The sequence below is a fragment of the Camellia sinensis genome, chromosome 8, assembly GCF_055761805.1.
Source record: "Camellia sinensis isolate YWXY chromosome 8, ASM5576180v1, whole genome shotgun sequence".
Classification (NCBI taxonomy): Eukaryota; Viridiplantae; Streptophyta; class Magnoliopsida; order Ericales; family Theaceae; genus Camellia; species Camellia sinensis.
The window spans coordinates 161251436-161395614 of NC_138968.1; the positions used below are offsets into that span (position 1 = coordinate 161251436).

Here is a 144179-nt window from a genome sequence, read left to right on the forward strand (position 1 = left end):
TTCCAGGACTTTATAAACTAGGATCCGAAACACTGTGGTGACTGCCTGTGCAACCCTCAGTCTTGTTTCTTGTCTATTAAAATTTGTATTACCTCAGCCTCGCTTCGACGAGCTGTTCCTCTTCTCTTGCTTTGACGCCTTCGTTCCTGGCGTATTCTTTTCTGCTCTAGCATATTTCTCGATCCTTGCCATGAGCTCCTCCATGCTTTTTGGCAGAGTCAATGTCAGTGACTTTTGAAGCATACAGTCATCCTCCAAGCCGTTCTTAAAAGATACGACTGCCAATTCCTGGTAGCATCCTGGTATTCAATTGAACACCTCGTAATACCTTTTAGCATAAGCTCGAAGGCTTTCACCCTCGCCAATTTTTAGAGCCATTAGGGAGTCTACCCTCAACTGTTGCAATTTGTTTGTAACAAACCTGGCCACAAACATCTCGGCTAGGCGTTCCCAACTCTTCACGGTTCATTTCGGCTATTTGTGAAACCAATCTGATGCAATTTTCCCAAATGATAAGGGGAACACCTTGCAGAGCAATGGTTTGTTCCTGGTATACAGTGCCATTGAATTCAAATATAAGCCGACGTAAAAGTTTGGATTGGACTTACCGTCATATATTTGGAACCTCAGCATATGGAACCTTTTTGGGGCCTCAAACTTATCCAACTCTACTGAGAATGGTGTTCTCGGCTTGACCGAAGATGTGACCTCGACATTCTATCGCTTCCTCTAGAGGTAGTCCCTCAAATCCTCCTTAGTCCGACCAGGAGCTCGACTGTCATTGAATTTTAGCCTTTTTGGTACGCTGCTCTTGGTGTTGTTATGAGTCCTCTTGGACTTCTCTTCATTTATCGTGTCAAAACAAAGTTCCTTCCCCTAAACATGCCGATGTTCTTTGACATAAGTCCCCTTGGTATGAGGTGTCCTCTAAGACTCTCCTCTTCTTAACTCTGTTCACTCGACATCCCGTGAAGGCCGATGTGAGTGTTCTTTCACCTTGTCATGTTGAGGGACTGCTGGGATTGTTTTCTGCTCCCCTTCTGGGCGTCGTTTTTGGCCGTTGGAATCGACGTGTCCCTCAGTGGAAACGGTGGCTGCATGACGTTGTTCTGCATCATGAAGTTGACAACTGATTGTAGGTCTGCCAACTTGTTTTCCATTTCCTTTATCTCGCCGTCCCTCATCAGGCATTTGTCTTTCCATACCTGTAAGTCATTTTCGTTGTAATACTCATCTCGGCCTACTTTCTTAGGTGGGTCTCCCTCTTGGCAAACGTCCTTCTCCCCTGGATTTTGATCCCGAGGTTCTTCATTACAGTTTTTCTCCTCCACATTAGGATCGGCGTGTTTGCCACTCTCATTAGGGATGTCGTCCCCTATTTTTTCTTTCCCCCCGTCGTTGGCCATCTATTCTCCTTACGTTTCTCATAGATGGCGCCAAATTGTGGGTGTTGATTTTCGACCACACAACCAAACAGGGAAACTCAACAAGAGAGCATCGGTAGAATAGATTAAACCCGAACATCCTGACACAGAAAGATAAGAATCTGGCGGTGGTTTGTCCACCCGGGGGCATTCCGACGATCAAGTCCGTAATCAATGTCTCTCAAAGATAACCAATAGTACTTAACTCACTAGACAGAGCATAAAAAGCATACCTTAGACCTACGAGGGTGCCTTACTTTTATAGCCAGTACTAACCTGATCCCTGTAGAAGCCTAGCTTCAGTAGACTTTGGCTCAATACTCATCTTGTACTCCCAGTTAGATAGAGATAAACTCCATAAGAGTTTTATCCTGACTGAGGTCCTCTCCTATTCTAGGATTCTTGTCCTTTATTCGGTCACCTTGGATTCCTTTATCTCCAAAGATAACCTTGGCCTAGTCGAGATCATCTCACACATGACTAAGCCACGTGGCACTTCGGCTGACAAGTCGGCGCCACCTCGGCCATGTGCTATCATTTACGAAATATGCCCCCATAGTGTGTGTTTGGAATACTCCACTGAAATACATGTCGAAATATGAAAAATTAATGATTGCAATTAGAATGTGAGAAACAAAAGTAAAATTGAAATGAAAATATAATTTACCCCTATTTTTTTTTATAGATTATTATACTATAAATCCTTGAACATTTTATTTTTCAATTAAATGCTTAAATTTTATAAGCCATTCCTAAATTGGTCCAGTTTAGCCATTTTAAAAGTTAACCGTATATTAAGCTCTGTGAAGTTTTGGTTAAAAGGTCAAAAAAATTAAAAGTCACAGGATTCAAAATGTTACATTATTTACATAAATTAATTACTTTTTTTTTTTTACAATTATCTATTCAGTTAAAAAAATATTCCAAACATACTAATTTTTTTCACATCATAATTTTTTTTTAAAAAAGAAGCTATATAAGTAAAAAAATTAAAAGTTACCAAACAGAACCGGAATAAGACCAACTTAAATGATAAATTGATAAAATTAAATATTATATTTTTTTTAGAATAAAAAATTAATTAATTATCACCCTTAGAAAACCTAAGAGCGGTGTTGTGTTGTTGGTTCTATTACGGGTAAATGCCCGTTTCACAAATCCGGGTTGGGTGAATTGATTATAAAAGGGAAAATTATTATGTAGTCCTATGTAGGTGATCTATTTCCTTTATAATCCTAGTATATTTTTAATAGACTAATAGGTCCACAGTTTTTTAAGTTTTGTACCCGAAGATCTTGTTTTTTATTTTCTTATTTTTTAAATGACTGTATTACCCTTTGTTTTAAGATACATACATACGTGAAAAATCAAATATTTGCCTCTGCGATCTCGATTTCTCTCCGTTATAGCGATTTCTTTATGCTATGAGGTCGATCTCGTTGTGCTGTGAGGTGGATCTGGTTGTGCGATCTAAATCTCTGTGTATAGGCGATCTCTGCGTACGCTCTATGTATGTGTGTGTGTGTGTGTGTGTGTGTGTGTGTGTCCGTGTCTCACTCTGTTTGTATCTGTCGATACATATATGTATGTATATATAGATAAGCAAATTTGCGTGATATCTGGTTTGTGTTTGGCAATGTTGTTTATAGTTCTTCATTTTGTGATAAATTTTGTTTGTTTGATACTTATTTTGTGATTTTTGTATGTGATATAGTGTAATGATTTTGATTTTGTTGATTTTGTTTGTTGTATAGTGTAATGTGTTTTGAAGTTGTAGTTTGGAATTGTGAATTCTAATGTTTTGATACTGAAATGTTGTAACTGTATAATTTTATAGTTTGAAATTGTGAATTGTGAAGTGTTGATACTAATATGTTGTATCTGTATAATTTTGCAGTTTGGAATCTGTGAACAATCGTTTGCTGGTTTGTGATTTTGTTGTATGGAGGGGTGTTTCATGTTAATGTGCAAATACAGTAATTCTTGTGTTGTTATTAAGATTAGTGATGGATGTAGTTATCATGAAGTTATTGAGAAAATATCTGCGAAGTTCAAGGAGTTGAGTGTTGGTAACTTTTGTTTGTTTTTCTCTATTCCTTGATATTTTAATTGTATTGTTGAATGTGATGATGATTTGGGGAATATGATGTCAATGGTAGATTGTAGTGGTTCTCATATTGTTGATGTTGTTGTGGGTGATAAGAGAATTATGGAGGTTGATGATAATTTTTCTAGGATTGATTCTGTAATTTGTGAGAGTTTTTTGGTTAATGATTGTGATGATTTTGGTGGTTTGTTGCCTAGTTTTTATCCAGAACCAGAGAGAGTTTTGTTGTCTGCTAGTTGGAAGCGGATTATACACAGTGTTGGTCAAGAATTTGAAGGTGGAGTGCCGGCGTTCTATATTGTATTGGCTAAGTATGCAGTTGAGTGTGGCTTTGCAGTGAATTATTTGAAGAACGATGCAACAAGAGTAATTACTGAATGTATGATGAAGTTGTCTATGAGTTGTAAATGGTTTATGCATGGAAGGGTGTTGATGAATTCCGGTATTTTTTTTATTATGAAGTTGGATAACGTACATACTTGTGGGGTTGTTGCTCGTAGATCTTGTAGCAAAATGGTTGGTTCTAGACTTGTGGCTGATATTGTGTATAATGATATTAGTGATAATCCGTTGACTCGGCCTATTGAAGTTAAAAAAAAGCTGAAGAAGCAATATGGTATAGATGTTTCTTATTGAGTTGCATGGTTAGGAGTTGATAAGGCAAGAGGTGAGTTGTTTGGTGATTTTGCAACTTCTTTTGACCTACTTCGATGGTACCTTGAGACGGGTATGAGAACAAATCTTGGAAGTATGTTTGAATTATATATGGATGAAAGTAGTGGGTGTTTTCGGAGGTTGTTTGTGGCATTTCATGGATGTGTGTATGGCTTTCAATTTTGTCGTCTGTTGTTGTTTGTTGATGGTACATTCTTGAAGGGGCGTTACAAGGGGCATTTGCTTGCAGCAACATCAAAGGATAGTAATCGAGGTATGTATTTATTTGCAATTAGTATAGTTTTGGTTTGTCAGTGTGTTATTGTATTGTGAGTCTTCTAATTTTTGCAGTTTCATGTTATTTTGTTTCCAGGCCTGTTTCCTTTGGCTTTTGCGATTATTGACGCTGAAAATCAAGATAATTGGATGTGGTTCTTAAGTCAGTTGTTAAAGGCTATTGGTTCAGGCCGGAGATTGACCTTTGTGTCTGACCATCAACATGGATTGCTAGATACTCTTTCAGTGATTTTTCTCAATGCACATCATGCATATTGCTTGAACCATTTGAAGAGAAATTTGATTGACAGATTGGTGGGATTTCGTACTAACTATAAGCTGACTTTGATGAAAATATTAGTTAAATGTGCTTATGCGCCAACTGTTGCTTCTTTCCAACATTAGATGGAGAAATTGAGGCGTATTGCTGGGAATGGCAAAGTTGATAGTATGTTGGATGATTTATAAAATGATAAGTGGGCCAATGCATTTTTTAGAGGGAAACGATATGGTGAGATGTCATCTAATACTGCCGAGCCTTACAATAATTGGATTGGTGGGGCCCGTGAGTTGCCTATTACTTGTATGGTTGATATGATTAGGGTTTAAATCATGACTCAATTGTCTAATACAAGAGCTGAATCTAAAAGATGGACTACGAAATTGTGTCCAGTTATGGAAAAGAAGTTGGTGGACTCTTTGAAGCTAGCTAAGTCTTGGGATGTGATTGTTGCTAGTGATACTGTGCTTGAGGTTCATTCTTCTATTTCTTTTTATGTTGATATTGGTAAATGAACTTGTTCTTGCCATAAATGGCGATCGAATGGTTTTCCTTGTTGTCATGTTGTGCATGCTTTGCGTAGTAGTGGTAGAGATGTATATGATTTCATTGATCCTTTTTTTTCATGTGGATTGTTTTAGAGAGTCATACAAAGAATCTGTTTATCTAGTGCCTTCAAGTGAGAGATTTGACTTTGATGGTGCCGATAGTTCGATTATCAAACCTCCTATAACGAAGAAGTAGCCCGGGCGGAATAAGAAGAAGAGGATACCTTCTAGGGGTGAGAATGTGAAGCAAATCAAGTGTGAGAGGTGCTTGAAATATGGGAATCACAATAAGAAGACATGCAAGGCTGCTATTTGTGGCCATAGTCTATTCTTTTGGATTTGTATTTGAATTTGAGGAATTACGATAATAAAAAATGTGATACTTGGTATTATGGAAGTAATGAATAAAGTTGGTTGCATTCTTTTTTTTTTTTTTTTTTTTTTGATGTGTTCTTTAGTTATTGAAGTTGTTTTGTTTTGTTTTTGTTTTGTGTTGTTGTTGTTGTTGTTGTTTTTTTTTTTTTTTTTTTTTGTGGATTTGGTTGGTTTTATTTTTGTGGAATGCTGAAAAGGTTATTGAAAATTTCTTATTGAAACGGTATAATATTGAAATGCAATTTTACTACATGATATATTTATTTCATATTTCGTAGTGACAAAACTGTAAAACTTTGCAGTTTTATTTCCAATTTTGAAATGCAGTTCATCTATTTGTTGAGTCATGAAATTGGATGCATAATTGTGTAGTATAATTTTTGTTTGAGTAATGAAACTGCATAATTTTGCAGTTTTAAGAATTATTAGAAACAACCTGATGAAACTGCATATTTTTGCATTTTTAAGAATTATTAGAAACAATATTTACTGTATGAAAATATATGCAACCACAAATGTGACGACAATACTAAGCAGAAGAACACAAACAAATATAATAAGCACAAGAAGAAGAATAATAATAATAATAACAAGAAGAAGAAGAACAACAACATCAATGACAACAATTATTTTCACCATAATAACCACAAGAAGATCAATTCCCAAAAGCATAAAAAGTACTTGTCACATGTTAAAAAAAAAAAAAAAGTACAAAAATATGTTCATTTGAGTATTTGTATTGTCAAGAAGTTTGTTCATTATTTCTATGGTTTGGTATGTTTTGTTAACATTTGGTAGTGCTCGAGTTTCCAAGTTCAATTCTTATTATTGAGGAATTGACTGATGATTTCTACTAGAAATTTGACCCACTCAGTTGGTCGAAGTGATTTCTGCACAGGTTACCAGTTGATATATTGGTTGATAACATTACAAACGGCGATTGCACAATCATTCCAGCAAAGTTTTAGATGAAGTTAATTAGTTAGGTAAAACTGCAAAATTTAGCATATTGGAACATTAGTTTATTGAGTTTGTATCTTACAAGTGTGGGGTTTGTTATGGGCATTGCTCAATTGATGCAATTACTGTCTCGCACTCTTAAGATGATAACATGTTTCCTTGATTGCTGAATAACGCTTTATTCCATCTCAATTGATGTTGTTGCTACAAAATAGTTAGTGGGTGCTTTTGTTAGTTATAGTGATATGCTGAGATGTTTTGAAAGGAATGGAACTAAGTAGGAAGTTTTATTTAACTTATAATTTCCTTTGCAATTTCAAAGTGTTTGTTGTGGCAATCTTTTGCTGGCCTCAAAGAGTCATAGTGCCTCCACATCCCATCAGCATTGTCAAAGACCACAATCGTCCAATGGTTGTCGCGGTTGATTGGGCAATGGATATATATGTTTTTCATTGCTTTTGGAAAATGGATGTCCATTATTTTTTGTCTCAGTGCTTGATCTTGGTTTTGTAGTGGAGTTTGTAATTTATATATGTTTGAAATATGTTATAAAACTATGTAGTAAGACATGTTAAGAAAGTAGAAAATTTTGCAGTTTGAATAATATTAAAAGGTATGTTAAGTTTTGCTTACATTGATGAGTGTTGAGAAAACGTAATTCTTCTTGTGTATGGATTTCTTGCAAAGGCTAGATCATGTTTCTCAAATTCGTCAATTGATGGTTGGAGTGCCAATTTCATTTATGAGAAGGCATCAATGACCTGAAACATGTTATATATGAGAATGTGTTAGGTTTGTGGAATAGGTTATTGAATATGAACAGAAACTGTAAAATTGTGCAGTTGGAGACCTACATTCCCATATAAGGCTTCCCTGTTGGTCAATCTGCATATGTGTGAAAAGTATATGCAATTTTCATCTTCGCTGCCAAATCAGACACAAGCATTTGATTGTGTGTTGTTGATGAGTTGAATTTGGTCTTGGTCTTTTTTGGATAGGCTATGCCAAACCTTGTTTGTTTTGCAGCATGAAATGGTGAGCGGCTTGTTGTGGATTGATTCTTCCTTGAAATCATCATCACTTTCCAATACTCGAATTTGTGTCTTCTTTTGATTGGCATCCTCTTTTGGCTTGGTTTTAGCTGCACCTTCTTTCTCTTGGCCAATATCTTCTTTCATCTTTTCTTTCTGCTGCTGTTTTGCTTCATGAGCACCCTCTTTTTGCTCGGGTTCAGTAGCAGGTTCTTTCTCTGTTTCGATTTCTTCATTTTTCTTTTCATTCTTCTTCTCTTTTTCTTCATCGATACCCTCTGTTGGTTTGGGTACATCAGCAGCAGTTTTTGTCTTGTTCCTTGTATCTTCTTTGGCTTTTGTCATTGGTTGGTATTCAAAATCTAGCTTATGTGCTTGTTTTCTTGACTTTTATTTGATTCTTTTGACCATTGATCTTTGTTGAGGAGTTCCAGTTTTTTTGGCGGACATTATCTTCAATTGGTCTTCTTTTCTACGCAATTTAGTCATGAATATTACTTCTATTTCTTGCATTTGTGTTTTCATGGCTGCTATGAGTTTGTCCTTGTCGTCCTCTTTGGTTGATGTTTATGCTTGGTCATCACCTATAAAAATGTTTGTGTTTTGGTCAGTTTAATTAAATTTTGCAGTTTGCTTCAGTATTAGACAAGAGTTTACCTTGTGCATGAAATGTGTCAAATTTCTCTTGGAGTTCTTCTTGTTGTTATGTCCTTTTTTCTTCTTGTTGTTTTGCTTGTTCTTTTTTTTTTTTTCATGTTATTGTTGTTGGTTTGTCAATTCTTGTTCATTGACTTCTTGTTGTTGGTTTGTTTGTTTTTCTTCTTGTTCTTGTTGTTGGCCTTCTTCTTCATCAGTATCTTCTTGTTGTTCACCTTCTTCTTCTTCTTCGCCATTGTCTTGTTGTTCATTAGTTTCTTCTTCTTCTTCTTCAGTCACTTGTTTTTTTTTCGTCATCACTCTCTTCTTTTTGTTCATCACTTTCTGATTCTTCTTGTGGTTCTTGTTTTCTTTTCTTTCTTTTTTGTTGTTCTTCTTGTTCTGATTCTGATTCTGATTGGTGTTCTTCTTCGAGAAAGTCATCCTCATCACTGTCTACAAGTCTTTTTTTTTTTTTTTTGCTTTTTTTTTGTTTTTTTCGCTTATTGTCCTTTTTGTGGTCATGTTTTTTTTGCTGAAGAGTCTGTTGATGTGCTTTAATTAATATGCAATAACTGTATTTCTTGTTCAATTGGAGTTAAACCACATTGGAACAATGTGGCATATATCAGTAATACTGTAAAATTGGTCAGTTTCATATCATGAGTTGTACTGTGAGTAATGTGAGTTTAGTGTTGAAAATATGTTGTTTGAAACTGAAAACTTTTACAGTCACATAACATGATTTTTACTATAATGACCGTGAAAGGATTGTTGAATAGATTTGTGCGTTGAAACTGTAAACTTTTGCAGTTTCATAACATGAGTGATATTAAATAGGTGCGTGCTTTGAAACTGCAAACTTTTACAGTTTCATAATATGATTTGTATTGTGAGTAATGTGAGTTAAGTGTTGAAAATATGTTGTTTGAAACTGAAGAATTTTACAGTTTCATAACATGATTTTTACTATAATGACTGTGAAAGGAGTATTGAATAGATTTGTGCTATGAGAGTATAAAAGAGTTTGAATATCTTTTCAAAGTCAGCATGGCTGATGTGTTTCCACTTGGAGTACATTTTGCCAAGGTTCCACTTCATAAACCTTGGAAAGCCTTCTTTGTTGGATGGTCGGAGGAGTTTACTGTGCTCACAGTACCAGTACTATAAAAAAAAATTGAAATATGTTAGATAGTTCGAAATAGGTGGATGTTTGATATTTTTGTGTGAAGTAGTTGAGTAGTGTGTTTACCAAGAGTAACATGACGAATCCAGTGACATGTCTTGGGTTGTTGTTTGCATTTGCCATTGAATTCATTAGTGTATCTTTTATTGCCTCAACCCAATTGTACTTCTTGATGTTGTTGAGATTGTCAACATAGTTGAGGAAACTCCAACTGAGTATATGGCCTGTTGTAGGCATGAGAAGTTTCAAGCACAAGTAAAGGGTGATGACCCTTGCAAGATCTTGACGATCATTGATTGATTTTCCTTTTTTTGTTTGTTGAAACATTTTGGTTTATGACTTGCCATCCAATCTCTTTACTGATTTGCATCTTCGTTTGTAAAATGCAAGTTCAAAATTCTTTGGTCTTGCATAGGATTTGGTGGTGATGTTGTCTTCTCCACAGTCGATACCAAAAATGAGCCTGACATCACTCTTTCTGAGTTTCATTTCCTTTTTGCCAAGTATAAATGCTTTTTTTCTTTTGTTGTAGAGTGTTGTCATTTTTATTACAATGAAATTGTAGCATCTGCACCAAGAGGCCTTCAGTTGTGTTGAGGAGAGAGCATTTAATGGGCCAAAAATGGGTTTTTTGCAGCTCTGTCTGTTGGGATTTTGTGAATTTGAACCTCTTCAACAGTTTGATTACTGTTTCGATATTGGAACGGTAATTAAACTGTTGAACTCTCTTTACAGGGACTGCTCCTGTTTTCTCTTTTGATGGCTTGGTTTTTGTTTTGGGAGTTGATTAGCTTTCTTGAAGCTTTCTTTCTTTGGTTTGAGGAGCTTCTTGTTTTTTTGTTAGCTTTCTTTTGTTTGTTTTTTTTGTGGTTAGATGTGTGGTTGGTGTTTGTTGTGTGGGTGTAGTCTGTGGTATAGTTCTTAGGCTTTTTCTTGTAGGTAGTGTGGTTGTTTTGTGGGTTTTTTTGGTTGTTTTTGGTTGTGGTGGTTGGGTTTTTTGTGGAGGGCGATATTTTGGTGGCATTTTAGTGGATACAGGCGAAGGACCGTCAAAAGGGGAGATACTTAAATCCTTGATTGGATTTTTGGGCATATGGTTTTTTCTTCCAATATCTTCCAACAGCTATTTCTGAAAAAATGAAAGCGACAGCAGGGCATGAGTAATATAGTGACAAAACTGTATGCAATTTTACATGCAGTTTAATATGAAGTTATATCTATTTGTTGTTAATAGTTATAAAATTTTATAATTTGACAGTTTGATTTGCACTTTATAATAAGTTACCTATTTGTTTTGAATAGTGATTAAACTGTGTAATTTTGCAGTTTCATTTGCAGTTTGAATAAATTTAGATATGTTACTTGTAGAGTGATGAAACTGTCCGATGTTTCAGTTTTATAAATAGTATCAACAATAAGAAAACCCATTGTATTTTGTAAACAACAACAATAACAACGAGAAGATTAAGTATTCAACGAAATGTAGTAACAATACGAAGAAGAAAAGTCAATATTTAACAACAAGAATAGGAACAAGGAGTTAAATGTGTAAAAATAGGGATTATGTGTAAAAACAGAGGATTAGAATTTTTAAAAACAGGGGACTTGAATGTTTTAAAACAAGGGATTATATATAAAAGAGGGTTTATACATTTTGAAGTATGTAAAATGTGTTTTACAAGGTTTTTTTTTTATGAAAGTGTTATTGAAACGGTATATACGAAATATGAAAGAATAATGTACAAATTTGAATGAAAAATAATAGGTGAAGAGAGATGTTACTTTTTTTCTCCATTTCTGTGAATCGAAAGTCAGAAACTATGAAATTTCTTCAGAGTGGTGATGGTTCTTCGTGTTGTTGAGAGTCGTCGATTGGAGAAGATGAACGGGTTTGTTTTGTGGTTAGGGTAGGGTTTCAGAGGGAGTGGAGTCGAATGGTGGAGAGATGGAGCACTGAGAATGTAGAGTCGAACGGCGGAGATGTGACAGTGTACTGATTAGACTGAGAATGATATATTGTGGGTATTTTCATCTGATTGATAATTTGACGACTTAATGGAGTATTAAATTTGTTTTGGGGCTAAATGGGGCATAATCTGTTGGGCTTGGACCTTTGGGTCAGTTTCCCATTATAAAAGGACATATTAGCCATTCGCTAATCTCTCTCTCTCTCTCTCTCTATCTATATATGTTATATTTGAAAAATTATAAACTATTCTCGGAGTATTACGTGTCCGTACTCCTAACCAATCATAATTTATTTTACCCCTCATGTTCCTCAATCATCTAACACAATAACTCGTTTATCTACCTTCTCCACCAATCACAATATTATAAAATATTACATGTTCATATTACGAAATTACTAAATAATTACCCGTTATATTCTGATTTGTGTATGTATCATGTATGTATATGTGTATTTATATGAAAGTGATGACGATAGTTGATTTCTTCGACGACAATGCTTTGACAAGTATCACTATTGAGGTGTTTGGCTATTGAGAAAATTTAAAATAAGAGAAGAAATTGAAACTCAATTTAATGAGCATGAATGACATTATACTTGGAGGACCTGGGCTCACTACAGGTTTTGTTTTGATAATTTGAACCGTTCAATATGTAAAATTCGTCAAGTATTATAATCAAATCAGTTTTGTATAAAAAAAATGGACGGTAAAAAAATAAACGGTTGATAGAAATCGAATCCGATAAGATAGCTATTGATATCCGATCAATCTGATTTTTTGCAAACATATAGTACTCAACGAGTTCTACACATTGAATAGTTTGGATTATCGAAATGGAATCCATGATGAACCTTAACGGATCCAACAGTACCCTCCAATTTGTATTGAACTGGAGGGAAACCCAGGCTTGGCTGGGATTGTAAAATACTGTGAAGAAACAGTTGTCGTTTCAAATTTCAAACGAAATTATCCTTTCACTACAACAAAACTGGGTTTTCACGGCACCACATCAACTACATATAATAAATGCACGCTGTGGTTTCTCACCTTTACGACTTGCTTTGTTTGCACGTCGTAAATAATTTTCCAACCACGGTGTGTCTATTGTGTAGATCGTGAATGGTAGTAACGATGATATTTTTACGACTTGCAATGTTTGCCGTAAATAATAAAACTTTCCATAACATACATATGGCATGCCATTAATATATCAACTATACACGACACACATACGTCAGTCGTGAAATGTATTGCACTTTTCACAGCGTACACAACGCCCATCGTTAAAATTATTACACTTTTACGACGCCCAATGCATGTCATGAATGCCATGACTAAAAAAAAAAGCAGTAATGCCAAAACACCAAAAAAAAAAAAAAATATATTTAAAAAAATAAATATATCAACCCTTCGACTTCTAATAATCAAAAGGAACATAGAATCGGTTAGGCACAGAGAAAAGAAGAGAATGCAAAATCGCAGGGGAAAAGAAGGGTCTAAGCATCGAATACTATTCAAAACATTCACTTCTTGGCTTCTAATAGCTGAACATAGAGTACTGTTCAAGGAGGAAAACCAAGAAGAGAGGGAGAAGAGAGAGGCTTCGAACGGTAAGGGTTTCAAATGGTGCTCTCTCTCTCTCTTCACCCCACTCTCATACTCTCTCTCATATGCCCTACCACACCACCAATTTCTAGGGTTTATATATCTCGTTGTGGCAAATTGACCCAATTGAGAGTTCTGAGAAGCCATGGACGAAGCGACACCACTCGTTGCTGAACACTCGAATTCTGAAATCCTAACCAAGAGCCTTCTTGTTGGTTTTCTTGGTTCATGGTGTTGCTCAGAACTTGGAGAATATTATCAAAACTGTGAGTTATAACTTTGCTTGTTGTCATTTTTGAAGTAATTTTTTGTTTTTTGAAGCAAAAATTGATTTGATTAATGTTTTTTTTTTTAGAGTTTAGTTGATTATTTTTATCCTTTAAACTATCAATTTCATCTATTTAGTGTTTTATTTTCTTGAGTGTTCTATTTTATCTATTTGATTTGATTATTGTTTTTTGCATTCGAGAATTTTGCATATAACACACTCATATATGTTTGATTAAGTTGGTTAGAATTGATATTGGTCATGCCCCAAAACCGTAATTGATGTGTGCAATTTCATGTGCATATATGGTGCTTGGTTGCTGAAGACAACGTGTTTGACAAAAGTCCCAAGTGAGGTGAGCTTCCTCTTGCTTTGATTATCTTTTCTAATGAACCAAACAGAGCATTTTTCTCATTTGATTACTTTGGTTGATTGTATGTCACAATTTTTAGCCTAATTTGTACTCTTTTTTTTTGTTTGTTAAAAAATTATTATTGTACTGTGATTTACTGTAGAGGTCTAAATGTGTGATCTTTGAGTGAACTGAACTCTTAATTCTGGAACCTTTTGTGACCACTACTATTGTCATGTTGCTGTTTTCAGTTATATGTTTATAATCACCTCAAAAATAATGCAGCGTTCATTGCTTATGTCTTTTATGCATCCATTCTTAGATTTCATTTGGTTTTTCATTTCACTCTTCAGTTTACTGAAATTGTTTAATCTCACTACAACAAATGAGAATAAGAATGCTTGGTTTTAATTTTGCAAACAAAGAGTGAACCAAATACATATTCCATAGCACTCAAATTTTGCATTTTGCATGGCAGAGTGCTATGGAATATGTATTTGGTTCAATCTTTGTTTGCAAAACTATTGATGCAGTAAGGGAGGTTAGTCTTCTTTAGAAGTGCTTTTTCTTGAGGTGCTTTTCTAGATGATAAATTCTAATAATGTAAATTGCTTTTTGAAGTTGAATTATTATGTTTTTTTCTCCTTAAATTTTGTTCCTGCTATGTTCTGGTCAAGTTAAAGTTGAGTGCAAGTATTACTTTTGATTTACATGAACTAACTAAACAATACTACAAAGAGGAATAGAGCATGAGATACTGGATTTGGTTATCAAAATTTGTAATTGATGATTGAAAATTTTGTCCTTCAATGCAATCTTGTTACTTTGGTTCCATTCAATTGATTCATTAATGCTGTGTTTGGTTGAGGGATTTGAGGAGGGATTTGGAAAGGGAAATGGAAAAGGTAGGTGAAATGTGAAAAAAATATATCTACATTTCACATAGTTTCACACATTTTTTTCCTTTCCATTTTCAAATCCCTCCCCAAATCCCCCAACCAAACACAGCATGAAGTGTTAAATTTTGTTACTTCTATTTCTACTACTTTTCTGTCTAGTTCTTAGTGGATTAATTATAAAATTATTTCAATTCCATAATTTAAAACATATTCTACTCCTCATGAAAATATACTTCTATGTTTAAAATGATAACTTAGTTGATTTCTTTGTGTAGCAAAGATAGATTTATTAGTATTTTTATTGTGTTTCACTCACACTTCTGCAGTGTTTGGCCATGTTTCGGACTTCAACATCTCATCTTAAACAATGTTTGTCAGTGATCTATTCAACATTCATTTTGTTTTGAAATCAGTGACATTGACAGACTCTCTGCACCAATGACTTTATTACACAAAAAAATGTCCTTATTCTACATAAAGTAGTATATTATTTATAGGGAAATGATTTGTAGCCCTAAAATCCTCACCCCTAATCCCCCTAATTTTCATTTCTGGCAACTGTTTCCTTTTTTTTTTTCTTTTCTTTACTTAATATGGAAATTAGGGGGATTAGGGGGATGTTTTTTAGGGGATGTAGCATGACCCTTATTTATATTAACTTAATAAGCTAACCCTTAGATTTGGTGTTAGTCTAAACTTAATTTTCAACTCATGCATGTCAACATCTTCGCTTATTGCCTTTTACCTTCAATTTCAAACCTTTGTACCTTGAATGAGTTTTTATTTATTTATTTATTTTTATGTGATTGTTCTTAATCTGAATTCGTGGGCGGGTTTTGGGCAGTCACGGGGCGCGGGTCAATTTTATACTCTTATTAATGTGAATATTCACATGTCAATGTGAATATTCACATTGTCAATGGGCCGGGCCCGCCTCGGTTCGCAGACGGGTTTCGGGCCGCCCACGGGCCAATTTTACATTCCTACCAATGTGAATTTTAAAATATGAATGCTCACATCATAAAATTGCTAACCGTTCAAAAAATATTTATAAGGGTATCAAAATTAAATATAAGGACATAAATGTCCAAGAAAATAGTGTAAATCAAGAAAAATGACTTTATGGAATAAAACTATATAGGGACTAAATGGGTTAAAAAATTCCTTCATAGACCTCTTGGATTAAAACACTTCTAAATGAGATTGATCAATAATTTTCCCTTAAAAGTAGGAATGGATAATTTCTCAAAATCAGTTTTTTTAAATTAAAATAAATTTTTTAAATCAAAAATTATTTGAAATAATTTTAATCAAACGGTTTAAAATAATTTTTTTGAGTAAATTACAAATACGCCTCTTGAGGTTTGGTTAAAGTATAGATTGTCCCCTATAGTTTGAAAAATTACAAATACTTTCATGTTAAAAATTTTTATTTAACAGAATTAACTAAAAAAAAATTCATAATTGCTCTTCTATACAATAATAAAATTATCTAAATTATTAATTGAGACATATTTATAGCATCATTAAAAACTGTTAATTGACTTGATAATTTATTAATAAAAAGAGCGATTTGTTATGAAATTAAAAATCTCAAGGGGTAGAATGTAATTTCTAGAATCACAGAGGATGATTAATATTTTAATCAAACTTCAAAAGATATATTTATAATTTACCTTTTTTAAAAAAAATTAAAATAAATCACACCAAACATATACCAATGAAACTTACATAACTATCATTAATATCAAACACGTCATCATGAATCGAATGGGATATGCAAGGAAAGATTTTACGGTGGTATTATATATATTAGTTAATGTATTAATTAATATATCAATATTAATTATAATATTATTATCGACAATGCTACGTAGCTCAAATTTTGTGGCTCAAAAGTGGCTCAAATGGCCAAAACGACGTCGTTTTGAGTACAGAACAACATAAAAATGGCCAAAACGACGTCGTTTTGGCCATTTGAGCCACTTTTGAGCCACAAAATTTGAGCTACGAGACATTTTCCTATTATTATTGAACTTACCTTTTAATTACATTATAAATATTAAAAATTCTTAAACTATATCACATTAAGAAAATGATTTAGAGCTCGAATATTTTGGCTCGAAATGGCTCGAAACTTTGAAGTCAGGCGTTACTTCTCTATCTCGATCCTTCAGACCCAAAGTCTCAAACTTTCTCCTTCTTTGCCTAAAGCCCTATCGCTCTCATCCCCCCACTCCTCTCCTCTCCACCTAAAACCTTGTCATCGCTTCCTCATCCAACTACCTCTCCGACGCAGACATCCGACTCCATTCGACTACCTCTCCGACGCAGACATCCGACTCCATTCGACTACCTCATCCGACTCCACACCGGAAAGTTCTCATACTCTCATCATTCTCCTCCGACTTGGTGGTCACCGAGATACTCCTCTCATCTCATGCTCCTCTCAATTACCGACCAATTGAAAACGAATCTCAAGTAAACTCGACATCACAAAACTAGGGTTTGAAGATTCAAGAAATTGAAGTTTCATGTTTTTCCCTTTTGCCTGATTCAAGAAATTGGGGTTTTGTGTTTTTTCCTTTTGCCTGACTCACCGATGTATTGTATGTATATATGTTCTACTGTTTGAATGAAAAATTTGATGATTTTCGCTGCTACATATTAATTTGCTGGTGAAATTTTTGTTGAACACGAATAAAATTTTCAACACTGTCTATTTGATACAATGTTTGTGCAGTGTTGAACAGGTAAACTTTTTTATAGGCAATCCATTTAATACAATGTCTGGGCAGTGTTTGATACAAGTTTTTTACCTGTTGTTGTCTAAGTTCTGGGCAGTCCATTTGATATAATGTCTGAAAGTATAATCAAACATGACAACAGCAAGCTATAAAGACACTGAATATTATTCCAAGAATATAGAATAATTTTTCCATGCCCTAAAAAATTGTAATAGCAAGTTGTAAAGATGAGATATATATGGTTTTTGTTGTCCACTGAAAGTACTTTAGCACTGATTCATTATTCACACTGATTCATGCTTCACACCATGTCGTCAAGCAAGTATATATGAAACTCATGCAAGCAATCCCCTTTTGTGCATATGACTTCTTTGGAGAGTTCTATTGACTAACAGCAAGCAAGCACATCTGAGATTATGGAAGATATAGAAAGTTAACATAGGGATTTAAGAAAAAAGAATTTCAAACACTATTTTGGGCTTAACACTACACCAATTAAGGAGTAGGGTCTATTACACTACACCAGATATAATTTTGAATATTATATTTAAAACTTTGTTGTTGGGTTAACTTTATCAGTGTTGTTAATTAATTTGCATTTACTTAAATGAGAATTATTAATGTTTGATTTTGCTTTGAAGGTGCTTTTGATTAGTTAAAAGTAAAAGATAAGTTTTTTTTTTTTTTTTGGGTTCAATGATGATGATCAACGTTGTTGGTCATGTGACATATCTATTCATTGAAAACATTACTTCCTACTTTGTATTCTTTGTTTAATTTATATTATTTATTTGGAATTTTTCTTGATAAATATTTGGAAGATCTTTGCATAGACACTAAGGTAGCAGCATGCAAGCAATTCCTCATAAACACAAGCTTCGTATTTTTATGGAAAAATGTCCAAATGGTTGTGATTTATTTTTATTTTTATTTTATTTTCGAAGTCCGTAAATTCATCAGCCTTTAGATTATAAATTATGTTAGATTTTCCAGTAATGTTACAACACACATAATATATCACATGCAAATTAACAGTAAAGTCTCATAACTAAATCACTACCTTTTGATAATCAAAATTACCACTACATTTGGCTACTGAGTCACAACCAATACCATCATAACAAAGCCATAAAAGTTATAACTGTGGCATATTTGAAGGTGTGTATCATAAATTTTCTTAGTTCTTCAACCCATAATCTTTATCATGTTTTAAATCGAACACAATGATTAAATGCTACTTAAGTAATCCATTGCTTATGACGAATATTTTCAGTGTTGAGAACCTAGGAATTTTTTTTTGTGATACAATTTATCTACATTTTATTTTCTTTTATTTTTAGGATTTTTTATTTTATTTTAAATTTTTATATTGAACATTGTTTAATGTTATGGATATGTTTTGATCCATGATTCCAATTCATTTATTGATTTTCCATTCTGTATTTCTATAATTTTCATTGTAATCAATCAATTCGAGTCTAGATTCTTACAATCTTGTAATGGGCTACGAATCTATTTATTCTGTACTTTTTTTTTTCTTTTTTTTTTGCAGGACATTTTATATATATATATATATATATATATATTACTTCAAGTTCGCAGACGATGATGATGAGGACGTTACCTCTACAATCCGTTCCAATACTGGACTTCATAAAGCTGTAAGGACGGAGGAATTCAATGATGTAAGGACAAGGCTTTAAGAGATGGACACTGAAATTCATGACCATGGTAGAAGGCTTCGAATGATGGAAAAGAATTTGAAGGCGATGATTTATGGGATTGTATACTGCGTCATTTTGTACTTTATAATGTAAATTAGTTAAACATTTAGGTTTTGGAGAATTTTATGGATGTAATTATGATGTACTTATAGATGTACTGGACATGATGGATCAAGTATATATGTTATCTTTTCAATGTTGTCATGAATTGAATGTCGTGTTCTCATGGATTGTGGATATATGTTGTACAGGTATACGTTGTCATTGTGAATTCAATTTTTTTATGTTGCTGCTGAACTTGTTTTGGAGCTGTTTTTCAACAGTTTTAGGCTTGTTTTGGTCTTCCAATATATCTGTTCAACATCATTTGAGCCTCCAAAGAGACTATATTTGTTGAACATGAATAAAATTTATCAAGAGTAGAAAAAATGCAGCAGCAGCAGCCATTGTGACAACACAAATGCAGCAGCTACACAAAATTCATTGAAGTTGTGTACTTGAACAAACGTATGCACTCTCACCACCTTTTTTGCAATTTTCTTTTTTAAAACCTTTTATATGATCACTATACTTGATAAGATATTTTTTACTTTCATTTCATTCTATAGTGTAATAAAAAAAATCATCCAATCATGAACATCCAGAAAGAAATAATACATTCTAGAACCTAATTTCCATACAATTTATTTTCCAGAAAAGGCATTACAAAGAAATATAAGAACAAATAAAATTCAAAATTGATAAACACAACCAATAAAAACAGAACTTACATTTTATTGCAAGGGAAAAAAAATGGTTACAAAAACAGAACTTATATTTTATTACAATTGAAGCCTCAAACAGAACTTCTCCATTCCCCTTCCTATCAATCCTCTGCTTTTCATCATCAATGGCAGCATCATTCTCTATCTTGGGCTTCTTGTAGAGCATGAAATTCCTAACTCCAACCGACTCAAAGCTACAAAAAACAAAAACAAATTCAAAATCAAAATAAAGCCTGAAAATATTGAAAATAGAAGATTAAAATTTGTGGGATTGAAAATAGTTGAGTTCAACCAGCTGCTGTTACTGCACAAAATTCATCTACAAAATGCAGCAGCAGCAACATTGAGTTCAACTAGCAACAGATGAACTTTGTTCAACATTGACACACCAACAGCAACAACACAAATGCAGCAGCAGCAAACAAAAGTCAAACCAAAGTCATCAAAGTAGTTCTAATAAAATGCAGCAGCAGCAGCATTGACTTCACCAAAAAAAATGCAGCATTGACACAAACAAAATTCAATTACATGGAATTCAAAGTCATCAAATAAACTAAAAAAAGTCATCAAACCATCCATTCTCAAACCATCCTTTCATTCTCACAAACCATCCATTGTTTACAAACCAAAGTCATCAAAGTAGTTGTAATAAACTAAAAAAAAATGTTCCATTTGGATTTGCATCTACATTGAAGTCAACAAATTTTGATGCAATTGTCGAAGTTTGACTACGTATATTGTTCACCATTTCTGGTTCAGTAAGAAATGTGCTTCCAATATTGTCCATTGGGCTAACCTGTGCATATTCAATGTAAAAGTAAAATTCATAAACATTGTCCACAAGCATATATATAAATTAAAAAAATGCAAAATATTTCATATCATATATTGAACACATACCGGTACATACATACTCTGTTGCGTGTCATCCGTGCAAAGAAAATAGTAAGGTTCAGTTAGGGCCACCTTATGATTATAGTAACACAATTTCATTAATTATTTAAAAAATAAAAAATAAAAACATAGATCACAATTTAAAGTCCTTTGTCAAACACATACCGTGTCATACATACTATATTGCATAGTATCTGTAGATGGAAAATGTAACTTGCGAGGTTGACCTTGAGGCACTTTACGGCCCTATATAGTAAGACACATTGGTCAATACTTTAACTTAAATTTTTTTTTCAACAATTCCTATACGAACAAATCATACATATACAAATTTACTTGTTCTTTTGTAGGCTTTTTCTTATTTTCCTTCAACCGATTGACTATTTCATCCACTTTGCTAACCTTCCGTTTGGTACATGGACGGCCTTTTCGTCGAGCAACCAAAGGACTAAGCACCTTGCGAGCCATGATTGCTTTGTTGTACTACGACCAGACGGACTTTTGGGGGAAGTATTGGAAGGTCGTCCATCACTAGTACAAGGTGGTACATTGCTACTTAAAGGTGGCACATTACTCGCACAACCCGATTGATCGTTTCTCACTCTCTCCTTGATTTCTATCAACCCAAGATCAATCAGTGTGTGTTTACCATCATCATTGGAAGCAATTTCTAGGATTTCATCCAACATCTTGTGGTATTTATCATGTAATTTTGCATTAAGAACAGCCCCGATTTTAGTGTACGTGGTTGGAATGCATGTGTAGCCTCTTTCCAAGTCTTTTCTCCATCTCGAAACAATGTATTTATTTGGCACCTCATATATGGATCTGTCAATGAGCACACAAAGTGAATGGGCACACATAATACCTCTAAACTCAAACAACCGACACATACATTGGAGCTCACATTCAATTGAATTAAAATACACAACAAATTCCAATTTCTTCATCCCGTCACCCACAACAACAGCCTCCCTCACATGATAGGTACAAATTGCGCCCTTCTCTCTGATAAGATTTGCACGACAATACACTAGACGCTTCATTTCTAGTTAAACTTCTTTAAATTTTGAATTAGTGTAAGCTGCACGAAATTACTTCTCCAAACGATACACCGTTAAGCAATCATACAATTTGTTACAAGACTTAAAATTTGCGTTTGTCTCATTCTCTACCTTACTTCTCAACGCATTGTCATACTGCTCAACAAATTGCGTTAAGGTTGTCTTGGAGTTCACATATCCATCAAAGAATGCATTCATACTCTCACTTCGTTGTGTAGTTGACATGCCAGCCCAAAATATGTCTTTAACATAGGCAGGAATGCACCTATGTCGCTCATGGTATAATATCCCAAACCACTCGTTATCATTCAAATTGAAATTTTCAATCATTGCTTCCCAGTATTCCTCAAATTCATCTTTTGTGAATGAATCATAAACTGCATTACTCAAAGCAACCTTTATGGACTCATATTGCGAATATCCTCGCAATTTCTCCGGAATTTTCTTCATAATATGCCATAAACACCAACGATGCCGAGCCTGTGGAAAGACAATTTCTATGACATTTTGCATAGCTCTGCACTGGTCAGTTATTATCGCTTTTGGGGGAGCATCTGACATGCAACTTAACCATTCTCTGAAAAGCCAAACAAATGTCTTCGTGTTCTCATTACTTAACAACCCACAACCAAACAAAATTAAGTGACCGTGGTGATTAACTACTACAAACGGAACAAACGACATATCATATTTGTTTGTCAAATAGGTTGTGTCAAAAGAGACAACATCCCCAAATGCTTTATAAGCCGCCCTACTCCTTGCATCCACCCAAAACAAGTTTCGCATGCGACCATCTTCATCAAGGTCAATTGCCGAATAGAAGTTCGAATTTTGTTGTTGCATTTTATGAAAATAAAATGTAACTGATTTGGCGTCGCCTACCCCAAGTCTCAATCTTTTAGCATTTTGAATATAATTCCTTGCATCTTGTTCATCAAACGTTAATGCCTCATATTCCCCCACTTCAACAACTATGGAATGAAAATTCTTAGCCACCCTAATCCCTGCTGCATCGTTAACTTCTAGTCTCCTCTTCACCGGAGTAAGAATCCTCTTATTCATTGGAAAATGTCGTGAGTCACTTGGAATGAAATCACGAGTGTGCTCAAGCACAACCGTGGTTAGCTAATATCTTCCATCTTTTTGTAGAGTGGCTCTAACCCTTGCTTTACAATCTATTTTTTATGACAAAGATGGTTCGAGGGGATATACTTCTGATCTTTTTGTTCTATTCCGCGCCCGAGTACATTCAATTCCAAAGTACTTTACTTCCCCATCCCTTGTTACATTTTGTGTTCTATAAGCTATAGCAAATCCAAGTTGTTTCGCATATTTTGCATAAAATGTGTGTACTTCTTGCTTAGAGATAAAACACTTCCCCTTCTTCGGTTCTTCAACTTCACCACTCTCATTAAATTCAACATCGTTATCTTGTTCTTCGACTTCCTCACTCACATTAAATGAATTATTCATTGAATCAATATCCATTGTAGCTTCAAAGTGGGTACAGATTCTTCTCAGCAAAGTAAATGACTTGATGTGGAGTGCCCTTCAATGGAATCTGATTATAGAAAACATAACTTTCAAGTAAGTGGATCACTGCCAAAATGGCAATCTATAGAAAAATACCTTGTTATGAGCATTGAACAGAACAGAACATTGAATTATTCCTTGTTATGAACAGAACATTGAATTGGAATTCATGAAGTTTCTTGTTATGAACATATTTCATTCATTGTATAAATTATAATAGCAGTATAACAAGATGAAGCCATTGAATTTTGTTCATAACAAGGAACTTATGAATCTGTTCATTGAATTAATTTATACAATGAGTTATGGTGTTTATAATTTTGTGCATTAAATAATGGTGTTTATAACATATCATTGAATTTTGTAACAGCAGTATATTTCATAACAACAACAATGTGAATTTTGTTAATCTTGTTAAATTTTCATGAAGTTCCTTTTTAATTTTCATCAACAACAATGTTCCTTAATAGCACCAGATTTCATCAACAGAACATATTTTTCATCAACAACAATGTTCCTTAACAGCAGCAGATTTCATCAATACAACATTTTTTTTCATCAACAAAAAACAACCCATTTCGTAACAAGATTAACAATCTCATCTCATAACAACAATCTCATTAACAAGAATAAAATCTCATTAACAAGAATAAATGTGTTAATAATGTTGATAAAATGTTAATCTTGATAAAACATTTTATCAAGATTAACAACAAACAATCTCATTAAATTGGATAGTTCTGGATTTAAATTGGATAGTTTGAGAAGAGCTTGTCTTCCTTTTAATTCTGGATTTAAGTTGGATAGTTCAGTCGGAGACCAGATCATACCACATTAATTTTTATTTCACTCACCTTTCGGCACACAAATGCAGCGGCGGCGGCACCTTTCGCACACATAGCGGCAGCGGCAACGGCAGTGGCAGCAGCCTCGTCAGCGGTACTAGTAGAAGTGGCAGCAGCCTCGTCGGCGGCACCCTTTCGCACACACAACCTTGATCGGCGTCCTCTCTCTCACTCTCTATACTGTGTTTTTGTTTTTCTTCTTTTTTTTTTGGAAACAAAATGTCTGAGTTTGGTAAGAATTACCTATGTACAAAGAAGAAAAGGTGGGTGTGAAAAGAAAGGTCAAAATTCGGGCCTTTCGACCCTTGACCTTTCGAGCTACGAAATGGAATTGATCGCATTAATACTAATTAGAACATATATCATTATTTAAGATTTTAATATGAACTGTCATCATGGATTGAATAGACATCATAGTGTAGTGGTATAAAATTTGCATTTAATATGAACAGTCATCATGAATGGAGTGGGATAACACGGTGGTCGCCTTGTGGATAAGATACTGCGTTTTTATCAGAGTGGAGTCAGATTTAAATTTTGGGAGACGGGTATTTTTTTTTTTTTGTTGGAGATTTTGTATTGTACGCTGATTAAAATTTGATTTCTTTTGTGATAGGTGATAAGTTTTATTAGATGGATTGATAGGGGATTCCTTCTTATGAATTAAATTAAATTTGATCAATAATTAATTATTCAGAAAATAAGGTCCACAAATGTTATAATATCTTTGCCAAACATTTTTTTTAGCCTTAAAAAAACATAAAAAAAAATATATATCTATATAATAAGGGAGAAGGGGTTTTGAAAATGTGTAATTTATCTTAGAGATACATTTTGATCCAATGGTTTAAATTGTCTCATCTAAACTTCAATGGTTGAGATGTTTCCATTTCCCGCCCAAATGCTCTTTGAGCATCAATGGTTGAGATCAATTACCATCAAGATCTAATGGTCCAAAATGTAAATTGAAGAAAATCTCTCTCTCTCTCTTTCTCTCTCCGTCACAGGTACTCATCTCCTCTCTCACTCTGATTTCAATTTTTGAACTCTCTCTCTCTCTACCTGCATTGAAGCCCATCCCATGTGACGACCACCGACCATCGCGATGCTGATGACCACCGACCACCTCTCCTCTGTGTGTCATCCTTTCTCGACGACACCACTGACCACCTCCTCTCGTTTCACCTTCCTCTTTCGTCTCTCTCCCCTTGCAAGGTAAACTAGAACTTTCAACTTTTGCAATTCATGATGTTTTAGTGGGTTTGGTTGTAAAGTTGCAATTCATGATATTTTTTTGCTTGAATCTGAATATTTTTGTGGGTTTGTAAAGTTGAATCTGGATATTTTTGTTGAATTTGGATGTTTGGTTGGTTGAATCTGAATATTTTTTGGCTTGAATCTGAATATTTTTCTGGGTGTTTGGTTGGGTTGATGTTTTTGTGATATTGCATGTTTGCATTACATGTGTGTGTTCTGTGGCAGTTGAAAGGATGGTACAGCAAAGATGATGTCATTGCTAAGTGGAAGGAAATGAAATGGGATATGTATTTAGACGTCCATTGCTATGTGAGCGGGCCTAATCTCTTACTAGACCTCGCTGGAAAGTTTAGATACCACATATTCTCAAAGGAGTTGCCATTGGTAAGTTCAACCAGGCAACACCGATACCTCATCTATGTAAAAAGCACTTGACACATCCAAAGAAACAAATGATAGAAATTTGACAGGTTTTCCATAACTAGCTCTTATCGATGGTGTGATTATTTTGCAAAATTTCCTTTTATCAGCAATTCAATAAGTTGGAATGCTGAGTTTTAGACCTTATTGAGGATTTTAATTTTTAACTGAATAGATTATTGAGTTGGGATGGATGATTTATAGCTGAACTCTTCTCTATCATGGCATGGCAGGTTCTTAAGGCTGTGATGCATGGAGATTCTCTGCTTTTCACTGAGCATCAAGAATTATTGGATGCATTTGTTCGAGTTTATTTCCATTCCAGTTTGAAGAAATACAACCGCGTGGAATGTTGGGGCCCACTTAAGGATGCTACACAGGTACTTTAACCCGCGCACGCATAACTAATACACTGAGACATATCTTAGATTGAAGAATGTTAGATAAAATGCCCTTTTCTTAGCAACCATGCCTTACCAAGCTAGCACATGTTTGTTTGTAATGTCACCCTTTAATAATCGATCAAATTACAACCAAATGCAAATTCTATAATTTCCATAAATGATCCTGAGCTAAACTTTCATTTGAATTTGATCATATAAAGTTAAGTTGATTTATCAAAACTTTTCAGGGAAGACAAGGAGATCAAATCAGCGGTTTGTTAAATTCGAAAATGTGTAATTTATCTTAGAGATACATTTTGAAAATGTATAATTTATCTTAGAGATACATTTAGAGATACATAAGGGAGAAGTGGTTTTGAAAATTTGTAATTTATCTTAGAGATACATTTTGATCCAATGGTTTAAATTGTCTCATCTAAACTTCAATGGTTGAGATGTTTCCATTTCCCGCCAAAATGCTCTTTGAGCATCAACAGTTGAGATCAATTACCATCAAGATCTAATGGTCCAAAATGTAAATTGAAGAAAATCTCTCTCTCTCTCTCTCTCTCCTCTCCGTCACAGGTACTCATCTCCTCTCTCACTCTGATTTCAATTTTTGAACTCTCTTTCTCTCTCTACCTGCATCGAAGCCCATCCTGTGTGACGACCACCGACCACCGACCACCGACCACCTCTCCTTTGTGTGTCATTATTTCTTGACGACACCACCTACCACCTCCTCTCCTCTCACCTTCCTCTTTCATCTCTCTCTCCTTGCAAGGTAAACTAGAACTTCCAACTTTTGCAATTCATGATGTTTTTGTGGGTTTGGTTGTAAAGTTGCAATTCATGATATTTTTTTGCTTGAATCTGAATATTTTTGTGGGTTTGTAAAGTTGAATATGGATATTTTTGTTGAATCTGGATGTTTGGTTAGTTGAATCTGAATATTTTTTTAGGTGTTTGGTTGGGTTGATTTTGAAATGAGTAATGAGTTTTCATTTTTTAAATAGATTTTGAATCTGGATATTTTCATTTTTAAAAAGTTTTGGGTCTGAAATGGGTTTCACTTGATATATATACATGTATAGTCCAGTGCATAAATTGATGAAGAGTTGGAGATGTTCTAAGTAAAATGTTTAAGACCCTAAAATATTTTCTCTAAATTTACTACATAGCAGGGGTTGGGTCTTGGTTGATTCCCAAACTAATCAACAACAACATATAATAGTACACGCCATTGGGAGTATACTTAGAAGTATCCAACGTTACTCAATAAATACTTACCAGATCTAAGTATGTAGAGATGTTCAAAGTAATTGGAGAAATGATTTGTTTAGGTTGTATGATGCATTTGAATAAAAAGAATGTCAAATTAAAGGGAAAATTTCCAATAAGTCTTACTTTCCCATGAAATATCCATTAGGTCTTATTAACACTTGAATCAACTCTCTCAACATAGTGCTAATATGATTGAAGAGGAAATTCTATGGGCAAAATAGGATTTAACTTGTCAAAATTAAATTGTTTTGATGTATGTTTTCCCATTCTTGATTATCAGGTTATCCTTTATGTTTACTTAACTTTCATTAGCTGTTAATGGATGCAGTTATATTGAATTTATTGATAGTATATTCTGTGTCATTTAGCAGGTTCATGTATAGTCCAGTGTATAAATTGTTTTCTTCTCAGTTTCATGAAACCCCATATTTCACCTCCTCTCATTTCATATATATCTATCGGGTTATAATTTCTACTGGGTTTTGTTTGTTTTGATGTTTTTGTGAAGTTTAAGGTGCCATTCATGGGTACTCTGTTTCATGAAATTAACTGTTCTGTTTTCATATCCCTATTATATAAAAAATGGGTATAGGCTGATATGTTGCATTTACTTTCCTAAGATTTGAATCGGAGAAAGAAAGAGAACCTTTTGTAGTGGAAAATAAACAGAAGATATTTGTAGTTTCAATTATATTCTTAGCAATAAAATTTGATGTTATCTGCCACTTTAACAACAAATTTAGTACATCACTAAATTTGTCTTTCTTGGGTTAATAAAAATCCCGGTAGTATAATTCCAAAGGGAATGGTTACCTTATGCATATGATTATTTGCTTCTTCTTTTTTCTATAATTTTTTTTTTTAAAAAAAAAATTCTATTAGTAACCATTCCTATATAAAGACATAAGTAAGGAACTAGTCCCTCACATGCAAAAATCATGATGTTTATATTTCTTTTTCTGAAAGCATAAATGATAGAATCTTCTATAGATCGAAGACTACCCAACCAAAACTTAAAAAAGTTTCGTCTGGCATTTTTGTTTATGTTATGCAATATTAGATATTATGGTGTGAAAAAATTGATGCAATTTAAGAATACCTGGTGGACTTGAGCATGGTTAATGATTATCTCAAAACTGGATAGTTGAAGTCACTTTTGGCATGAAATTTGGTTTGCAGAAGTGGCTTACAGACTCTACTAAGTATTTATACACTCCTATATGATGATGTCATTGCATAATTGAATCTCAATCTCTCTTTCTCTCCGAAGAAATATGGAACAAGAAACTACAATGGAGGAGGCATTGCTCTCAGGTAAAATTCCAGTTTCATAGGCTTTCAATTTTGATTTTCCCCAATGTTTTGATTTGTAAATTTGGGTTCTAATTGACAGAGAAGAGCGATGTAGTAGAAGAAAAACAGAACTTCGAGAGATGAAGTTCGTATCAGTACGTGGAAAGGGCTAGTTCTATAATTCCAACAGCTTCCTTGGTTGGAACTGAAGTCAGCGTCGACGAAATGCGATCTGCTACTGCTTCTTCTAATCGATATTACCCTCCTTCTCTTCACGCCCCTTTGATCAGCTCACCTGAACCAGATCCTAATGGTAATCCAATTCAATAATATCCCCAATTGATTCACTCACTCACAGACACACACACAAACAGTTGTAGTTCAAAATTTGTGAATTTTGTTGCTGCATACTAGGAAAGTTATGTTTCGTTGGATTCACGCATATATATGTATATGAACAATCACAGAAACAGTACAGTTTAATGTTACATTGAAATCTCAGCAACCCAGCAGAGGGTTTTGTTTTAACAATTGGTTACTACAATACCCAGAAGAAAGTTTTGATATTTTTTGCTTTTAAATATTTTGGGTGTTGTTTTGTGGTTCAGAATTTGTGAATTTTATTGCTGCATTTTAGGAAAGGAAAGGTGTGTTTGGTAGGATTCACTAAACAGTGAAACATGTTCAGTTTAAGTGTTGAATTTGGTGTTTCTACTAAATCACTGGTTGAGGAAGTTTATGGTTCAAATTGGATTTTGATCTCATCCATATGTTTAACATTGCCAGAGATGTGATATTTACTGTTAGCTTTGGCCTCCCTGAATTTGCATTTTCTTAGCCTAGCAAAAGAAAAGAAAAGAAAAAACAGGGGGATTAGAAAGGAATTTTGCAACTCACATGTGAGTTAAATCTCTCAGTAATGTAGCATCACTCTGCTAAATTTTAATCCAAATAAAAAAAAAACTAAAGAAAACAAATTGGCAGCAATCTACAAATCTGACCTATTGGAGGTGTTTTAAATTATTTGTTTTCTTGAGCTACATTCACCAAGGATTAGTAAAACAATGGTGTCACGAATGAAGTGTTTAGGCATATAGACAATTACTTGAAGTGATTATGGGCACTGTATAGTCGATTAGGCTACTGGGTTTTATTTACATGGACTATTCGATTTGAATTGATTAGATTCACTGCTTAATTTAAAAAGGCCAGCTTTTTATAGTTTCAATACATGTTTCTGTTTAGAACACATTATGATGTACTGAAGGCTAATATGGCAACATAGCTTCATCGATTGCTTCCCTGCAAGTACTAGACTATAGCATATTATTTTGGATGCTAAACTATGAGCCAATTTTTGCAGAGCAAGCTCTCATTTATCAAGGTAAATATGGAGGAGATTATGGTGGAATGTCTAATGAATTTCAGAGGTGAGGTTCAATAATGACTTACAGAATATTGATTTTCTAAGGACCTATTCAATAATTAATTGGGGTGATAACTTCATATTTTTTTAATAATTGTGGGTTCAATTGCCCTTGCATTGGGGCTCTATGTTTTAGCTAAGAATGAAAGAAAAAAGGTTGATTGGGATGCCATGGGAAGAGGATATGTTACTATGATTCTTTTTTTTCAACACTATTTATTGAGTATTAACATAACATACATTATTGGGCTCATCTATTGACAATTTAAGCTTTTGGGATAACTAGTGTTCTATCCGTTAATGAATGAGAGCATGGTCACATGTGAGTGGGAGTGTCAAGGATACAAATAATGAAGTTACCCATACATCTTGATGAAGTTACTCATTTCTCTAATGGCATAAGCTTTCAATGTGATGGTAGTGAAACTAGCTTGGTTGTAGCAAACAAGGAGACTGGTTGAGGATTTTTTCTGTGTCTTTACTTACGGTAGACGGTTTAATAGGATTAGGTAGTTCTTTTGATTTGCTACATCGTGTTTTAGTTGAGAGTGAAGTGGCCTTTGATATGACAATAAATAAATGCTTTCCTAAGCTTTTATGCTTGAAATTCCTTTACTGAATACTGATTGTGAGCATATTTTCTTGCTGTTGGTGTGAACCATTTGATTCCCATGGAAATTGCACTTAAAATTGCTGAGAAAATCAGAGCACGTGAGAGGTTTGTAGCTTATATTGTTATTCTGATGTGGCCATAAGGCAATCCAACAGGTGCTGCTACACAAAGGATTTTATTTTGGCAGGTAGGAACCAATTATGACTTCAACGCATAGCATTGTACTTTTGCATTTTAAAGGCAACTTCAGAGATGGATAACTTTGTTGCTTTTTTTTTCATTGGATTAATTTGTTTCCAATGGGAAATCAAAAAATTCTATTAATCTGCCCATCAATGTATATACTTCAGAAGGATCAATTTTTGATTTTGAAATTATCTCTCATTTATTGTACAGAACAAAACAATGCAAATGATGTATGAGACCATTTACAAGGCTTTAGTGGAGGTTGGGCTTTAGAATGAATACACCTCACAAGACTATTTGAACTTACGTTCACATTTGGAAAGCATTGGTGTGCATTGTTTTTTGTTTTTTGTTTGGTCTTAAAGTACAGATGATTGGTTGGTTTGCATTGTTTGTTGTTTTGTTTTAATTAAATTATTTTAGAATTGCAGAGCACTGGCGTGCATTGTTTGGTATCCAATTTTAATTTTTTAGAATTGTAGAATATTAGCTGGTGTGCATTGTTTGGTTAATTTTATTTTATTATAATTGCAGAACTTTAGTTTACCATTTTAATTTTAATGAACATTATAAATTTTATATGTTTATTCCTTAATTTGCATTAAGACTAGGGAAAGTTGTTATTTTTAATTGAATTCTGTAGAGGGTATGGTACAAGCAAAATTATTAAAAGTTCTTTAAGAAGAAAAAATGTTACAGACTCCACATGTTTTAATATGATACGTATATAAATTACAAATATATTTCGATCTTAATATTATTTATACCGTGCCTTTAGGCACGGGCATACACTAGTATCTATACTATATATTAAGCAAAATGGAGTTTTTAACTCACAGGCCTTGTGAGAGCTCCAATCTCCTAATCCTAATTTTCTAATTTTTTGATTTACCAAAAAAAAAAAAAAACCTCAGCATTTATTGTTTCTCCCAACCCAACCTCAACATTTATTAACTTCTCCCAACCTATAATCCCTTTTGACTTATCTCATAATTACTGCAGTACCCTTTTCAATTTCTCTCATACACTATAGTTACACACAAAAATAAATAAGATAAGAATTTAGTTATAGATCTCAAAAAAATATAACATCTAAATTTGAATTATAATTTAGTAATACAAATTAATCAATTTTCTAAAATTATTAATTTTTTAATTTACAAAATAGATTAAAAAAATATTAATTGATTTATTTATTTAATAACAAAAATATTTCACAATCTCTCCCTCCTAATCTCTCTCACCAATTTCAAAAAAAAAAAATTAAAACTTGCATTCGTTTTCTCTTCCCCAAAAAATCAGATAATATTTTTTATTAAAGTTGTAGATATCTATATATATTTTATATATTATATTATAACATAAAAAAAAATTTAAATCTTTAAAGCTTATCTAATAATTATAATATTTTTTTTTAATTTACAAAGTTCCGTGCATAGCATGGGTTACCACCATCTATATATCTATCTATATATATATACTATATATTAAGTAAAATGAGATTTTTAACCCCCAAGGCCTCTGGGAGTTTCAATATCTCAATCTGAATTTTTAAAATTTTTTATTTAAAAAAAAAAAAACTCAGCATTTATTGATTTGTTCAAAATCCCATTATCAGCATTTATTAACTTTTTTTAATCCACATGCCTGCATTTATTGATTTAGTTAAAATCTCTTTATCAGCATTTAAAATCCCCTCAAACAAATAATTATAAATACAATCTGTGTATAGTTACTGCAATACCCTTTTTAACTTCTCTCATACACTATGGTTAGTGATAAGATTGTTAAATTATTTTTATAAAAAAATTTTAAAAAATAAAATTTATATATTAAAAAAATTAAAATAAATATAAATATTTATAATTATTCCGTGCATAGCACGAGTGATATGCTAATGTATATATATATATATTGGAGTGGGATAAAAGTAGCTAGCTGGTCATGCAGAGATAGTTTTCCCCAAGTGCTTTTCTTTTTCACTTTCTTTCTCACGTGAGATAAAATTATAAATTTGTTGAATTTTATAAATTTTCTACAATTATTATTATTTTTGTATATTTCAAATTATATATATTATTTGAAGGTATCTCTCTGTTTTAGAGAAAGGTGCATCAATATTCGGATGTAGAGAGGAATCTGTATAAGCACAAATGCATGATTCTAACTTCAGCTATTAATTTTTGAAATATACAAAAATTGAGCTATTAACTTCAGCTATTAATTTTTTTTAGTCTAATATAATGTAAAAATATTTATAACCTTAATATTACGAAAATTTTTGGAGCGGTTGGCTCAGCTGCTCCTAGGTCCATTCCTACTTGAGCATATTCATGTTTTTTTTTTAATTTTATTTTGTTTTTTTTGTGAACAGCAGCATATGCATATATTTATAAAAAGGAAAATGCATGAGACCCCAGTGGGGTACTGGGGGTCTCTCCTGATTGGTCCAAAAATATATATATATATATATTTTTTTTTGGTTTTCATCCATTGCCAGCCCCCCACGTGGAGGTGGGGGTGCTGGGGTCTCCAGCAGGGTCGTTATAAAAATTATAAGGGACAGCTATTACAAATTGCAGAGTCAGCTTTGTAAAGAAAAGAGAAAAAAGTCAGCTTTAGAAAAAGAAAGAAGAAAAAAAATGCTTACATATCTTAAGAATTAATGCCCCTATTTCAATCAGAATTCAGTTATTTGTTCATTATATTATTCAAAGAATCAATGTGCCTTGCCCAACTCAACCTACAATACACTCAATTTTATGATTAGCAACTTCTTCATCAATTTTATTGAAGTTCTTCATAGTGAAGTAGAGTAATGAACTTCTATGATATATGTCTATGTTTACAAGCTATCGAATCCAAAACATGTTTTTGCCTATAATATTGGACATAACTTTTTCTATCTTTTTATGATTATTTTTCAATTTCATTTATTTTATTTTATTTTATTTTTATGAATTTTCTGTTTTCTTTAAAAAAAAAAAATAAAAAATAAAAAGTGGAAAGTAACAGCATCCACATTTTTGGACTATTGGCCTTGGGCACCTTGTTTGTGAATAATGGTATTGCAGATACAGACTTATGTATATTATTGACATGGGGGTGCTGCTGTGCCCCTCGTGGAGACTCGTTCTAAATCTCTTTCGTTAATCTGAATTATTTATGTTGTATAGTTTGTTAAAAATATTATTCATATAAAAAATTAAGTTAATCGGATGTTCGTAATCTCATGATTAAATTCTAATTATTTTTAAAAAATTATCAAAATTATGTTAACCATTAATTTTTAAAAAACAAATGTGCTTTTGTTATAAGGTTATAGATATCCAATCAACTTAATTTTTTACATAGATGATCTATTCAACAAACTCTACAATATAAACAGTTCGAATTATCAAAAGAAACTTGGGATGAGCCTCCAGAAGAGGGCACAACAGCCTATGTATTATAGACTAATTAGTATTATAGATCTAAGTAATTGCTATTAATTAAGAAAAAACTTGAAAAAGTGAAAAGACTTTAATTTCCCTCTACATTGGAAAGTTCCAGTTGGAACTTGGACTGTCGTAGATATATTAAAATCAACAATGCTACATTTATCAAATTTAGTATCATCTGAATTGTCTGAATTTGTTCATATTAATCGTTCGACGGATTAATCGTCCAATCATTCGGATGATAGGGGGTGACGAGCATAATAGACGAGCGTGACAATCATAATGGACGAGGATAAAACCAATCTTCCGATAAGTCATTTAACTAACCCAAAATTCGAACAATAACAAATTCAATGAATAATCATTTCACTACTAAAATATAAGAACCCCCTTATTCTTTGCTTATCCCAAAGAAATTCCAAGATCTAAAAACATGGGCTTGACAACATTTGGCGTTTTCTTCCGCCACTTTATCACAAGTTGGACCCACAACAAGCTGACAATTATAACTTATTTTAATATAAGAGTTTATGCTAAATTATTTGGTATAATTTTTATTTATAATTTATTAGGAAAAAATAGCTTAAATAAGTTTTTTTTTTTTTTTTTAAAAAAAGCTAATTTTTCAAAAATTAGGTGAGAGATACTTTTAATATATGCTTTCTGATTTTCAATTTTTAACTTAAAATAATCTCCAACAAACAACCCCAATAAACTCCATTAGAAGTGTTCATAGACCAACTTAATTCTATTTTGAAGCTAACCTCAAACTAAATTGTAATTTTAAAATTTAATAATTAAACTAAACCAAATTAAATTGCATTGCTTTAAGGACTCAAAACGGTATGAAAACTATGGGTAAAATAGTTGATCATAATCTGTCTCAAAAAATATAAATAAAATAAAATAAAACTTGCCGGTTAGCAAATGACTATTTAGCTTACAAAAAAATAAATAAATCTTACCCAACTTTTTCACCAACAAATAAATAATTTTTTTAACATTTATCATACGTATCAGTTTTTTTAATAATTGTTTTTTTAAATAATAAATATATATATCATCCTATGAAATATAGGTATGGGTACGAATATTAATACTGTTACGATATGGGTACGTTGATACGGTAAAATCTAAAAAAACGTAAGGTATGGGAATGGCTTGTTAGGCTTATAAAAAAATATTTATTTTTAATTTAAAGTAATGCAAAAACCAATTAAATGGTTTAATTTGTTAAGATCTAACCTATAATTAACATTTAATGCCAAAAGTAAAAGTATAAATCAAAATTAAATGTTATTATATTAAATAACTTACAAACCATATTTTAATTTTAAAATCATGCTAAGTATAAAACTTTAAAAAAAAAAAAATCTAGTGAAAGGAGTTTTATCTTTATAGTAAAAGAAAATATTATTTCAACTGAGGTACGATACGGCTTGAGTATATACTAGGTACGTCTAGTATGCCAAAAATTAAGAAGAAAAAATTTAGGTACGTATTTCGTGTACTCGGTATATATCCAGATGTATCAGACGAGGTATCATACACCGATAAGTACCCGATACAAATACGATATATTTTTTAAAATACCCATGCTTCATAGATATCAACACTGCTAGAAGCACAAAACCATTCACAAAAAATGTAATAAAAGGCTAAGATTAAATGCAATTATAAAAGGATCTACATTTAAAATAAATTTCATTCTATCATTGCATTTGTTTATAACCCATATTTTAATTACGTGTTATTAGCATTAGTGAAAGGTTTTTACTAACAAATAGCCAGAAAAATAATTGTAAAACTCAAAAAACTTTTTACTAGTTTCAAAAAACATTTTTTATTCATTTGAAAATATTTTTTTAACTTTCTCATCATTTTAAAAATATTCTTTTTATACTAATCCCAAAATTAACACTTGTTAGCATTTAGGTTAACGAATAACTATTACATCAGTTTGATTCATAAATTTTGATAGAAATTTAAAAGAAAAAACAAATGAACAAAATGCAAATAAAATATAATTATACGTTACTTCTCTTTCTCTTTCTAAATTTCTTTCTAAATTTATGAACCAACGACCATTAGCGAATCCTTACCTTAATAATGAGGTATGCCAATACAAAACACCGACAGAGGTGACTTTAAACAAAGAGCACTATCAAGCACATGCCCATGCATTCCCATTGTCTCCCACTCACAAATGGTACTACGTGGTACTGTTCCGTACCTTAAGGGACATGAATGAACAAGTTACACTACAAACAAACGCGTCTTATGAAACAGATGAGATTTCTCTATCTCTCTCAATCTCTATTATAATCACCGACTACCGCGTTCTCTGCAGATTAATTAGTCTATAAATGAGTGCACTCTTTTAGATATTTCATGCAGACATTGAAACTTGGTTTTGAGTCTTGATTGATAGATAATATATTATCAATTAACAATGGCGACCTTATTACTTTCTAATATTCCTTCTTCACTTTTGTTTTGGATGTTTTTATCTTTTGTGGGTATTGTTTTGAAGGGTGTCAATGGACAAGGTAACCGTTGGCTCAACGGTCATGCTACTTTCTATGGAGCCAATCAAAGTCCCACCACCCTTGGTAAGTGTTTGTTTTTAGTTTCTTATCTAAGTTAGGTCCCAATTGCCTCCTAAAATTAGGGTTAGGTTTTTCTCGAAATGAATTGGGGTTCACTTCAAAATTTTGTGAGTGTTAATGTATAATGTAATGTATATAGTATAATATATTACTCTGTTAATATATAATGCATATAGTATAATATATTACTCTGCTTATAGGACAGAGCATAAGATTCTTTCAGCTGCTTTCGGCCCCTTTTCTCTTTTATATGATTTTTCTCTCATGATGATGTTGTATAGCAGCTCCTATATAATGGAGCCTCTTCTTACAGTTTATATACGTTGAATCAAAGAGCTTACTCACTCTTTCAATATCACACTCTCAACATATTTCACAGTGAGAAATGTATAAGTTCTACAACAGCGGGGCTCACTTTGAGACTTACCAACTTTCATAAAATTTTGAATTTAGTATTGGAATTGGAGAGAAACTATTCTCATTTTGTAAGATGGGTAAGAGATGTTTTTCTTAAAAAATAGCTCAAAGTTCTATTACTATCAAAATTAAGCAAGAAACTCAAGATTGGAATTAACTGAATTTTGGCAAAACTTCTCACTTTCTCATGATAAAACAAACACACAACTAGCATTTGAATTTGACTATTTGCAATAAAATAATAATAATATTTATACCATTGGAGTAACATTATTGAAATATAACATTTTAATATTATTTATTGTTAAAGTTTAGCTTTAATTGATCATTTTAGCAATGCATGCTCTATTAATGTACCAATTCAGATGTTGGTTGAATATTTTGTTCGTACTCTAAAATGCCTTTCAATTTTTAGTATTAGAGAGTAGAATTACGAATGTATCTCTTTAGACTCCAATTCAAAATACATCTCCACAATGAAAATGTCTTACGTCGTCTTATATATTCATTCTAAATATCATCTAAAACCAATATGGAATGCTAACATAAACAAACTATGATATTTTCTTGTGAATATGAAAGATCATAATATGATCAAAGTCGTTCAATCTTGTGGTCAGGTGGAGCATGTGGTTATGATAACACATTCCATGCTGGATTTGGAATAAACACAGCAGCAGTAAGTGGTGTGCTCTTCGGAGGGGGTGAGGCATGTGGTGCTTGCTACCAACTCATGTGCGATTACAACCTCGACCCAAAGTGGTGTCTCCGCCGTGCAGTCACCACCATAACTGCCACCAACTTCTGCCCTCCGAACAACAATGGAGGGTGGTGCAATCTGCCACGTAAGCACTTCGACATGTCTATGCCTGCTTTCTTTCGCATTGCACGACAGGGCAATGAAGGCATTGTCCCTGTACCCTATAGAAGGTAATCCACTACAATATGTAATATATTAAAAAAAATGATTTAGAAACAGAATTGTTATATATAAACTCAACGTGAAATGATGTGAGAGTAGCATTTTAAAATTTAACTCACGATAATGGATTTTTTTATTTTTTTAAAAGCAAAGGAACACAAAATGACACATTATTTGCATGTAAAAAATTTGTACAAAAAATTTATTTGTATATCGACGTTAGCCAAAAACTAATGATATACAAATAAAATAACACATTTTAGCAAAAGAGGGTAACCATAACAAAATGAAAAACGTAATACTACAACCACATAAATTTTTTTAAGAAAACATACAGAATACAATGTTGCTAGCACCAATTTGAAGAGGCAAAAACACATGTAATTTCTTATATTTTGAAATTATTTTACTAATTATTAGTATAATGTACATAATTTTTACAATTTTTGCACACCCCTAGATCCATCCTTGACTAGCACTGTATTTTATTCACCTTTTCTTAAAAAAATAAAAATTATACATATGATTTGGATTGAAGGGTGGCATGTAGAAGGAAAGGAGGAGTTCGTTTTACCTTGAAAGGACAATCAAATTTCAACATGATTATGATCTCGAATGTGGGTGGTAGTGGAGATGTTAGGGCTGCATGGCTTCGGAGCTCCAGGACCCGAACTTGGGTGGGCATGCACCGAAACTGGGGCGCAAATTGGCAAAGCAATGTGGATCTTCGAACTCAAACTCTGTCTTTCAAACTCATGTTGGCTGATGGAAAAACTTCAGAGTTCTTCAATGTCGTCCCTTCATCATGGAAATTCGGACAGACCTTTGCTTCCCAAAATCAATTCACATAGTTTCTAGTATTATTAATTTCGAGACATTAACATGTCCAAGAACATGCATTTTTTGAATGGTTCAAGGACATATCATATCATATAATTATTTATTTATTATTTACTATTATTATTTATTTAAAATACATATATATAAGTTTAAATATGTGACAGGTCTGTCATTTACAAGTGTATTATGAATTTGTAATTTTATTACTCCTCACCCATTCATAAATAAAACAACTAATAAAAGAGATGCTTGATTATTTTGGATCACTCTGTTGTGAATTTTAACTAACATATATCTTAGAAAGAATAAAGTGACTTCAAGTTCATCAATCAAAATGTTTCTAGAATTACTGTTTTACAGAAGCAAAGGTATGATGATAGGGACAAAAGTTAACATGAACATGGGCCTAATGATGGGCCAAGAAATAGAAGACCTTGTATTTCACTACTGCAATTGCTGCCACGCATGAACCTTACGCAGCATGCCAAAAATACCCAATTCGAATGTATTCGTCCAACCCGATTTTGCCAACTTCAAAATTTTGGGGACTTAAAGTAAACTCTTAATATGAGGCATTTCATAATTTAAATTCTCACATTTTAATTATAAAATTATTAATCAAGCTTACATTATTAAACTTATCAAAAAAATTATTTTTAATGAATAAAATTATTAATTCATTCAATATTTTTTATAACATAGTTAACTCAAAATAATATTTAATCAACATTAAATTTGAAAAAATTATTTTTTCGTAAATAACTGAATAAGTATAATTAATTGTATTATATGCACAATCCATGTATTTGAGAAATAACTTCCCATTAATTTCAAATAACTCATAATATCAAGCCTTTTTTTAAATTTTTTTCAATGAAAATAATTATTCATTAGTTTAAATAATTCAACACATCAATCTAGTGTTTTCATAATTAAGCCGCTGTTTGGGAAGTTGAGGATGGGGCTTTTTTAGCTAAAATAGTTACAAAAAAATAAAATAGATTTTTTAGTCTAATAAGACAAAACATCACATGCAACTCATAATCATTACATTATTTCTCTCACAAAAAATCAAAAAAACTTAAAAAATCTTCCCAAACGAGACTTTTTAGCCCCAAACTAAAATAACTAAAAAGTTAAAAAATCAAAAAGTTAACTCACTTCCCAAATGAATCCTAAGATGTCTTTTTATTTTATTTTATAAACTAGTATAATAACTAAAAGAATTTCAAAACTATTCTTTTGCTTATTTTTAAAAGGCACAAAGCAACGACTTTCCTACTTCGAGCCAAAGGCAGCCTTGATTCCAATAGAAAAGGTTTGGTACAAGATAAGATTGTGAGCATAGTAGTAGGAAGATTAAAACTCACATTAATGGTTCAGCAAGGTATTTATTATTGTGGGGACATAATTTTTGAATGACGACATGTGGCCGAGGTGTCACCGGAATGCCAGTCGAGGTGCCACGTGTCATGGTCATGATGTCGAGATGATCTCGGGTAGGTCGAGGTTATCTGCGAAGATGTCGGAATCCGAGATAAGCGGATAAAGGACAAGAGTCCTAGAATGGGAGAAGACTTTAGTTTGGGTAAAGATGAGACTCTTAGAGAGTTTATCCTAATCTTACTGGGAGTCCAAGATTAGCAGTAATCCTAAGTCCATTAGAGCTAGGCTCCTATTGGGACTAGGATTGTGTTGGCTATAAAAGGGAGGCACCCCCATGGATCTAAGGTATGCTTTTTGTATTCTGAATAGTGAGTTAAGCACTATTGGGTATCTTTGAGAGATATTGAGTACTGACTTGATCGTCGGAGTGGCCCCGGGTGGACGAGCCACCGCCGGAAACTCTTTTTTCTGTTGCAGGTCATTCGCGCTTAATCTATTCTGCCAATGCTCTCCAGCTAAGTACTAATTTGGCAGTGTGGTCAGAAAATCACCCACACAATTTGGCGCCGTCTGTAGGAACAAAAGGAGAATAGATGGCCAACGACAGATCGAAAAAGAAGGTTGGGGATGACACTCCTACTGAGAGTGAGAAACATATCGACCATGGCGTCAAATAAGACAACTACAATGAAGAAACTCGTGATAAGAATCATGGAGAAGAGGACATCGGCCAGGAGGGCGACATGCCGAAGAAATCAGACCGAAGCATGTATTATAACGAGGACGACCTCCAGATATGGAAAGAAAGATGCTTACGAAGGGACGACGAGATGAAAGGAATGGTGAACAAATTGGTGGACCTGTAAACGGTTATCAATTTCATGATACAGAACAACGTCATACGGCCACCATTCCCGTCACAAGATACGCCGATTCCAGCAGCCAAGAAAGATGCCCAGGCAGGAGGGTAGAAGACAACTCCTACGACTTCTCAGCACGATAGGACCAAGGAACATTCTCACCGGCCTTCAAGGGAGGTCGGACGAGGAGAATCAAGAAGGGGAGATTCACAGAGGACACATCGCATTAAGGAAGCTGACTCCAAAGAACATCAGCATGTTCAGGGGAAGGACTTCTGTTTCGATGCGACCAATGAAGGGAGGTCCAAAAGGACTCGCAATGACACAAGAAGTAGTGCACCAAAGAGGCTGAAATCCGGAGATAGCCGAGCTCCTAGACGAACCAAGGAGGATCTGATGGATTACCTCCAGAGAAAGCGATAAGATGCCGAGGTGACCTCACCTGTCAAGCCGAGGACACGGTTCTCGATAAAATTGGACAAATTTGAGGCCCCGAAAAGGTTCAGTATGCCAAGGTTTCAGATATACGACGGTAAGTCAGACCCGAACTTTCACGTCGGCTTGTACTTGAACTCGATGGCATTGTACACTGAGAACGAGCCGTTGCTCTATAAAGTGTTCCCCTTATCCTTCGGAGAAATTGCATCAGATTGGTTTCACAAGTTGCCGAAAAGAACTGTGAAAACCTGGAAAGGCCTGGCTGAGATGTTTGTGACCAGGTTCGTGACAAACAAGCTACAGCCATTAAGGGTGGACGCCCTAATGGCCCTGAAGATCGGCGAGGATGAAAGCCTTAGGACCTACGCCAAAAGGTATTATGAGGTATTCAACCGAATACCAGGATGCAACCAAGAGGTGGCGGTCGTGCTGTTTAAAAGCGGCTTGAAGGATGACTGCTTGTTTCAAAAATCACTGGCAAAGACATTGCCAAAAAGCATGGAGGAGCTGATGGCCAGGATAGAAAAATATGCCAGAGCCGAGGAGGACACGCCGGGGACAAAGGCGTCCAAACTAGAGAAGAAAACTGGTTCGCCGTAGCGAAGCCGAGATAACACTGGATATGAGAAGACAAGAGCTCAGCCCAAGTAAGCCGATCCCGGATTCCAGATCTCAGATCCCAGATCCGAGAAGACAAGATCTCGGCCTAAGATGATTAAGTCCGAGAAGAGAAGAGTTTACCGAGATGATGTTTAACACTTGTTGAAACTTGAGAAAAGTTTACAAGTTGAAGTTAAACCGAGATGATGTTTAACACTTGTTAAAACTTGAGAAAAGTTTACAAGTTGAAGTTAAACCGAGATGATGTTTAACACTTGTTGAAACTTGAGAAAAGTTTACAAGTTGAAGTTAAACAGAGATTATGTTTAACGCTTGTTGAAACTTGATAAAAGTTTACAAGTAGAAGTTAAATCGAGATGATGTTTAACACTTGTTGAAACTTGAGAAAAGTTTACAAGTTGAAGTTAAACCGGGATGATGTTTAACACTTTTTGAAACTTGAGAAAAGTTTACAAGTTGAAGTTAAACCGAGATTATGTTTAACACTTGCTGAAACTTGAGAAAAGTTTACAAGTTGACGTTAAACCGGGATCATGATTAAAGGAAGGAACGATATAGGTTTCATCACCTCAGGATGCCGAGGTAATAGAACCTAGGGGGCAGTTGTGGGGACATAATTTTTGAATGACGACACGTGGCCGAGGTGTCACTAGAGTGCCAGCCGAGGTGCCACGTGTCATGGTCATGATGTCGAGATGATCTCGGCTAGGCCGAGGTTATCTGTGAAGATGTCGGAATCCAAGATAAGCGGATAAGGGACAAGAGTCCTAGAATGGGAGAAGACTTCAGTTTGGGTAAAGATGAGACTCTTAAAGAGTTTATCCTAATCCTACTGGGAGTCCAAGATTAGCAGTAATCCTAAGTCCATTAGAGCTAGGCTCCTATTGGGACTAGGATTGTGTTGGCGATAAAAGGGAGGCAGCCCCATGGGTCTAAGGTATGCTTTTTGTATTCTGAATAGTGAGTTAAGCACTATTGGTTATCTTTGAGAGATATTGAGTACTAACTTGATCGTCGGAGTGCCCCCGGGTGGACGAGCCACCGCCGGAAACTCTTCTTTCTGTTGCAGGTCGTTCGGGCTTAATCTTTCTGCTGGTGCTCTCCAGCTAAGTACTAATTTGGCAGTGTGATCAGAAAATTACCCACACAATTATTATTATTTTTTTTTATCAATTTAAGAAAAAAAAATGAGAATTATTTATAAGTCTTATTTCAGACACTTATGTTACATATAGTCTTAAGTAAAAACTTATATTCTCATAAGTCCTATGGGAAGTTACTTGACACATTTACCCTTAATAGTAGTTCTTAATATCATAAATAATATGAAAATCATATATAGGAAAATGAATGTTACTATAGATCATATCCATATACATTAACTTTGAAATTCAAAAAACACGTTATTTGTGGAAATCAAAGGATCAGTTTGGCAAAATTGTAAGGTAAAAAAGAAATAGATATGTTTTGTGCCTCTACGCTAATGTAAACGGCTGATTCAGTTGATAACATTTCGAAACTCACCACAAACAGAAGAAGGGACGCGATTCGACGGAGACGTTCGAGGGGAAGGTGATAACGGTTACCGTTTCCGGTGAAGGAGAAGGAATGATGACTCCGAAATGTAAGTGTGGATTTGCCCCTGTTTTGCAATGTTCATTTATTTGATTTTTATTAACAACCCAAAACTAGGGTTTATGTGACCTTCAGTGGTAATCTATTTTGTTAGTTGTATGTTTTATGAGAATTGTGATGAATAATTGATTTTACAATTTCCGAATTGGAAATAGTATGTATGTTGGGGTTGTACGATGGGGGTTCTGCGGGTTGACCAGTGTGAGTGATTTGTGCTTGATTCGTTATTGTATTAGGTTTGCTAGACTATTTTGGGGGCCACAGTCACATTCATTAATGATTTTATTTGTTTTTTTTCAATCCGAGCATAGTATTGGGTTTGGTAGACTATTTTGGGAGTTTCTCATTGCAGTACGATGTTGTTTGGTTATGGGGCTTAACTTTAAAAAATCAGTTGTTGAATGTGAATGGTGCCACGTCTTGGTGTTGTGTGTTGTACAGTTAATGAATGTGATTGTGGCCCAATATGAAATTAGTGTCGGATGTGAGTAGAAGCACATGTAAGTTAGATTGTGTGTATAGTGCCACATGTTGTACGATGTCGTTTGGTTGTTTTCACTCAAATATATAAGTAAGTTGTCGGACGTGGCTGGTGCCACGTCCTATGTTGATCTGCTTACATGTTTGTGAATTTGTCAAGATATTCGAGGGATAGTGTTTGTAGATTGTGACATGAAGAGAAACAAAAAATGTAACATGATTTGGGTTGTGTGGTTGTGATTTCATATAAGCATATGAAGAGGTTACGTTTGTGTTAATAATAGTTTTCGTTGGCAATCTTCACGTAACACATTTTCTTTTATTTTTGGGTTCAGATTATTAAAGGAATTGGCATGTCTGACAGTATTCATGGTCACATGGAGTATTTCACATTCACTTTTTGAATCATGGTCATGTATGTGGGTGCGAAATTACTTCTAAATTTCTGAGTTGTGTGATAATAAATTTCATTATAATGTCTATTGGAATTCACGAGGAGAATATTACATGTTTGAACTGTGAATGTGCAATGAATATGTAGGACACAACAGGACATGCAGAAAGTGTCACATCACATTTGTGTTTGTAGTAGTTTTCAATGACAAGCTTCACGTAGCACATTTTCTTTTATTTTTGGGTTCAACTTATTGCATTAATTGGCATGTCTGTATGTATTTCATGGTTACGTCGAGTACTTCACAGTCACATTTTGAATCATGGTCGTGCATGTGGATGCAAAATTACTTCTAAATTTTTGAGTTGTGCGACGGTAAATTTCAATATAATGTCTATTGGAATTTGCGAGGAGAATATTACAACCTTGTTTGGTTTGTTTTTCAGAAAAAATTTTGGGAAAAATTCTCTACAAACAAATTTTCAAGAGTAATCAAACCAAACAAATTTTTTCAAAAAAAATCTCAAAATTTTGTTTGGTTACCTACTTTCCAAAATCACTTTTTCTCTCATACACATTAAATCAAGCACTGAACTCGAGCGGACCTTGGTGGCCTGCAAAAATACTGGTTATCTCATTTCTACGGTTGAGCGTGAATGTCACACTACATGGCTCCCAACTTGAACGTGAATATACCCGCTCGAGCGGACATCCATGTCTGCAAAAGTGCCGGGAACCAGCATTTCACGCTCGAGTGGCGAATCCCCCGCTCGAGCGGACATATCGGATTTTGGGTTTCCCAGCAAGCTGACTGAGCTTCAAACTTGCATTCAAACTTATGTTTCTTGCATATGACAACTCATAACTCTCATATACATTTACTAACATGATACAAACACCAAATTACCACATTATGAAGTTCAACTCCCATGAATCAATTACATGCATGCCTCAAATTATTCCAAGCTCATCACCAACATAACAAATTCATACATTCAAGACTCACACCTCCATGATTTGCACTAGCATGTGGGATATACCCTTTATCCTCAACTTAATTGGTGAAGAGATGATCAAAAACATGGACTTCAATCAAAATTCAACATGGATTACACACTTTACGCTCAAACATGGAAATTCATAGCAATTTCTTACATGCATGCATCTATTGACTTCAAATTCATCAATTACAACTCAATTCTTGTTCTTGGTCACATAATTACTTGAATTTACATGATTACATACTCAAATTCATGAATCAAGAGTTGATTACTCACCTAGGAGCTTCAATTTTTCTAATTATAGCTAAATCTTGAGCTAATCCCCTTAGTTCTTGAATCCTCTTGCAATTCTTCAATGTTGGCCCCTCTCTCCCACTAAATTCGACCCTCTCTCTCTCTAGAGAGCTAATCTTAGGCAAATGAGTGAAATGAGCTCAAAACCAAATGAATGCGAGTGTAATGCCCCTTTTTTAGTCTCCCACTAAATCAAATCGATTAAGGTTAATAATAGTGCTCTAGTTAATCATTCTGAATCTAATTATTTTGATCCGAATAAATTTCTAATTAAATTTCACCATAGGCTCTAAAAATTATGCTAATCACAATGGCGTAGTCAATTTTGGCTTCTGTGGCCGTTAAGGCCTTAATTTAAATTCTAGAGCAGCGAATCGAACAGATTTTCTTACAGTGAACAGATAGAAATTTAAAACCACATATATTCATATAAATAGAACTCAAAATCATATCAAACACATAATCACATTCATAATAAAGATCAATTAGCGTATTACGGAACTGGGTTATCACAGTCTTCCATTCTTTAGGAAGTTTGGTCCTCCAAACTTATTTTACCTTCGTCGGGAAACAAATGTGGATAGCATGGTCGCATTTCATCCTCTTTTTCCCATGTGGCGTCCATCCCGTAGTGTTCTTTCCATGTTACTTTCACCATCGGAATGGACTTGCTTCTTAACTGTTTCACTTGCCGGTCGATGATTCGTTTCGGCCATTCTGCGTATTCCATATTTTCATCAAGAGCTATCTAGTGATAATCAATCACGTGAAGGGGATCTCGAAGATAACCCCTTAACATTGACACATGAAACACATTATGGATTTGCTTAAATCCCGGTGGCAAAGCAACTCTATAAGCAACTGGACCAAGTCTTTCCAAAATTTGAAACGACCCAATGTAACGGGGCGACAACTTACCCTTTTTTCCAAACCTGACTTGGCCTTTCATCGGAGTCACGCGAATAAACACATGGTCACCAACCTCACACTTAAGAGGTCTTCTTCGAACATCTGCATAATTCTTTTGCTGACCCTGGGCCGTCTTGAGCCTTTGCTGAATAATCTTGATCTTTTCAGAAGTGTCTTGCACAATTTCAAGCCCAAGCAAGGCCCTGTCTTTAACTTCTGTCCAACAAATCGGTGATCTACACCTTCTACCATATAAAGCCTCGTACGGTGCCATACCAATGCTGGAGTGGAAGCTGCTATTATATACAAACTCTGCTAGTGGCAGGTAATTTTCCCAACTCCCTTGGAAATCTAAAGCATACATCCGAAGCATGTCTTCTAAGGTCTGAATTGTTCGTTCTGATATCGTCAGTCTGCGGGTGGAATGAGGTACTAAACCTTAATTCTGTTCCCATAGCTTTTTGCAAACTTTTCCACAATCTAGACATAAATTTCGGATCTCTATCCGAGACAATGGATACCGGGACTCCTTGTAAACGGACAATCTCATCAACATATATAGTAGCCAATTTATAAGCATCAAATGTAGTTCTGACAGGTAGAAAATGTGCAAATTTAGTCTGTCTATCCACTACAACTCAGATAGAATCCATACGTCGAGGTGTTCGGGGTAGACCAACAACAAAGTCCATAGTCACATGCTCCCACTTCCATTAAGGAATAGGGAGGCTCAAGCAGACCTCCTGATTTCTGATGTTCAGCTTTAACTTGCTGACATTGAAGGCGCTTGGACACATATTCTGCAATTTCTTTCTTTATTTTGGGCCACCAATAGCTTTGTTTAAAATCCCGATACATTTTGTTATTACCCGCATGCATAGGAAACGCAGATTTATGGGCTTCATCTAGAATTCTCTTCTTTAGTTCTGGAACATTTGGGACACACATTTAGTTTTGAAATTTCAACACTTCATTTTCAAGGCTGAACTCTGCCTTCGGACTTGTCTCAAATTCATCAATCACTTTCTTGAGGAATTCATCCTCTTTTTGCCTCAGTTTAATTTCAGAGATTATTGTTGGTTCAACTGAAATGACGGCTATCAATCCGTCCTGTTCAAACGATACCATTTCTATCTCGAACTTCTCAAAATCTTGCAAGATCTCTTTCTGTTCAGTAAGTAAACAAGCCAAACTCCCCATCGATTTCTTGCTCAAGGCATCAGCAACTGTATTGGCTTTCCTAGGGTGATACTGGATCTCAAGGTCATAGTCCTTTATCAGTTCAAGCCATCTTCTCTGTCGCATATTCAGCTCCTTCTGTGTAAAGAAGTATTTCAGGCTCTTGTGATCTGTGTAGATTTCACATTTTGCCCCATACAAACAGTGCCGCCAGATTTTCAAAGCAAAAACAACTGCGGCCAATTCTAAATCATGTGTTGGGTAGTTCTTCTCATGTGGCCTCAACTGCCGAGAGGCGTAGGCAATTACCCTTCCGTTCTGCAGTAGTACACAACCCAACCTTTATAAGATGCATCATTGAAAATTATAAAATTTTCTGTGCCCGTGGGCAATGTCAATACTGGTGCAGTGGTCAGTCTCGTTTTCAGTTCATGAAAGACAGATTCTCTTTCGTCATTCCATTCAAACGGTTGCTTTTTCCGTGTCTGTTAGGTAAGAGGCACAACTATTTTTGAAAAGTCTTTTACAAATCTTCTGTAGTACCCAGCTAAGCCCATGAAACTGCGGATTTCTGTTACATTTGTCGGTGTAGGCCAATTCACAATCGCCTCTATTTTCTGCGGGTCCACTGATATTCCCTCCTTGTTGATCACATGCCCTAAAAAGATTGCTTCATCCAACCAAAATTCGCATTTCTTTAGTTTAGCAAATAACCTTTTTTCGCTAAGTATCTGTAACACAGTCCTCAGATGTTGTTCATGTCTAAGTCTATTCTTGGAGTATATCAAAATGTCATCAATAAAAACCATAACAAATTCATCAAGGTATGTTTTAAAAATTCGGTTCATTAAGTCCATAAACGCTGCCGGAGCATTAGTTGCCCCAAATGGCATAACAAGAAATTCATAATGGCCATACTTTGTTCGAAACGTGGTTTTCTCAACATCTTCTACTTTCACTTTCAACTGATGATACCCGGATCTCAAATTAATTTTGGAAAACACTTGTGATCCCTGCAACTGGTCAAACAGGTCATCAATACGAGGTAGGGGATATTTATTCTTTATTTTTACCTTGTTCAATTCTCGATAGTCGATACACAAATGCAAGGTTCCATCTTTCTTTTTCACAAACAACATTGGTGCACCCTATGGTGAGGTGCTAGGTCGGATAAACCCTTTGTCAAGCAGGTCTTGCAACTGTTCTTTCAGTTCTTTCATTTCAGCAGTAGCCATTCTGTAGGGAGTTTTGGAAATAGGTTGAGTGCCTGGCATAATTTCAATAGTAAGCTCTATCTTCCTGTCCACCAATTCCCCTGGTAATTCATTTGGAAACACATCTGGAAATTCTCTAACAATAGGGATATTGTTCAATTCAACATTCACAGATTGTTTAGATAGCACACAACACAAATAACCCTGGCACCCTTTCCTGATTAATTTACGTGCTTTCATTGCAGATATCAAATAAGGTGGAGGCACTACCTCGTTACCCACAAACACAATTTCTTCCTGTTCCGGTGGTTTAAACACAACCCGTTTTGTTACACAATCAATGGTGGCACAATATTTAGTTAACCAATCCATGCCTAGAATTATATCAAAGTGCCTAAAGTTCAAGGGCAACAAATCCACATACAGAATAGCATTCCCAATTCGCATGTCACAAAAACAATATACGGATTCACATTATACAGATTCCCCGGATGGAGCAGATACACATAGCAGATATAACAATAATTCTAGAGGTCTACTCAGTCTAGATGCAAATGCACATATTACGAAAGAGTGTGTTGATTCGGAGTCAATTAACACAAAAACATCCTGATTACATATAGAAATAGTACCTGAGACAACTGCGTTAGCATTCCGTATATCGCTCGGAACAAGCGCGAAAACTCTCCCTTGCCTCACGGTATCTCCGGTAGTAGTAGATCTCGTAGTATTTCCTGGTTTTGGGATGGATGCTGTTGAGCTAACAGCTAATTTTCCACGGTTCTGGTTACAGTCTCTGGCCATGTGCCCTTGTTTACCACATTTAAAACAGGCTCCCGACACACGGTAACAAACCCCACGTTGCCTTTTACTACAAATATTGCACATAGGAGATGTATCTCGGGAAGAATTTGAAGTACTTGAGGAGCCCGTGTTTTGCTTCTTTGAAAATTTCTTCTTCGAAAAGAAGCCCTGTCTTTTGCCACCATTCCAGTCGGTTGTTGATCTGGTCTGTCTAGCTATGTTAGCCTCTGATATTATGGCCCAGTCTAGCACCCCAATATAGGTTTCCAGCTTCAGGACATTTACCCTTTCTAAAATATCACTTCGAAGCCCACCTTCAAAATGTCTCGCTTTCTTGTAGTCGGTATCGATCACATGTGGTGCAAACCTGGCCAACTTAGTGAATTTGGCCTCATACTCAGCTATGGTCATACTGTCTTGTTTAAGTTCCATGAACTCTGATACCTTCCTGTCATAGACACATTGTCGAAAGTATTTGTCGTAGAAAATTTCTAGAAATTTCGCCCAGCCAATTTCTTTATGATTCTCACGAATTAACATCCACCATCTTCTTGCCTCATCTTCGAGCATAAAGATGGCTAGAAGTACTTTCTGTGTCTCTGTACGAGGAAACACTTCAAATAGCTTTTCAATGCCGAGAACCCATGCTTCGGCCTTCAACGGATCTAATCCCCCATGAAACTGTGGCGGTTTCATTTTCTTAAACTCCTTGGTGAGAGCTATTATTCGGTCATCATTCTGTAAGTCTGGCACAGGTGGTGTCGAAGGAGGAGGAGGTGGAGGATGTGGTTGCTGCCACTGTTGTTGTCACTGTTGTTGTTGCCTCAATTTTCTGCCATTTCCTGGATTAATCTTTCCATCCTATCCATTCTGGCAGTAGAGGACTTTTCTATCTCATCACTACTTGTTCTCACCATCTGATTAGATTTCCATTATACTTTATACAAAAGATTCACAGGTATGCGTGTACTAAAGAGCATACATATTCAAATAATTTGCAATGTAAGCAAATCACAAACTTATAACACATAATTGTTCACATTAAAACATTTAAGCGTATTTTAGATGCTTTCAGATTCATACTTATCACATGAATGCATCCTAGATCTTTTCTAGACGCTTATTGCTTATTATTTGGACAAGTGTGTGAGTTATTAACTCATGCTCTGATACCACTCTGTCATGACCCGAACCCGCCCCCATGGATTAAGGACATAACCGGCCAGTAATTATGAGATTACCTACGGCCTTAAACCGAATCAGATATATTTTAACAGAGTTAAGGGGGTCAAACGGAAGCAATTTCAAACTTTTGTCCATAGAGTTGTGCTTACTTGGCACGTTATAACATTTCACAAACATACATTAATAACTCGCATCAAGAAAAGTTAACATATAAGCTTTACACAACAGGATCATTTAAGTTATGGTTAGCCAATCAAAGCTATATACAACCGTAATCCAAAGTTTTCGCCAACATGACAAAATATAACAAAATAGAAGAAGGGCGATAACAAGTCTCGTGCGTGAGACGTATGGGTTTACTCTTCAAAACCTTGACTGTTTCACACAAACTTCACTGAGGTTGGGTTTGGACCTCCCTTGGCTCACCTATAGACACATGAATGAGCGTAAGCGAAAGTCCAGTGAATAATATCAAATAAAAAAGATACACGAACGGTATTTAGAACAACATACATCAGACGGCCTTGGGCCCAATTCATATTTCTATCTAGTATATATATATAGGTCAAGTGACTGCGGTTCCAAACACATCAAACGGCCTCGGACCCAATTCATTCATATCCGACGGCCTTTGGCCCAATCGTTCCTGTTCGACGGCTTTTGGCCTAATCATTCGTGTGAAACGGCCTTTGGCCCATTCATTCGTGTGAAATGGCCTTTGGCCCATTCATTCATGTCAAACGGCCTCTGGCCCACTCATTCGTGTCAAACAGCCTTTGGCCCATTCATTCATGTCAAACGGCCTTTGGCCCATTCATTCATATCAAACAGCCTTCGGCTCATTTATTCATTCATGTCAAACGACTTTTGGCCCAACATTCATGCATGTCAAACGGCCTTCGGCCCAATCAATTGTATCCAACGGCCTTTGGCCCAACCATATGGCATAACAAACATTTGTCCACAATTCAAATTAACAACTTATAAGACTTATATGGGAATGAGCAACTGGACAAATAACATACTTCAAAATATCTTTACTAAGATATTACTCACAGTGTTCTGCCGGTAAATTTGCCCTGGAGCTCGACCCTATACATTACATAACACATATGGGTCACAATCAATTCAATTCGTTCTTAATTCATACATCCCTCTTAGGCTTCTTTCTTATTCCTTTAATTCATTCATAATGCTCAATGCATGCCTAAGAGTACTTAGCAGCGAAAGAGAACGGAAAATGAAACACAGAACACCTTTACAAATTTTCTGAAACAGGGGTCCCCGCTCGAGCGTGGGTTCTGCCGCTCGAGCGGACCCTGGTGATCTGCAAAAATACTAGTTATCTCATTTCTATGGTCGAGCGTGAATGTCACACTACATGGCTCCCAACTTGAGCGTGAATATACCTGCTCGAGCGGACATCCATGTCTGCAAAAGTGCTGGGAACCAGCATTTCACGCTCGAGCGGCGAATCCCCCGCTTGAGCGGACATACCGAATTCTGGGTTTCCCAGCAAGCTAACTGAGCTTCAAACTTGAATTCAAACTTATGTTTCTTGCATATGACGACTCATAACTCTCATATACATTTACTAACATGATACAAACACCAAATTATCACATTATGAAGTTCAACTCCCATGAATCAATTACATGCATGCCTCAAATTATTTCAAGCTCATCATCAACATACCAAATTCATACATTCAAGACTCACACCTCCATGATTTGCACTTGCATGTGGGATATACCCTTTATCCTCAACTTAATTGGTGAAGAGATGATCAAAAACATGGACTTCAATAAAAATTCAACATGGATTACACACTTTACGCTCAAACATAGAAATTCATAGCAATTTCTTACATGCATGCATCTATTGACTTCAAATTCATCAATCACTACTCAATTCTTGTTCTTTTTTTTTTTTTTTTGATCGGCAAAGAAAAATTTCATTAACAGCATGAAATTAAAGGTACAGGAAGATGACATGCATCGAGAGAGATTCGAAAAGTACAAATTACCCCTACTACTGCTACTCGCATTCATACAACCAACCCATTGGCCTCACGAAATTTTTTTTTTTTAAAAAATAAAAATAAAAAGTTAAGAAGGACTTAACGAGAAGATAAAAAACATGAATCCCTGCAAAATCAAACCACACTGCCCAAAACCAAGCTGCTCCCCACGTCCACCTGCTTACAAAATTTTTAAAATAAAACTAATCATTCCCAAAGCCCACACCACCCAAACACACTCTTTCCAACAACCCACGCCTGCAGACCTGCTCCTGACCAGCCTTCTCCCACGCCTAAAGAACTCTTAGCTGACCTGCTCCTGACCAGCCTTCACCCACGCCTGAAGAACTCCTTTCCCCAGCCTTCTCCCACGTCTGACATCTCCATTGCCGGAAGTGCCCCGATCTGCTGTGCTGCTACTCGAGCTCTACAGCCGGAGCTCCTACTCCGAAGCACTGCTCCCTTTGCAGTACATCACCCACGCTTGACATTTCTCCCGATCTGCTATGCTGCTACTCGAGCTCTACGGCCGGAAACTCCCACCCCATAGCACTGCTTCCTTTGCAGTACATCACCCATGATCTGCTGTTCTACTACTCGCACTCTTATGGCCGGAACTCCCACGCCGGACTTCACCCACTCCGAACTCCCCCAAGAACAAACACCCTCTCTAGAGATTGCCGAACACCAGAGCTACATTAGAATGACAGAGCCGAACGAATGAAGCTCCAAAACAGATTTGGATCAACCCTTTATTCGGCCCAACACCGACCTCCACAGATCTGACTGGAATCCACCCCTCAAACTCCCACTTGCGTAGAAGCGCACGAATGAAGTTCCAAAACAAAACCAACCCACCCATAATCAAGGCGCCTACCATGGCGGAAACCCTCCAAGGCTGAAACCCACCCCAAACACCCAAGAGAACTGAAAAAGAAAAGGAAAAACAATGGGGATTCAAGTTTATTAAGACGGAAAACAACGATCATGCACGAAAGAGGTGAGGCCAGCCGACCGCCATCGCCAAAGGCGACGGCCGGCTGGCCAACAGCGAGACCCGGGGTGGAGGTTTAGAAAGAGAGAGGTTTTTTAGAGAGAGAGAGAGATGAGTAACTTCGTTACTCAATTCTTGTTCTTGGTCACATAATTACTTGAATTTACATGATTACAAACTCAAATTTATGAATCAAGGGTTGATTATTCACCTAGGAGCTTCAATTCTTCCAATTATAGCTAAATCTTGAGCTAATCCCCTTAGTTCTTGAACCCTCTTGCAATTCTTCAATGTTGGCCCCTCTCTCTCTCACTAAATTCGGCCCTCGCTCTCTAGAGAGCTAATCTTAGCCAAATGAGTGAAATGAGCTCAAAACCAAATGAATGAGAGTATAATGCCCCCTTTTTATATAGTCTCCCACTAAATCAAATTGATTAAGGTTAATAAGGCCAAGTTTGGGAAGACTAAATAAGTGCACTTTTTGACTTTTTATGAAATATGGGTTGGATTTGGGTTGGGTTTGAAATGATGTGTTAGAGAGGTGATGTGACTTAAATGAGATGATGTGACTTAAATAGGATAGTGACTTTTTGACTTTTTGGATTTTTTGGAAGATGCCAAACTTGACCTAATAATGCTCTAGTTAATCATTCTAAATCTAATTATTTTGATCCGAATAAATTTCTAATTAAATTTCACCATAAGCTCTAAAAATTATGCCAATCACAATGGTGTAGTCAATTTTGACTTCTGTGGCCGATAAGGCCTTCAACTTAAATTCTAGAGCAGCGAATCGAATAGATTTTCCTACAGTAAACAGATAGAAATTCAAAACTACATATATTCATATAAATGACACTCAAAATCATATCAAACACATAATCACATTCATAATAAAGATCAATTAGCGTAATACGGAACTAGGTTATCACATATTTTTATTTTAATACATATTAATTATTTTATTTATTTATTATATTTTTTAAATAATGTGTTATTGTTAATTTATTTTATTTTATTTTACATATGTGTGTGTTTTTGTTATTAATATGTATAATATATACTCATATATATATATATATATTATATTTATATGTGTTACTGTTTTTTTTATGTAAATATATTATAAAGATTATATATATTAATATTTTTATTTTTTTATTATATATTTATATGTATATATATGATATATATTAAATAATAATGTGTTAATGTTTTTTATTTTTTTATTTTTTAAATATATATATTTATTTAAAGATTTTATATGTTTTATCTAATATATATATTTTATATTTATTTAAAGATTTTATATGTTTTATCTTATATATTTATTTTACTTATATATTAGATATATATCGTGACAAAAGGTCAGAGAGAGAGAGAGAGAGCGCGAGTGAGAGAAGGTAAAGATGAAGGCAGAGGAGACGATGACGATTAGCAAGGGGACGATCTGCGAGAGAGAGAGAGAGAGAGAGAGAGATGAACTGTGATAGAGACAAAAAACACAGAGAGAGAGAGAGAGAGAGAGAGAGAGAGAGATGAACTGCGATAGAGACGAAAAACACAGAGAGAGAGAGGACCTTTGAAGTGATGAAAGAAGAAGAAAAACGAAGCAAAGGACATACCCAGACATAACCTTGAGGTTCTTTTTCACCTTCTTTCTCCTCTCTCTCTTTGTTGACTAACAAGCTAGGGTTTTTGTTCATAGCCACCAATGATCCCATCTTGGACAAGATCGCGTTTCTCTCTCTAAGAAACGTGGAATCATATTTCTTACGAAGATTCGTCACCTGGTAGCACGATTCCTGCAACTAAGGATTGTTTACTGAACTAGCTTACTCTGATAACAAAGAAATCCACTGATCCAAAATAGAAGTGACCCTTATAGTGATGTTTGTTGGACCTAATTTTGTCAGTTTATTATTGCTTATCATCTGTAACTTCCTTGTTCTTTTATTTATCATTGTATCTCAAATTAGCTCAAAATTCTAACAATAATGCCATAGGTGTCAACTTAGGCTTTCCCTTTTTAAAGGGCAATAAGCTTTGCCTCGCCCTCTGTCTAAAGTGGACGTGCTTACGTATATACCTTTGTATTGGCATTTCAGGTTGAGGCAGAAATAGAAATTCAAGAACTAAAACAACAATGTATGATGTTGGAATGCACATCACATCCTTCCGTAGTATGCGTTGATGAAATGGCGATGGAGTCGGTTAAAATGATCCTGAACCGGATCTTGATGAGTTGATATATCTTGTCAGAGGATACAATGGTGTATCATGGTTATCGGCGTTGGATTCCTACTCTCTTATGACGGATGTGATAAAATCTGTAAAGCCAATGAACCATGGTCGTGCTTATGTCTCTATTGCATGGTTGAATGGTGAGCTTTACGTATTTGGTGGTGGAAACGGTAGTTTGTGGGTTGACACAGGGATTAGCTTGCACTTTTTTCTCTCCGATTAACTTAAATATTTATGTCACTAACTTTGGAAATTTATTTCCAAGAAGTTTAATCATATGATCCGGCCAATATCTAGTGGAATCTGCGACCTTCTTTGAATGGTGAAAAGGGAAGCTTAGCAGGTGCTACTCTAAATAACATAATTTTTGCAATGGGTGGTGCAAATGGGGTAGATTGCTATGCAGATGTTGAAATGTTTGATTTAGATGTTGGTCGCTGGATTTCTTCACGGTCAATGCTACGAAAGGTAATTCCTAAAAATATGTTGGGCTGCATAATACCAGGTTACCTGAATTTGCTTGTAAGGCTTCTCGCTTGCTGCATATCTTGGAAGTTAAATCCATGCTTGAGCTTGTAATATTTTAAACTAAATTAATGAAGGGTATAATGTTTTATGTAGTCTTTATGTTGCTTATGATATATTCAGGTAATATAATAGTAGTTATTGATACATTTGATGGTAAGGGAACATACGGAATTTGTTTGCAGAACCAAAACATTAGAATACGGTGTTTAAGGAATATAACCTTCAATATGGCTTTCTTCATGCTAATTGTTCAGATTGTACTGTGGTCCCTTATGAGCATTAATTATTTCTAGATGTGTGCACCTTGTATTATTTTAGCCATGCATCAGTTTTGCACTAAGGTGTAATGCTTGGAATGGTAATTTAACATGTAGGCTGCTGATATGCTTATTTTGTTTTTGTTTTTTTGTCTTTTTAGAGATTTGCTTGTGCTGCTGCAGAGCATGATGGTGCAATCTGGGAACGGATCGTCGGTCGCCCTCCCCTGTAGCCATCCCCTGTCGCCCCCAAAACGACGTCGTTTTGGGGGCGAATTTTCAAAAAAAAAAAACGCAGAAGAGGGAGGAAGGAGAGGAAGACAGAGGGAGGAGGGAGGAGGGAGGAGGGAGGAGGGAGGAGGAGGAGGAGGAGGAGAGGAAGGGCCGGACTGGAGGGGGCCTTACATACAGGGGAGGAGGCGGAGGAGGTGGAGACGGTCGGAGGCGGAGGCGACGGTGGTCGCAGGTGCTGCGACGAGGTGGGACAGCGGCTGCGACGGCTGCGATGGACGAGGACGGCGAGCTCACAGCCTCCGGATCCTCCTCCTCCCTCCTTCCTCCCTCTCCCTCTTCCTCGCCTTCCTCCCTCTCCCTCTTCCTCTCCTTCCTCCCTCGTCTCTGCGTTTTTTTTTTTTGAAAATTTGCCCCCAAAACGACGTCGTTTTGGGGGCGACAGGGGATGGCGACAGGAAAGGGCGACGGGTGATCCGGATTCAGTGCGATCTATGCCGTTGGTGGATACGATGGAAAGGAATATTTAAAGTAAGATATCAAATCCCCTTTATTTTTATTTCATGTTAAACTATATGTGAGCTGTGGCTCACTCATGAATGCACTTAAAAACATGTCCATGCATTATTATTTTTAGAGGGCTTGAGTTTTGAAAATATATGGGTATGTGCATCTGTCACTTATTACAAAATTCTTATTGTTAATAACCATGCTTGCGCCTTGCTTGTAATCTAATTTTTTAATATCTTGCCCCATCAGACTTGGATCCATTGTGCCTGGCTTTTAGTAGGGCTGCAAACGAACCGAGCCGAGCCGAGCTTTGCTGAGCTCGGCTCGTTTACTTATCGAGCTCGTTTATTGAGTTCGAGCTCGGCTCGATAAGGAACTGGGCTCGAACTCGGCTCGGCTCGTTAATTATAATGAAGCTCGAGCTCGGCTCGTTTCGGCTCGACTCGATAAATTTTTTTTAATATTATTTAAATATAAATATTTAAATAAAAAATATTATTTATATTATTTAATATATAAAAATTTTATTTATATTATTATATATATATATATATTCATATATATTTTAATATATAAAATTATTTATATATTATTTAATATATAAATAATATATTTATTATATAATTTAAATAAAGATAAACGAGCCGAGCTTAACGAGCCGAGCTTATGTGAGCTTGAGCTCGGCTCGTTTACTAAACGAGCCTAATATTCGAGCTCGAGCTCGGCTCGTTTACTAAACGAGCCAAGCCGAGCCGAGCCCTTAACGAGCCGAGCCGAGCTTATTCATGAACAGCTCGGTTCGTTTGCAGCCCTAGCTTTTAGATGAAAATCATGAACTGTTACAATTTCCCCTTGGTGAAGTAGAAAGAGTTTTTCTTGCTTATGGTTTCATCTACCTTATTAAATATATATTTGGATAGGTGGAAGTTTTTTGTGATCCCTATAGAAGGAAGACTAGAATAGTCTCTATAAAAGTTAGTTTATTTATATGCTTATGCGGTTTCTGAATTAATTTGTGTTTTTATTTTTCAGATTAGAAATTTCTTGGAGAGATGCAAAATATGGTCAAAGAATTAAAGAATAGTTTTTTTTTTTAAGTTTTTTCATTTTTTAATATATGTAAGCACAATTAAAATTTTTTTATTTAATTCTTTTGTGTATACTTTTAAACATTTAATTTTTATTTATAAAATATATAACGTTATTCCATTCAATATGTGATTATGATTCAAAGTATAGCATATAGTGTGTATTATATATTTCAAATGTGCATACAAAAATAATATTTATTATTTTTCAAATATGTCGAACCTTCTTTTTATCACAGATTTTATTAGTTATTAATCACACTTAAAAGATGTGATCTGCATATTTTTAATCATACTTAAAAGGTGTGATCTAAATGTTATTAATCACACTTAAAAGATGTGATCTAAATATTTTTAATCACACTAAAAAGGTGATTAAAAATGACTCATTTTAATCACACTCCTAAATATCATACTTTAATAAAATTTAAAAGGTGTGATAAAATAACATACATTACACAAAAAAAAATGTGATCTTTATCTATTTTTATAGTAGTGTAAGGCAAGTTTCGTTGCTGTTACCGGTTAAGAATATCAAGATGATTAAGAGAGAGTCGAAGATATACTCCTTTATTGTATACAATTAAGACGATAATACCTTCAAAGTTTCCAGCATTCAACTGGTTTCAAATTTCCTTGATATGTTACACCACTTCATGGACAAATGCAGGTTAGTTTCCTACAAGCAAAGCCTATTCCTTAATATTCTTTTAAAGGCTTTCTTCTATTCTCAAGGAAACCAACTTTCTGTTTGGTTTCGTTTTCCAAATCTATTTTCTAAAAAACACTAAAAACTAATTTGGGGAAAAATAATGAAAAATTCAAAAACACTAGAATGTCCATCACTGATGTTAGCTATGAGATAAGAATAATAACAATAGAACTTATTGCAGAATACTATGATCTCCTAAGCTACTATACCAACATATCATGACCAACATGCAGTTGCACAATGTTCAAAAATTTCTCTCTGCGAATGAACTATCAATGGAGGAACTCTAGATTGTCTTTTTAACGTCAGGTACTACTACTATATTGGTATTCCACTTTATTATTTTTCTTCAATAAATATCCCAGAAAGTAATAAGAAAATACATAATTAAGAGGTGATTTTGTAATCTCATAGAAAGTAAGTGGATGTAAACTATTACCTTTGCTATCTTTCCTCACTTAGCATGTTTCTGTCGTATTTCTCTCTTTCACCCTCTTTCTTCCCTATCTAGGAACTTTCTTTGTCTCTCTAATGGATTAAAGGCTCTTAATGACCATTACTAACATATTTGGTTCAACCTCCATTTTAATTTCTTTCTACCAAAATTTGAGTGTTTAATGAAGTCCAAATTAGCTTCTATAATATTATTTATTGGCTTCTCAAAAAGGAATTTCCTTTTCTATTTCCCATTCCATGATTTTATTTATTACTTTTGGCAAGAATGAGAATGTTTGGTTAAAAGTCAGTCTAAGAAGGTGGTGCGCATGTACAGTGAGTTTCGTCTTCTTACTAGTGTGTAGCTCTTCTTGAAGGTCACATTTTTGTAGTTTCTCAAATGGACAAGTATATGTTAGTAATGGTTCATGTTATTTAGATGCAGCTCAATGTGACCTTGGATACATGAAGTATCCTTGCCAATTCATTTGGGAAATCACAAGTTATGCTATATGTATTTTTTTTATCGTAAAATATTACAGCTTTTATAACTACTATAACTTGCAATGTGATCTGATGATGGTAATGTATAGGAACCAATTCCTGTTACTCAACTTGTAAGGGAAACTGCTACTGTTATGCAGGAGTTCACATAGTCAGGGTAAGTGTTTTCTATCAGTTTACATCTTATATTGTTTATCTTTTTGGCTAGAAATCTTGACTGTTGATTGAAGAAATGTAAGAACCTTTTGAATTATATTTTCTTATTCCAAGATACATCAGAATGTTACTTTACAATCCTATTTATAAACTTGTATGTAAGCTTTTAAGTTGTTACAACAGAACTATAAGACTGAGATGGTAGAAGCTTCGGGAATCTTCTTGGTATAGCTGATATAACAGAATCAGTTGGTGGTGTGGCTGCTATAACAGAATCCGTTGCAGCTTTGGTTATAACAGAATCAGTTGAAGCAGTTGAACTGCTATTCTGCTTCAGTTTAGAGTCTTCAATATTCCCCGGCAAGCTGATGGGGTGATCAAGAACCATGAGCTTGGATTTGAGATATTGAAACCGAGAGACACTTAAAGGTTTAGTAAACAGATCAGCAAGCTGATCAATCGTGGGAATATATTGCAACTGAAACTGTTTAGTGAGCACCTTATCACGGACGAAATGACAATCGATTTCGATATGCTTTGAACGTGTGTGGAAGACAGGATTGGAAGCTAGAGCTATTGCAGAGAGGTTATCACACCAGAGAATGGGGGTAGTAGGAGAAGAAATACCCATTTCAGTAAGTAGCATGGAAATCCAACTTAACTCAGCAGCAGTATTAGCTAAAGCGCGATATTCAGCCTCAGTGGAAGAGCGGGACACGGTGGCCTGCTTTTTGGCAGACCAAGAAACCAAATTGGAACCCAAGAAGACACAGTAACCAGACGTTGATTTTCTGTCATGAACATCGCCGGCCCAATTGGAATCAGAATACCCATGAACATCAAAAGTACTGGAGGAAAAAACCAAGCCATGAGTGAGGGTCCCTTGAACATATCTCAGAATTCTTTTTACTGCAGCAAAATGTTCCACGGTAGGGGAATGCATATGTTGACAAGCTTGATTAACGGATAGAGAAAGGTCTGGTCTGGTAATGGTGAGATATTGAAGAGCACCAACAATGCTTCGATAAAGAGCTGGATCAGAAAATGGTAAAGAAGCATTTGGCAGCACATGAGGCTTGACAGCAATAGGTGAAGGACAGGGTTTACAAGATGACAAACCAGCTTTCAGAAGAATCTCTTTGGCATATTTAGACTGAGATAGAAGATAGCCGGAGCGAGTAGGGTGAACTGAAATACCAAGAAAATAAGCAAGATCACCCAATTCTTTCATGGAGAACACATGATGCATCTTGGTAATGAGAGATTGAATGTGAGAAGAATTATCACCAGTGATCAAGATGTCATCCACGTATACCAATAAATAAGTGACTGAGGTGGCAGTCCTTTGAATGAATAAAGAAGAGTCACTTTATGCATCTTGGTAATGAGAGATTGAATGTGAGAAGAATTATCACCAGTGATCAAGATGTCATCCACGTATACCAATAAATAAGTGACTGAGGTGGCAGTCCTTTGAATGAATAAAGAAGAGTCACTTTTGCTATGAGCAAAGCCTTGAGATACCAAGTATTGAGAAAAGGTGGAAAACCACGCTCGGGGTGCCTGTTTCAAACCATATAAGGACTTGTGAAGTTTACACACGTGATGAGGAGAGGAAGAATCCTCAAAACCTGGCGGCTGAAGCATGAAGACTTCCTCTTCAAGATGTCCATGAAGAAAGGCATTGGAAATGTCTAACTGTTTAAGAGCCCACTTATGGTGAAGTGCAAGACAAAGTAAGATGCGAATAGTGGGTTGTTTAGCCACAGGACTGAAAGTCTCATGAAAATCAATACCCTCTCGCTGCAGGTACCCTTTGGCAACTAAGCGTGCCTTATACCGGGCAATAGTGCCATCAGAATTTCTTTTCACTTTGAAAATCCATTTACAGCCTATAGCAGTTTTGTTAGGGGGAAGTGACACTAAAGACCAAGTATGTTGTTGCTGAAGAGCAGAGAATTCTTCAAGCATAGCTTGATGCCAAACAGGAGATAGTAAAGCCTCGCTGTAAGAAGGAGGTTCAGAATGAGTGTAGGAATCAGAAGCACTTACAGTGGCAGGTAGAGAAAGAGTGGAGGAAGCAGGTAAAGTAGCAGTGGCAGGAGAAGCAAGTAAACAGTGATGAGGTGCAGCAGATTTTGATCTTGTAATCATAGGATGCTGATTAGAATTAGAAGGAGGTAGAGGTGGTAACTCAATAGAAATGGACTGAATAGGAACTATAGCAGGTGGTAAAGAACAAGGAGGAGGAGACACAGAACTAGAAGATATGGGACTAGCTAAGGTCTGAGAGGTCTGAGAAATAGCAGAAGAAGAGAAAGACGGCCAGAAAAAAGATTGAATAGCAGGTAAGGTTGGTAAGGGTGAAGAGACTGCAGAAGCTTTCAAATGAGCAAAGGGAAACACATGCTCATTAAAAACCACATGTCTAGACAAATAGATCCGACCTGTGAGTGGATCAAGACAACGATAACCTTTAGCAAACGGATGATAACCCAAAAAAAACACAGGAGATAGATTTAGGATGGAGCTTGAGAGGTTGATATGGCTTAAGCCAAGGGAAGCACTGGCAACCAAACACACGAAAATATGAGTAGTCTGGAGTGTAATGAAAAAGCTTTTCAAAAGGAGATTTATGTCCAAGCTTTGAAGAAGGAAGTCTATTAATAAGAAAAGTAGAAATAGCAACTGCATCAAACCAGTAGTGTAATGGTACAGATGAGTGATGAAGAAGAGCAGTAGCAGTTTCAGTGATATGCCGATGTTTCCTCTCAGCAGTACCATTCTGAGAGGGAGTGTGAGGACAAGAATGTTGATGAATAATCCCTTGGGTACGTAAGAAAGAGTTCATTTTATTAGTGAAATATTCAGATCCTCCATCAGTTCTTAGAATTTGTAATGAAGTATGAAATTGTTTTTCAATATAGGCCTTGAATGCTATGAACTTATCACACACTTCACTTTTATAAGATAATGGAAAAAGCCAAGTAAATCGACTAAAGTCATCCACAAAAAGTAAGTAGTATTTATAACCAGAAGTAGAAGAGTATGGCCCCCATACATCACTATGGATAAGAGAGAGTGGGGCATTCACAGTAGTATTAGACAACTGAAAAGGAAGTCTATGACTTTTAGCTATGCAACAATTAGTACAAGATGCCATTTTATTCTGTGAATCATTATTCTGAGAAACATTCAACAATGGTTTAAGATGATTGTATTTCACAAAGGAGGGATGGCCTAATCGATTATGCCAAATGGAGGAAGAAACAGGTGTATGTGACGTAGTAAAGTATGAATTATGAACAAATGGATCAGCAGGTAGCACAGATGTTGAAGGAGAGTAAAAATTGTAGAGGCCATTGGTATTAGACCCTTGATGAAGAATTCTCTTCGAATCTTTGTCCTGAATCACGAATTTAGAATCATCAAAGGTAATGAGACAATTATTGTCCTTAGTAAATTTGTGAACTGACAGAAGGTTAGAAGAAATGGAAGGAGCATGTAAGACATGTTTTAATCGAAAAGAACAATGAGGTGTAGGAAGCAGTCCCTTACCAGTGTTGTGAATGGGAATTGTAGTTCCATTACCTATAGTGATCTGATCTGAACCTGGATAGGACTGTGATTGACTGAGATTATGAAGATCATGTGTGATATGATCTGTAGCAGCAGAGTCCAAGTACCAAGGTGTTTGAGGAGGAGAAGTAGCTGCGGTTGGAGTAGATGATGAAGTAGCAGCAACAAATGCTCTGGAGCTAGACTCAGAAGGAGGCTGCTGTTGAGAACTATACTGAGAATCCATCCGATACCAGCAGTCTAGTGCAGAGTGACCAGAACCTCCACAAATCTGACAAGTTATAGATCTACCTCTGCTGCGAGAGAAACCTCCTTGATCATGAAAATTTCGGGAAAAACCAGAGTTAGTGGTGTAATTAGATCCAGATCTACCACCGCCTCGAGGAGTTCCTTTGTATGAATGACCTCGATTGCCTCTGTAAGAGTGACCTCTGAAGGTAGAAGAATGTCCTCTGTGATTAGAATTGAAAGAACCTCGAACCGCAGAGAAGGCCATAGTAGGTTCCGAAGAAAGTGTCTGAAGTTTGGATTCAATATGAACAGATTCAGAAAGAAGAAGAGCAGTCAATTCTTCCATGGAAATTGACTCTGCTCTGGCTCGAATTGTAGTCTTGAAGGCATCATACTCATTAGGAAGACCATTCAAAGTAAGCAAAACAAGATCTTCATCATCTATAAAGGAAGAAACAAGAGCCAATTGACTGACCAAGGCTTTGATCTTGGAAAGATAATTTTCCATCGAGTCTGATTTCTTAGAAATGTTGTTTAATTTGTTCTTTAACTGATGAATATGTGATCGAGAAAGCGAAGTGAATCGCTTATGTAAAGCAGTCCAGATCTCAGCACAACTATGAAGATGAAGAACAGATGAATAGATTTCAGGTGACAAAGTTGCAGTAATGCAACTGAGCAAGTGTGCATCAATAATCTTCCATTGCAGATATTCAGGATTGTCCTTCTCTGAACCAGAAGAATCTGTTATCGTCATTTGTGGACATGATATAGTTCCATCAACAAATCCAAGAAGACTAGTAGCAATAAGAATGTTCTGCACTTGAGTTTTCCAGATTAGAAAATTTGATCCATCAAGTTTGATGGTGATAAACGAGGAAAGGTTTGAAATTAGTAATGAGAGATTTGGAGGGAGTGAGGTTGAAGTCATGAAGGAAGATAAAGAAGTGAAAGGAGCCATGAATCAACTCGTTAGAGAGAGAAGCTCTGATACCATGAAGAAATGTAAGAACCTTTTGAATTATATTTTCTTATTCCAAGATACATCAGAATGTTACTTTACAATCCTATTTATAAACTTGTATGTAAGCTTTTAAGTTGTTACAACAGAACTATAAGACTGAGATGGTAGAAGCTTCGGGAATCTTCTTGGTATAGCTGATATAACAGAATCAGTTGGTGGTGTGGCTGCTATAACAGAATCCGTTGCAGCTTTGGTTATAACAGAATCAGTTGAAGCAGTTGAACTGCTATTCTGCTTCAGTTTAGAGTCTTCAATATTGATAACTTGAAATCCTCAGAATTGTAACATGTGAGGTGCATTTGCCTAATAGATGGTTCAGATGATGGTTCAGATGCTGAGTATGAGCCCAATAATAGTAGTGATGATGATGATGGTGATGACTAGTTTTGAGGACTTTTTGGATATGATACAGTTTGGATGGTTTTTAACTTTTTGGATAATTTAGAATTTAAGGATAGTTCTTTTGGATGGTTTTGAACATACGGTTAATTTTTAAATGTTTGGAATGTATTGACAATTTTTGAATGTTCATAATTTATGGATGTAGTTTATTTTTTATGCTTGAAATAATATTTTAGTAGCTGATTGATATTTTGTGAAACTTGTTTGTAATGTTTGTTAGATTATACAAAATAAGTCAAAATAGAACTTGCTGAATTAAGAAAAAAAAAATTCATATTCTACGGCAAACAAATTAGGCCATTATATGACATATTCCATAGCATTCTACGAACGCTGTGGTATGTTCTACTTATCTACGGTAGGCTGAGCAAGTCATTGTATTACATATTCTACGGCACGCAATCAACGTTGTTATTTTTCCCACGAATTAACGGCGCGCAAAAGTAGTCGTAGAAAAAGTAAAAACGACGTGCAAGATCTGCTGTTAAATAGTTTTTAACAACATACTATGACATGTCGTTGAAAGTAAATGACTTTTCATGATTGGTCATAATATGACGTTACGTTGCACGTCGTAGAAGGGTGTTTACAACGTGCAATGCGCGCCGTAAAAACCCTTTTTTGTTGTAGTGTTTGTCAATGTCAGAGATGACCATTTCATTAGCGATTAAGGAAAATTTAAGGTAATTCTATTTCTACACATCATTACTTTCTATGCATACATTTAATGAATTAATTTTTTTTAATTTTTTTTTATAATTTTACTACTAAACAAAATGACCAATATAGATATCGATACATACATCAATCCTTAAAACTAATATTTTTTACTACATATCTTTTATATAAAAATTCTCAATATACAATTTTTTTTCTCAAAAAATACACACATCAGGCTTACTCTTTAATTTTGTTTTTCTTACTTCCTCCATTGATTGTTGTTCACTTTACTATTCCTTCATTGTTTCTCATAGATTTGATTGATATTGCTCAAATTTTCACTCCTTATCCATTGTTTATAACATTGTTCCATTACACCCTATTGTTATTATTGATTTGTATGATGGAAGATTAACAAAACAATGAATGTTTAGATGTAGAAAAAAAAAATGATTGTTAATAAAAAATTAGACAACGAATAGGTGAGTTTTTTGGTTCGAAAGTATTTTTTCATTGTGGCAATTTTCATTCCAAAAATCAAATTTGAAAATATTGCACATATATGGAAATTAACTTTTGAAAACATTTCATATATTCGAAAACCAACTTAAAAAATAGTTATATGTCGAAAATTTATATTTGGTTCGGAAGTACAGAACTAAAAACTATTGTTTGATTTAGTTGTTGATTGTCGAATTTGTTTAATGTATTTGGATAATCAGTATCAAATTATTTCCATCTCGTTGTCAGTCAATATGGAACGAATAATGAAAATAATATAACAATAACTTATACTCAATTTGGTTTTGAGTTTTGAAAAATAATTTTTGGAAATTTCAATCCGTATTATTTTGTTTTTGTGAACATTTTTAATATTCTAATTATTATTATTATTTTTTAGATTCACTTAATTTAGATACACTTAAAAAGCATACAAAAAAAAATAAAAATCCAGTAGATATATATATTTTTTTTGTATTTATTATTTTTTAAAAAAAATTTGGCAAATAATTTACTTTTAAAATGTATCTAAATTAAGTGATTCTAAAAAGTAAAAGGTTGATTAAATATGTAAAAAGTTTACTAAAAAAAAAAATTTAAATTAACAAAAATATTTTTGAAAACTTAAAACTAAATAGAGTATTAGTTTTTAAAGAATAATAGTAAAATAATACAAAAAATTATTGATTTTATTTATTTATTTTTTGTGGATACCTTAGTAAATATGGTCGGAAAAATACTGGAGTGTGCCGAAAAAATGTCGTGTGTGTAGGGCACGGTTTAGGTTTTGACTTAGGCTTACGGGTGTGGTGGGAGTTTATGTTTTATGCAGTGTGTGTACACAATGTGTTGGAATTTTGTACACATTATATGTTATGGGCATGTTTGAAACATTTGGTGTGTAGAATGAGTAAAACAAATAAATTCATTAAGCGTGTGTACTAAGAAAGATGTTCACAGAGTGTAAATTGTGTGTGGAAATAGAATTACTTGAAAATTTATGGGCAAATTACACTGATAACCCTTGTGTGTTATTTTTATCATGTAATTTCAATTGACTTAATTTTTATCTTAAATTTATGATTTTGTCTTAATTTTGTCTAATTGATTATAATTGTTAGTATTTTTTTTATGAAAAAAGCTCACATAAGTGTCATGTAATATGTTTTTATAAACAAAATTGTAAAATCGTTTAATTCAGTGAATTAATCTCAACCAACTCATTCATCATTTTCCTTCCAAAATCTTAATTGACACAATCTAAATTTAAGGGTAAAAATTGAATTAATTGAAATTATATGAACTAAAATGACACAAAAGACAATATGCAGGGACTATCAATATAATTTATTTAAAAATTATTATTATTCTTTTTATTTTATTTTAGTTTTTTGTTGAGATCAAAATGCCACTACAACATATAAGAGTTTTAGAGATCAAATGTTTTGGTATCTAAAATGAAAATTTTGTTGCAAAAGACATTCAGGAACCAATTTCCATCGTCATGAGAATAATCGCTAAACAGTCATCATGTAAAGTAAAAAATAAGGCTTTTAGTGACAAAATTTTTGAAATTGTCAATAATAAATAGACTTTTAGGGACAAAATAATTTGTTCTCAAAATGGTTTATTTTTTAGACAAAAAATTTGGTCCTAAAAGGTAATTCATCACTAATATCCAATTTTTATTACTAAAAATATAATAATAGCATTTTTTGCAATAAAAATATTTAGTCCTTAAAAAATAATTTTATCATTAAATTTTGATCTTTAAAACATTAATTTTTTGTAATATGCTCCATGATACTTTTGAATTCTGATTATACAAATAATTTTCATTTCAAACATTTCACCAAACATTAGAGTAAGAATGATTATTTTTGTCTAATCTCATTTCAAACCCATTCCAATCTACATTGCATTCCTACGTAACAACAACACAAAATGAGTCCCTTATATAAACCAATGCCTTAGAAATACCAAATAACTTGTCTATGTGCATCACTATTAATCCTGTGATAGTTGACGGTGTTAGTAAAATCAATTATCTTGCACTTATCAATTTTTATAGAGAAAGACTATGGTACACATATACACTTTATAATTATAAAAAAAAAGAAGGCATAATATCATATTCTTTGAGTTATAATTAAAAAAAAAAAGAAGTTATAGTCAAATATAAAAAAAATTATAATTAAAAATCTCAAAATAATATCATAACTAAAAAAAAAAAAATGACATGATTAAAAGTATATAGTATTAGATATGTATATTCAGTTACTGTTCAATATGAGTACTATTGAATATTATTAGAGTTTTGTATGATTCATTGCACTGATGTTTGTAAATATATCACATCAAATAATAAATTAAATATAGTACAAAATGGTCATATATTTAACATTAGATTTGCGAAACTTTAAGCAGGTTCAGCCCTGGAATATAGATTCTTGGGTTTGAGTTTCAGGCCGAAGGTGACCAAAAAGAGCCAAGCCTAAGCCTGTCTGCCTCACGACATGACACCTGGTTGAAATTCAAGGTCACACATATAACGAAGTCTTCCTTTTTTGTTTTTGTTTTTTAATGAAAACATAAAATATACCTGAATAAATGAGATTTTTTTACATAATTTGTTAGTGAAAATCACTTTTAAAAAAATTTAACTATTTGTGTATATATTTGTGTAGAATTTTGTGATCCGTTTATGGACTATTAGACTTTTTTTATTTTTTATTTTTAGGGGCACTGGATGACTACTAACAAAAAAAAATGAGATAGAGCTGCTACATAACAAACCTAGCAGTAAAGGTTGACTGGCAAGAAAGTGGCAAGAGAGCTAGCTTCTCATGGATCTAATGTCATGTATGTGTTTGGATCTGATCTCCGAACAAAACTCAGTTGTTTGGCAATAGTTTTTTTTATGGACTTTTTAGAGTTGATATTTTTGTAGTTTGGGATTAAAAAACTTATTTAGGTTGATTTTTCTAATTTTTTGATTTTGTAAGAGAAGAAGTAAAATGATTATTATTTGAACGTGATATTTTATCTTATTAATTTTATAACTTATTTTGCCTTTTAATGATTAATTTAGCCCCAAGCATGATTGCCAAACGAAGCATCACTCACTAGCCAAGTGCCACCCGTTCAAGCCTTCCCAACCTCGCTCCAACTCCATCTACCACCTGCTTTTCTTCAATCTCTCTCTAGCATAACCGAAAATGATTAATGTAAGATAGGTTCCAAAATCTTCAACACCCAACTACACTACACTCTGTATAGGTGGGATAAGACACCGCAACTTTAATGCATTTGCTAGCAATCTTACGTACTCTCCTTATGGCACCAAGTACTATAAATAGTGGTGTAGGGAAGCCATAGCTTTCTCATCCTTCTCAAATTCTCGTTCTCTTGAAATTTACAAGAAATAAAAATGAAGTTAAAAGCATTTGTTTTGCTTGGTCTTTTGTTTGCAGCTTTCCTTCTCGTTACTTCCGCAGCAGTGGAAGCTGAGACATCTAAAGAAGAGAAGAAAGGTGAGCTTGGCAGTGGCACACCCCTATGATTTTGTTTTCACAAGTATATAAATACAAATTGAAAATTTTCTTACAAAATTGTTGATCAGAACGATGGTGGTTGTGATATTTTTGAAATTTTAAAAGCCACCTTAATGGGTCATTTTTACTTTAAAGTGATGAAATTAAAGTTTTTTTTGTCATTTTGTATTATTTTTTTCCTGTTTGTATAGCGCACTCATATATATTTAAAGAAAATGCTAAAAATCACTAGAATTTTAATTTAGAATTTCTTTTTGAAATGATATGGCAGTGGTATGTGTTTTTAAATGAACAAACCACAATATCTAAAAAAGTTGATATATATATATATATATATTTGTAACATGAAGTGACACAAAATTTGGTTTGAACTTCTCTACAAAATACAGTGGTGTGGACAAATAAAAAACTTGAGCACTGATCAGTCACCACTAGATTATGATGAGCGTATATGCTTCTGTTGCATGTGTTATATGGGTTTTCTTAGTATATCTTCATGTGCACCCAACACCACCATTATTGATGCTTTTGTTAACTTGTGAAAGCCGACGATGAAGTGAAAGAGATTAACCAGGGGGGAGGTATGTTAGTTTTTGATAAAACTCTTTTTAGAATGAACTATATTTTGTATTGAATTTTTTTCACTTATTGATTAATCTATTTTGCCCATAGGCTTACATCATTTTATATAGAGAAGGTTATACATAAGTTCAATGAATAAGATCCATGAACCTAAACAACCTCGCAATTAATTAGGTACGTGAATATAATCTAGACAATGTACTTAATAAATATAAAATACATGAATATAAAAATACATGAATACAAAGAATGTATGAACTCAATGTATCCAATGCACGCAATGTATCCAATGTATCTAATGTAAATATGGCATTAATTTTAACACTCCCCCTTAATGCCATATTGTGTGACACCCAACATTTCTCAAAAAAATTCAAATTTGTCCTTTGGTAGAGCTTTGGTGAAGATGTCCGCAACTTGATCTTCAGTCTTGCAATACTTGATTTGAATCTCATCATCTTCCACAGCTTCTCTAATGAAATGATGTTTGATAGCAATGTGTTTGGTACGAGAATGGTAGACAGGATTCTTTGCCATAGCAATAGCAGACTTATTATCACACATAATTGGAGTAGCTTCACCTTGCTTCTCACCAAAATCATCCAAAATTCTTCTTAACCAAATTGCTTGTGTAGTTGCTAATGATGATGAAATATATTTGGCTTCAGCAGATGATTGTGTCACAGTTTGTTGTTTCTTGGATGACCATGAAATTACACCCGATCCAAGAGAAAATGCATACCCAGAAGTGCTTCTCATATCATCAACACATCTGGCCCAATCACTATCACAAAATCCAATTAACTTTGCATCAAAAAATTTCTCATAAAAAATTCCATAATCAAGTGTACCTTGAATGTATCTCAACACTCTTTTTGCAACCCCAAAATGAATTTAGCTTGGACTGTGCATGAACCGAGACATTAAACTTGTAGCATACATGATGTCCGGTCTTGTAGCAGTTAAGTACAACAAACTTCTAACCAAACTTCTATAACAAGATGCTTCAGCTTCTTTGCTTCCATCTTCCTTTGACAACTTTTCATTCACAATCAAGGGAGTAGCAACTGCTTTGCAATTCTTCATTTTAAATTTCTCAAGAAGTGTTTGAGCATACTTCTTTTGGCAAATAAAAACACCACCATTGTTTTGGTAAATTTCAATGCCTAAAAAATGATGCAATAGTCCCAAATCACTCATTTCATATTTCTTCATCATCTCCCTTTTAAAATCTTCAATCAATTTTTCATCACTACCGGTAAAAACCAAATCATCAACATAAAGTGAAACAATGACAATACCGGTTGTACCTTGCCTCTTGATGTACAAAGTTGGCTCAGTTTTGCTTCTTTGAAAACCCTTTTCATTGAAGTAAGCATCAATTTCACTATACCATGCCCAGGGTGCTTGCTTTAGGCCATATAAAGCCTTCTTCAACTTGTACACTTTATCTTCTTTGCCTTTAACAACAAAGCCTTGAGGTTGATCAACATATACTTTTTCTTCTAATTTCCCATTCAAAAATGATGACTTTACATCAAGTTGGTGCAAGAGCCAACCCTTTTGAGCCGCCAAAGCAATGATAGCTCTAATTGTATATCAAGTCGAGCCACAGGAGCAAAAGTTTCTTGGAAATCAATTCCAGGTTGTTGTGAATACCCTTTTGCCACAAGTCTTGCTTTGTTCTTTTGAATAGAGCCATCCGAATTGAACTTTGTTTTGAAAATCCACTTCACACCAATTATTTCTTTTTCTTTCGGTTTCTCCACTAACTCCCAAGTCCTGTTCTTCTCAATCACATGAATTTCATCTTCTATTGCTTTCTTCCATGCTTCATCTTTAATTGCTTCTTCAAAATTTTCAGGTTCAACAATGCATAAATTGCATCTTGCATACACATCACTAAGACTCCTAATATTTCTTGGAATTGAACTTGGAGATTAAGAACTTGAATTTGAACTTGAACTTGGAGAAGATTGTGAACTAGCAATTGGTGACAATATTTGTGGAGATTCAAGAGTTGCAACATCTTCAACTTGTAGACTTTCCGATTCTTCATTGAAAGCAATGCTTTGATCTTGGACTTTCTTTTCCTTCCAATCAAAAGACGCCTTTTCATCAAAGAGAACATCTCTACAAATAATCACCTTCTTTTGATCCAAACTGAAGAGTCTATAACCTTTGGATTTTGAGCTATAACCCACAAAGATGCATTTCTTACTATTTTTCATCAAGCTTGTGCCTCACTTCTTTTGGAACATGAGCATAACAAATGGAACCAAACACCTTCAAGTGATTCACCGATGGTTTCCTTCCACTCCAAGCTTCAAATGGAGTTTTGTCCTTAAGAGCTTTTGTAGGACATCTATTCATCAAGTAAACTGATGTATACACGGCCTCACCCCAAAAAGTTTTGGGTAGCCCCTTCTCATGTAGCATAGACTTGGACATCTCCTCTATGGTTCTATTATTTCTTTCCGCCACACCATTTTGTTGTGGAGTGTACCCAACAGTCAATTGCCTTTCCATTCCAATATCTTCACAAAATTTCATAAACTCATTTGAGTTGTATTCTCCGCCTCTATCACTTCTCAATACTTTCGTCAAACAACCACTTTGTCTTTCAACAAGATTTTGAAATTTTTTGAAGATAGAGAAAACTTCACTCTTTTGTCTTATGAAATGCACCCAAGTCATTCTAGTAAAATCATCAACAAAGATAATAAAGTATTTGTTACCTCCATGAGTTGGTGTATCCATAGGTCCGCACACATCAGTATGGACAAGCTCCAATGGTGCTTTAGCTCTCCATGCTTTCTCCTTTGGAAATGACTCCCGGTGATGCTTTCCAAGTGCACAACCTTCACAAATATGTTGCACTTCATGAATGGTTGGCAACCCAAAAACCATATTGTTTTGTTGTAGATGTTTCAAGCTTTGAAAATTCAAGTGCCCAAATCTTCTATGCTAAAGCCATGAATTATCAATCACATTCATCTTCAAAGCTGCATTTTTGCTATACCAGAAAATGAGAGGAAAACTTCTATTCTTCTCCATCTTGATTTGTGCTACAACTTGGCTTTTCCCCCATTTGTCAAAAATTTTGCAAAAATCGTCTTCAAAGTGAACAAGATATCCATGCTCCATAAGTTGTCCAACACTTAGCAAATTTTGCTCCAAGTCTGGAACTAAGAGAACATCGAAAATGAATCTTGTACCCATCTTGGTTTCTATAGCAATAGTACCTTTTCCTTTTGTTTGGACTAAGGCACCATTCCCCATTTTTACTTGAGAACTGGAGGAAGCATCCATTTTTACAAAAATGCTTTCATCTCCTGTCATGTGATTGCTATATTCGCTATCGAGAAACCATACATCCTTGGTTTGATCCGATGCCTTGTGACAAGCATAGAACATGTGCCCTTCACTTTCTTGGTCCTCAGAAAAATTAGCTTGTTGAGTGCTCTTGACTAGGCAATCCTTCTTGACATGCCCAAATTTGTTGCAATTATAACATTTTGGCTTTCCTCGAAACCAACAGTCTTTATCAACATGATTGCTTCGGTTGCAAATTCCACACTTTTGTTGAGTGGACTCTTCATTTTCCTTTCTTTGAAAATTAGACCTTCCTCTTCCTCTTCCTTGGGAATTAGAGGTACTAACATTGAGCTTGGATTGAAAGGCACTTTCAATTGACTTTTCAGATTGCCTACTCAACCTTTGCTCAAATGCTTTAATTGAACCCATCAATTCTTCAATACTCAAATCAGCAAGATCTTTAGTTTCTTCAATGACAGCAACAATGGGATTGTATTTCTCCGGCAAACTTATCAAAATTTTCTCAACAACTCTTTGATTAGTAATATTATCCCCATAAATTTTCATTTGGTTTACAAGTTCCATAACCCTAGAAAATAATCCTTCAACAATTACATATCCTTCATCTTTAAATTTTCAAAATCTCTTTTCAATGACTGAAGTTTGATGGTTCTTACCTTTAAGTTGCCTCTATACTCTTTCTGAAGAATATCCCATGCCTCCTTCGCTTTTGTTGCATTGATAATTCTTGGAAAGATTGCTTCTGAAACTCCTTATTGAATAAAAGAGAGAGCCTTTGAATCCTTCTTCCTTTGCTCTTTTAATTGGTTCTTTTGGGGATTTGTTAAAGCTTCTTCATTTTCAGGTTCCTCGAACCCATTCTCAACAAGATCCCAAAGCTCCGTATAGACAAAAATAGTTCTCATTTTCACATACCAAAAGTCAAAATTTTCACCATTAAAGATAGGAGTGGATACATTTTGGTTGTTGGGATTCGCCATGGACGTCGGTTTGTTCTTCTTTGGGGCTTGTTTTCTCGTATCCGATCTCTACGCCCAGCTTGCTTTTGACCCAACCAAAGCTCTGATACCACTTATGTTAGCTTTTAATAAAACTCTCTTTAAAATGAACTATATTTTGTATTGAATTTTTCTCACTTATTGATTCATCTATTTTGCCCATAGGCTTACATCCTTTTATATAGAAAAGGTTATACATAAGTTCAATGAATAAGATCCATGAACCTAAACAACCTTGCAATTAATTAGGTACATGAATATAATCTAGACAATACACTTAATAAATATAAAATACATGAATATAAAAATACATGAATACAAAGAATGTATGAACTCAATGTATCCAATGTAAATATGGCATTAATTTTAACAAGGTAGAGGTGGTGGTGGAGGTCGTTGCAGATATGGCTGCTGTGGTTGGGGCCGCTATGGATGGGTGGAAATATCATCAATTGATAATAAATGGGTGGAAATATTAGTCTTGAAAATCCAAAATCTTAGTATGTATCAGCTGATATTCAAAACCTTGATTTGATTGAAAGAATTTTAAGACCAACTTGCATTCATTTTCAAATTACACAAGTCCATGAATGGTTACACTGAAATATCGGATTATTAGTTCATTATTATCTTTCGCAAGTGATAGCGGAAAATAATATAACAAACTTTTGTGTATTGGTTTTTTTTAGTGGAGGCAGCTGAACTGGAAACAAATCAGGTTGCTGATACAAACAGCTATGAAGGCAATTACTATGGAGGCGGTCGGAGAGGAGGCTGAGGTCTGGTGGAAGGGGAAGGGAAGGCGGTGGTGGTGGCGGTTGGGAAGGAGATAGTGTAGCTGAACTGGAAACAAATCAGGTAGCTGATACAAACAGCTATGAAGGCAATTACTATGGAGGCGGTTGGGGAGGAGGCCGTGGTGGTGGTTGGGGAGGTGGCCGTGGTGGTGGTGGATACGGAGGTGGTAGGGGAGGAGGCCGAGGCGGTGGTGGCGGCTGGGGAGTTGGCAACAGTGATGGCTATGGTGGTGGTGGCTGGGGAGGAGGAGGAGGTTGCAGATACGGCTGCTGCGGCGGCCACGTTACCGTGGCCGTTGCCAAAGATGCTGCGCCAGTGCTGAGGAAGCTAGCAGTTACATGCAGAATGAAGCCAAGCCATAAAAGAAGAGAGAGAAGAGAACATATAACTTATATAAGTTCCCATGTAGTATCTATCCATATATATGTGAATAATATACATGGGGATAGGCTCTAGGAGTAGAGCTACAAGTATGAATAAGATGAAGGGTAAGGCTTTAATGTACTTCCCACTCATGCCCTAGGGTTAGATCCCTTAGCTTTCACTGTTCTCCTGCTCCTTCTTGTATGAAGCTTTGTTGCAATGAAATAACATCTATATATGCTTTTGAGCCCTAGACTTGTGTTTTTGAGTTAGATGTAAACAACACTTGTCGCATTACACCATGTATTAGTGTGAATCTTAGGCCAATTTATGTGGTACAAGACTTACACTAATGGAAGGTCTAATTACAATGTTTGACACGTCACACGAGTTCCTCTCATGAATATTTACTTAAACTGAAGGCTTATGAGTTGGCCCACATTTTTACTCATCGCTCTCATGTTCATGGATTGTGAAGAATTTACGTCATATATTCTCTTCATAAATTAATAAAATTTAAAAAGATACCAAATGGGATATGAAAGAGAATAAATTATGCATGTTTGATCATGAAATATGTCACTGTTAAAAGAAAAAAAAAAAAATTTTTACGGTTCAAATATGTCACCACTATAAGAAAAAATATTTTTACGGATGAAATAGGTCAATAGTATTAGACTTATAATTTGATTATTAGTGCAATACCCTTTAAAAAATTAAGAAAAAATATTTTTACGGATGAAATAGGTCAATAGTATTAGACTTATAATTTGATTATTAGTGCAATACCCTTTAAAAAATTAAGAGGTGTAACAAGAAAGAGAAAAGTTAGGGATTAGTCTATTTTTAAATTATGACATGTAAATGGATAACGTAGAAATTTAATTATTTAATTATTTTAGTTCAGTGTAAAAAAGAAAGCCAATATAAAGATTTTTTTTTTAAAGCAAATTGATAATAAATCTAATCTAAGGAGGTTGTAAAATATTAGATTCAATGAATATTTTTTATTGGTGACACATTTTGTGAAATAGTTTGGTAAGAAACTCTTCTGTTTGTTTCAAATGACATTTTATTTCTAATTTTATCCTTTAATTTATCTGTTAACTTTTTTTTTTTTAATCCGGTGGCTTTCGTTGACTATCTATTTAAATTTTTTTCTTATCTGTTCAAGATTTTACCTATTGGTTCAATTTTTTTTGTCTATCTATTCAATTTTTGTCTATTTGTTCAATTTTCTTTTGTCTATTTGTTCAATTTTTCTGTGTAAAATTTATATCTGTCCAAATTTTACTTGTCCAATCTTTTACTTGTTCAATATTTTTATCTGTACAAATGCCATCTGTTTGAAATTCTTATCTTAATTTTCCCTATATGTTGAATCTATCTATTCACAGTACAACAAATCTATGCAAATCTAAGCCATTATAGATTTGTTCAATGCTATTACATATCTGTTTCATCATCAACAACATTCAACAACAACAACATTCATCATCAACAAGAAGAATAAGACCCAGAATAGATCAACAACTACCACAAAAAAAAAAAAAAAAAAATCGAAAGTGCTTGAGCAACATCTTCCGTGCACAGTCATGCCTCAAACTTTAAGAAGAACTTGTGCATATTTTAATTCCTGCTTGAAAGTTTTAAGCATGAACTGATCTAGATACCATGTAACAAGACTCAAAAAGAAGTAAATGGAGGCAGTAAGAAGATCTTTATTGTAGATGATACAGGGAATGCTCTAATCCAAAACATAACTTGCAAGACCAAACAAGGTTCCAATGATTATATGACATGTTATTAACTTTTTATTCACAACCAAATGCAATTTTATTTCCATTTTTCATTATGCTGATGCCATTAAAACATCAATTGCCTAATTAATAATATAGTTGTTGCACGTACTTTAAAACTTACCCTGCAAATCCAAATCAACACTGTACCTCCGATCAACACCACCACCAGCGACGGAGTTCTTTGTGAAGTCAACGGTTCACGATCTGATTTAGATTGATGGTTCACAATCGGAGATTAAGAGAGATGGAGGATCGGTGGTTCAGATTTGCAGACCGGTGTGGATTGGCGGCAAATTTGGAGAGAGAAAGTAGAGAGAGGTCAGAGTGGATGAAATAAGAGAGTGATCGGCGACAGATTTGTGGTAGTATGTAGCTCTCAGACAGCGCGCTGGCTCAATAATCAAAGACAGTGACGTTGATAGCGGCGATGATAGAGATAGAGTGACGGTGGCGAGTGACGCTAAAATCAGTAAAAGTCGGCAATAAAGGCCTGCAGAGGCGAACTTGAGTGTGAGTAAGGAAATCAACAGCAATGCGGAAGAGGCCGCAGCTGTGGAAGAGGTGAAGTAAGGAGATCGGGGAGAGAGAGAGAGAGAGAGTGTGTGTGTGTGTGTGTGTGTGTGTGTGGGACCATATATGTAACAACCTCGACCTATGAGACAGCAGCTGCGGAAGAGGTGAAGTGAGGAGATCGGGGGGAGAGAGAGAGAGAGAGAGAGAGTGAGTGTATGTGTGGGGGGGGGAGACCATATATGTAACAACCCCGACCTATGATTAGCCGATAAACCATGATTACTTATGGTTAATGAGTAATTTAGATGAAATTATGAATTAATTGCATGTGCATGGCATTAATTGTGTTTATATCTGTCTGCTGTAGGAATATCTATTTGTATTTCTATTTTGTTCTGTGAATTGAAGGCCTTATCGACATTCGATCACGAAATTGACTTGATATTTGTATTATTTAAAATTTTTGGAAAATTATGGTAGGTTTAATTAAAATTTGATTCGGAATGAAATAATTAGAATAAATTAATGACCATTGCTTAAACTAATTCAAGTTTAATTAGCTAACTCTAACCAAGCCTATATAAGGCCACCCCCATCACCTCTTATATACTTTACACTCTCATTCACTCATATTCTTTAGCTCAAACGTAGAGAGAGAGAGAGAGAGAGAGAGAGAGAGAGAGAAAGAGAGAATTGAGATCAAGAACTTGAAATGAGTGAATTGCTAGGAGTTGTTGAAGAATAGAAGTGAAGTTGGAGATTTAAGCTTTTACACTTGTGAACCCAAGATTCTTAGGCAAGAATTCAACTTTTTAACTTTGACATTGAGTCACTTAGCATGTGAATCCAAAAAATTGAGTTGTGTAATGCAAGAATCAAACTTAGATAGATGAATATAGAGGTGTATCATGCATGCATGCATATATCATGGCATTTTGAATTTGATTCCAAGAATTCCCACGTGCATCTGCTTATCCCACATTTGTTTGGAGAATTCATCTTGTGTTGTATCATTTTATACCAAATGATCATGTCTTGGAAGCCTTGAAGCCAAACCATCTTATGCATGTTATGTTTTCAAAGATTTGAGTTTGTTTTGAGCAATTGACGTGCTTTTGGGCCTTGATTTTATGAAATGATATTTAATTCTCAATGATTTACATGTTTACAAGTGTTTCTCAAGTTTACACAAGTTTTCTTAAGTTTTGGACTCAAAAGGATGTGAATTGTAACTTTGAATTTGAGTGTTGGACTTGGAAGTGCAATCTGGAAATTCCAGAATTCGACCTCTCCGCTCGAGCGACCACCTTTGTTTTTGCATCCCCGTTCGAGCGACCAAAAGTTGGCTCGAGCATAAAATACATGCTCCTAAAAGTTTACCATTTTTGCAAACCACTCGAGCGATAAAAGTTGCGCTCGAGCGAAGACCTTAGTCTCATGCTCATGCGACCGTCGAGCAGAAAAATTAAGCAACCAGTACTTTTGCAAAGTATACAGATTGCTCAAGCGAAGGAAGTTGCCTTCAAGCGACTACTCACATGTTTGGACGTCCGCTCAAGTGAAGGAAGTTGCGCTCGAGCGAGACCCCTGTTTTTAGCATATTTGCCTAAGTGTTGAATATCATGTTTTGGCATCTTCATTGTGTTAATCATGTTGTTTAATTTTGATAATGTCTATAATATTATTTAAAAAATTTGAATCTTTTTTTATATACATATTCTATATTATTTGATATGATATATTTGTTATAAATATTATTTAAATGAAAATATTTTGAAAATATTACTATTCACATTTTTGAAAAGTGCGGCTGGTCACTATTTACTTTTTGACAAAATTAATATTGATTAGTTGTATTATTTTGACAAATGTGATATTAGTGAGTTGTCATCTTTTGACAAATTTAACATACTCACATGGGATGGTTGGTTCATAGCAAAAATATTTGATTTATATTTTGCATGCAAAGTGAAACATACACAAGTGGTATTTGAAAGCAAATCATACTTTTTTTAAATATATGTGTGTGTGTGTAAAGGATACAAAACCCACCGTCAAATAATTTGCTCATCTTTTTCTTTTTACAATAATATATATATATATATATATATATATAATAAATAGAAAAAGTTAGTGCAAAAGTTTGACAAAATCCTTGCATATAAATAATATTATATTCAAAAAGTTTATTTCACTTGCTTGAGTTTGACAAAGAGAAAAAGTATGCTGAGCTACAAGCTGTTTGTAGGAGAGTCTGAGCATGAAAGGAGCGTCTACCTCTCTCCTAACGGGTATATTTTTATGTATAAATAAAAGTGTTTTGTATAGAGAAAAATCTGTGTGCTTCAAAATTTTGAGTGTATTGTATTCTGATCTTTCACTTTCAGATCTAAGTGTAGTCTTTGTTCTTACACTTTCATATCCACTATTTGTGAGAGAATTATTGTAAAGAGGGTTGAGTACCTTTTATCCTTATTTATTATTTTGTGAAGGAATTTTGTAAAAGTGAGGAATTTATTATAGAGTGAGACTCAATTGATAAAAATAAGACCTGTGCAAAATCCACAAGTTTGGTGGTGTATTGATTCATTTTGATAGTACAGAAATTCTCAAGGAAGTTCCTTAGGGAGTGGACGTAGGCCCGGCGTGCCGAATTACTATAAATCTCAGTGTTTGATTTTCTCTCCCTATCTCTTTTACTTTTATATTGATAATTATTGTTCTATTTTTTTATTTGTTAAAATTCTAAATATTGTGTTTATTATTTTAAATATTGTAACATTTTTTAATAACCCAATTCACCCCCTCTTGGGTTGCCTACATAGGATAACAATTAGTATCAAAGCCTAAACTCTAGTTTGTACGACTTCATCGTCTTAGAGTAGATCATAACAACCCCCAGTTATTCCTTACCTGAGGGGCAAGCATCCAATAGGCCACCTGTCACGATCCAAACCCGTCCCTTTAGGTTTAGAGATGTAACCGACCAGTAATCCTAGGACTACTAAAGGCCTCTTAACAGAATAACAAAATATAAGGGGTTGCGGGAGCAATTATACAAAATACAAGGTCCATAGAGCTGTGAAAACATACATGAGACAAATAAGTTTTAAACTTATATAATGTCAAACTTTCATAAGACTTGTATCACCATACATAGTGCCATGAGGGACTTAGCCCAGCGTACAGATAAGCAAAACAAACAACAAAACATCGTCAACAGGTTCACAAAACTTGATTTCTCACAAAAGAGCCTCCTCGGGAGGCATAGTGGTTAGCTAATACAAAAACACTTCAAGCAGCTATTTAGGCTTTGTCATGCGCCTGCTCACCTACATACATAATATAAATAGTGAGTGGAAGCCTAGTGAATAAAAATATAATAAAGGGTTTAAATGAACGATATCTATAACAAATTCATAAATCAGAGTTCATATTGGAAACAGATTTATATTCATATTCTTGTTCAACCTACATACAGAAATCAGAGTTTATGCTTCATTATACATAGTATATCCAATAACGTTATCATGTTTGTCAATTCCATAAGGAACCTTCGGTACCGGGAATTTGTAATATACTTGAGCCACGGTATTATTACCCCCGGGCAAGGGCCAGGAGACCACGGTATTGTTACCTCCGGGCAAGGGACTTGTGCTCATAGACCACGATATTATTACCCCCGAGCAAGGGCCTTGTGCTAAGGATGCCACGAATACTTGTCAAAAATTGGACATTCATTCATTGATACAGAACATAGCATTTCAGAAAGCAGATAATTTCTTGTCATATCATATAGGAAAATAATTAAATGTGAACATAACTTACAAAGTTATTACTCACAGATGGCTCTACTTGCAGAATAGATAAATCAGATAACTTGTGGCGTGTGACCTACACACATATAACAGAAACACACACTCGATTGGTATTTAACTTCTTTCATTTTATTCTTAGTGTGTTTCTAAGTCTTAACCTCTTGTTGTGTCTTAATCATGGCCTAGGAATGTCTAGGATGTAATGTGGATGCCAAAATGCACTTTGGAACTCTTAACAAAACTTGCTGAAAATAGGAGTCACGCTCGAGCGTAACTTCCCTTGCTCGAGCGGACATGCAAACATGCGAGGAGTCGCTTGAGCACAGATTCCCTCATTCGAGCGGTCTATAAATTCTGTAAAAGAACTGGTTGTGTGAAATTTTCGCTTGATGACCGCTCGACGGTCGCTAGAGCGTGTGGTTGATGTCTTCACACAAGCGTAACTCTTGTAGCTTGAGCGGTCTGCAAAACATGTAAATTTTTGGGAGTTTGCATTTCATGCTTGAGGGGATTTCTGGTCGCTCGAGCGGAAGTGTAAGATCACAGAGTGGTCGCTTAAGCGTAGGTTCTGTCGCTCGAGCGAAAGTGTAGAATCTCGAATTTCCAAAATGCACTCCCAAGCTCCAAACTCGAATCACACACTTTAAACTCATCTTTTTGGGCTAAAACTCCAGAAAACATTTAGAAACTTGTAAAATACCATGATTTGAAGATCATTTCAGTAAATCAAGGCCCCAAAGCATGCCAATTGATCAAAACTCCAACTTGAAGTTTATGAATATGCCATGAACATTATATGCATGAATTACCTTGAACTTAGGCTTTCCAAAACATGATCAATTAAGGTCAAATGGTAACCAATGTAATGAATTCTCAAAACCAAGACAAGATAGACACATACATGTGAAAATTCTTTAGAAATCTACTCAAAATGCCATGATATATGCATGCATGCATGATACACTCTTATAGTCAACCATCTAAGTTCAATTCTTGCATTATACTACTCAATTCTTATATTATCCAACTTAATTCTCTAGAGTTCATGTCCTACACATCATAATATTATAATCTAAAGGTTGAATTCTTACTTAGGCTTGTCAATGATGCTCTAGATGATCAATTGTTGGAGGTTCCAAGCCAAAATCTCTAAGTTCTCTAGCAATCTGCTTAATTTGAGCTCAAACTCCTCTTCAAATCTCTCTCTCTCTCTCTCTCTCTTCCACGTTTGGTTTGTGTGTGCTAGCTCAAAGATGTGTTGAAATGAAGGAAAAGAATGAGTGGAGGTACAATGGGTGCCTTATATAAGCTTAATTAGGAGTTGGTTAATCAGTTGACATTAATTTAATTTAATTGTTCCGAATTGAATTCTAATTAAACCTACCATAATGTTCTAAAAATCCTAAATAGCATATAAATCAAGTCAATTTCATAATCAGATGCCGATAAGGCCTTCAATTCATAGAACAAAATAGGATCATGAACAGATATTCCTACGATAGACAAATATAATTACAAATAATGTGACACATATGCAATTAATTCAAAAGTTCACCTTAATTACTGATTAGGCTTATTTAATCATGAATTAACATTAATCAAAGGTCGGGGTTGTTATAGTCTCCCCCCTTAAAGAGTTTTGTCCTCCAAACTCGAGTTACCTTCATTTTGGAAGAACGTTGGGTTCAACGGAAACAAATCTGGATATCTCCTCATCATATCTTCTTCCATTCTGTGATTCTGCCAATCAACTTTCACCAATGGAATTTTCTTGTTCCTTAATCTCTTGATTCTTCAGTTAACGATTTGAGTTGGTCGTTCTTCATACGTATAATCATCCTTCATAAGTACATGTGTCAGCTTAACATGGAATGGATCCCTTAAATAGTCCCGAAGCATTGAAACATGAAAGACATTGTGCATATTTTCCATGATTGGAGGCAAGGCTACCCGATACGTCACCGGGTTAATTTTCTCAAGGATTTCATAAGGCCCAACATATCTCGTTGCCAACTTACCCTTCACTCCAAACTGTGTCTGGCCCTTCATTAAAGTCACTTTGATAAACACATGATCTCCGACTTCATATTCTCTATCATGCCTTCGGACATTAGCATAACTCTTTTGACGGCTGTGTGCGGTTTTCCGACGTTGATGTATCAATTTCACTTTTTCAGTTGTTTTTTTGCACAAGTTCCGGTCCTAACAACGGTCTTTCACCTACCTCAGCCCAAAAAATCAGAGAACACCACTTCCTACCATGCAAAGCTTTATATAGAGCCATACCGATACTCGAATGGTAGCTATTGTTATATACAAACTCGGTCAACGGTAAGTAAATTTCCAAATTTCCTTGGAAATCTAGGGCACACATCCATAATGTATCGTCTAAAGTCTAATTGATTCATTCAGATTGACCGTTTGTTTGTGGGTGGTAGGCACTACTTAGTCGCAGTTCAGTTCCCAAAGCTTGTTATAAACTTTGCCAAAAAACGTAAACTTCGAAGCTCTGTCAGATACAATAGATACTGGTACACCATGCAATCTCACAATCTCATTTATATAAATATTAGCCAACTTGTCCGCATTATAAATAGTTTTAACAGGCAGAAAATGAGCAGACTTAGTCAATCGGTCAACAATGACCCAAATAGAATCCATACCTTGAGAAGAGCGAGGCAAACACACAATGAAGTCCATGGTGATATGTTCCCTTTTCCATTCCAGCAGGTCATTGATGTTCATCTTTAACTTGTTCGCAGTGAAAACATCTAGCGACAAAGTCAGCAATACTCTTCTTCATTCCAGGCCACCAGAAATTCTGTTTCATGTCATGGTACATCTTTGTATTCCCCGGATGCATAGCAAATTTTGAATTGTGAGCCTCGGTCATAACACGTTTCCTTAAATCAGAACAATCTGGTACACAGAGTCTATTATGAAATTTTAAAACATCATTTTCAATCACGAACTCGGGCCTCGGTTTTGAGTCAATTTCATCAAAAAATTTCTTCAAGAACTCATTTTCATGTTGTTTCTCTTTAATCCTTTCAATGATTGCAGGTTAAGTAGAAATGACGGCCAAGATCCCGCCTTGTTCATGCAACACAGTTTCAATCTCATTCCTTTCTAGATTACATATTAATTCTTTTTGACCAGTGAGGAAACATGACAAATTACCCATAGATTTCTGGCTCAAGGAATCTGTAACGGTATTGGCTTTTCTCGGATGGTACAAGATTTACAAGTTGTAATCCTTGTTCAACTCAAGCCATCATCTCTGTCTCATGTTCAGTTCCTTTTGGGTGAAGAAATATTTGAGGCTTTTATGATCAATGTACACTTCACAAGTCACACCGTATAGATAACATCACCAAATTTTCAAAGCAAATACCACGACTGCTAATTCAAGGTCATGGGTTAGATAGTTCTTTTCATGAGGGCAAAGTTGTCGAGAAGCACAAGCAATCACTTTTCCATTTACATCAACGCATACCCCAAACCTTTGTAGGAAGCATCACTGTAAATTTGAAACCCATCAGTACCATTAGGCAAAGTCAAAATTAGTACAGTTACTAACCTGGTCTTTAACTCTTGGAAGACAGTCTTGTGTGGGTGAAAATCTGACCACACTACCCGCCTAGTAATCAGTTGGTGAGCACCGGTAGAATAGATGGCTTTAGCAAACCTGTAACAAAAAGAAAAAGGCTCCGGCGGTGGCTCTTCCACCCTGGGGCACTCCGACGATCAAGTCAGTATATCTCTCAAAGATAATCAAGTGCTAAACTTATTGCTCAAAACATAATTTGCGTACCTTAGACCCACGGGGGTGCCTCTCTTTTATAGTTTACTCAATCCAAGTCCTACTAGAAGCCTGACTTCTATGGACTCCAATTCAGTGCTTACTTTGGATTCCTCAAGAGAAAAAGATAAACTCCCTAAGAGCTTTATCCTTATCTTAGCAAAGTCTTCTCTTTACTCTAGGACTCCTGCCCCTTATCTTTTATCCATTTATCTCGGATTCCGATATCTTCGGAGATAACCTCGGCCTTGCCGAGATAACCTCGGCGTCATAATCTGGACACGTGGAACCTCAGCTGACACGTCGGCGTCACCTTGCCACGTGTTGGTATTTCAGAAAATACATCCCCACAACTGCCCCCTAGGTTCTATTACCTCGACATTCTGAGGTGATGGAACCTATATCTGTATTGTTTTCTAGTACCTCGGCGTAAGAACTCTACGGCTGAGATCATTCATGTCAAGCCGACATGTTCCCTTCGGAGAACAAGAATTCCAGTGATCCTTTTCATATGTGTGAGCTGTCACGCATCTTTTACTCAACCGTTTCTCTTATGCGTTTTTTCCTTATTGGTCCGTGTTTGTGACGCGCCTGTAAGCCACGTTTTTCCTGCGTACGCCGGCTGACGTATGCGCTGCTCCAGGTGCATTGATTATCTTTTGCCGCCGTTTTTGGTTTTTGACAAAAACTCTTCCTTCTTCTTTCATTTTTTCACTATTGCATTTGCTGTTTCTCTCTTTAAACTCATTCTTTCGAATCCGCCATTGCTGAAGCTTCCAAGCTCTGTGTTTTGTCTTCCTGGTGGAACTTTCGTCGTTCTGCCACATCTGTAACTACCGACTGATTTCGACAGTCCTTACATCAGCTTCATTTTTTCTGGTAAGCAACTGTTCCTTCTGATTTCAATTCTTGACCATTTTTGGAATCTCCTATTATTTCTGCCTTGCTCAAATGTCTATTTTATAAATCATACATCTGAATGTGTTTACTCCTTGATTTGGCCCTTGCCTATATCTTGAACACACGCACCGTTGCACCATTTCACTGTATTTTTGCCACTGATCTTGGTCCTTTATTTCTCGTATTCTTTATGTTCTTGATAGCCCATCCCTGTTGTTGTTTCTGAAACTTTGCCTTTGTTTTCTATTTTTTGTGTCTTTGTCAGATCTCTACCTTCAATTTTTGCTTTCAATCTTTGCCTTCATAGATTTAAGTTTGGGATTTGTCTATAGAACCTATCAATTCTTAGGAAAAAACTGAAACAATCCTTACCAACATATACCTAGGGTTTTGCCGAGGTCCCGATAACCCCTGAAAAGCATCTTCTTTCTGAAACCAAGCCCTCTGTCTTTAGGCCGACGTTATGGGTATGTGGAGGCACAGGGTAAACACCTCGACCAAACTAGAGTACTTTAGGCAAGAGTTCTCTATTCCTGCTGATGTTCACCTTAGGCTAGCTGGGGATGACGATTCCATCATGCCTACAGACAATACGATGCCCTTTCCCATTGTAGCCTTTACTGAATGTGGACTTCGGCTTCCATTTAATCCCCCTTTTTCGCGAAGTTCTTCACTACTATAAGTTGAACCCCATGCAACTTACCATCAACTCCTATCGAGTGATTAATGGTATCATAGTCCTAGCTAGGCAGGAGAACGTTAGGATCACCCTTGCCGATATCCAATATTGTTATACCATGTGCGCCTTGAACTTAAAAGAAAAAGGTTTCGTCTATTACCTCAAGCCGAGATCCACCGAATTCAAAATTGTAGCCGACCTCCCAGACTCTAACAAGGGGGCTGGAGATGACTACTTCATTGCCTCTGGAAATTGGGAGTTTTCCCCAGACGAGGATGTCCATCTATACCCTCTTCCTCGAACAGTTAAAGAGGGCAAGGGTAAGAGCCCAGTGTCGATTACTTAGTTGTTTCTTTTTCAAGTCTTCAAAACTTTGTCTGTTTCTTATGTTTTGTTCTTCTTGCAGATGTTCGCAAGCCACCAAAGGATTTTCACCAGTCCTACGTTCCCAGCAAAGACTTAAAGAGGCTCCTAGATTTGCCAATCCAAAAGAGCAAGGCTCCACTGGTATTGAATTTTATTCTGACGTACAAGTCTACACTGCTCGACGTCCCGAAAAGAAAGAAGAAGAGCTTATCTCCTCCCTCTGTTGCCACTCCACAAACCGCATCAACATCTCGGGCTGATCAAGGGTCAACCTCTGATCCAGCCGATCAACCATCAACTTCAGCACCATACTTAATCCCAATACCAGAAAGAAAACGTCGGCGATGACTTGTCAAAACTGCTGAGATGGGTCGCCCGAAGCCTGTTGCCCAAGATCTCCTAGTCGACCTCCCAGTTGATGCTGATGCTGAACCAACCCAATCCATGCCCCCATCAAAGCCAAAAAGAACAAAAAGGGCTCAGCCAAAGGCCAAAGTGACTCAGGTTGAATCTGAGGACACTTTGCCTATTTCCAAACTGGCTGAGAGTAAGAAGACTTCTTCTGCTCCTGCAAAAAGGTCTGTTGAAACCCCACCCTCTGAGTCCACACAGTCAAAGAAGCCAAGGTCGGCCTCAGCTACTACCTCGGGGTCCAAGAAACCGGGTGTCCCTTGGGCTCCCAAAATTACTTTGGAAGACAGGCCAATTATGTCCAGCGAAAGCGCCGATGACATAAATGTCGGCGTTGCCCTCAGTACGGCGTTGCTTCTTCCGGGTGACCTCGAGCGAAATGCTGAGTATAGTGAGTACGAGAATTACGCTCTAATGCTCCAGCACTCCGTTCAAGTAAGTGTTCCTGCTTGGAACTTTCTACTTTCTTTCTGTTTCATACTTAAAAATATTTTCTAACACTTCTGTTTTCTTTCAGGCCATCCAGCATGCCCATTCGTTTTCAATGCAAGCTTTTGAAAATCGGCAAAGATTGGCCGACATGAAGAGAGAGGTTTCTGCCCTGAAAAAGGAGAACAAAACTCTCGAATCAAAGATGAAAAAACTAAAGGACCAAGCTGAGGCCGCCACCAAAGCCCAAAGTCTAGCCGAGGAAAAAGCCAAATCTGCCGAGGCCATTAAGAAGGTTGCTGAGGCCGAGAAGAGAGAGGCCGAGGTAAAAAAGGCCCAAGCCGAAAAAAGAGCTTCAGGAGGCCTTAGTTACCAAAGATGCTGAGATTAAGGAGGCTGACGAGAAGGCTTATGCTCAAGGAATGGCCGACGTCACTGAGGAGTACAAACTGCAAGTTAGGCAGGCATGCAACAGGGGCTTCTCCCTTGGTTGGATGGCCCTTGCCAAAAAGCTCAACATCCCAGATGACTCGCCATTGCGCAAGGCTGATGATATCCCTCTGCCATTCCCTCTCCCTCCTCCTCCAAGTCATCCTGAAGAAGAATCCGAATCTAAGTTTGAAGATGTGGAGGGGGCTGAGGAGGAAGGTTTAATAAGAAAATCCAAGGAGGCTGTTGGGCTAAGTCTCATTCTCAGAATGAGCAGGTCCTGGACCTGACTCAAGATAATGATGGCGATGAAGTTATCAAGGAGGCTACCCCAGAGCAGGGTTTATCCGACATTCCTCAAATCGGCAAGAGCGTTGATGAAACCCTTGTTGAGATCGACGCCGAGATTGTTGTAGATGAGGAAGCCGAGGTGTCTCTTCAGGAGACTTTTGAGGTTCAGATCCAGCCAGTTGCTGATGCTGAAAAGTCTTAACTTTTATGTCTTTTCTTTTGCACCCTTGTACTTTGTTTTGTTTTCTGGACAATGTAAGCTTCCTTTCATGGCCGTTGTGCTTTTCTTTGTTATTTCAAAACAATTTACTTCTGGTAGGCCATAGTGCCTTCTTTTGTACACAACTGCAACTGTGTTTTCTATGAATGCTTTAATCTTTTAATTTCTCTTGATTTGTTTCTGCATGGTTCTATACTTAGAATATTTTGTATGCCTTGAATATTTTGCCACCTTTGTGCAATCTTCTCGGGGTTACATATCTCGGGTATAATAACTACAAGCTTTACTTCGGCAAGATACTGACCTGCAAACTTTTCATAAATTTCAACAAGTGTAAGACATATACTATTCAATGTCAACTTTGCGAATGTTTCTCAATGTTTCAATCAAGTGTTTAGACAGTGATCTTAGTCTAACCTACTTGTAAATTGCTACCAATTTCAACAAGTGTTATCATATACTGTAAACTTTTCTCAAGTTATAACAAGTGTTTAAGCAATTATCTACTTGTAAATTGCTACAAATTTCAACAAGTGTTTAAACAACATACTTAGCTTTTACTTCAACCTGCAAATTGCTGCAAATTTCAAAAGATGATCACATGTCGGCTTAACATTATCTTGTAAATTGCTACAAATTTCAACAAGTGTTAAGCATCTTCTTTGGTTGGACCAACCTGTAGATTGCTATAAGTGTGCAAACTATGACCTCGGCTTTACTTTGACTTGTAAATTGCAACAAATTTCAACAAGTGAAGAGAAACAGTAATCTCGGCTTAACTTCAACTTGTAAATTGCTACAAATTTCAATAAGTGAAGATAAGGAACCATCTCAGCTTAACTTCAATGTGTAAATTGCTACAAATTTCAACAAGTGAAGATAAGAAATAATCTCGGCTTAACTTCGACTTGTAAATTGCTACAAATTTCAACAAGTGAAGATAAGGAACCATCTCAGCTTAACTTCAACTTGTAAATTGCTACAAATTTCAACAAGTGAAGATAAGGAATAATCTCGTCTTAACTTCGACTTGTAAATTGCTACAAATTTCAACAAGTGAAGATAAGGAATCAGCTTAGCTCCGACTTGTAAATTGCTACAAATTTCAACAAGTGAAGATAAGGAACCATCTCAGCTTAACTTCAACTTGTAAATTGCTACAAATTTCAACAAGTGAAGATAAGGAATAATCTTGGCTTAACTTCGACTTGTAAATTGTTACAAATTTCAACAAGTGAAGATAAGGAATCAGCTTAACTCCGACTTGTAAATTGCTACAAATTTCAACAAGTGAAGATAAGGAACCATCTCAGCTTAACTTCAACTTGTAAATTGCTACAAATTTCAACAAGTGAAGATAAGGAATCAGCTTAACTCCAACTTGTAAATTGCTACAAATTTCAACAAGTGAAGATAAGGAATCAGCTTAACTCCAACTTATAAATTGCTACAAATTTCAACAAGTGAATTAAGTGTCTCTGTCTTCTCTCTGCCCCCAATGTGAACCTGAGTTCTACTTGGGTTCTCATTATTCATGTCTCCAAAAACACCAATATGTAACTTTATCAATCATATGTGTTTTAAAGAAAAGGGAAAAGATTTTATTGATGACATCGGCCAAAAATACTGCACATCTAATGATAGAAGAATTTCAAATTACAAGTGTTCCAAGGTCTTGGCAGTGCTTTGCCCTCGTTATCTTCAAGCCGATAAACTCCATTGCCTAATACCGAAGTAATTCTGTAGGGTCCTTCCCAGTTTGGGCCAAGCTTGCCCTCTCTGGGATCTTTCTTGTTGCCGACGACTTTTCTCAGGACTAGGTCGCCGACTTGAAAATCTCTTGGATTGACCTTCTTGTTGTAAGCTCTAGCAAGCTGTTGCTGGTATACTGCGAGCTGAATTGCAGCTTTCTCTCTTCGTTCTTCCAAAAGATCCAGATCTCGGGCTAAGAGTATGTCATTGGTGCCATTCTCTACTCCCTGGGTTCTGATCCCTGGGATGCCGATCTCCAATGGGATGACTGCTTCTGTGCCATAAGCCATGGCAAAGGGGGATTCCCCTGCTAATCTTCTCGGCGTAGTCCGATATGCCCAAAGTACGTTGGGCAACTCGTCTACCCACTTTCCTTTTGCTGCCTGCAGCCTCTTCTTTATTCCATCCAAAATTACTTTGTTGGATGCTTCTGCTTGCCCATTGCTTTGAGGAAAACTTGGTGTTGAAAAGTAATTCTTGATCTTGAATTTCGCACAAAAGTTCTTGATGAGTTTGCTGTCAAACTGTGTTCCGTTGTCGGCAACTATTGCTCTTGGAATCCCAAATCTGGTGATGATGTTTCTCCATATAAAGTTCTTGACGTCCACATCTCGGATTTTGGCAAGAGGTTCTGCCTCTATCCATTTCGTAAAGTAATCTGTTGCTACCAGCAAGTATTTTCTCTACCCAGTTGCCTGGGGAAGTTGCCCAACAAGATCCATGCCCCATTAGGCAAACAACCAAGGGCTGGATACTGGGTTCAGGTCAGCTGCTGGCTGATGTATCAAAGGTGCAAACCTTTGGCATTGTTCACACTTTTTCACGTAGGCTTCAGCATCCTTTTGCATGTAGGGCCACCAATACCCTTGGGTAATGGCCCTGTGGGCTAAAGATCTGCCCCCAGCATGGATTCCACAAATTCCTTCATGAATTTCATATAGGAAATCTTCAACCTGCAAAGGGTGTACGCACCTTAAAAGGGGTCCAGTGAAGGACCTTCTGTAGAGGTGCCCATCTTCTGTCAGACTGAATCTTGCTGATTTCAATCGGACTTTGTGTGCCTCCTTACGATCTTCCGGCAGCTTTTCTTCTTTCAGGAATGCAACAATTGCATCCATCCAGCTTGGCCCCATGTCCACACACATTGCTTCCTGCTCTGTGCTCTCTGGTTCTATGCTCGGGCCCGACATATAGTCGATCATAATTGTTCTTGTTTTTCCAGTCTGCATTGAACTTGCCAGGTTAGCCAACGCGTCGGCGTGGGCATTGTCATCTCGGCTAACTTGGAGTAGTCGGCAGTTCTGAAATAGGACTGCCAATCTGATGACCTCTTTTGCGTATGCCGACATCCTTTCGTCTCTGGCTGCAAATTCTCCTGTTGACTGGTTAACAATAAGTTGTGAATCACAAAAAATAATTACCTCATCTGCTTCTGCTGCTGCTGCCAGTTTTAGCCTTGCAATTAATGCTTCGTATTCTGCTTCGTTATTTGAGGCCTTGAACCCTAAACGGATGGACTGTTCTATAATTTCTTCATCTGGAGATATCAGCAGTACTCCTGCCCCTGCTCCTTGTCGGTTCGAACTTCTATCGACAAACAGTCTGAGTGAGTCGTCGATGTAGATGCTGCAGGTTCTGAGTTTTTCCTTCCTTTGCTCTTTTGCCTTTGGCTGGGATTCTCCTTGCTTGTTGGGACAATGCTCATCCTGGCTCAACGGAGCCTGATGTTCGATGGTTTCGGGTGTGAATTCTGCCACAAAGTCAGCCAAAACTTGGCCTTTAATTGCTGTTCTCGGCCTGAACTCCAGGTCATACTGATCCAGGGCTACTGCCTATCTTGCTATCCTTCCTGTTAAGTCTCCTTGTTGCAACAAGGACTTCAATGGATGCTCTGTTAGGACCACAATCTTGTGCGCCTGAAAGTAATGGTTTAACTTCTTTGAAGCCGTTACTAAGGCTAGCATTAATTTCTCCAGTGGTAGATACCTTGTTTCTGCGATGGCCAAGGTTTTGCTTACATAGTAAACAGCCTTTTGCTCATCTTTTTCTTCTCGGATTAGTACTGCACTGACTGCGTGTTCTGAAACTGCCAAGTACAAAAACAGTTCTTCCCCTGGTTCTGGATTGGAAAGAACCGGAGTTGTGGTCAAGTACTTCTTCAGGTCGGTCAAAGCGGCTTCGCATTCTTCTGTCCACAGAAAGTCTGTGGCTTTTTTCACCAAGTTGAAGAAGGGTCTGCACTTATCTGAGCTTCTGCTGATGAATCTGTTTAGGGCTGCGGCCCTTCCAGTAAGCATCTGAACCTGTTTTGCCGACGTCGGGCTCTTCAGCTCTAGGATGGCCTTGAGTTGGTCTGGGCTGGCCTCAATGCCCTTTCTTGTTACCAGATACCCTAAAAACTTATCTGATCCAACTCCAAACGCGCACTTTGATGCGTTGAGTCGGAGCCGATATGTTTTAAGTATATTAAAGACCTCTTTTAGGTCGGCGAGATGACCCTTAGATTCCTTGGTCTTCACGACCATGTCATCGATGTAGACTTTTACCGTTTTGCCAATCAGGTGCTTGAACATCTTTGTTACTAACCTTTGGTAAGTTGCTCCTGCGTTTTTCAACCCAAAAGGCATTACCTTGTAACAGTACAGGCCTTTAGGGGTGATGAACGCGGTCTTCTCCTCGTCTGGAGGGTACATGGCAATCTGGTGGTACCCCCTGTATGCATCCAGAAAACTCATCCTTTCATGCCCTGAAGTAGCATCTACGAGCTGGTCAATCTTGGGCAGAGGAAAGCTGTCTTTGGGACAGGCTTTGTTGAGGCTGGTAAAGTCTACACAAACCCTCCATTTGCCCTTCTTCTTCTTCACCACTACTGTGTTGGACAGTCATGTTGGGTAGTGAACTTCTCGGATGGCCCTGGCCTCCAAAAGTCTATCTACTTCTTCCTCTACTGCTTCGACGTGCATCAACGTCGGTCTTCTGGCTCGTTGAATCACAGGTTTTGCCGACCTGTCGACATTCAGTCTGTGGCAAGTGACCTCGGGGTCAATGCCAGGCATTTCGTAAGGTATCCAGGCGAACACCTCTATGTTTGTTCTCAAAAAATCTTCTAGTTCTCTTTCCTTTTCTTCGGCTAAGCCTGAGCTGAGAAGAAAGAAGCGCTCTTCGTCGCCCTCCTGGACGAGGATTTTCTTTAGTGTCTCTTCACTCTTTTCGGCTGGCTCCTTGCCGACATCATCTAGGACCTCCATGTCCTTGTCTTCAATCTCTACCTCTTTTGGCTCTCGAATGCTGCAAGTAGACTTCATTGCTGCCATGGAGCAACTTTTTGCCTGCAGTTGATCTCCTCTAACTTCTTCAATCCCATGCTCTATTGGGAACCGTAGTAGTTGATGCAATGTTGAGGGAACTGCCCCCATTGCATGCAACCATGGCCTTCCCAAGATGATGTTATATGGCGAGGGTGTGTCGATCACCATAAATTCTGTCTTGATCTTCTTAGTGCCAGCTTGTACTTCCACGTTTGCTGCGCCCAGTAGCCACGTCGGCGTTCCATTGAAGCCAACCATCGGGTTGCTGGATTGTTCTAGGTCGTCAGGATGAAGGCCCAGCTTCTCGTAACATCTGACATACATGATGTCGCAAGAGCTGCCTTGATCTATTAGGATGCGTTTCACTTGGCACTCCCCAACCTGGAGGGATACTACCAAGGCATCATTATGCGGATGCTGGACCATCTCTAGGTCGGCTTCAGTGAAGGTTGTCATCAGTCCTTGGCATTCTTCAGGCCGAGGTCTTTTATGTCTGACCTAGTTCACATGCTGCAGGTGTTTTACTTTTTGGGTTTCTACCCGAATGTCACTTTCGTTCACTTTTGAGTGAATTACATTAACCACCCTAGGTCCCCCTCCCTGTGGTTGCTGTGCTGGGGGAGGCGGGGCCGCTGGTGCTTGAGGCAATCTTGTCTGTTCTTCTCTTGTCCTGGCTTCGTCGATGAGGCCCCTGACATGGCCTTGCCTTACTAGGTCTTCTAAGTGTGTTTTTAAGGCTCTGCAACCCTGAGTTGGGTGTCCTTCTTCATTGTGGTAAGCACAACGCCTACCAACGTTTCTTCCCATAAATTCCCCTCGTGCTCTTGCCGGTGCCCTAAAATAGGGTTGGTTTCGTATTTGATCCAGGATTTTATGGATAGCGATTCGGAACACCGTCGTCACTGCCTGTTTACCCTTCAATTCTGTCTCTGATTTGTTAAATCCGTTATCACCTCGGCTTCGCTTCGGCTCACCATTCCCTTTTTCCTGTTTTACCTCCTTATTTCTCGATGTATCCTCCTCGGCTCTAGCATATTTCTCAATTCTTGCCATGAGTTCTTCCATGCTTTTTGGCAAAGTTTTTGCCAAAGACTTCTGTAGTGGACAATTGTCTTTCAGGCCGTTCTTAAATGACACGACCGCTACTTCTTGATTGCATTCTGGTATTCGATTGAACACCTCATAGTACCTCTTCGCGTAGGCCCTAAGGCCTTGTTCCTTTGTGATTCTTAAAGCCATCAAGGCGTCGACCCTCAAGGGCTGTAGTTTGTTCATCACAAACCTGGCCACAAACATCTCGGCCAGGCCTTCCCACGTCTTTACGCTTCCCTTCGGTAGTTTATGGAACCAATCGGATGCAATTTCCCTGAAGGATGAGGGGAATACTTTGCAGAGCAATGGCTCGTTCCCACTATATAATGCCATTGAATTCAGGTATAGTCCAACATGAAAGTTGGGATCTGACTTACCATCATAAATTTGGAACCTCGGCATACTGAATCTCTTTGGCGCTTCAAATTTGTCCAGTTCCACCGAGAATGGTGTCCTCGGCTTCAATATTTTGTTGCTTCCTTTTGAGGTAATCCCTCAAGTCTTCTTTACTCCTACCTGGAGCTCGGCTATCTCTGGACTTCAATCTTTTTGGCACACTACTTTCGGCCTCGTGGTGGGTCCGTTTCGATCTTTTCCCATGGGTTGTGTCAAAGCAGAGTGCTTGCCCTTGAACATGCCGATGTTCTTTGGGCCTTGGATCCTTCATGTGATGTGTCCCTCGGGACTCTTCTTGCCTCGGCTCCTCTCGTCCGACTTCCCTGGAAGGGGGGTGAGAGTGCCTTTCGCTCCTGGTGTGCTGAGGGGCTTCAGGGATTGTTCTTCCTCCTCCCTTCTGGGCATTGGTTGCTGGCATCGGTGTATCCTGCAGCGGGTATGGTGGCTGCATGACATTATTTTGCATCATGAAGTTGACGACTGACTGAAGGTCTGCCAACTTGTTTGCCAGGTCTTTTACTTCCCCATCCCTCTGAATGCACCTATCCCTCCATACCTGAAGGTTGTCTTCGTGATAGTACTTGCCTTGGTCTGTTCTCTTCGAAGTATCGCCCTCCTGGCCATTGTCTTTTTCACCGTGGTTTTGGCCATGAGTTTCTGCATTATGGTTGTCTCCTTCAATGTCAAGGTCAATTGGTCTGCCACTCCCAACAGGAGTGTCGCCCCCAATGTTTTCCTTCTGTCCGTTACTGGCCATCTATTCTTCTAAGATTCCCACAGACGGCGCCAAATTGTGTGGGTGAAAATCTGACCACACTGCCCGCTTAGTAATCAGCTGGAGAGCACCGGCAGAATAGATGGCTTTAGCAAACCTGTAATAGAAAGAAAAAGGCTCCGGCGGTGGCTCTTCCACCCGGGGGCACTTCGACGATCAAGTCAGTATATCTCTCAAAGATAATCAAGCGCTAAACTTATTGCTCAGAGCATAATTTGCATACCTTAGACCCACGGGGGTGCCTTTCTTTTATAGTTTACTCAATCCAAGTCCTACTAGAAGCCTGACTTCTATGGACTCCAATTCAGTGCTTACTTTGGATTCCTCAAGAGATAAAGATAAACTCCCTAAGAGCTTTATCCTTATCTTAGCAAAGTCTTCTCTTTACTCTAGGACTCCTGTCCCTTTTCTTTTATCCATTTATCTCGGATTCCGATATCTTCAGAGATAACCTCGGCCTTGCCGAGATAACCTCGACGTCACAATCTGGACACGTGGAACCTCGGCTGACACGTCGACGTCACTTTGCCACGTGTTGGTATTTCAGAAAATACATCCCCACAAGTCTCTCTTTGATCAGTCCAATCAAATGGTGCAGTTTTCTGTGTCAATTGAGTGAGTGGTAAAGAAAATTTGGAAAAATCTTTCACAAATCTTTCACAATAGCCTGCAAGTCCCAGAAAACTTTGAACTTCTGATACATTTGTCGGTCTAGGGCAATCCACAATAGCTTTAATTTTCTGTGGGTCAACGGAGATACCATCCTTGTTGATTATATGCCCCAGAAATGCCACACTGTCAAGCCAAATTCACATTTGGAAAATTTTTCATGTAACTTCCTTTCCCTTAGGGTCTGTAAAGCAATTTTCAGATGATTTTCATGTTCTTCCCTGCTTTTAGAATAAATCAATATATCATCGATGAACACAATAATAAACTCACCAAGAAATTATTTGAACACTTTATTCATTAAGTCCATGAATGCTGCAGGTGCATTAGTTACCTCAAATGGCATGACTAAGAATTCATAATGCCTATATCTAGTTTGGAAAATGTTTTTCTCAATGTCTTCTGCTTTCACCTTTAGCTGGTGATATCTGAATCTAAGATCTATCTTAGGGAATACTTGTGCTCCTTGAGGTTGATCAAACAGGTCATCTATTCGTGGTAGTAGGTACTTGTTGTTGATAGTTATTTTGTTCAATTCACGGTAGTCAATATATAGCCTTAAAGACACGTCTTTCTTTTTGACAAATAACACTGGAGCACCCTAAGGTGAAGTGCTCGGGCGAATAAATTTCTTGTCTAACAGTTCCTGAAGTTGAGTTTTCAATTCTTTCAATTCAAAGGTGGACATTCTGTATGGGGTTTTAGAAATTGGTTATGTCCCAGGTATTACATCAATGGTGAACTCAATTTCCCTATCAATTAACTCCCTAGGTAGGTCAATAGGAAATACATCAGAAAATTCACAGACTACAGGAATATTTTTCATACTAACAGTATCCGAAGACACAATTAACACAAAACACAAGTAGGCCCAACAACCTTTGCTTAACAATTTCCTGGCTTTCCTAAATGAAATCAAGTATGGCGGAGGAACTACCCCATTTCTAGTAAAAACAAACTCAGGCATACTAGGTGTTCTAAACATAACAGATTTACTCGCACAGTCAATAGTGGCACAGTATTTAGTCAACCAATCCATACCCAGAATACAATCAAAATGATCAATGCTCAATGGTAACAAATCAACATACAATGTCATATCACCAATCATAATAGCACATGTCGAATAAACATAAGCACATATCATAGAACCCCCAGACGGTATGGACACAGATAGTAAACAGTTCATAGGTTCTAATGGTCTAGTTAATTTCTAAGAAAAAGCATGCGATACAAATGAATGTGTAGAACTAGAATCAATCAGCACATAGGCATTCTGAGCATATATAAATATTATACCTGACACCATTAACTCAGTGTTCTGTACATCCCTAGGTACTAATGTGAAAACCTAGCCTTGTCTCAAAGTTTCTCCCCCAATATTGGCTCTCACATTCGTTCTTAGTGCAGGAGCAGATCCGGCTGAACTTGCCGCAGGACGAATAGTCGTGTTGAGTCTAATCAGACAATCCCTAATCATGTGGCTTGTCTTACTGCATAAAAAACAAGCGCCAGATGCACGGTGACACGTGCCCTTATGCTTCTTTCCATATTCTGGACAAATTGGCATAGACCCACTGCTTTGGCGTGAACTACTTGAAGATCCAGTATTTTGCCTTTTGCCTGTAAAGGATGAGCGGCCTTTCCAAAAATTGGATCCAGATCTTTTGCCTCTCCATTCAGTTGTTGAAACATTGGTCTGTTTCTTTGCTGCTAGTATGGCCTCTACCATCAATGCCCTATCAAGCACTTCTACATAAGTAAGCAATTTCAATACGCCTACTCGATCAAACACTTCTAGATCTAGTCCTCCCTCAAACTTTCATGCTTTCTTATAATCTGTGTCCACCATGTGTGGAGCAAACCGAGCCAATTCAGTGAATTTGGCTTTGTACTCAACTACGGACATTCTGCCTTGCTTAAGTTCTTGAAATTCTGACACTTTTTGATCTCTAAAGCATTGGGGAAAATACTTGTTGTAGAAAATCTCATTAAACTGAGTCCACAGCATATTCCCATTATTAGTTCAAATCAATAACCACCATCTCCGAGCTTCATCTTTTAACGTGTAGGTGGCCAAAAGAACCTTTTGTGTTACAGAGCAAGGAAACACTTCAAATAGTTTCTCCATTTCAAACAACCAAGTTTCTGCCTTTAAGGGTTCAATACCACCCGAGAAAGTCGGTGGTTTCATCTTCATGAACTTCTGAGTTAGGTTGATAATGTCATTGTTATCCAGTTCAACTTGCATCGGTGGAGGAGGGGGAGGTAACGGTTGTTGCCTCTATTGCTGCGTCATTGCTTCAGTTAAGGCTACGAGCATTTGTTCCATTCAGCTCATTCGAGCCTCAAAGGACCCTGCTGCATCATTATTTCTTGTATTTTCCATTGCTATAAGGAAACATGAGAACAATAAACATAGGCAAATAGTTCTTTTCACAGTGTTTGGAATAGTCACTCCTAGTTCATTCGTTTCAATTTCATGTGTTCATGTTTAGATGCAGTTTTCTCATGTACAGAAATTAATACACACTCACACATGCAGATGGAATGCCCCTAACTCTTACTAGGACATCTTATAGCTCATATGGACTCGTGTGTGCGGTATAATGCGTGCTCTGATACCACTTTGTCACGACCTAAATCCACCATTTTAGGTTTAACGACGTAACAAGCCAGTAATCCTAGGACTACCAAAGACCTCTTAACAGAATAACAAAATGTAAGGGGCTGCAGAAGCAATTATACAAAATACAAGGTCCATAGAGCTGTGAAGACATACATTAGACAAATAAGTTTTAAACTTATATAATGTCAAACTTCCATAAAACTTGTGTCACTGTACATATAATGCCATGAGGGATTTAGCCCAGCGTACAAATAAGCAAAACAAACAACAAAACATCTTCAACAGATTCACAAAACTTGACTTCTCACAAAGGAACCTCCTCGGGAAGCACCGTGCTTGGCTAATACAAAAACACTTCAGGCAGCAACTTAGGCTTGGTCATGCGCTTGCTCACCTACATACATAATATAAATAGAGAGTGGAAGCCTAGTGAATAATAACAGAATAAAGGGTTTAAATGAATGATGTCTATAACAGATTCATAAATCAGAGTTCATATTGGAAATAGATTTATATTCGTATTCTTGTTCAAACTACATATAGAAATCAGAGTTCATACTTCATCATACATGGTACATCCAATTGCGTTATCATGCTTGTCGGTTTCATAAGGAACCTCCGGTACAGGGAACTTGTAATATACTTAAACCACGGTATTATTACCTCTAGGCAAGGACCATGAGACCACGGTATTGTTACCCCTAGGCAAGGGCCTTGTGCTTATAGACCACAATATTATTACCCCCGAGCAAAGACCATGTGCTAAGGATGCCATGAATACTTGTCAAAAATTGGACATACATTCATTGATACAGAACATAGCATTTCAGAAAGCACATCATTTCTTGTCATATCATATAGGAAAATACTTAAACGTGAACATAGCTTTACAAAGTTATTACTCACAGATGGCCCCTGTAACACCCGTCTTTTTCTTAGCTGTTAATTTTATGATTAATCTGAATTATCTGAATTATGCATTTATCTGTGCCTTATATGTTTATTATGTGTATTATGTTTGCTAACAGATATGTTCCTTTATGAAAAGAACTGTCAGATTTGTTAAATTGTAGAGTTATAAAATTAGTTAATAAACTAAGTGAGCAGAGTTGATTCACCTTAATTAAGTTAGATAGTAATGTAATTAATTAATTAAGTAATTTAAATAAAGAGACTCTTATTTAATTAATCCAAGTTAAGTAATTTACATATATATATATATATATAAGCTCAATATAAGAGATAAATCTGGGAGAGCCAAGAGTGTTCTAGAGTTTGAGTGAGAGAACAAGAAGAGAAAGAGAGAAAGGTGAAGGAGAGGAGGAGAATTTGGAGCAACTTCGTCAAATTAACCCATTGAGGTAAGAGTTCTTCTTAAATTCTTGCATAAAGATGAATTGTCACCTAGAGCTTATGGAATTGAGGGAGAGAGTGAAGGGTTGAGTAATAGAAGTTATATTATAACCCTAATAGGAGGAATTCTTTCATATCCTTGTATATGTAACATTACCTAAGCTTAATTACTTGGTCTTGCATGATTTTAACTTAGGTTTCCATAATTTTGTTGAAATATAGGAGTATTATATGCATAGTTATTTTTTTTCTTTAACCCTGAAATTGTTTATGAGTTTGAGGAACATGAGTTTGAATTTGAAGTCCTATGACCTTGGAAATTGTTTACGCACCATGTTGTTCACCTTTGGCCTTTAATTTGGTCGAATTTGGGTTTGATTTTTGGTGGTTTGAAGCTCTAAAAACAGAGCAGAAATTCGGGTCTAAAACACCCAGAACTACACGTGAGGCTGGAGAGCCCACACGTACGAGAAACACTGGCGCACATGCGGCGGGTAAGCCCACACGCGCGGATAACAGGGGAGGTGCTGGAAGCTTTCTGCATAAAAAGCACCTGGTGAAGCACGTGCAGCGTACGTGCAAAGATAGTCCTATACGTACGGTTGTTTGACAGCCTCGGTTTCACTTTTCTGCTTCGTTTACCTCGCTCCCGGGCCTCTGTTAGCGTGTTTTGCATCCATAATTGATGTTCATTTGTATTACATGAGCATTAAATGAAGTAAAAGGCATTAGATCAATTAATTCCTAAGTAATGGAACTAATTAATTGGTTGTACGATGAATTAAGTATGCTACGTTTGTATCTGTCTGTGTAGGTTAAACGCCACGTTCCAATCACCTGCATCACGGAACCAACTGTGAGTAACACTGTTGTAAATATATGTTTAAAACTAAGGCACTTATTTCCAGCTTTAAAGTTTTGTTTTGTTTTACTGTGTTTTCCTTCAATTATAAATGATGATTCTACTTCTACTTACATTGTTTATCGTGGCATCCTTAGCATCTGTGCACATGATACAAATACTTCAGTCAGTTCCAATTCACGGAACTCCTGTTTACTATAGTGATGGCCATCACATCTGATCTTCGGCCTTCGTGACCGCTTGTTCGGTCTTCTAGACCGCCTGTATATATTGCTTTGAATGTACCACGTATTACATTATGCCTCTTATATGTAATAAGAACCTGCTCTGTATATAATTGGTTTTACATTGTGATCATCATTTGAAACCCCTTTACGCAGTTGTTATTCACTGGGCTTTAGCTCATGTTTTATATATGTATGTAGGTAATCTAGTTCAAGAGAGGACGTAGTGACGACGATCTCACCTCCGTTTTGGTCAAGCTACCCTTTGTGCCTCACGTTGAGGTTCCCATCTGTTGGAGCACTGACTGATCCAATGGTCACCCCTTTTGGATTTCACTCACGCGCTAGTCGGATGTCATTAATGTCTTAATTGTTGTTAATGGGAATGACTTAACTCTTTTGGTTGTGTTGTATTATAAGTAACCGATGATACCTTAATGTATATGTGTATATATATAGTTATGTCTTTTGTCACATGTAAGGTCACAGCTCATTGGACGTCTTTCTTTCTTATGTTTTAACTTCTGCTAGCCCCGTTCTTTTGATTTGTTCAGTTAGGCCTTTGGTAATCGCAGATTACTGGCTGGTTACGATATTAAACCTATTGGGGCCGGTTTAGGTCGTGAAAGAGTGGTATCAGAGCATGAGTTGTACCACACACACACGTCCAAATGAGCTATAGGATGTCCTAAAAAAGAACTTAGGACATATTATTTGCATGTGTAAGTATATGTGGTTTATCTGATGTGCCCATATGGTAATCATGCATGTGTAAACTTTAGGTGTCCTATGTTTATTATCACTCTGTTTATATATGGAAGAAACAAGACCTGTAGAGACATCTGAGTCTTCTGATGCAAGAATGGACCGGCTGGAGCGAATGGTGGAATTATCGACAGAAGCGTTAAGACAATAACAACAACAAAGACAGCCGTTTCCACCCTTACCTCCGCTACCAATTCTAGTGGAGCCACCTAACAATGGTGACATTATTACCCTGACACAGAAGTTTAACAAGCTGGAACCGCCTACTTTTCCGGGTGGCCTTGAACCGCTGAAAGCCAAAGCTTAGATTTTGGAGATTGAAAAGTTATTCAAAGTATTCCCATGTACTGAAGAGAAGAAGGTTCTGTTAGCAACTTTTACCATGCAAGAGGAAGCGAGATGGTAGTGGATGCTTGTCCGAGATCAACAAACCGCCATGACTTGGGCACAGTTTAAGGAAGCTTTTTATGAAAAATATTTTCAGCAGTGTGTAAGAGATCGGAAGGTAACGAAATTTGAGCAATTAAAACAGGGCACTATGTCAGTGGCGGAGTATGAAGTGAAATTCACAGAGCTCACGTGCTATGCGCCACATATGGTAGACACCGATTACAAGAAAGCCAGAAAGTTTGAAGGCGGTTTGGATGTTGAGGCTCTTGATCAAGTTAATGTAATCAAGTTAGAAAAATATGTTGATGTTTTGGATAAATCTATTATAGTTTAGGCGAATGTTGTCGCGCTAAGACAAACAAAGGCACCAGTGATTGAATGGAAAGGTAAGAGGCCGGGATCTAATTTCAAGAAGGGTCGGAACAACTTCAACACTCTATCAAACAAAAGACAGAATACAGGATTATCTACTAGTTCAAGCCAAGGAAAGGATACGCCCATTTGCCCAGAGTGTGGGAAAAGACATAAGGGAGTTTGTCGCAGGATTTCTGGTGCATGCTTCCGGTGTGGAAAAACAAGTCATATGATTAAGGATTGTTCTTTAGTGTCTCAAAGCACAAGCCAGCCTAGGGCTAGTTCAACTGCATTAGTAACAACACTAAGGGTAAATTCAAAAGCTGCTCCGGGGAAAGAAACTCCAAAGCAAGGATGGGTTTTTGCATTGGTACTGGGTGATGTGCAGACTACAGAGACGGTTGTGTCAGGTATTTTTCCTAGCTGTTCTCCGAATGCACATGTGTTAATTGATTCGGGGTCTACGCATTCTTTCATGTCCTATGCTTTTGCTCCAAAATTACTTAGACCCTTAGAACCAATGAATTATATATTAGTTGTAACCTCTCCGGCGGGAGGAGCTATGATCTGTGCATCCATGTACCCTGTATGTGAAATCCTTATTGGAGGCATGAATTTATATGTGGATTTGTTACCTTTAGATATTGCTTATTTTGATGTAATTATGGGGATAGATTTGTTAGCAAAATATTGTGCTACAATTGATTGCTCGACTAAACAAGTTGTGTTTCATTTACTTGAAAGGCATGAATTTATATTTCATGGAGATGGTGTTATATCTCTCCCATATTTGATTTCCTCCAAGAAAGCGAATAGATTGATTAATAAGGGTTGTAAAGGATTTTTATGTTCTGTGTTAGTGGTGCAAACTACTGCTAAACTAGATGTTAGTAGTATTCTTGTAGTGAAAGAATTCCCAGATGTGTTTCCAGATGATTTGCTTGGGAATTTGATTGATAGAGAAATCGAGTTCACCATTGAGATAGTACCAGGCACCCAGCTGATTTCTAAGACCCCATACCGGATGTCGACAACCGAATTAAATGAGTTGAAAAATCAGTTACAAGAATTGTTGACTAAGAAATTTATTAGGCCTAGTACATCTTCATGGGGTGCTCCAGTGTTATTTGTCAAGAAGAATGATGGAACCTTAAGGCTCTGTATTGACTATCGGGAGTTAAATAAGGTGACAATCAAGAATAAGTACCCTTTGCCATGTATTGATGATTTGTTTGACCAACTACAAGGGGCACAGATGTTTTCTAAAATTGATTTACAATCCGGATATCATTAGTTAAAAGTGAAAGTTGAAGATGTGGAGAAAATCGTGTTTCGAACAAGATACGGTCATTGTGAATTCCTCATTATGCCTTTTGGGGTTATTAATGCACTAGTTGCTTTTGTGGATCTAATGAACAGAGTTTTCAAGCCATTCCTTGATGAGTTCATTGTGGTCTTTATCGATGACATCCTGATCTATTCTAAAAGCAAGGAAGAACATGAACACCACTTGAGACTTACTCTTCAAATGTTGAAGGAGAAGAAATTGTATGCTAAATTGTCAAAATGTGAATTTTGGCTAGATAGTGTGACATTTCTAGGACATATGATAACGAAAGAAGGTATCTCAGTTGATCCACAAAAGATAAAGGCTGTTGTAAACTGGCCAAGACCAACAAATATGATAGAAGTTTGTAGTTTCTTAGGCCTGGCTGGATACTATCACAAATTTGTGAAAGACTTCTCAAAGATTACTTTGCTACTTACTCAATTGACACAAAATGGAGTATTATTTGAATAGACAAAACCACGAGAGATAGCTTTTCAAGAGTCGAAGACAAGACTTGTGACAACACCAATCCTCACTTTACCTTCTGGGACGGATGGCTTTACCATTTATAGTGACGCCTCTTATAAAGGTTTGGGATGCGTGTTGATGCAAAATGGAAGGGTGATTGCCTATGCTTCCCATCAATTGAGACCACATGAAAAGAGTTACTTGACCTACGATTTGGAACTGGTTACAGTAATTTTCGCATTGAAAATTTGGCGTCACTACTTGTATGGAGCTGCATGTGAGGTATATACGGATCACAAAAGTTTGAAATATTTCTTTACCCAGAAAGAGTTGAACATGAGGCAGCGTAGATGGCTAGAATTGATTAAGGATTATGATTTTCAAATTATGTATCATCTTGGAAAAGCTAATACAGTGGCCGATGCCCTTAGTCGGAAATCCATGGGAAACTTAGCTTGTTTACTTACCAGATAAAAAACAGTGGTGCAAGAGCCGACAATAATCGAAGGGGTCAAGGAGAAACAGTCGCAAGACGAGTTCCTTAAGAAAATAATAGATGAATGGGAATCTAAATCTAGACCAGGATTCAGTTTTGAGAACGCTACACTCAAATTCAGGGACGGTTATGTGTGCCAGATGACAGTGATTTGAAGAAACGGATCCTCCAAGAAGCCCACATTTCCAAATTCTCTATCTATCCAGGAAACACGAAAATGTATCAAGACCTAAAAAAGAATTATTGATGGCCAGGAATGAAAAGGGAAATTGCTGAATTTGTATCTAAGTGTTTGCAATGCCAACAAGTTAAGGCAGAACATCAACGACCCGCAAGATTACTTCAACCATTACCAATACCAGAGTGGAAGTGGGAACACATCACAATGGATTTCGTGGTTGGCTTGCCTCGCTCCAATAGAGGTATGGATTCTATTTGGGTAGTTGTTGATCGATTGACAAAATCTTCTCATTTCTTACCTGTCAAAACGACATATAACGTGGATAAATTGGCTACCCTGTATATGAATGAGATTGTGAGATTGCATGGAGTGCCTGTATCAATTGTGTCTGATAGAGATCCGAAGTTCACTTCAAGATTTTGGCAAAGTTTGCAAAAGGCAATGGGAACGGAACGAAGGTTGAGCAGTGCATACCATCCGCAAACTGATGGCCAATCAAAAAGGACAATCCAGACGTTAAAGGATATGCTACGTATGTGTGTGTTGGATTTTCGGGGAAACTGGGAAACAAATTTGCCATTAGTTGAATTTGTATATAACAATAGTTATCACTCAAGTCTTGGTATGGCACCATACGAGGCTCTTTATGGCAGGAAATGTCGGTCGCCAATTTATTGGGCATAAATTAGGGATAGACCATTATTGGGACCTGAACTTGTACAAAAAACTACAGAGAAAGTAAAATTGATCCAGCAGCGATTAAAAACAGCACAAAGTTGAAAGAAAAGTTATGCTGACATGTGTAGACGGGAAAGAGAATATGAAGTAGGCAACTAGGTTTTTGTCGAAGTTACGCCAATGAAGGAACACACTCGATTTGGAGTTAAGGGTAAGTTAGCACCTTGATACGTCGGACTATATGAGATTATTGAGAAACTAAGTCCAGTGGCATACCGAGTAGCCTTACCTTCAGATATGGAACACATGCATAACATTTTCCATATTTTCATGTTAAAAGAATCTCTCTTAGACCCTCAACAAGTTATTGAACCTACTCAGATACTCATGAGTGATGACTATATGTATACAGAACGACCCCTCCGGATTGTTAGCCGTCGTATTAAGAAGTTGAGAAATAAAGACATTTCGTTAGTAAAGGTGGATTGGCAAAACCACAGTGGCATGTATGCAACTTGGGAAATAAAAGCAGATATGCAAGAGAAATACCCTGACCTTTTTCCGTTAGACCCTGCACTCTTTACTAATGAAGTACATGAGTTTGGAGGACCAAACGTCCTAAGGGAGAGAGACTATAACACCCGCCTTTTTCTTAGCTGTTAATTTTATGATTAATCTGAATTATCTAAATTATGCATTTATCTGTGCCTTTTATGTTTATTATGTGCATTATGTTTGTTAACAGATATATTCCTTTATGAAAAGACATGTTTGATTCGTTAAATCGTAGAGTTATAAAATTAGTTAATGGACTAAGTGAGTAGAGTTGATTCACCTTAATTAAGTTAGGTAGTAATGTAATTAATTAATTACGTAATTTAGATAAAGAGACTCTCATATAATTAATCCCAGTTAAGTAATTTACATATATATATATATATATATGAGCTCAATATAAAAGATAAATCTGGGAGAGTCAAGAGTGTTCTAGAGTTTGAGTAAGAGAGCAAGAAGAGAAAAAGAGAAGGGTGAAGGAGATGAGGAGAATTTGGAACAACTTCGTCAAATTAACCCATTGAGGTAAGAGTTCTTCTTAAATTCTTGCATAAAGATGAATAGTCACCTTGAGCTCATGGAATTGAGGGAGAAAGTGAAGGGTTGAGTAATAGAAGTTATATTATAACCCTCATAGGAGGAATTCTTTCATATCCTTGTATATGTAACATTACCCAAGCTTAATTACTTGGTCTTGCATGATTTTAACTTAGATTTCCATAATTTTGTTGAAATATAGGAGTATTATATGCATAGAATTTTGTTTTCTTTAACCATGAAATTGTTTATAAGTTTGAGGAACTTGAGTTCGAATTTGAAGTCCTATGACCTTGGAAATTGTTTACACGCCATGTTGTTCACCTTTGGCCTTTAATTTGGTCGAATTTGGGTTTGATTTTTGGTGGTTTGAAGCTCTGAAAATAGAGCAGAAATTCAGGTCTAGAACACCCAGAACCGTACGTGCGGCTTGGAAGCCCGCACGTGCGGTAGGTAGGCCCACACATGTGGATAACAGGGGAGGTGCTAGAAGCTTTCTGTATAAAAAAACACCTGGTGGCACACGTGCAAAGAGAGTCCCGCACCTGTGGCTGTTTGATAGCCTCGATTTCACTTTTTTGCTTCGTTTACCTCGCTCCCGAGTCTCTGTTAGCGTGTTTTGCATCCGTAATTGATGTTCATTTGTATTGCATGAGCATTAAATGAAGTAAAAGACATTAGATCAATCAATTCCTAAGTAATGGAACTAATTAATTGGTTGTACGGCGAATTAAGTATGCTACGTCTGTATCTGTCTGTATAGGTCAAACGCCACGTTCCAGTCACCTGCATCACGAAACCAATATTGAGTAACACTATTGTAAAGATATATTTAAAACTAAGGCATTTATTTCCAGCTTTAAAGTTTTGCTTTATTTTACTGTGTTTTCCTACACTTATGAATGATGATTCTACTTCTACTTACATTGTTTATCGTGGTATCCTTAGCATCTGCGCACATGATACAAAGACTTCTGTCAGTTCCAATTCATGGAACTCCTGTTTACTATAGTGATGGCCATCACATCTAATCTTCGGTCTTCGTGACTGCCTGTTCGGTCTTCTAGACCGTCTATATATATTGCTTTGAATGTACCACGTATTACATTATGCCTCTTATATGTAATAAGAACCTACTCTGTATAGAATTAGTTTTATATTGTGATCATTATTTGAAACCCCTTTACGCAGTTGTTATTCACTGGGCTTTAGCTCACGTTTTATATATGTATGTAGGTAATCTAGTTCAGAAGGGGACGTAGTGGCGACGATCTCACCTCCATTTTGGTCAAGTTGCCTTTTGTGCCTTGCGTTGAGGTTCCCATTTATTGGAGCACTAACTGATCCAGTGGTCACCCCTTTTGGATTTCACTCGCGCGCTAGTCGGATGTCATTAGCGTCTTAATTGTTGTTAATGGGAATGACTTAACTCTTTTGGTTGTGTTGTATTATAAGTAACTAATGATACCTTGATGTATATGTGTATATATATATAGCTATGTCTTTTGTCTCATTTAAGGTCATAGCTCGTTGGACATCTTTCTTTCTTATGTTTTAGTTTCCGCTAGCCCAGTTCTTTTGATTTGTTCAATTAGGCCATTGGTAATCGCAGATTACTGGCTGGTTACGATACTAAACCTATCGGAACGTGTTTATATCGTGACAACTCCACTTGCAGAACAGACAAATTGGATAACTTGTGGCACTTGACCTATACACACATAACAGAAACACATAATGGAACACGCACTCGGTTGGTACTTAACTTCTTTTGTTTCGTTCTTAGTGTATTTCTAAGTCTTAACCTCTTATTGTGTCTTAATCATGGCCTAGGAATGCCTAGGATGCAATATGGATGGTAAAATGCACTTTGGAACTCTTAACAAAACTTGCTGAAAACAGGGGTCACGCTCGAGCGCAATTTTCCTCGCTCGAGTAAACATGCAAACATGTGAGGGGTCACTCGAGCATAGATTCCCTCGCTCGAGCGATCTATAAATTCTGCAAAAGTACTGGTTGTGTGAAATTTCCGCTTGGCGACCGCTTGACGGTCGCTCGAGCGTGTGACTGATGTCTTTGCTCAAGCGCAACTCTTGTCGCTCGAGTGGTCTGCAAAACATGTAAACTTCTCGGAGCTTGCATTTCACACTCGAGCAGACTTCTGGTCGCTCGAGCAGAAGTGTAAGATCGCAGAGTGGTCGCTCTAACGGAAGTGCAGAATCTAGAATTTCCAGATTGCTCCCCCAAACTCCAAACTCGAATCACACCCTTTAAAACTCATCTTTTTGGGCCAAAACTCAAAAAAAAAAACATTTAGAAACTTATAAAATACCATGATTTGAAGATCATTTCACTAAATCAAGGCCCTAAAGCATGCTAATTGATCAAAACTCTAACTTGAAATTTATGAATATGCCATGAACATGACATGCATGAATTACTTTGAACTTAGGCTTTCCAAAACATGACCAATTAAGGTCAAATGGTAACCAATGTGATGAATTCTCAAAACCAAGTCAAGATAGACACATGCATATGAAAATTCTTTAGAAATCTACTCAAAATGCCATGATATATACATGCATGCATGATACACTCCTATAGTCAACCATCTAAGTTCAATTCTTGCATTACACTACTCAATTCTTGTATCATCCAACTTAATTCTCTAGAGTTCATGTCCTACACATCATAATTGTACAATCTAAAGGTTGAATTCTTATCTAGACTTGTCAATGATGCTCTAGATGATCAATTGTTGGAGGTTCCAAGGCAAAATCTCTAAGTTCTCTAGCAATCCTTTTAATTTGAGCTCAAACTCCTCTTCTCTCTCTCTCTCCCACGTTTGGTTTGTGTGTGCTAGCTCAAAGATGTGTTGAAATGAAGGAAAAGGATGAGTGGAGGTACAATGGGTGCCTTATACAAGCATAATTAGGAGTTGGTTAATTAGTTGACATTGATTTAATTTAATCGTTCTGAATCGAATTTTGATTAAACCTACCATAATGTTCTAAAACTCCTAAATAGCACATAAATCAAGTCAATTTCATAATCAGATGCCGATAAGGCCTTCAATTCACAGAACCAAATAGGATCATGAATAGATATTTCTACAATAAACAAATATGATTACAAATAATGCGACACACGCAATTAATTCAGAATTTTAGCTTAATTACCGATTAGGCTTATTTAATCATGAATTAACATTAATCAAAGGTCGGGGTTGTGACACTACCATTGTTTAGTGGCACAAATTTTAGTTATTGGAAAACTAGGATGACCATACATGTTCAATCTAATGATTATGAATGCTGGAAAATTATTTGCAATGGTCCAAAAATTCCTACCAAAATCGTAGATGGCCTTAAGGTACCAAAACCTAAAGATGAGTGGAATGAATCAGATACTAGAATGGCCCAAATTAATGTCAAAGCCACAAACATGTTGTACTGCGCCTTAGATGCCAACGAGTTCAACAGGATCTCCACATGTAAAACAGCAAAAGAAATTTGGGATAAACTTATAGTGACTCATGAGGAAACCGAACAAGTTAAAGAATCTAGAGTCAGTTTGCTAGTCCATAATTATGAACTCTTTAAAATGAAACCTGATAAAACTATTCCTCAAATGTTTACTTGCTTTACTGATATTATTAATGGTTTAACTTCTCTTGGCAAAATATATACTAATGCTGAAATTGTAAGAAAAGTGCTTAGGTCATTGCCAAAAAGTTGAGAGACAAAAGTCATTGCCATTACCGAAACCAATGATTTATCAAAGCTAAGTCTAGATGAGTTAATGAGATAATCTCTCTTAACTCATGAGCTCATAATGTAAGAAGGAAAGGAAGAGGAGGACAACAACAAGAAGAAATGAATAGCCTTCAAATCTACCTCGAAACATCAAGAGGATGAGGAAGATAATTCAGATGATGATGAGGAAATGGCATTCATCACTAGAAAGTTCAAAAGGTTTGTGAAAAAGAAACAAGGTGTGCAAAATTTCTTCAGAAAAGATTTCAACAATAGAGATTTTCAAAGGGGAGAAAATCATAAAAAATTTGAAGTTACCTGCTACGAATGCAACAAACTTGGACACTACAAATCAGAATGTCTGGAACTTAAGAAACAATTCAAGAAGGACAAGAAGAAAGCCATGATTGCAGCATGAGGAGAAGATAGCGATGAAAGCGACTTAGAAACCGAAGTTTCCAAAAATGAGGTTGCTAACCTATGCTTAATGGCACTTGGAAATAAAGATGAGGAATGACAAATCTTTTACATTTGATAAATTATAATAAGCTTTTGATGAATTACATGTTGAATTTAAGAAACTTAATTTAAAAAGTAACTGTCAGAAGAAAGTGATTTCAAGTTTATTAAAAGAAAATGAATCCTTAACTTCCAAGATAAATGCTTTAGAAAATGAAGCCATGAAAATAAAAAAAAAGGAAAATGAGATTTTAACTCGAAAAGAGTCTTTAATTTTTGAAAAACAAAATTAGTTGTATTGCAAAAAGAAAATGAGTTTTTAAAAAAAAGAACATATTGTTTTGAAAGAAAATATTGAAGACTTGAAAAATACTCTTTCAAAATTCACTCAAGGTAGAGAGACTTTAGATAAAATTCTTAGAAATCAAAATCGTACTTTTGGTAGAGCCGAAATTGGATATAAAGCTTTTTCAAAAGTAAAAACTGTCAAAAATGATTTTGTGTATGCATCTTCTAGTCACTCTTATCTCACATGTCATTTTTGTGGTACAAAAGATCATATTTCACCTTCATGTCCTGTTAAAAGAAATCATTTTGCTAAAATAAAAAAGATGTTGGTCCCTAAGGACATTTCAAGAGTGTTAAATTCTAACTTTTATGGACCCAAGAAAATATGGGTACCAATAGAAAAATCAAATTTTATAGGTATGTTTCAAAACAAAATCTAGTAACGATAGATGGTATCTCGACAGTGCATGTTCGATGCACATGACCGGAAATAAAGCTATGTTTGCCACATTCTAACCAAATGATGGTGGATATGTGACTTTCAGCGACAATAGCAAGGGTAAAATCATTGGTGTAGGAAGTATTGGCAAAAATCCTTCTCCTATTATTGAAAATGTTTTACTTGTTGAAGATTTAAAACATAACTTGCTTAGCATTAGTGAATTATGTGATAAAGGGTATAGAGTTATTTTTGAAAAAACTGATTGCACTATTGAGAACACCCTAGAAAGCAAAACTTTATTTGTAGGTTATAGACATGAGAATGTATATGTGTTTGATTTGCATGATTTGTCTTCTCATTTTAATATTAAATGTTTATCTGCTATAAATGATAATGGTTGGCTTTGGCATAGAATATTAGGACATGCTCATTTTGATTTAATTTCCAAACTTTCAAAAAATGAGTTAGTCATTGGTTTACCAAAAATTATTTTTGAAAAAGACTAACTTTGTGATGCATGTCAATTTGGAAAACAAACTAGAATTTTTTTTAAATCCAAAAATATCATTTCAACTACTAAACCGCTTCAACTTTTGCATATTGATTTATTCGGACCATCTAGAACATTAAGTTTACGAGGAAAATCGTATGCTCTTGTTTGTGTTGATGATTATACTATATATACATGGGTATTATTTTTAGCACACAAAAATGAATTTTTTTTATAATTTCTCAAGACTTTATAAAAGAATTCAAAATGAAAAAAAATCTTAATATTTGTAGTATTAGAAGTGATCATGGTAAAGAATTTGAAAATGATGATTTTATTATGTTTTGTGATAAGTTTGGAATTGGTCATAATTTTTCTGTCCCTAGAACTCCTAAACAAAATGGTGTGATTGAAAGAAAAAATAGAACTCTTGAAGAAATGGCCCGTACTATGCTTTGTGAAAATAATTTGCCTAAATATTTTTGGACGGAAGCCGTTAACACTGCATGCTATGTTGTAAACTGAGCTATGATTAGACCTATTCTTAAGGAAACCCCTTATGAAATTTGGAAAGGTAGAAAATCTAATATTAGTCACTTGGGTGCATTTGGTTGTAAATGCTTTGTATTGAATAACAATAAAGATAACTTAGGAAAATTTGATGGTAAATCGGATGAAACTATATTTCTTGGTTATTCAATTTCCAGTAAAGCTTATAGAGTATTCAATAAAATAACTCTACTTGTTGAAGAATCTATGCATGTTGTTTTTGATGAATCTAACAACATTATTTCCAAGAATGTTGTAAGAAATGATATTCCAGAAAATTAACCAAACATGGCGAGCATTTACATAAAAGAAAATGAAGAAAATCCATTACGCGAACATGAAGAAAAAATGACAATGGAGAAACTTTAAGAAATATATGCTCTTTCAGAAAACGACTCAAATATACCAAAAGAATGAAAGTATGCTCATGGCCACCCCAAAGACCTTGTCATAGGTGATGCGGCGGAATGTATAAAAACTCGTTCCTCTGTTAAAAATGTTTGTAGTAACTTAGCGTTTGTTTCACAAATTGAACCAAAATCTTTTTTAGAAGCTGAAAATGATGAAAATTGGGTTTTTGACCCCTCGACCTAAGGATCATCCTGTTGTTGGTACAAAATGGGTCTTTCGAAATACAATGGATGAATCCGGAGTTGTTGCTAGAAATAAAACTAGATTGGTAGCCCAAGGTTATAATCAAGAAGAAGGCATTGATTTTGATGAAACTTTTGCACTGGTTGCTAAACTTGAAGCTATTAGAATGTTACTTATTTTTGCATGTTTTAAAGATTTCAAATTGTATCAAATAGATGTTAAAAGTGCTTTCTTAAATGGGCACATTTCAGAGGAAGTTTATGTTGAACAACCTCCCGATTTTGAAAATCATAAAAACCCAAATCATATTTTTAAACTTTCAAAAGCCCTATATAGTTTAAAACAAATTCTTAAAGCGTGGTATGAAAAATTAATAATTTTCTACTTGACAAAGGATTTTCTAGAGGAAAAATTGATACAACATTTTTTGTAAAAACCAAAAAGGAGAATATGCTAATTGTTCAAATTTATGTTTATGATATTATTTTTGGTTCTACTAATGAAAATTTGTGCAAAGAGTTTGCTTAAGATATGCAGAGTGAATTTGAAATGAGTATGATAGGAGAGTTAAATTACTTCCTTGGTCTACAAATTAAACAAACTAATGATGGAATCCATTTAAATCAAACAAAATATATCAAAGATCTACTCAAAAGGTTTGAAATCGAATCATCAAAGCCTGCAACAACTCCAATGAGCACATTAATAAAAATTGACAAAGATCAGCAAGGTAAGCTTGTAGATGAAAAGAAATATCGAGGTATGATTGGTTCTTTACTCTATCTTACTGCAAGTAGACCCAATATAATGTTTAGTATTTGTATGTGTGCACATTTTTAATCAGCACCTAAAGAGTCACACATCACCGCAGTCAAACGTATTTTTAGATATCTTGTTGGTACTCCAAATTTGGGATTATGGTATCCTAAGCGAACCACTTTTGAACTTTTTGGTTACTCAAATGCCGACTTTGCAGAATGTAGACTTGATCGAAAAAACATAAGTGATACTTGTCACTTTCTTGGACACTCACTCACTTCTTGGTTTTGCAAAAACAAATCTCAATGGCTCTGTCAACTACTGAAGTAGAATACATTGTTGTCGTTGGGTGTTGTACGCAATTGCTTTGGATGAAACAACAACTTCAAGATTTTTGACTTCACTATAATCATATTCCTATAAAATGTGACAACACAAGTGCCATTAACCTTTCAAAAAATCCTATTCAGCACTCACGCACTAAACACATTGAAATAATGCATCATTTTCTAAGATATCATGCACTCAAAGGTGACATTGAACTCGAATTTGTGCCTACAAATCGTCAATTAGCTGACATATTTACCAAGCCTCTTAATGAAGAATAATTTTGTTATATTAGAACTGAACTTGGTATGATGAATACTCCAATATAATATTTATATAAATAAAAATAAAAATAAAAAATAAAATAAAATAATTATAATAATATTTATTATAATATATATATATATATATTCTCTCTCTCACCCATTCTGTCTCTATCTCTCACTCGCTCTCTCCCTCACTCTCTGTTTTCTCTTTCACTCTCGCTCTTTGTTTCACTCTCTGTTCTCCTATCTCTTTTGCTCTTGTTTCCCCTTCATCATTCAACTCCGGCTCCACCATCCACAACATCATCCATCACCTTCACCACTACTATCATCCACCCAAATTCCTCACCAACCTACCAAGATCCATCGCTGCTCTACTTCCATCACCGATCTTCAACATCATTTCCGATTCATCAAGATCAATTACCGATACGTCAAGATTAGACACTGATCCACCAAGATCCATCACCGATTTATAAAAATTCATCACCAATCTACACGATCTTCTCCATTCTTTCCGATCATCAACGTTATCGTTGATCAACATGTTAAAATTATTTTTGCACTATGTTATATTTTTTATCTTGTTGTATGTGCTCCAAACTCTCTTGGATTTAATAATGATTACTTCTACCTTGTCTGAAGAAATTACTTTTATTTGTATTTTCTCTTTTTGTGCTAGTGCACTTGGTGTAGTTGTTTATGGTTGGATCTTAATGGCCCTTAGTATTTTAGATTGATAATCTGTTTCTTCCAATTTATGTAATTTTTAGTGCATTAATTTAGATTAAAACAATTATTTAAAAAAAATGGCGTTTGTATATTCTGTGCATAATTTTAGGCGGAGTATATATAATTTTTTTTTACTCCTTATATGTATCAACAATTTTTTTTTAAGACATAGAATTTTTTTTTTTTTTTTAAAAAAAGAAAAAAAAAAGAGAGAGAAATGCTTTGTAGGGACCCTAATTTTCTTTAGTCATTATTTATTATTATTATGGTTATTATTATCTTATTTTATTTTTGACTTTATTAATTGTGTGGTTACATGAGATTTAATGTGATATTTAATGGATTTAATGATGTAATTATTAATTAGGTGGTTACATAAGGTTTAATGTGATATTTAAGGCATTTAATGTTGTAATTAATAAATTTTACTGCATATTATAGTTTATTAAGCTATTATATATTGAGATTTAGGTTTATAGTATAATATTATTAAGTTATACTAGCTCTTAGGTTATTATATATATAATAACATAGAAGTATTCAACTAGGTTTAGGAGATAAAAAGGAAAAGAGAGAGACCAAGTTGTGAGAGAGAGAGAGAGAGAGAAATCAAAGAAGACAAAGAAAGGGGCGGCATCAAGGAAAAAAGAGGAGAGAGAAGAAAATGAAAGATTAGGGTTTTGTTTTGGTGACTCTAGTAGTTTTCTAAATATTCTTTGATCTTCAATAAAGTATAGTGAGTACAAAACCCACTTCCCTTGATTTATGTTTAATTCTTGTTTTTATCTATTTGTTTGATATTAGTTTGATTTTGTGTTTACATAAAGATGATAGATTAATTTTAATTATTTTGACTAGTGGTGTATGTCAAGTTTAGGGTTCTTAAATAATTGACTGATTTTAATTATTTTGTTTAGTTGTGTATGTAAGGTTTAGGGTTTTTATTGATTGAATTTAATTATTTTGATTAGTTGGGTATGCCAAATTTAGAATTTTTATATGTATTTATTTTATTGTTGTAATCACACTCATGGTTATATAAAATTAAAATTAATTAGGAACCCTTAGATAAATTCCTTATACTCCACCATGACTCCATAGATTGTTACTTTATTTGAGTAATGATGAGAAAGAGTGTATAAAAAAAAAAGGTGAGGATTATGAGATTTATTTGAATGCCTTAGGCTCGGCATTGTTATGTTTATTCTCATGTGTGAGATGTTGTGTATATATATATATTGTTGCCTCGTTTTCATGAGTAGACGAGTGCTTTGATTTGCGCGCGTACGTATATGCTAACCATCCGGGGAGTGTGAGTCAAACTCGGGACGATATCCCCATGCAAGTTTGGCTTCGGAGCGGTGTTAGGTATATGGGAGGCACATTGGATATATATGTAAGCTGGAAGGGAAGAGCCGAAGTGGTGGAGTTAAGGTACAAAGAATTTAATTATGAATTTATTAGTATAGTGTGAATGGTACTGATATGTACATGATAAAAAAATAGTAAACAATCTTGATAAATTATGAAATTTGAGCAGAGACATGTATACGTGATTCTAGACAACTTTTGTGTTTTAGCTTTTTATTAAAAAGATCAATTAGAACTTATAATCGGTTGATTTTGATTATTGTCGGTTTGATTCATTTTAGCAAGGCAGATTTTAGAGGTTGTTTTAACCCACGAAACGAGCTCATTTTTATTGGTCTCGTGCAAACTGAAGTAAAACATTATTCTGCACACTTTTTGTGTTTTGAAATTTTTCGAAAAAAATCATCTTAGGGCAGTTTTTGTTCGTTTTCAGCTTTAGATTTTTCGATTGAATTCTGTCTAGATTTTTATATCAAGTTTTTCTCTTAACCTGTTCAGTTTCTATTAAATTCGTTCGCGATGTCTTTTAGGAAATTTGATTCTGTACAACTTTCATTCTTTGAGTTTTAATCAATTCGAATTATTTAAGTATGAAACGGTGTAATTTTATATTTTTTTTCAACAAGTTACTTATGATTAAATTATACTAACTTTATTTGTTTTGCAGAATGGTTGGTCTTATTAACTTTTTATGCAGGGCTGACCCACCATATTTTTATTTCTATTTTATCTATTTTATAATCAATTTATATTTTGTTGTGTACGGACAAGAAAGTAAATGCCACCATATCTCGGGAAACTACCCATTCGTCTTGGTACGGTTGGAACTACTTGTCTTGTCCCATGATAAGAATTTAATGTATTTTTGTCTGTGTCTGGTGGATACGTGGGTGTTAAATATTGTACTCATACCAGTATACCTGTATACTGACCCGTTTTGTCTCTTGGCAACTCAGGTGCGTTCTCTTTGACCGCAGCTAAGCTTCCTTTGCAGGATTAGTTGAGGTTATGGTGGTGACAAGAAATAACTATGATCGTAAGGCATGTCGTTTGGACTTTTTTTGTTTTTTTGAGTTTAGGGTTGTTAGTAGATTATGTATTTGCTATTTTTTTATGACTTTAGTATTGGAATAATTTGGCATGATTTGTAACCGTACTTTATTTAGGTTGTTTTGACTAGTTGTCGGTACTTTAATGTTGGAGGTATTTGATAGTTATGAGATTATGGTGGACGGTTTGGTTGGCGTTTTAGTTTTTTTTGTTTCACCCCTAGGATTTGGATGATGGAATATTGATTGGGGTTTAGTCCTAATTTAATATTTAATTGTCCAAATTTTGGGGCGTGACATGCTTGCAATTTTATTTCAAAAGAAGAAAATATTACTCGATTACATGCAAGTTTTCAGAAAGTTTCACAGATTTTTTTCGTTTCACTTCTCTTAACAACTTCTCATGAGCCTTCTTTACATGTCTCTCTCTATTTTTAACTTCTGTGAGTCTTGACATTATAACTGTTGCATAATATTGCACCGCATTCTCCAACTGCGCATTTTTTCTTTCTAGCTCTCTTTTCTCCTTACGAATATTAGCCAGTTGTTATTTTAACAAGCACACCTTATCTCTCCATTGCTGATTTTCTTGTATTTTTGCTTGTAATCGTCGAGCCATATTGGAAACTACAGTCATTGCTTGTGCACTGAGAGCCATAGTGTTATCGATATCATTCCGATTACTAACAACCCTAGGACTCTCATTTACAGGAATAACATGTGACTACACCATTGGTAACCTCTCATTTGCCTGCATTACAGGCATCTCATGCATGTCTGAACCATTGATGGCTAAAGTAAGGAATGACATAATTACACAAGAAGGTAAAACAAATTTTTCTCTACCAACACTTGACAGTTTTGTATCTCTGCCTATCATCCTTGTCACTTTTTATACACTTCACCGATCCAATACTCGATGCATATCTGCTCAAATCTTTTGTTTGTCAACATTTTGTGCGCCCGAGATGCTCCAAAATCCCCACAATGATCCCGATAAGACATAAGGACCATTATTATATTTTTGGTATCTCAGATTATTTTATCAAATGTATTTGTTTTCTCTCTTCATATTTATTTTGATAATGTCAAAGGGGGAGAAAAAATATGATGTTAAAAATTATACGTTGCAGAGTTATCAAACATTTTACTGATTTTAATTTCGTGCCAAATTCATACTTGTATTGTCATCATAAAAAATGTGGAGATTATTAATCATGTTGTTTAATTTTGATGATATCTACAATATTATTTTAAAAATTTGGATATTTTTTTTTATATACATATTTTATATTATTTGATACAAAATATTATTTGATATGATATATTTGTTATAAATATTATTTAATGGAAATATTTTGAAAATACTGCTATTCACGTTTTTGAAAAGTGCGGTTGGTCACTATTCACTTTTTGACAAAATTAATATTGATTAGTTGTATTATTTTGACAAATGTGATATTAGTAAGTTGTCATCTTTTAACAAATTTAATATACTCACATGCGATGGTTGGTTCATAGCAAAAATATTTGATTTATATTTTGCATGCAAAGTGAAACATACTCAAGTAGTGTTTGAAAGCAAATCATACTTTTTATTTAAAAAAAAATATATATATATATATATATATATCACTATAATAAATAGAAAAAGCTGATGCAAAAGTTTGACAAAATCCTTGCATATATATAATATTATATTCAAAAAGTTTTGAATGAATATTCAAAAAGTTGATTTAACTTGCTGAAGTTTAACAAAGAGAAAAAGTATGTTGAGCTGCAAGCTATTTGTAGGAGTGTCTGAGCATGAAAGGAGCATCTGCCTCTCTCCTAACGGGTATATTTTTGTGTATAAAAGAAGTGTTTTGTATAAAGAAAAATCAAGAACTTGAAAAGAAAAATCTATGTGTTCCAAAATTTTGAGTGTATTGTATTCTGCTCTTTCACTTTCAGATCTAAGTGTGGTCTTTGTTCTTACACTTTCAAATCTACTATTTGTGAGAGAATTATTGTAAAAGAGGGTTGAGTACCTCTTATCCTTGTTTATTATTTTGTGAAGAAATTTTGTAAGAGTGAAAAGTTCATTGTTGAGTGAAGCTCAATAAATAAAATTAAGACCTATGCAAAATCCACAGACTTGGTGAAGCCTTGGTGGTGTATTGATTCATTTTGATAATAAAGAAATTCTCAAGAAAGTTGTAGCTCAACTTTTTCATGCCCCCCTCTCAGAAGATGAATAAGCCCTACAGTATTGGACTCCCGCGGCGCTGAATTTGATTCCACAAGTGCAATATGAAATAGATAAACACTAAAGAGTCCCAATCCGGCAAACCTTTTGGAAAATCGATTTTGAAACAAATTGCCAAAAATGGACTGCTTTGCCAAATACAGAGTGGCCACCTAAATATTTTTGAGAAATCTAGGAAACCCATGACTCGTGCCAAAGGCCACGTGTTTGTCATCACCAAGATTGTCTCAACTCGGGAACTTAGGTATGAGAAGGGAAAGTCATGAATTGAACACCCTCGCTCGCCTGATCAAAGATCGGCCTTTACTAATCATGATATGAATCTTATGTACGTTATATGCTCTTGTTCCAGTTTATTAGGCTAGCATTACTATGTGATGCGCACACACACAAGTATAGACTAACTTGCAAGAATTGGAACACTTAATTCATGTTTGTTTTTGAAAATTGTTTTGAATATGTACGACTTGAAAAAGTAATCGCATATGAACATTACTCAAATTATTCCAATTTAAGCAACTAGCCTTCATCCACAGGCATTCAAACAGTTTATCATTTAAACACTTAGCCTCAACATGGCAACATCAACATACAATATGCTAAAGCGAGTAAAGGCTCACCTAGTACTCCAAGCCAAAAGAGAAAAGAGTTAGAAAAATGTGTGATTCCTAACTATGCAATATAACTAATGCAACACATGTGATATGCAATTACTAGGCTCGACTACTAATATGGCATATGAAGCAATTTGATAGCATGCAGTCTAAACACGAATTCAAAGAAGTATTGAAATGACGATGCAAGTTAAAATGATGAACCGAGCCACTGTGCATGCAATACAAGTGGATGCAAACATTAGTTATACTAAACAAAATATGATGCCCTAAACTAATTATCATAAGCTAGTAAATAAAAGGGAGAAAGACGTGGGGTTGGAAGACATACACATTATCACAACATTACGCCCTCACACAAGAGGGTCTGAATAAACTAACTAGCTAACTAGCTAACTAATTAAAGCTAAGCTAATTATTACAAAACAAATTAAACTGACTAAACTACTTAACTATTTGAACTAATTAATTAACTATTCTAGCTAATTAAAATAATTATAACATGAGACGAATTAGTTATTCTAACTAATGAATTACAAAGCCACTATTTTAATCACAATACTAAAATATTACAACACGGATCCCGAGGATCGATGAAGGGCTCATGCATGAATGTGGTTTCCACCCGAAAAAGCCATTGTTTCTGCTGTTGAATGCCTCTGTTACACAGTTAAACACTTGCACTAATTTCCACCTCCAGACCAACTTTGTTCTGCTTCAAAAGGACTCTGCTTAATTTTGCACTGGTGGCCGACAGAGGGCCTGTCGTCCACTAATGATGGCTTACTAGCCACTGCTGACAGGATTGTCCTGCTGCAACAGAGAGCAAATAGAGCAGAGACAATGTATTCTCAAGGGTTTGTTTGCACAATTTACCCCTCCTTCTCATTTGAACAGCTCAAAGAAGGAGTAAAACTTGATTCACAAACCATCAATCTATGCAATTTCATTGCATGATGGCTTATGAACCAAAATGTGCAAGTTCATTAAATGCAACAAAACAAGACTCTCAAAACCACCTCCCTATCATGAAAGATCAAAGGGAAGTAGTTGACAATAAATCTTGAATCGTTTTCATCACTAATGAGTATGAAACAACTCAAGACTCAATGGTTCAATTAACGTCTAATTGAACCCAAACAAGTTATTATCTTATACTTTTTTTAGCCTCAATTTTATTACTTCATTTTAGATTACAATCCATTCCTTAATCAATTGAGTCCAAAAGGTAAATTTAAGTCCTCTAATGGAAAGAAGACTCAAACCAAGAGTTGCTTTGGGCATGAAAGAGATATCATACCGTTGGTAATGAACCCCCTAAAGGATTAAATCATTAAGCATGACATTTCAATCTCATGCTTAAACAAACAAGTAGTTTGAAACCACTTTCAAAGCAAAACAAATGCCAAGAAAGGAGAGAGGTTGCAGAGGTGATTAAGAGTGATCACAAGTATGGAAAACCATAAATAAACACTATCAACTCAAATAAGATGGTGTCTAATGCCTAAAACATCAAGATTATGAGGACAATTACACTACAAGGATGCAAAACAAAGCTCAAATGCAACAAGCACTTAGAAACAGTCTTAAAATAGTCCCAAATAAGTCATAAAACATGCTGAAATTACGACAAAAATAACTAGACTAATAAGCTAAAACATGGATCATGCTAGGCTAGTAAGCAAGACACAAGGAGGAGAGGCTAACCCTCCAATTTTGGACTTCAAAACATGATTGTAGCCATTAAAATAACTCTGAAAATCAGTGTTTAAAAGCTCAAACAAAGATAGTGCAAATGTGGGAAACACAAGGGTAAAGGCCTTGAGAGCAAGGTACAAAGAAAGGTGAACCACCGCTTAACCTTTATTGGCCTTAAAACCTAAGTTTCAGCCCAAAAATATAGAGTTTTTATAGCCCAAAAATAGTTAGAAAATAGCAAGAAAAAGAGTGAATACAACAAGTAAAGAGGCAAAGCTTTATACCTCTTGAAGAGAAGAACCAATTTTAGGTAACAAAACAAGGAAAACACACCCTCAAGAGCTCAAATAAGGCTCAAAGATACCTCAACTCAAAGATGGAGAGATTTGGTTAAGAGTGTATAGGAAAAGGTGAAGAGTGTATAGGCAAAGGTGAAAGAATTTGCAAGAGAGAGAGATAATTGTAGAGAGAGAGGAAAGATTTTGCTCTAAAATTTTTCTAACCTCTAAAGCAAGAGGGGAGGTCCTCTATATATAGAAAACATGAACCTCCCTCAAAAACATCTAGCCATACGCGTGAGAGCAGATGCAAGCATCTGTGCAAACAGCTGGTACAGCTGTCACAAAATATCTGCAAAACACATTGGTGGCCGGCAACCAGGAACAATGGCTGGCAACCCATAACAGTGGCCAACAGGCCACTAGAGGTTGCAGGCTTGAAAAACCAAGGTTTAGGTCCAAAACAAAGGCAGTAGGGGTGTAAGGTTTAAAAGGCTCAAAGTTGTGGCATTCTGCTGAAGACTTTGAGCACTTGACAAGCATATACACATTCATCATTGGGTGTGCAAGAGATGATGTCCAAGTTGTAAGGGTCGTCAAAAATGGGGTGTCTACAGTTACCCCTCTTTGACAGAACTCGAAGTCATGAAATGACGTGAGTGAATGTCAAAGCCCAAAGACTACCCATTTTGGCATGGCCGTAACACTTGGACAAATAATCAAGATAGAAATAAATGGTTGTGCTCATAGGCTGCCTACGTATCCCTTTGCAAGGAATCAAACCAGCGTAGTTCTGGGGCAAGATGCAAATGATATGCACAAAAACTTTGAAAGCTGGACTCACACACTTCACGAAGCCAGCTATTTTGAAAACTCATGATCATGCAAGATGATACAATAAGAAATAACAAATACAACAAGCAAAAATGAGATAACAAAATATGAATGAGCAGCTTCAAGCTTAAAACTAACATAGTTTCCCTGTAAACAGATCTAAAACACACTCTGACCACGCCAAAACACGAGACAAGCAAAGAAGGCACCGCTCAGGGTTGCGTTTCACACATCTTGAGAAACAGAGAAACAAAACCACTCGGGGTCACGTTTCACATGTTTCGATATAAAAACTACTTAAGGTCTCGCTTCACGTGTCCTGAGAAACAAGAAAAACTACGTGGGATTGTGTGTGAGGAAGGGAGCACTCAAACCACGCTGAAATCGTGAGAAGAGGTCCTGTGACGATGCGATAGATGCAAAGAGTATGATGAGATTGTGCGATAGATGCACAGGAAATGTAGTAAACAAACAAAGTGGCACTTTAGAAAGTACCTCATGAGGTGAGTGGCGATGAACCGCTCTACTTTGACAAGGATCTCCCTCTTGTGTTCTGCGAACTATTACCTTCAACTCATAGTTCAAAGGCCCTCAAATGTTGACAAGGGGTAACGTCTGCATGTAGAAGCCACGGATGTCGTTTTTCTTCCTGATCATATTCATAACTTTCCCTATTCTCTAACGGGGCGATAGACTACGTTGGTTTAGTATCCAGAATTGAGGCGCATACACGCTACCTCAATCTATGGGGCTGCCATACAGATTTCAAGCCGAGGATACACCCCCGGGTATTTAAACCAGACTTTAGTCTCAGAAATTCCAAACCTTTGTGTTCTAGGCATCACCATTCGAACTCTAGTTTCCACCATCGCAGTTGGTCTCCTAAGAACTCATTGTAAACATAGCCAAGATGCCTCTAACAGGGAATGGTGTTCGGGGATAGCACTTTAATTGTCGTTCTGGCTTGAAGTAGGCTTGAGCTTGAGCTTGAGCTTGAGGTAGAGGTACACTCATACTTTAGAGAAAAGACAAGGCTTGAGAAGGTGCATCCGAAATGCAATCTCGAAATTTTCTAAAGTTGAAATACACTAAGATGCTCTAAATTTTCCCTTTTTTCTTTTGGTTTGCAGTCCGGAACCTATGTAGCTTCAGATAGGTCCTTGTTCTATTGTTCTCTCTTTTGATCGGGGTTGGACCCTGCAGTTTTATAGAAGAAGTAATTTTGTTTTGCACATCATGTTAGGAGTAGCACGACACTCTAAGCACAAAACAATTTATTTTCTTGAAATTGGAACCAAGAATGAATTCTAAACCAGATGTTGAGCCTACAATTGGCCACAGTCAAAATGACTCAACAAAGAAAAAAAAACAAAGTAAAACAACCTAAACACATCTACACTCAAAACGACTCAAAACAAGAATTGAGACAAACAAAAACAACAAACACAACACTCGGATATGTTCCAATGGCGAGAGACCTCTCTATTCATGGAGAACCTGTTTCTCCAGGTATTGTTTCCCACCCTTTCTTATTTATGATTCTCACATCACTTTGGCACTCAATCTCTATTTTCTCTGAAAAGCCCTTTCCTTACTTTTTCTCTCAGCGCACATCTCTCTATTCTTTAATCTCTCTTATTTTTTATCCCTTCCTAGGTGTGGTTGATGGATAAGCTGGAACTTGTGGACCTTATGAGGAGGATCGAATATCCAGCATTTGTGCTTCGCACTTAGTTCGATACCTCACTGCTTGAGAGAGTTTTTGGCCTTTGCTGCTAGCTTCAATTGTGCCCTTTTCTAGCAAGTGCATTGATAATGGGGAAAAGACAGAAAACCTGACTCGACTGTGCCCCTAGTTCATTATTTTGACCATTTTTTGTTTTTGGCTTTCTGTCAAAACAATTTTGATCAACATGAGAGTTAGATTAACATGCTTATTCAACTCTCTGCTTTGAAATCATGCAAGTCAGGCTATGAGCACTAAAAATTTTCCTTTTTTGGGTCCAATAAATGGTCTAGTTTTGAAAAAATTGAATAATAGTCAACTAGACTAAAAATCCTCAAAACTATTTTTTCAAATGGCCACTACCCAACCAATGTGGAATTAGCTCTTACAATGCATAACCTCCAATCCGAAGTTGATTTGTCTAGCAGCTAAATCTTCTAATGGAATAGAACAATCCGAATTTGAACGAAGATGAGTCAATTGGACATAGATAGAATAGCTGAGTTGAACAAGGATAAGCCAATCAACATGGATGTGACAAACAGGTTGAAAATGGTTGGGGCCGAACTTCAAGATGAAGTTGCCCACGTATCCCAAATATAGGAATCAGACCATACGTAGTTCCTGGGGTTAAGGTGCACTCGGGTATTAACACTCTCCTTTTGTGCTCTAACTTTTGCCAAGGCCCCCCTTTCAGGTTTTCAACCTTGCGAGCTCCATTGTTCCTTTTCATTTTTCTTCGTTTCCATTTTTTTTTTTTTTGTTCTTTTTCTTTTTCTCTTGCTTTAACTTTTGCCTAGGTCGCCCTTCCGGGTTTTCAGCCTAGCAAGCCTCTCAAGGATAGAAAAGCTTAACTTGTCCATGTTGATTGGCTATAGGATCTCTAAGCCATCTGGATCTACGAGAATGGCTGTTAATCCTGACTAAATAGTCTTAATGATGTAGGAGCCCATCCAATTGGGTCTGAATTTGCCCATAGTATTGTAGATAGGAACTCGATTGTCATTTCAACAAAAATGTTCTTCTCTTTATTTATGGGATTTGGCTTTCTTGTCAATCTCTATCAGCTTGAGAAATGACCCAGTTTTGAATCTTCGAGCACATCTGACGTTTTTTGCCCCCAATTCAAGGGCTACTTCTCATTTAGCTATGTCAGCTTCCTTCAATCACATCCGACTTTATTGACCCTAGTTCAAGGGTCGCTTTCTAATTCGATCATGCAAGTCTTATGTTCTGGTTGATCGTTGATCATTCTAAATCAAAGTTTGAAAGCAAAGCGGTCGAGTCTTAAGGCCGAGATTGATCCTATGTTGTACAATCTCAAGATCAATTCCAAGCATGTCTTCGTAGGACCACGCAAAACATTTTTTGAAATTCTTTTAATAAAGCGACTAGTCGCTTGTGCTCTTCTAAAGACAATGTAGAACTAATCTGGATCAAGCTAGGATCCTTCTCAGTACTCAAATTAACATACATGATTTCATTCATCAAGGGCTTAGCAGGCCTATCTTCCTCTCAGTTGATCAAATTTTTGCAAATCCCAAGGAATTCCTCCCTCTTTGTTTTCATCACAGTGTTTAGAAAAGTTTTGAAAAACTTAGATCAATGCAATGATTTAAGGGTACAGAGAAGCAAGTGGAAATTACTACTGTTCCATTCAAATCTTCTGGCTTAATTGTCTCAATGATAGAAACAGACGCAAAAGAAAGAGTAAGAAGACAAACAAAAAACAAACAAGGAAGTGATGTCCGAGTTAACACCCCCAAATCACCAACCTCCAACACAACAAGACTGACTCAACACCCAAGTTCGAAAGTAAAATAAGCAGCATTTTCAAAGTGCTAAAAAAGTGCGTGCAATCCACCACATCTGGAGTAAAATGAGCGCCATCAACAAGTGGTTCATCCCCGATCACATAGTTATATTATCCCCCCAATTCATTGATCCAGTGCCGATAAACTTTGTAGGACCCGATGGAGTGATGACCTTATTATCAATCAGATTTTGAACTTCATGGCGAAGACGAAAACAACCGTCAGTGTCATGGCCGATTTGTTGATGGAAGGCACAGTACTTGGCAGCATTATGCCTGGCTGGAAGAGGATTAGGGAGAGGTCGAGGGTCAAAGGGTTTGGGATGGCCTTATTTTATGAGGATTTGGAGAGCTTTGGACAAGGTCGTGTAAAGGGGATTAAAGGTGTGGTTTCCAGTCCTGCCAGGGTTGGCAGGTGTTGACTGGGTTTGATGACCTCTTATGGATGTAGGATTGGAGCTGAAAGGGGTGTTTCTGGTACAACAGCCCTTTTCATAGTTTTTCCCTGGATTCAAAATGCTCCCAACCTGAGCGACAAAAGTGTCATCCACAGCCTTTGCAACAATTGCAAGCACTTATTGTTTGTTCAGCCCTTTGACCTTCAACGCCTTAATAGCCCACTGAAGTTGATCATAAGGATCAATACTTGCCCTGGCCATGTTCTTGCCCCTTGCTTCCACTTTGCCAAAGGATTGAGTCGCTATATCAGAGCAGAGACCAGTTGTTGTCAACATGTCATCACCCAGACTTGAGATAGCTTCAGGTTGGCCATTTTCAATAGGAGTTTGCCCCAAGATTGTAGAGACTTTTGGCGTAAAATTTTTGTCATGTGATGTGGTCGATGATGGAGCCAAAATCCCAAAGGCTAAATCTGTCACAGTTCTCTGAAGATCTTCAATCATGCTCATTAGCTCAAAAGTAGTGGGTTTATGGGTTTGAGATGATTGCGGTTCAAGTGCATCCATCATACACAAGTCCGTGCTTTCTGGAATGAACACCTCAGGCTTGGGTAAATGGGTTAGGGTGATGTATATGCTGGGGTTATAGGTGGATGGTATATGGATTAGGTTGAGGTGTGAAGCTAATGGGTTAGTGGTGGCCTGAGGTTCTTTTAGTGCAGCTATGGTCTCTTCGTCAATGAGATCCTGAATATTATGACGGAGGCGGATGCAATGGTTTGTATCATGACCGTACGGTTGATGATAGGCACAGTATTTAGCAGGGTCATATCTTGGTGGAAGAGGATTTGGGAGGGGTCGGGGTTCTAGGAGCTCTAGGTACCCTTTTTCTAGCAACGTTTTCAAGGCTTAAGAAAGATTTATGTAAAGAGGATGGAAATTTTGGACTTGGGGCCGAGTTGAAGTGGTTGGTTTTTGGCTGTTATCAGGAAAAGATTTTTTGATAAGATTGGTGGTAGCGTTTACTTCTGCGTATTTCACAGTTGTGCTACCATTAAAACTGCGAATAACATTCTTCCTCATAGGCTCATTACCCTTCACAATGATCCATTGCCTGATGGCATCCTCAATTTGAACCCCAATTTCATGAAGGTCCTTAAAGTTGAATAGTGGGAGGACTATAATTTTCTGCAATAGCCTTTCGTGTAGATTTCTGACAATTATACGAACTTGCTCTTTCTCTGGAGGCCTGATAATAGCCACATTTGCCCTTTATCGAATAACAAACTCTAAAAAGCCCTTCTTCAGTTCCTGACGCGTTGCCTTAAGATCACGAGTTGTGACCTTGATCTGCGTGTTGCAGGAATATTGGGCAACAAAAGATTCGGTAAACTTCTGTCAACTCTATTTCACAGAGTCCTCCAATTTAACATACCAGATGGCAGCTATTCCAAACGTGGTTTAGCTGACTAGTGACAACTTCTGTACTCAAGTCAAACCCATTAGTCGTAGGATATCAGAAAACGAACGCAAATGCACCATTGGATCTCCAAAGCCATCGAAGCGATCAATATGCGGCATCTTGAACCATTCTAGTAAGGTAACTGTCGATTCGGTGTGCCCATCCTCTATGTTTGGAATAGAGTTGATCCCCTGTGCCTTTTTGGATAGCTTTTCCAGCTTGTTAACTTTGAGCGTGGTTGGATCAACCTTTGAATTTGAACGGTGCCTTGGTTTGATACACCGGGGCTCTGGAAGTTTGTGCTGGGATGGGCTCTGCTTGGACTGGGAAAACCAGAACACCCTCAGTTTGTGGATCTTGAGCAGTGGCACCATTAGTTATGGTACCGGGCACAAGGATAGTTGCGGTGGGTACATGTGATGCAGAGGTCGTTGCTGGCTGCGGTTGCTGTTGCTGTAAGCTAGTTATAACCTCGGCTGACGGGTCACGTCATGCTGGAGGGAGTCAACTATTTGCTACAAATGGAGTAATAATTCCTCTAAATTTGTCGGAGGCTAAGCCATGATAGGGGTAGATGCACGGGATGAACTGAACGAAGGTAATCTAACTGGTGAATGTCGGAACAGTGGAACTAGTGAACCTTGTATGGCCTTCCTTCATCTCACCACCAGCGAAAGTAAAGCAAACACTGGCTGCCTTTGAACTAGGTTCCTAACCTTACAAAGTCTATCGATACGAGTCCAGAGGACCCGGGGGATATTAGAGCCTTCTGAAGCTATGGTTCTAGGACTACCTAGCAAAAAAGAAACAGATAGCACCTCAGCTCAATTTCACTAGAAAATATATGATCACAGCTGAATGAATGTACTCCCCGCTGCATTCTGCCCCAAAATAGATACCAACTTTGCAACTGATATGCACATTCTTGTACAGTCTCACTGTAAAACACATACCAGTTAAAGAGAGCCAAAATACCCGTATGATGGAGTAGGGTAACCTTGTCCTAGTTATGTCAGGAACTAGAGTTCACTACTCAAACAAAGTGGTTTCATGCAATCTTGTATTCGGGTAAGCATCCTGTCCTAGTTTGGAATAGTCTCTATAGTTTTTCGATATGCAACTAAGCCGAATAGTCAAAAGGGTACCTCAGCAAGACTACCTAATGTACCTCTCGCACCTAACACTGAGAAGTGAAAGGAGGATCAAACGGTACAACGGTAATTTAGATCCGAGGGTTATGTTCCCATCATGGCAGAGCCAGCGACCGGTCAACCTTTTGGCAAGCTTTTGGGCAAGCCTCCAACAAACCGTCCAAGAATAACAGATGGCAAACACAATGGCTTAAACGCACCAATGCAAATGCAAATGCAAATGCAAATGCAAAAAACATAGAAGTGTAGATAAAATTTCACATCATGAATTTCAAGTTAAGTTCTTTAAATTCCCCAACAGAGTCACTAGAAACTGTAGCTCGACTTTTTCGTGCCCCCCTCTCGGAAGACAAATAAGCCCTACAGTATTGGACTCCTGCGATTCTGAATTTGATTCCACAAGTGCAATGTGAAATAGATAAACACCAAAGAGTCCCAATCCGGCAAATCTTTTGGAAAATCGATTTTGAATCAAATTGCCAAAAATGGACTACTTTGCCGGATACAGATTCGCCACTGAAATACTTTTGAGAAATCTAGGAAACTCATGACTCGTGCCAAAGGCCACGTGTCCGTCATTACCAAGATTGTCTTGGCTCGGGAACTTAGGTACGAGAGGGGAAGGTCATGAATTGAGCACCCCCGCTCGCCTGATCAAAGATCGGTCTCTACTAATCATGATATGAATCTTATGCACGTTATATGCTCTTGTTCCAGTTTATTAGGCTAGCATTACTATATGATGCACACACACACAAGTATAGACTAACTTGCAAGAATTGGAACACTTAATTCATGTTTGATTTTGAAAATTGTTTTGAATATATACCACCTGAAAAAGTGATCGCATATGAACATTACTCAAATTATTCCATATCAAGCAACTAGCCTTCATCCACAGACATTCAAATAGTTTATCATTTAAGCACTTAGCCTCACGACAAGCATGCTAAACATGGCAACATCAACATATAATATGCTAAAGCGAGTAAAAGCTCACCTAGTACTCCAAGCCAAAAGAGAAATGAGTTAGAAAAATGTGTGATTCCTAACTATGCAATATGACTAATGCAACACATGCGATATGCAATTACTAGGCTCGGCTACTAATATGGCATATGAAGCAACTTGATAGCATGCGATCTAAACATGTATTCAAAGAAGTATTAAAACGACGATGCAAGTTAGAATGATGAACCGAGCCTTGGTGCATGCAATACAAGTGGATGCAAACATGAGTTATGCTAAACAAAATACGATGCCCTAAACTAACCATCATAAGCTAGTAAATAAAAAGGAGAAGACGTGGGGTTGGAAGACATACACATTATTACAACATTGCGCCCTCACACAGGAGGGTCTGAATAAACTAACTAGCTAACTAGCTAACTAATTAAAACTAAGCTAATTATTACAAAACAAATTAAACTAGCTAAACTACTTAATTATTCGAACTAATTAATTAACTATTCTAGCTAATTAAAATAATTATAACATGAGATGAATTAGTTGTTCTAACTAATGAATTACAAAGCTGCTATTTTAATTACAACACTAAAATATTTACAACATGGATCCCAAAGATCGATGAAGGGCTCATGCATGAATGCGGTTTCCACCCGAAAAAGCCACTGTTTCTGTTGCTGAATGCCTCTATTACACAGTAAACATTGGCACTAATTTCCACCTCCAAACCAACTCTGTTCTGCTTCAAAAGAACTCTAATTGATTTTGCACTGGTGGCCGGCAGAGGGCCTACTGTCCACTGATGATGGCCTACCGGCCACCAATAGTGGCCTATCGGCCACTGCTGATAGGGTTGTCCTACTGCAACAGAGAGCAAATAAAGCAGAGACAGTGTATTCTCAAGGGTTTGTTTACACAACTTACCCCTCCTTATCATTTGAATAGCTTAAAGGAGTAGTAAAACTTGATTCACAAACTATCAATCTATGCAATTTCATTGCATGATGGCTTATGAACCAAAGTGTGCAAGTTCATTGAATACAACAAAACAAGACTCTCAAAACCACCTCCCTATCATGAAAGATCAGAGGAAGTAGTTGACAATGAATCTTGAACCGTTTTCATCACTAATGAGTATGAAACGAATCAAGACTCAAGGGTTCAATTAACGTCCGATTAAACCGAAACAAGTTATTATCTTGTACCTTTTTTAGCCTCAATTTTATTACTTCATTTTAGATTACCATCCATTCCTTAATTAATTGAGTCCAAAAGGTGAATTGAAGTCTTCTAATAAAAAGAAAACTCAAACCAAGAGTTGTTTTAGGCATGAAAGGGACATCATACAGTTGGTAATGAACCCCCTAAGAGATTTAACCATTAAGCATGACATATTGATAACGTCTAAGTCGATAACGTCCAAGCATGACATATTGGCATTCCCCTGAGGACTTCGTGCATTTGACAAGCATATACACATTCATTATTGGGTATGCAAGCGATGACGTCCAAGTCGTAAGGGCCGTCAAAAATGGAGTGTCTACAGAGGTTCATTGGGGAGTGGACGTAGGCCCGACGTGCTGAATTACTATAAATCTCAGTGTTTGATTTTCTCTCCCTATCTCTCTTACTTTTATATTGATAATTATTGTTCTATTTTTTTATTTGTTAAAATTCTAAATATTGTGTTTATTATTTTTAATATTGTAACATTTTTTAATAACCCAATTCACCCCCCTCTTGGGTTGCCTACCCGGGATAACACATTGCATCCTAGGCATTCCTAAGCCCTAGTTAAGACATAATAATGAGGATAAGAAGTAGAAACACACCAAAAGAAGAAAGAACTTAGTTAATAATTCTGGGTATGTAATTTAGTACGTATTTGTTATGTATCTATGCAGGTCACGCATTGCAAGTTACATGATTTGTCTACTTTATTGTTCGTTTCGGAGCCATCTGTGAGTAACAACTTAGTAAAGCTATGTTCAACTTTATTTATTTTCTGTGTGTGGAATAAGATCTATTTTATGAAATGTTATGTTATGTACAATGAATGTGTAACAACCCCGACCCATGATTAACGTTAAACCATGTTTAATTAAGCTTGATAAGTAATTAAAGTGAAATTTTGCATCATATATTGCCTTATTTGTATTTATATCTGTTTCACGTAGAAAGACCTATTCATGTTTCCGCTTTGGTTTGCGAATTGAAGGCCTTATTGGTATCCGATTTAGAAATTGACTTGATTTACGTGTTAATTAGAATTTTTAGAATTTTATAGTAAGTTTAATTAAAATTCGGTACGAAACGATTAAATTAGAATCAGTTAATGTCTACTTGATTAGTTTGATCAACAATTAATTACATTATTATCTAAGCCTATATAAGGCACTAAATGTACCACCACTCAACCTCTTTGTTCATTTCAATGCACTTTGAGCCTATATAAACAAACCAATGTGAGAGAGAAAGAAAGAGACCAAGAGTGAGAGTTTGATAGCAACACTTGTGGTTGGGAAGAATTTGCTAGAATTAAAGGAATTGGACTTAGAAATTCAAGAATCAGGCTTCTAGCTCTCATCTTGATAAGCCTAGGTAAGAATCCAACCCTTAGATTGAACAATTTTGATGTGTAAGACATAAACTCTAGAGATTTGAGTTGATTAATGTAAGAATTGAATTAGAGATGAAGAGAATTAAACCATACCATACATGCATGCACATTTTATAGCATTTTGAAGTTGTTTTCAAAGATTTCCTCTCATGCATGTTGTAATTCTAGCATGGTTTGAAGAATTCATTACATTTCTCACCATTGGACCTTATTTGATCATGTTTTGAAAGCCATGAACTCAAATGATTATATGCATGCCATGTTCATATCATGTTCTTACATTTCAAGTTGGATTTTGCACAATTAACATGTTTTTGGGTCTTAATTTCATGAAATGATCTTTAAAACATGATATTTTGCAAGTTCCTAAATGTTTTTCAGAATTATGGCCCAAGAAAATGAGTTTTGAGGTGTGGAATTCAAGTTTGGAGCTTGGAAGTGCAATCTGGAAATTCCAAATTCTGCACTTCCGCTCGAGCGATGGATTCCGCGCTTGAGCGGCCACCTTTGTTTTTGCACATCCGCTTGAGCGACCTAAAGTACGCACGAGCGTGAAATGCATGCTTCCAGAAGTTTGCATGTTTTGCAGACCGCTTGAGCGGCGAAAGTTGCACTCGAGCCAGGACATGAGTCTCACGCTCGAGCAAGAATCGAGTGACCATCAAGCGGAGATTTCATACAACCAGTACTTTTCTAAAGTTTACAGACCGCTTGAGCGGAGGGGGGGATTCACGCTCGAGTGTCCCCTCACATGTTTGCATGTCTGCTCGAGTGAAAGAAGTTGCGCTCGAACGGGACCCTTATTTTCAGCAAGTTTTGTAAAATGTGTTCGAGTGCATTTTAGTGTCCTCATTACATCCTAGGCACTCCTAGGCCATGATTAAGGCCCAATGAGAAGTTAAGACTTAGAAACACACTAAGATTGAAACGAAAGAAGTTAAGTACCAATCGAGTGTGTTTCATTATATGTTTCTGCTATGTATATATAGGTCACGCGCCTTAAGTTATTCGATTTGCCTATTCTACAAGTGGAGCCATCTGTGAGTAATAATTTTGTAAAGCTATGTTTACTTAAAATTATTTTCTGACTGATATGATATGATCTGTTCTCTGAAATGCTATTTTATGAATGATGAATGAATGAATGTCCATTTTTCTGAAATATATTTGTCGCATCCTTAGTTCACGTGGCCCTCGCCCGGGGGTAACAATACCGTAGCCAATATGCACGTGGCCCTCGCCCGGGGGTAACAATACCATGGCTTATATTCACGTGGCCCTTGCCCGGGGGTAACAATATCGAGACCTATATTTATGTGGCCCTCGCCTGGGTGTAACAATACCACGGCTACTTGCGGAAAGGATATGGACCTTTATGGTTGTCGGTACCGACTATACATGTAGGTCTCAGGACTAAGTTGATATGATAGCTAACGGATGTACCACTTATTATTGTTTTGATTTCCGGATAAGTATGTGAATTTGAATCTGTTTCTGATTTGAGATTTGAATGTGCATAAGAACCTGTTTATGATATAAACTTTGTTTTCTAACTCTGAGATGGATATCATTCATTAAACTCTTTACCTTGTTATTATTCACTGGGCTTCCGCTCACTCTATTATTTACGTATGTAGGTGACCGAGAGTGTGGCCAGGCTCAGTGATGACCGCCTGGAGAGTTTTTGGTCTGCCAGCCTTTGCACCTCCCGAGGAGGTTCCGTTTGGTCATGTTGTGAATGTAAAGGCTTTGTTTCCTTTCGAATTATGAACAAATTTTCTGTTAACTGTATATCGGGCTAAGTCCATTTTTGGTTCTATCTGTAACGAATGTGACAATATAACGTCAGGTATATGTGTATAAAAGTTAAAAAAAAAATTGTCCATATAAGTCTGCACAGCTCAATGGACTATGTATGTTTCTATATTTGTTTCCGCAGCCCCTACTTATATGATAATCTGTTCAGAGACCTTTGATAATCCAAGAATTACTGGCCGGTTACGACACTAAACCCATAGGGCGGGTTTGGGTTATGATAGAATGGTATCAAAGCACGTGTTCTACCGCACACATGAGTCCATATGAGCTTAGGATGTTCTAGTAAGAAGTAGGAGCATTCCATCTGCATGTGTGAGTGTGTGGTAATCTTTATAAATACGAAAACTGAATTTGAATCTGGACAAATAAAAATTGAAAGAAATGAACAAGATTATTCCTATGTTTATTATTACTTGGTGTCTCTATAGCAACATGGAGAATGCAAGGGGAAATGATACAAGCGAATCTTCTGAGGCCCGAATAAACGGAATGGAACAGATGCTTGCGGCCTTGACTGAAGCCATGACGCAGCAACTAAGACAACAACCTTTGCCTCCTCTACCTCCACCAGTGCTAGTTGAACCAGACAATAATGACATCATCAATTTGACTAAGAAACTTATGAAAACGAAACCGCCAACCTTCTTGGGTGACATTGAACCATTGAAGGCAGAAACCTAGTTGCTAGACATGGAAAAGTTATTTGAAGTATTCCCTTGCTCTGCAACTCAGAAAATACTTTTGGCTACCTACACCCTAAAGGATGAAGCCCGGAGATTGTGGCTGTTGGTTCAAAAAATAATAACAAGGACATGACATGGGCATAATTCAACGAGATATTCTACAATAAGTACTTTTCCTAATGCTTCAGGGACCGAAAAGTTTCTGAATTCCAAGAACTTAAGCAAGGGAAGATGTCTGTAGCTGAGTACGAGGCTAAGTTCACCGAGTTAGCCAGATTTGCTCCTCACATAGTGGACACAAACTATAAGAAAGCACGAAAGTTCAAGGGAGGACTAGACTTGGAAATATTTGATCGAGTAGGCGTTCTGAAATTGCCTACTTATGTGGAAGTGCTTGACAGGGCATTAATGGTAGAAGCCATAATAGCAACCAAGAAACAAGCTATAACTCCAACGACAAAATGGAGAAGAAAAGATCTGGATTCCATTTTAAGAAGGGCCGATCATTTTCGAAGAAACAAAACACAGGATCTTCCAGTAGCTCTAGTCAAAGTAGCGGATCTATTCCAAATTGCCCCAACTGCGGAAGGAAGCATAAAGGTGCATGTTACCGTGTATCAGGTGCGTGTTTCTGATGTGGCAAAACTGGCCACATGGTTAGGGATTGCCCGATGAGATCCAATGAGGTTAACCATCTTGTGGCAAGTTTAGCCGAGTCAATTTCTACAGCAAGATCAAATACAAGAACTAATGCTAGGAGTAACAGTGACAATGAAACGTTAAGGCAAGGAAGAGTGTTTGCATTAGTGCCCGAAGATGTACAAAACACCGAGTCTGTGGTGTCAGGTATAGTTTCCATTTTTGCCCAGAATGCATATGTCTTGATAGATTCTGGTTCTACACACTCATTTGTGTTGCATACCTTTTCTCGAAAACTAACTAGACCCTTAGAATCCATGAATTATTTATTATATGTATCTACGCCATCTGGGGGTTCTATGGTATGTGCATATCTATATCCGGCATGTGATGTTTTAATTGGTGATATAACGTTGTACGTTGATTTCCTGCCTTTGAGCATTGACCACTTTGATTGCATATTGGCTATGGACTGGTTAACGAAGTATTGTGCATCTATTGACTGTGTAAATAAATATGTTGTATTTTGTCCACCTGGTATGCCTGAGTTTGTTTTCATTGGGAACGGAGTAGTCCCTCCCCCATACTTGATTTCGACTATGAAAGTTGTTAAATTGTTTAGGAAGGTATGTAAAGGCTACTTGTGTTGTGTATTGACTGCATCATCTGATGGTACTAATGTGGAAACTATTCTTGTCGTTTGTGAATTTTCCAATGTGTTTTCGAATGACTTGCCTGGAGCCTTAGTTGATAGGAAAATTGAGTTCACTATTGAAGTGACATCGGGAACGCAACCAATTTCTAAGACATCGTACAGAATGTCAACCTCAAAACTGAAAGAATTGAAAACCCAACTTCAAGAATTGTTAGACAAGAAATTCATCCGTCCGAGCACTTCACCTTGGGGTGCTCCAGTCCTGTTTGTTAAGAAGAATGATGGGTCCTTGAGATTATGTATAGATTACCGGGAATTGAATAAAGTAACCGTGAAGAACAAATACCCACTACCCCGAATAGATGACTTATTTGACCAACTCTAAGGGGCCCAAGTATTTTCGAAGATTAATCTTAGATTTGGGTACCACTAGTTAAAGGTTAAGGCAGAAGACATAGAGAAAACTGCATTCACAACTAGGTATGGGCACTATGAATTTTTAGTAATGCCATTTGGGGTAACTAATGCACCTGAGGCGTTCAAGGATTTAATGAATAGGGTGTTCAAACAATTCCTGGATGAATTTATTATTGTCTTTATTGATGATATACTAATTTATTCTAAAAGCAAGGAAGAACATGAGAACCACCTTAGAACTGCCCTACAGATTTTGAGAGAAAAGAAGTTGTATGCAAAATTATCCAAATGTGAATTTTGGCTCGACAGTGTGGAATTTTTGGGACATGTAATTAGCAAGGACGGTATCTCTATTGACCCTCAAAAAATTGAAGGCGTTGTGAACTGGCCAAGACCAACTAATGTGTCAGAAGTGAGAAGCTTTTTGGGACTTGCTGGTTATTGTCGTACATTTGTGAAAGACTTTTCAAAACTTGTTATGCCATTAACACAACTAACACAGAAAAATGTACCATTTGATTAGAATGATCAACGTGAATCAGCTTTTCAAGAGTTGAAAACCAGATTAGTGACTGCACCGATTTTGACATTACCTAATGGTACTGATAGGTTTCAAATTTACAGTGATGCATCCTACAAAGGCTTGGGTTTGTATTAATTCAAAATGGTAAGGTGATTGCTTATACTCATCAGCCACTTCACCGCTAGCGATGATCGCCTCCCATGCCCAAACCTCAACTATACAAAGCGGGGAACAACACCAGATTGTATAACGTCTTCAATCGGCGGACTTCATTCTAAAAATGAAATTTGAACAATTAATCTTCCAAAAGTTAAATAGAATAAATATAGCCCCATATATCAAAACATGATCATATACCTATTGAAAGCTGAAAAATCTAGATATTGATTTGTGATTATGTATCAATTTTAAGTAGTAAATAACAATCTCAATTAAACAATCAAGACAAATCAGCACAACGATTTTGACGTGACAATTGGAGCACCTCCAATGGTGATTAAAAAACCACATGCAAAAATCACAAAATAATCCACTAAGAAGACATAATGGAATTACACAAGTGTACTCTCAATTACCTAGCGAATCCACGCCCAAATCGAACCGTCTCATCTTCACCTTGGAATTGTCTTGCCCAACGTTGATTCCACAGCGCTGATGTCGAATCCACGACCGGAATCCACCAAAGCTTCAGGCCCAAAATTCCACGAAATCCACCAAAGAACAACTCTCTCTTTTGTATAGAATAAATAACAAACCAACCCTTTGATATAATCCATTCATTTCATGATTAAACTCTCACAGATATCAAAGGAAACAAGCAAAGAAGCTCCAAAAGAAAACCCTAATACCCAAGAAGAAAATCTGGAAGCTATACCCTAAAATCGAACTGAAACACATATTTATAGAAAACAAATCGGCAATCTCCGCTTGAGCGCAAGAATGGCCGCTCAAGCGGATCTACACTCGAGCGCAAGAATGACCGCTCAAGCGGAAAAAAATAAATCCCAATACTTTGGCAGGCTAGTGAAACTTCTGAAATGTCGCGATCTCCGCTCGAGCGCAAGAATGGCCGCTTCAGTAGACAAACAACTTCAACAGCTCGATCCCTGACATAGCCAACGAAGTGGCAAACATGAAAGAATTAACTTCACAAACTTCTCTGCAAGGCACAATTCGGGTTGGATTCGTATCTAAAACTCATAGCCTTACTGAAATAAAAGAACGAATAAAATTACAACTAAAAAGAGTTTTGTCAAACGGGATTACCAAGAATAAAAACCTAACAAAAGCAATTTACGAAATTATGTAGTAGTCTCCAGTTGCAGATTGCTATCATTTGACCAAACACCAGCAACTAAGGAAGGAAGACTCTCTAACTGCAATCAAATCAACAAACCCCAAAACCTCAAACAAAGCATTACAATCAAAAACCCTAATCCGAACAATCGATCCAACCAAAATTACCAAGACCCAAATCAAAAAACCAGAACTTTCCGCTATCTATCTCCAAATCCCGTAAAGCCCTAAAATTTCAACCAGAACAACTGACGCTTCTTGAGTAAGCTCTCTTCGCACTTGCTCTTGCGGATCTCAACCATGTTGTCCTCCCTCCGTCTCCGCCCCTCCTCGGCCTTGACGGCGACCTTGTAACGATTTCGGCAAACCTCGGTTCTCTCATTAGGCCTAAACGACATGGTTGTTGTTTGTCTTCTTCACTCTAACTCTCAAACCCTAAGACTACAACAAAAGTAACCTATGGTGATGAAAAGTAGTAAAGAAAATAAATTTCATCGCTAAATAAGAATAATCCGTGACGAATTATAAAATTTTGTCACATATAATAAAAAAATAAAAATAATAGGTAACGAAATTTATTTTCGTCAATAAATACTTTTTTTTAGGTGAGGAAAAATTAAGTTTCGTCACCGAAAGTTTTCCCGCTAAATTTTTTGGCGCCAAAATTTTGAAACTTTTGGTAAGTTGTCACCAATTATAAAATTATTAGTGAGGAATATATTTTCGTCACTAATAATTTTACAATTTTTTTTTAAGAAACTTTGTTTTAAATATTTTAAAATCATTTGGTGAGAAATATATTTTCATCACTACTAATTTTTAATATTTTAAGATTTTTTGATGAGAAAATTATTTTGTCACTAATTTTGAAAGGAGAATTTTGACATATTAGGCAGTAATGAAAAATAGGCTTCTAATTTTTCCCTCTCTTTTAATTTGTTTTTTTTTGTTTTTTTTTTTGTTTTTTTGTTTTTTTGTTTTGTGTGTGTGTGTGTGTATGTTGATCAGTTTTCCTCTCATCTCTCTCTCTCTCTCTCAAAACAACACAAAAGTTAACTCTCTTCGTTTAGCACCCTTGTTCTCCTTCAGCGTGTTCTCCTCTAGCACCGTCGCCGACATCGTCACCCGTTCTCCTCATTCAGTGTCGCTGTCGACATCGCATCTTCGAGCCCGTCCGCCCGTCTCCTTCAACGCCTCATGTTCTCTTCCATTAGCGCCTCTTATTATTCGATTTATCTATTTTTCTATTTTTAGGTATGGGTCCTCTCTGTATCCCTCTCTCTCTCTCTCTCTCTCTCTCACACTCAATTTCTCTATTTTTCTATCTTTGTTTTCCCTCATTTTTGAAACTAATGAAACACGCAGTGTCCCATATGTGATTTCTTCAGACTGTATTTTGTAAAGGTTGTGTTCATGTCAGTTTCCATGTGCTTGCCATGGTAT

General features: G+C 36.2%; 3 protein-coding genes, 2 long non-coding RNA genes and 1 pseudogene across 6 annotated transcripts in view; 4 read left to right on the plus strand and 2 right to left on the minus strand.

Annotated features, from left to right (window-relative positions):
- The first annotated feature begins 12867 nt into the window (after nt 1-12867).
- Nucleotides 12868-59630, plus strand: LOC114310151 (uncharacterized). The gene is made up of 7 exons (XR_014338587.1): nt 12868-13318; nt 13646-13675; nt 56755-57079; nt 57157-57358; nt 57837-57872; nt 58397-58437; nt 59449-59630. It is a non-coding gene; the product is annotated as an uncharacterized LOC114310151 (long non-coding RNA).
- LOC145798232 (protein FAR1-RELATED SEQUENCE 5 pseudogene) lies at nt 21795-22826 on the minus strand (annotated as a pseudogene).
- LOC145798233 (magnesium dechelatase SGRL, chloroplastic-like) lies at nt 24388-27823 on the plus strand. Its single transcript, XM_082885737.1, has 4 exons — nt 24388-24405; nt 25625-25783; nt 26053-26199; nt 27815-27823. Exons 1-4 carry the CDS (start codon nt 24388-24390, stop codon nt 27821-27823), a joined length of 333 nt encoding a protein of 110 aa, XP_082741863.1.
- Nucleotides 36836-39498, plus strand: LOC114310093 (expansin-A12-like). The gene is made up of 3 exons (XM_028256004.2): nt 36836-37056; nt 38091-38400; nt 38931-39498. The coding sequence occupies exons 1-3, from the start codon at nt 36897-36899 to the stop codon at nt 39241-39243; spliced, it is 783 nt and encodes a 260-aa protein (XP_028111805.1). The 5' UTR covers nt 36836-36896; the 3' UTR covers nt 39244-39498.
- A 15181-nt stretch (nt 59631-74811) lies between the features above and the next one.
- LOC114268133 (uncharacterized) lies at nt 74812-75747 on the minus strand. Its single transcript, XM_082885738.1, has one exon. The coding sequence runs from the start codon at nt 75745-75747 to the stop codon at nt 74812-74814; it is 936 nt and encodes a 311-aa protein (XP_082741864.1).
- A 67969-nt stretch (nt 75748-143716) lies between these two features.
- LOC145797273 (uncharacterized) overlaps nt 143717-144179 on the plus strand; it is a 6289-nt gene continuing 5826 nt past the window's right edge. Inside the window, exon 1 of one of the 2 annotated variants that reach the window (XR_014338590.1) lies at nt 143717-143990. This is a non-coding gene — a long non-coding RNA (uncharacterized LOC145797273). The remainder of the gene's footprint in view (nt 143991-144179) is intronic. The other variant, XR_014338589.1, reaches the window with a different exon arrangement.

Coding starts and splice junctions, on each gene's coding strand:
- LOC145798233 (XM_082885737.1), top strand. Junction 25,784..26,052: donor TCTCAAAGGAGTTGCCATTG/GTAAGTTCAACC, acceptor ATGGCATGGCAG/GTTCTTAAGGCTGTGATGCA.
- LOC114310093 (XM_028256004.2), top strand. CDS start 36,897: ATGGCGACCTTATTACTTTCTAATATTCCTTCTTCACTTTTGTTTTGG. Junction 37,057..38,090: donor TCAAAGTCCCACCACCCTTG/GTAAGTGTTTGT, acceptor TCTTGTGGTCAG/GTGGAGCATGTGGTTATGAT. Junction 38,401..38,930: donor GTCCCTGTACCCTATAGAAG/GTAATCCACTAC, acceptor TTTGGATTGAAG/GGTGGCATGTAGAAGGAAAG.
- LOC114268133 (XM_082885738.1), bottom strand. CDS start 75,747: ATGGAACTTGTAAACCAAATGAAAATTTATGGGGATAATATTACTAAT.